We start from the raw sequence: 144,179 nt of genomic DNA, 5'->3' as shown, positions 1-144,179 counted from the left end.
AGAAAGCAGACAGACTCCCGTGGATAAGTGGAATGGAGCACCGAGGCTGCCACACAGGCGGCGCCTAATTCCCTAGGGGAACTCAGTGTGGGCAGGTAGAGTGGGGGACAGTGGAAACGGGGTCACCATAAGTCCTTCAGTAAAACACCTGCACTTTTTGCACCCCCACACACATACATGCAACACACACTGCAACCTCTGGTGCAGAATAAAAGGAAGCCCACTGTTCACTCTGTGGGCTAAAAACAGCTCAGGTACTGAGCAAGCTGCCGGGGAAAAGTCCAGGCTGCTAGTGAGAGCGCAGATTGCCCAGTCCCCTGCCCACTCCCCCATGCAAAGCCTGCATGATAAGCCCTCCCTACATACAAAGAGTCTTTTTTTTTTTTTTTTTTTTTTTTTTGAGACAGGGTCTCACTCTGTTGCCCTGGCTAGAGTGCGGTGGAGTCAGCCTAGCTCACAGCAACCTCAAACTCCTGGGCTTAAGCAATCCTTCTGCCTCAGCCTCCCGAGTAGCTGGGACTGGCTAATTTTTTCTATATATTTTTAGTTGTCCAGATAATTTCTTTCTATTTTTTAGTAGAGACAGGGTCTCGCTCTTGCTCAGGCTGGTCTTGAACTCCTGACCTTGAGCAATCCTCCCACCTCGGCCTCCCAGAGTGCTAGGATTACAGGCATGAGCCACTGGGCCCAGCCACATAGAGTCTTTAATTCAGGGCAGAAGCAACCTGGGGAAAGAAACTGCCTGTACAACAGCCAAAGTAACCTATGCCCTAGACCTGGAATAATCAACCAAAATATTTACTCTAGAACAAGAACTGATAAGCAAAAGCTATCAGAATATGAGGAATACCAACAGCATTAAAGACCAAGATAAAAACAGAGCAATAGACCTAGGAGAATATAGTGGAAATGCAAAGAAAAGAAATTTTTTTAAAATTCCAATTTGACTCATGAGTTTTTAAATAATGTTGTAACCTTAAAACAAAAACATGAATCTATAAAAGTGGAATACATCACAATAAAAGCTAGCTCTTATTTTTTTATGTCTTCTATGAAGTTTGAGTAATAGAATAATAAAAATAAATAAATAAAATTTTTTAAAATCAAAAATTCATAGAAGGGCAGTAAAATAAAAAAATTTAACAGAACATAGAATGGAAAAACAAAAGATGAAATGGATGAGAGAGAAGATAAGAGTCATAAAATATCAATCCACAAAGTTCAATGTTCAACCAATTGCAGTTCCAGAAAGAGAACAGAAAAAATAGAGGAAAGTAAATTATTAAAGAAAAGAAAAGGAAGAAAATATCTCAGAGTTGAAGAAAGCCATAAGCCATCAAACAGAAAGGGCCACTGAATATTCGCTCGGCAGGATGAGTTGAAAGGGACTCGTGTTTAGATATACATTAGTGAATAAAGACGAAAGTGCACTAGAGAGACATCACCAGTGTTCTGAGCGGAAAGTATTCTGAACTAAGTACAAGCCCTGGCAAATAACAGGCAAATGTGAGGCCAAGTAAAAACATTTTCAGATATTCAAATAAAAGCATCCGTCACCAACCCAGCCCTCTTCCTCACCAAATCCTATCTCATGAAATGACTTGCAAACATACTTCCACAAAGTAAAGGTGAAAACTAAGAAAGGTGAAGATGTGGGATGAAGAAACAGTGGAAAAAGCAAAGAAAATGAAATCCCAGGATAATGGTTTCATAACAGCCATAGGGAGCAACATACAAATTAAAGTACGAAGTCGGCAGGTTCTGAGAAGATTGTCCATAGAACATACTGTGTTTTTAATTCAGAAAATGAGCACAAATCTGAAACATTTTAGTGATGTAGTAAAGAAGCTATGTTTCTTCTCTCAATAAGAAAAAGGAACAGCAATTAGAATCTAAAGGTAAAAATTAGTGTACAAAACCATAACTTCCAAATATGAAGCAATCAAAATGTGGTATGCTTTTAAACACGTGTAATAAAAGACAATCTATTTGGCTTCAATGATAAAAACATTGTCCTCTGAGTGATCAGGGTCATAACATTGAACCCATGAAAAAGAAAGTACAATCTAGCAACCTACTTGAATCAATAGCATTTAATAGTCATACATTTTTTGGGGGAAAAAACCCAAACTTTTGGTTGCCTTTAGAGTCAATCTATAAAGAAACTTATTACCTTTTCAGAACAAAATGTAAATGTGAAAGAGAAGGTAAGCCGATGGATATTAAAGGGGGGATGAGAAAGAGGAGGGTGGGGGGAAAGATAGAGATTTTATTACCATCTTACAAAGTATTTATTCAGGAGGTATATGTAATGTTGAAGGGAAAAACCCCAGAATATACCATTATTGCAGACAGAGGAAAAGTTACAACAGAAAAACTAAATTTAATAATATAGTATCAAACATTGGGAGAAAGAATGGGAGAAAAGTTGAGTGGTGTTTCCATAAGTTAAATCCACTGAGCAGAACATCATCAATAATATTCAAAGTTGATTAATCAAGAAATAGCAATATAAACATATTATGAGGTTTATAGAAAAATTCATTTTTAAAAGCTAAAAGTGATTTTAACCGAGAAGAATGAGATTTGCAAAAGGGATATTTTACTACTAAATCTTTCTATACTAGCTGCATTTTTTTAGTGTCTCACTCTCTCTTCGGGCTGGCACCATTCTGTGCAACATAAAGGGTTAGCCCTATATAGACAGGAAGTAAGGAATGATGTAACAAAATAGTAGGACCATAGCCAGGCTCTGCGGGAGAATATGGACAGCCCCAGGTGGGAAAGTGGCTCACTGACTGGCCCACCAAAGGTGAACGTCATTCTTTGGGTGACTACAAAGACATTGGGAGTCCCCTCAGACTCTCCAGTCCCCAGATCCCCAGGCAAAAATCTGTTTCCAGCATGACTGAGCTGCTGAGATTCCCTCAGTTTAATAGAGATGGAACTCCTCACAGGAAGCCATTCTACAATTACCAAGCTCAGTCTTCAGTATGCCCTCAAAGCTCTAACCTTATGTTGGGACGTGAGGAGGTAAAATACAACACTGTAGTAGTTGTTTTTAAATTCTGTAGTCTCAGCTACTGAGTTGAATTATTTACTTCAACGAAAATTACTGAGCGCCCACCTTGTACGAGGCCGTAGGGGAGATACAAAGATAAGACATGATCCTTTCTCTCAGAGAGCTTACAAACCACTGAGCAAGAGAGAGTTACTGCAGGCAGTTAATTTTAATACCAGACTGAACAAGCGTGAATTGGAGCATAAAGAAGGAAGAGAGTGCTTCCAACTTAGGAAGGGATCAGGAAAGACGAAGTGAGGAGGTGTCAGAAGTGAGTGAGGATCCTGGGCTTTGCATCAACAGGATGCCTGCAGGCTAGTGCTGTGATGCAGTTGGGATGTGGGCTTAACCTGAGAGCGCTATTATCTGAGCTGTACCTGCCTTGGCCAAGGACGACGTCAGTATCTATAGTTGGAGATGGCCCTGAATTTCCGTGATTAAATGCTACAGTCATTCTAAATGCCTCAGTTGCCACACATATGCATTTTTCCTTGCAAAATATGAATTGGTAAAGTATAAATCTAGCAGAGTACAGAAGTCTGTATTGTGGTATAAGCAAACCAGAACTCATTCATAACTTCAACTAAATCCAAAATTCTGGGTTGTTTATATTTTTAATAGCATATTTCAACATATGTTCATGTCCATGTGTCTGCATTCTAACCTCAAATCCAGAAGATTAAAGAAGCAGAGAATGTTAAAATTGGAAGGGAACTCCACTATTATTCAACATATCCTATCGTATCCTTTTACACATGAAGACACAAGGCCAAAAAAGGGTAAATGTGACTTCCCAAAATTACACAACCACAAAGAGCAAACCCTGGACTTAAACCAAGTTTTTGAATGCAGGTCCAGGAACTCTTTCTTCTGGATGCTATGCTGAAAGAAAAATGAGAAGACAGAAAAAAAATCAAAACTAATAAAAAAATAAAAAATAATGCTTAATAGTAAGTTGTTATTAGCAATAGATCTAGAATTCTCAATGTTTCTGAAAGAAATTCCAAACAGCTTTTAAGGAATCTCTTTTTTCCTCAGATATTTTCTGCTGGGACAAAATATATTGGCTACCAAAATACAAAATATTTCTTTTTAAACTATTTTAATTATTACATTATTTGAATTATTAAATAATTATTTTTAATAATTTTTTATTCTGTTAGATAAAGTAGCCAGGAAAATGGTAAATAGCTAATCATCCACCTACATACAATTTTTGTTTCATCAAAGCAAAAATAGAAAATATTTAAAAGATAGATACTCTCTTGCTTTTATTCAATATTGTGTATCCAGAAACATTGTATTTTTAAAGTAGACTATATTAGAGCAGAGACTGTGTTGTGTTTGCTTACAAATTCTTCAGCATTTATTATAGCAACTGGCTGATAGAATGTACTCAGTAAATATTTATTGAATAAATAAGTGAATTATTAATAATACTGTATTATACTGGAATTCTGTACCGGCCTTTGCATATCACACATTATGTCTGATATTTATATGGTAAATCTGACATATAAAACCATTACTTGGATGAGTACAAAACTTTACCTACACTTGATTTAAAATCAATGCATCCTTCCCCAAAACAGACTATGATTAGAGGCCTTTCTTTACACTCATCCTGAAATTATTAATAAATCCTAGGTGGTAGCCAAAACCTGTTCACAGTACAATACTTCTTTTCCTCCTCTGTTTACCCCAACACATGGGAGGGTGCTAGAAGTGAAACCCAGGCCTTACTCCAGACCCTACTTCCAAGCTCAAGTAAGGACTTCTCCGTTGGCCACAAGTCTCCAGTTCAAACCACTGGACGCCTTCTCAACAGCGCCCTACAGACATCGACTGGGCTAACTAGGAGGCACACTAGAAATTTTGGAAGCAACTTCTAAACCAGGGGCTATTTGCCAGGGCATAAAATGTGGAAGTATACGTCAGAAAGAGAAAAGAAAGAACCTCACAAAGTTTTTCCAGATATTAAGAACCTCACTGAGGAAGTTAAAGATTCATACTAAATATGAAAGGCATCTTTTAATCATAAGGGCTTTATAGAAATGTTATGCATATAAATAAGAAGTTAACATAGCTCTTATTATCTTCCTCATTCATTTTGTAAAATGAGAAAATGCTGTGGTTTGAAAACTGGGGCCACTGAGGTTTCCAATTGTTTAAAAAATAACATATGAAACTGCCACTTCTAGTCTTCCTTGGTATGTTTATACAACAACAAAATGGATGTTATAATAACGTCCAATGTGTCTATTTTAATGTCTGCATGTTTATACAACCAACTACACATGAAATATTACATGTTTGGCCATTTTTTCGATTATTTGTAATAAAAAGCACTTAAAGTATAAAATAGCATTTCTCTTATTCCCTTAAAGAAGAAATAACCATAAACCAAATATTGAGAAAAATAAAAATTAAAACACAGGAGCAAGAGTCAAGGGAGCTGTGTTCTTCCTAAATCGGTTTCTCCACTGAGTCACCGTGATGCTCCATCTGTCTGCACCTCAGTTTCCTCCTTCAGAGAAGCAAAGGTGAGTCCCAGCTATGTGATGAAGAGGAGAAATGGCCAGTGGTGGTTTGCAAGTTTTACTAACCTCTTTAGAAGGTTACCTGTGGCTCAATACCATTTGCTGCCCTGTGTCCCAAGTCCACCTCAGAAAGTGACAGCAGCCCCAGGAAGGAGGCGGAGAAAGAGGCCAAGGACAAAAGCAGGCTTTGTGCACAGAATCTGGAAACCCACCAGGTCTTGGCCACACCCCGGGAAGGAAAAGTTTTCACTGACTTCAGAGGGAGAAAAATCCTGATATGTAACTTTTGTACTTTTCTAACAAAATTGAATCAGCAATCTGGAAAATTTCAGCCCAAACAAAGAGTTGAAGGCATTCCATTAGGGACTGGAGAAGTAACAACTTGATTTTATAAATGTAAGCATGTTTCCTGTTGTGAATATTCTGAGAAACACCCCATGCCTTCATATTTGATGGCAAGAAGAGAAAACATCTACAATTATGGTAAGAAAAAGGAAAAGAAAAGCAAGGTATTCAATAATAGCATTGTATATAGATATTAGCATATAGAAAATTATCTTAAATTAATCATTTGGTTTGGAGGCTCGGTTCTAGATGAAGGTTGAACTTTTCCAGCACTCTGGAGGGTGGAGAGGTGAACCTTCCAGCAAGGTCAAGGAAATCTATTTGCTCATTGAGGTGCTCCAAGCTTGGTTTGCTTGTTCTGGCATCCACTGTTTGCATGAAGAAATCAGTTAGACAAGTTTCCTAAACTACAGTAATTAAATATTTCCATTGAGCTAGTGATCTGTTTTACCTAAAATTGTGAATATGCTTTACTTTATGTTTTTAAACAATACTCTTTATCTCTAAAATTTTAATCATTTTTCTAAACTTTTTTTAAATGTATCCTTCCCTTTCTATTGTTATTTTCCAAATTTTCTGTTTTCTCATTTTAACATTTTATTTCTTTTGCCATTTCCTAATCAGATTAAAAAATATATATGAAAAGAAGCAGGGAAAGCTCACAGGAGTAAATGCTTCAGCACGACTTTCCTACCAAAGCGTTTTGCAGGCAGTATTCATAAGAAGAAAACAAGGGACTGAGAACGTGAAGGGCCATTTGCCTCCCAGCTCATGTTCTCAAAGGTAGACTTCCGATATTACCTCCCAAGGAGGCCCTGCATACGGTCCCAGAAATATGCTGACAATCTTAAAAGAAACATTTACGTCACAACTTTAAACTTACATCCCACTGCCTGATTGCAGCTCTCGTAGTCTACTACAAAAAAAAATTTTGTTATTTAAATCTCAAAATTTCTCATAAACAACGAAATAAAAAGGCATTGTCACTTTTGTGTCAAAGGAGCTCTATTGGTTAAACGTAAGTGTACAAAACCATGACACATTGTGTAATCCTGTCTGGACATGTCTCCATTCGTAACTATACTGAGAGCCTCAGGAAGCTTCTCCAACCTTTGAGAGAAGCTGGTTGCAGATTATAACAAACATGTAACTCCTGCATGTGGCTCATGCCACAGAATTCTGTATCTCACCATTTGCACTCTAGCAGTTCTCTAAATATGACATACTCTCTCCCGCACGCATTACTCCTTCTGCCTTAAATACCCTTCTCTGCCTTCTCCTAGTCCTCCCTCAATTGTGAGTCAGCTCAACTCCACCTTCTCTATGCAACTGTCCCTGATTAATCCCTGTATTCATTCATCTACAGTGTGCCAAGCATTATGCTAGCTGCTGAGTGAAAAATTAAAACACTGCACTTGCCCTCAAGATGCATGATGTATTAGCACCGTGGTGAATACAAGGGACTGTGGGAGGATTTTGTGATGGTGTTCAGGAAGAAGGTCAGGGGAAGTCTTCCAGGAGGAGGTACAGCTGAATCAAAATGTCGAAGACAAGCAGGAATTATCCAGGAGAAGAAAGAAGGGGGCATTCGAGACAGAGCCTGTGATGAAGCAAGGGTGGGAGAAAGAATGTCATTGAGAGGGAAATATGACATTCCAGGGAATTTAGATTTTATTTTTTTTCTTGAAGGTAATGGAGAGCCTTTTAAGCAGAAGAATGAGATGACCAGATGTGTGCTTTAGAAAATGTAGAGATCAGATTAGAGAGAACAAGACTGGGGCAGTTAGGAAGCTTATTTTAAAGGAGATGACATATGTGTATTTAGTGTGGAAATGAAGAATATGGAATAGAATTTGACAATTTGAGGGAGACAAATGAGTTAGAACTGAAAGCGCTTAGTGATTACTTGGCTATGGTGCACAAGGGGAAGAAAGGAGTCAAGAGGGACCCTCAAGTTTCTCTGTCTCCTTGCCAGGATGGAAGGTGGGGCTTTCACCGAGATCAGGAATACAGGAGGAGAAGAAAGCAGTCAGTGGAGTTTTGAGCCTGGAGAATGGATAAGAGAAGCCTGTGGAACATCCAAGTTGAGAGGTCAGTGCTCACCCCTCTGTGCACCTATGCCTACACCCGCGCCCCGCCCCATCGGATTCCCCCTCCTTTAGTTTACCGCGCTGGGATGTCTCTCTCCACCCCTGACTTTCCCCAGACAGGAAGGACTCTCCAATCTAAAAATCTCCCCTTCAGATTGTCCCTAACCAGCCAGTGCTCCCCGTTGAAAATAAGGCTCTCCTGTTTTTCCTCTCCCTCTCACGAGCCCCCGTTAGAGCAGTGCTAACTCGGAGAAATACCCTGCAAGGGCTAGACCCATCAACCCTTCTAGAGAGAGCGAAGAGGGACAGAAGAAGAAAAGGCTATTTTCTCTGTTCTGTTGGGCCCCATTTTCAAAGCAACCATTGTTTCAGGAAAACTGAGTACTTTCTAAAGTAGATAAAAGAATGAATAACAATCATGTTTAAGATCCCAACTTATTAACAGAAAACATGTGTAGATTTAAGAATTAAAAATAAATGTCTTTCATGATGACCTGGAAGGCTTTTTACCTGCCAAGAACAGAATTCAAGACCTCAGAAGGTCTTATGTTTGCCCAGAAACAGTAGATTATGTTGCTATCGATGGGCAAAGGCATTAATTTATGCAGAGGTTTCCCCTGCAATTTTGGTACCATTTAGGGAAGTTTTATAATGGTCTGAAATAATAGAAGAAATCTCAAAATTGATCTTGAGTTGTGGATATTGGATCTATGATTTTATACTTTGAATGAATTTTATTTCCAGTTCCTGCTTTTCTTCCCAGACATGTATAGTTGGGATGAGTTCTCATGTTTGAATTATATTTTAGTGATCTTGGTTGTGTTGGTATACACAAATATAAACTCATTCTTAGAGCATTTCCCATCACATATATTTTAGTTCAATTGAGCATTTCTAATGAAAAGTACGGTTCTTCTTTCAACGTTCTTATTTATTCCAAATTAGAGGAAGATTTCTGAAAGTTGTTAAGGATCAACATGGCAGTTACCAGCTATAGAATGTCTCCAAATGGACCATAAGCAAGCGGCAGACCCAGCAGCAGCTCAGCCTGCTGAGGAGAAGCTGATGTTGTCCTGAGCTCCCACTGACTTGCCTGTCTTTCATATGACAAATAAACAGATGAGTCAGTTTCTCCTTTTTCTAAGGGACTTTACATCCTTGGGGGCAGAAATTTATCAAAGAAAAACCTAGTTTTATACATATGAGCTGGCTAGAAGCCACAGTGATTCATTTTAAAGGTGCTGGCTATTTTCAAATAACTGCTGAGAGATCCTGCCATTCTCTGAACTTGGGAGGCTGGTTCTAGCACATGCACATATTCAGCTTGCCATATGAGCAAAAGTGAGATCATACGGGTTGATCCTGGCAGAGTCTCTGAAAATGCAGTAATTCATGCTGTCAGTTACTATCAGCAGCAATTTGCTTCTGGATTGGTTCCTGTAAGCACTCATGTGAGCATTCTGCACAAAAGACCAGAGTGCAATATTCTCTTGGATTTCAGGGACTTAGTGTGGTTTCAACATATAATCAAAAGTGCCACGTAGTTCACCACCTCGCATTTTGTTTTAAAGAGACAGAGGCTTAAAACTGGATTCCTTTCTTTTCTCCAAAAATAGGAAGTTGGTGTTAATTTGGAACTTATCTTTAGAGCAATCTGTTGGCACTTCGGCAAAATCCACCCTGTTGGTAAAGTGCAGAGTAGTTTAAAAAAACAAAACAAACAAACAAACAAACAAAAAAACTAAGCGTAATTTCACCATCTCCACAATAATAATAATCAAAAATTTGCTCAGCCACAAGACTGAACTTCTTAGATTCAGTTTACACATGTGACCAACTCTTAATTATTACAGGGAAAATACCTTGAGAAATAAAAAGTTCTTTGAATTCCTAAGTATTATAACAACATATTCCCCCAAGGTTGCTACACTTTCAAAAAAATTCTATGGCAGAGAAGTTTAGATGTTGCAGCCCTAAGCTTAGAGGCACATTACCAAAGAATCTCTGCAAAACAATATAATGTCATTGAGCTGCAAATAGTTGAAGAAATCAATAGCACTCTTGCTACCAGTTTACTGCTCTTTCTGTTTAATTAACACTATTGAGAACCCATGGGATACAGGGTTATGGAAAAGTCCTGATCAGAAACGTTTCAGGAAGAAGGAAAAGCCAATCCTGTGCCTGAGAAACTTTTAGTTTGGTTTAGTTTCACTCAGAAAAGTGAAAATATGCCAAAACCTCAAGTGCAATTGCCAAATATATATATATTCTTTGGTGTTTACCTGTGACCTCTTGAGTGTTCCCAGTTGAAAAATTGCTTCCATGTTGTGTCAAGCTCAAAAGTCTTCAAAACCGTGGCATCTTACTTGACTAAGAATGTCTTAATTTGTTATCTACCTGCCCCCCTGGAATACAGACAGAATGATGGCAGGAACTTCTGTTTGTTCACTGATGTATTCCTGGTGTCTAAAACAGCTCATGGTACATAATGCAGTTAATAAAAATGTGTTGAATGAATTAATGAAAGCTGTCCTTTTCCTCAGCCTAAAGTCTTTAACAAGGCTTACCTGTACTCGGCTCCTGCTCATCCTGTAGCCCATCTTCTCTCTGGTCACTTTACCTTTTGCACTATACATTGCAGCCAAATGCAAATCATTTGCAGTTCCCCAAATGTCCCGTGTTCTCTGTCCCCTGAGGCCTTTGCACATGTTCCTCTACATAGAAGACTTTTCTCTCCTGTCCCCCTGTTGCCTTGCCTGGGGAACTTCTCTTTGTTCTTTGGATCACAATTTAGAAATCTCTTATTTCAGAGAGCCTTATCTAGCCACCAAAATCAAGCTGGACGGGCTCTTAGCACCCTGTGATTTCCATTATGGTAGCACTTACCCACTTGGACTATCACTGCTGCAAGGCAGTGACATTATTAGAGGCATAATGATGTTCGTGAAATTATACATCGGCAATGGGGCTTCAAATAGGAGCTCATAAAGGAATCAGCTCTGTACTCTTAGTGCTAGCATAAGAATATTTAAGAAAAATAACCAGGATGTGCTGAAAAAAAGTCACAACAATGTGAGAAAAGTAACATTTCTCTAAACTTATTGCTCTTTCTCATTGGGTGGAACCATCACTCCAGTCTAACTATTAGAGCATGGCATCCATGTGAAACACTGACACACATTGTTCCATAGATAGTTGCTTCTTGTCATTCAGGTCTCAGCAACAATGTCACCCTCGTAGAAACGACAGCATGGACCAACCCTGAGTAAAGTTATGCCAATCCATTTCTATCCCGTTGCCCTGTTTACCATTTACATTACATGTCTATCTCTTTGAGATTGTCTTAATCATTTCTGTGTTTACTAGTTTATTTTCGGTTCTCTTTTAAAATGATAGTTTCCATAAAATCTGGAATGTTATTTGTCTTGTTCAGTGCTTGGTATGCCCAGAGCCTGGATGAGTCCTTGGCATTCAGAAGATGCCCAACAATATTTTTTGATGAATGTGAAACAAGGAACCTCAAAACTAAATTTCCATCTTGGCCAGTAGGGTACTTTCAGCTGGCACTGGTTGCCCAGACCTGAAAGCCCCTTGCAATTCACCCAAAATTCACATGTACTAGTGGGCTCCTCTCATCAACTGATGAGTCCCGTCCAATGACAAACTATTGTAGTGTATCATACTGACTTCATTCAAGTGAGTGTGCTATTTTATAATTAGTGTATACTGTATTTTCTGAGCATTACTGTCAGGGTACCAATAGTAAAGTAAGAAAAATCTGTATCTTCTAAGTTTAAACACTTGTGTTGCTTTTCTTCTGGTTTGATACATTAAAAAAATCCCTGAGGTTAAATATTTTTCATATATATTAGAAAATCTAGTCAAAATATATCGTCATCCTATGGACTTGAAAAAATTAATGTCAGTTTGCCTAGATAAATCTGAAATGGATAGAAAGGCTTGATTAAGGAGGAAAGCTTTTAAATTCATTAAAGACTGAAAATAAAACATTTAAATATATACTTTGCTGAAATGTTAGAATACCACAAAAACACTCTATTCTGGGGACCAATCACAGGGATTGTACATGGTCAGACCCTACTAATTCTGTGGTGATACTATTATGGAAGAACAGTTTTACTCACTTTGATTGGTCAGAAAGGAGATTAACAAGATCACAAATCATGAGCCAGAAGCAAGAGGGGAAGAGGGCAGGAGAGAGGGAGAGAGAAAGAGAATAAAATTATATTAATATTACCCAAATTAGATTTTAAGAAAAGGTCCCAGTATTAAATTACTAACTCCAGCTAGAAGGGGGAACCCATAAAACTAAAATTATAACCTGTGCCCAAACATTAAACCTTTATAACCCAGCTGGGAGTAGACTTGCCATAAGATAATTGTGACTTGGCTTGCCATCACCTCCTAAGCAGGAGAAGAGCAAGCTGTCAGAAAGCTATGGAGGCATGGAAGAATGAGTGCAGCACCCAGCACAGGGCCTTGTTCACAACTACTCAACAAACACCTGTTTATTGATCATTTCATTGGTTGATTGGCTGTGCAAATTGGAGGATGTCCTTCATAGCAGTAACTTGAACTAGAAGTGTGGCCTAAGAAGAAGTAGAACTATCCCTTTTTTTTTTTTGTTTCTTTTTTTTTTTTTTTGAGACAGAGTCTCACTCCATTGCCTTGAGTAGAGTGTCATGTCATCAGCCTACCTCACAGCAACCTCAGTCTCCTGGGCTCCAGTGGTCTTCCTGCCTCCAGAACTATTCCTTTAATGAAATAGGACAAGACATCCAGAGAGGAGGAATCTGGCAACTTTGGGTAGCCTAAAGAGGCTCCTGGGAATCTCAAAATCTGCACAGTTGCTCTGTGTTGCAGTTGATAGGGGTCCTTTCTCTAGATCCTGTAGAGTGGGTATCTTCATGAAATTGAAAGCAAAATCTCTGGGTTCAAGACCCGTGTGTCACTTAGTAGATATATGACTTAAGAAATAAGTTCATCTCTCTGAGATTTAGATTCCCAAACTAATATAATGATGAAAATAACAACCCAAATGCCTAACAGAATTTTTGTTGTTCAAAAGAGCAACTTACATAAAAACCTCCATACAGTGTAAATTACTATCACATATACCAAAGAGTTGCCAATATCTTCTAGATACTGTCATAATATCTATCTGTTTGAGACACATTTTTCAGAATTTCTGGTATTACTATTTGAAGGAATTCCAGTTGGGCTACTGTATTATGTATTTTACTCCAAATGTTAAACTTTCAAGTTCTAATTAAATTTTTTGTAAGTACCATTTTTCTGGTAAAAATTCTTGTACATTTTACAAATTGTTCACATTATATGTCATAGTATAGAAAACCTCTGACATTCATGAGGACTCTATACTCCAGACCCTTGCAAAAATCTCATAACTGCGAATAATTTGATAGAATAGAATTCCTACCCCTTCACGTGTAGCATTATATCCAGTTTAACATCTCACTCTTTCTGGTTCTGGTGCAATAGGTTGTTGTCACTTCTTGTAGCCACCTAGAATATTTTGAACATCTTTGCTGTGTTTGGGGAGTTTCAGCCTTTGTAGTCACTCCTCCACAAAGCAGAAGTTAGAAACTCATTTTCCCAGCCAGTCGGTATCTATGTCACAGGTAGGATGTTAGATCTACCGATAAGAAACATCTATATGCAACTTTGATTTCATAAGAGAACACTGTGGATTCATAAGCAGGAAGCACCTAAAATTCATCTTCTAGTGAACATAGTGGGATATGTGCCCAGAATTCAGGGGAAGCAATGGTAGGAATTTGGGTATCCATTGGCCAGACTCAGCAGAGGGAGTTGTAGTGTCTGTGTCCAGAAATGACAGCAGTAGGGCTTTAGCTGGAGCAATCAGCAGTCATTTAAGCATTGTTCCTGGATGCATGGCCTCTAAGCCTGATGCCCTGGCTCTTCCAAAGAATCTGTGGACTACACAGTATCCTACAATAAATTTCTTTTCTGCTTAAACTAACTAGAGAGGGATCTGTTATTTACAACTCAGAACACTGACTAATACACCTAAGAATTATTGTTCTCTCTCTGTCTTTTAATTTATTCAGAAATATTTAAGATGCACACAAAGGCCATTTCTTTCTTAGTCCTGGAACTTTTCTGCATACATCCAACACTAGAAGTAGCAGCTGTCCTTCCTTTTGTGGAAAGTTATTCACACTTTAGACAAACTGCATATTACCACACACCCATGTGCATTTGGGATCACTACTGAATAATTTAGAATCTTATATTCAATAACCCCAATGGTCTAGACTACTTATGCATTACCTATCATTATGTCTATTCATTTCTTGGAAATCTGCATTCACGAATGAGCACAAGAAGTTTGGGTCTTGTATGATCCAGCTTTCTGTATACACTATTCAAATCAACCCCATGATTGCCAAGGCTACTCTTCAGCTGAGTATCTAGATTTAAATAGTCAATAGACATTTTCTTTTAATTTTTTCCAAAGTAAAAAGAATTATAAATTCCATCATTAAATACAATTATCACTGGGAGGCTTTCCTTTATAAGAAAAGACACCTGTATGGAGCACTTAAATCATTTGCTATTGTGGCCCCTGGATGGCCTGGCAGGCCAGAAAGCTATCCTAGGGCACAGAAATCAGGACATGACCTGAAGGATGCACAGTACTGTAGGGACAGACAGATGCACTGGTGTGCTGAGGCAGGCTCATTCTGGGCCATGAGAGCTGATTGTTAAATCTTCAGAAATTTTGCAAACCTGTTGTTAAATACTGCCATTGTTAAAAATTAAACTATATAAAGAACTATATTCATTATATTAAAAATAGAGGTCTCAAAAATATATTAAAATAATGGTAATACTTCTCAAAACACATCATTTCCTAATTATTTTACTGCATTTACTGTTATCTGTGCTCTTGAGTTTATCTACATCTATCGTATATGAATAGGGGAAAATACTATGGCATGGTACGCTGCTGCCCACCACTTCCCAGCACCATAGAAGTATTTATACCACAGATATTGGCAAAAGCTACCAATCAGGGCTTGATTTGTTGTTTTGTTCATTGTGTAGACTCAACAAAGTGATGAAATTTTAATAATCGATAATGAAAATGAGAAAATGTTAATGATGCAGATTAAATTTGAAAGTGTGTCATATTCGTAGCTGTTACATTGTGAATAACTTAGAAAACAAAAAACTTCAGGAAATATTCTTCCCGTTTTCAAAAATTATTATCTGGTTCAGCAAAGAAATCATTCACATCACTGGCTCTTTTATCAATTGCAACCACATGTTGGCTAGAAATATAGGAGTTTGGCACAAATCAATCAAAACAATCTGTGAGAATCAATTGGCTTTAAGGATTTTACAATAAAGAATATTATATATTTTATTATTTGTAAATTGTGTGATATACATTCTTTATATCAGAAAAGTTTATAATAAATTTATGTGTGTGTGTGTGTATATATATATATATATATATATATGCACTTTATTTTTCCCTTACCAGCATACCACTGCGTAGTTATTCAGCAGGGAAAAGAAGAAATTATATCCCCTAATCAAGACTTTAAAAAATAAAAACAAAAGGGGTGGAAGGAAAGAGAGAAGGCAGACTTGAGGCATAAATGAAAACCACAAATACAATTGATTGTTACATTTTCTAACTCTTTAAAGTTCTTAATACATTTCCACATAGGCTTTTCTGGTTTAGATTCTATCTTTGTCTGTCCTCTACCCCTCTCCATGCATATATTCTCCCCATTAAAGAGGCCCTCAGCTCAGCTGTGGCTCTGGCTCCTGCTCCAGCCCCTTCTCCAATCCATTTGTCTTCTCTTATCGCCAACCCAGATGCTGCCTCTTCAGCTAGTGGGAGAAAAGGTCGAGGAATCTGCTGAGTTGTCAGATTCCACTGCTGCACTCTGCCTCCCATCACTCACTTGCCTGACCCCTCTCAGAGCCCTCACTTCTTCCTCAGCCACTTCTAATCTTCTCAAAATCAAAATATTTATAAATATAACCATTAAATGACAGCCTCTTTAGTACAGAACAATGTATACACCCATTGCTTCCTGGAGTTCCCATTCTTCATGTCCCACCCCACTAGCAAGGCTGCCCACGAATTACCCCTCCCTTCCCTCTCTTCCCATGCCAGGTTCTTGACCATTCCAGAATCTACTTGCCAGTACAATTCCTAGCACTTCTGCCTAACTCATAGACTCAGTCTAAAAAGAGAGAGAAGAAAAGAAAAATATTAGATCTAGGCTTATGGCACTTATTCACATTCTTGGCCAACCCAAGGCATAACTGTAAGCAGCTTAAGTTACACTTTTCCCACTTTATTCTCTATGCACACTCTCCTTCTGTGCTCTGGTTTCTTACACTCCTCACTAACACAACTTCCAGGCTGTTAGAGGACAAAGACTGTGTCTAGCTTGTTCTCTTCTGTAACCCTATTGGCTGGCACAGAGTGGGTACTCAATAAATATGTGCAAGCTGATCGTTGGCCATCAGTCAATGTCTTCCTGATCTCACTTTGCAATGCCTCATCCAGCAAATCTTACTTCTCATGGGTTCCATTGTTTCAGATTCTGCCTGGAATGACGGGCTCATGGCCAGACCAATTTATCCAGACTGGAACCAAAATGAAGCAGTACCCAGGATATGGTTTTATTTTAGCCCAAAGGAAAGAGTACTTCAGCTCTGTTCCTTTTATGACAGTTGACAATTTCTACTTTACATTACATTTGTAAGTGAACATGTCTCATGTCCCACACATTTCTGTGAGTAAAGGGATTGACATTTATTTCTCTATCTTCTACATGCCTTGTAAATCAATGTACTCAATCCATTTTATCACTTGAGTGTATTTCTTCCCCACATGTGTGTGTATATAAATATATTTTTTTTCTCCCCAAAACATAAGTATATGAGAGAGAGAGTATAGGAAAGAGTGAGAAATACATATCTTTTAGCCAGTGCTTATTAAGTGCCTACTCTTGGAGCTAGGCACTAGTCTAAGGTTTTTTTTACAGACTAATTTATGTAATTCTTACAGCAATCCTATGAGTTGAGGTAATGTCATCATGCCCATTCTACAGATGAGGAAACAGAGATATTAAGTAATTAGCCCAAAGTTAAATAGTTTATATGCAACAGAGCTGGAATTCAAACCCACAGAGTTGGCAGTGACTCTACATAGTGACCATGCTATTCATATTATATCTCATCCTCACAACAATCTTATGGGGTAGACAGAACCCATTCTGCCAAAGAAAAAGAAAATGGAGGCTTGGAAAGTTAAGTAAGTAACTTGCCCAAGATTCCACAGTAGGTAAGGAAAAATTCCAGTAATAGACTATGAATATGATGACCCCAAATTCAGTGTTAGGAATGTTCCCAATGTGAGTCTTGATACTTGGGATTTCAGGCCCAATGGTCAAGCAATAGAAGTAAATTGCTAAAAAGAATGTTCTTTTACTTTTCCAAGAACATCATCCAGAAAGTAATCCAGCAATATCTGTTAAAATTAAAAATGTACAACAATCTCACTTTTTGAATCTGTCCTGCAGAATTTAAAGTACTAGAACATAAGAGTATACAAGCAAGGATATTTATTAGGGTACTGTTTATAATGGCAAAACACTGGAAACAGCCTGAATGTCCACTGAGAGTTAAATAGGAAATACAGAATAGAAAAACAATAGAAAAATCGACAAAATCAAAAGTTGGTTCTTTTAAAAAGGTCAATAAAATTAACAAAACTTTAGCTAGACTGATGAAGAGAAAATCCAATTTATTAAAATCAGAAAGAAAAGAGGTGACATAGCCACCAACTCTCTAAGAAATAAAAAGGACCGTAAGAGAAGACAACAAACTGTTGTATGCCAACAAATAATATAACCTAGAAAAAATGAAAAAAAATCCTAGATAGATACAAACTGCTAAAACTGACTCATGAAGAAATAAAAAATCTGAATAAACCTTTAAAAAGGAAAGATATTGAATTGGTAGTTTAAAAGCTACCCACAAATAAAAGCTCAGGCCCAGATGGCTTCACCGTTGAATTCTACTAAACATTTAAAGAAGAATTAAACCAAAACTTTACAAATTCTTCCAAAAAATAGAAGAGGAAAAACATTTCCTAACTCATTATAAGAGGTCAGTATTACACTGATAACAAAACCAGACAAAAACGTAAGAAATGAAAACTATACACCAATATTCCTTATGCATATAAACATAAAAATCCTCAACATATACTAATTAACCAAATTAAAGCAATATTAAAAAGGATTATATACCATGATTGACTATCTCAGAAATAGGAAGTTATTTTAATATATGAAAATCAAACTATGCAACATACCATGTTAGTAAAATAAAGTATAAAAAACACATGATCATTTCAATAGATACAGAGAAAGCATTTTACAAAAGTTCATCTAAAAACACTCAAGAAAGTAGGATTAGAAGTCTTTCTCAACATGATAAAGGACACCTATGAAAAACCTACAGCTAACATCATGATTAATGGTATGAGACTGAATGCTTTACTCTGAAGATCAGGAATAAGACAAGGATATTGGCTCCCACCAATTCTATTCAACACTGTGCTAGAGATTCTAGTCAGGACAATTAAGCAAGAAAAAGAAATAAAAGGCATCCATGTTGGAAAACGAGAGATACAATTATATCTATTTGCAGGTAATGTGATCTTGAATACAGAAAATCAAAAGGCATCCACAATAAAACTATTTGAAATAATAAATAAAATTCAGTAAGAATGCAGAATATAAGATTAACATGCAAAAATAATTTATGCTTCTATATACTAGTAATAAACAACTAGAATATAAATTTTTTAAGATTCCATTCCTAATAGCATTCAAAAGAATAAAATAACTAGGAATAAATTTAACAAGAACGAGACCCATACACTGGGCATTATAACACATTGTTGAAAGAAATTAAAGACATAAATAAATGACAAGCTATCCCATGTTCATAGATCAGAAAACTTAATATTGTTTGGATAGCAATACTCCACAAACTGATCTACAGATTCAACGCAATTCTACCAAAACCTAAGCTGTCTTTTTGCAGAAATGGCAAGCTGATCCTAAAATTCAAATTGAAATGCGAGGATAGCAAAAATAATCTTGAAAAAGAAGAACAAAGTAGGGGAACTCACACTTTCTAATTTCAAAATTTACTATAAGCTTATATTAGTCAAAACAGTTAAGGACAGACCCATGGATCAACAGAATAGAATTAGGAATTCTATTCTACATTCAGAAATGTAATTGGCCATTACAATTATGGCCAATTAGTTCTCAACAGGGGTATCAAGACAATTCAATAAGGAAAAAATAATCTTTTCAACAAATAGTTCTAAGACAATATATGAAGAACTCTTATAACTCAACAATATCCACATTCAAAAGAATGAAGTTGGAGCCCCTACTTCACACCATATACAAAATTTAACTCAAAATAGATCACTGACTTAAGTATAAGAGCTAAAACTATAAAACGCTTAGAAGAAAACAAAAGAGGAAATCTTCATGACCTTAGTTTAGGCAATGTTTTTTTAGATAAGACACCAAAAACAAAGTGATAAAAGAAAACATAAATTGATCTTCAAAAATTTTTTAAATTTTGAGCTTCAAAGGACAATATTAAGAGAGGGAAATGATGACACACAGAAAGGTAAAAAATACTTGCAAATCATATGCCTGATAAGGGACTTATATCTAAAATATATAAAGGACCCTTACAACTCAATAATAAAAAGATAATCCAAGTAAAAGATAGGCAAATGATTTTAATAAACAGTTTTCTTTTTTTTTTTTTTTTTTTTTTGAGACAGAGTCTCACTCTGTTGCCCAGGCTAGAGTGAGTGCCGTGGCGTCAGCCTAGCTCACAGCAACCTCAGACTCCTGGGCTCAAGCGATCCTCCTGCCTCAGCCTCCCGAGTAGCTGGGACTACAGGCATGCACCACCATGCCCGGCTAATTTTTTCTATATATTTTTAGCTGTCCATATAATTTCTTTCTATTTTTTTTAGTAGAGATGGGGTCTCGCTCTTGCTCAGGCTGGTCTCGAACTCCTGAGCTCAAACGATCGGCCCACCTCGGCCTCCCAGAGTGCTAGGATTACAGGCGTGAGCCACCACGCCCGGCCTAATAAACAGTTTTCTGAAGAAAATATATAAATGGCCAATAAGGACATGATAAGATGCTCAACATCATTAGTCATGGGGAAAATGCAAATCAAAACCACAGTGAGATACCACTTTATACCTACTAGAGTGGCTAAAATGAAAAAGACTGACAATAACAAGTTTTGGTGAGGATACGGAGAAATTGGAACCCTCACACATTGCTGGTAGGATTGTAAAGTGATGCAACTACTTAGAAAAACAATTTGGCAGTTCCTCAAAATGTTAAATATAATCACCATATGGCCCAGCAATTCCACTCTTAGGTATATACCTAAGAAAATTGAAAACATATGTCTAAACAAAAACTTGTATACAGTATTATTCATAAGAGCCCCAAAGTGAAAACAACAGAGATATTTATCAACTAATGAATGAACTGACAAAATAGCGTGTATTCATACAACGGAATATCATTCAGCCATAAAAAGGAATGAAGTCCTGATATTTGCTACGGCATAGATGAACCTTGAAATCATTATGCTAAGTGAATGAAGTCAGACACAAAAGGCTACATATCATAAGACTCCACTTATACTAAATGCTCAGAGTATGCAAATACATACAAACAGAAGTATTTTAGTGGTTACCAGGGGCTGAAGAGAGTGTAATGGAGAGTGACTGCTAATAGGTATGGGATTTCTGGATTCTGGGCTGGTGAGATGTTCTCAAATTGCATAGTGGTGATGGTTGCACAACTCTGTGAATATACTAAAGGTCATTTACACTTTAAAAGGATGAATTGTATGGTATGTGAATTATATAGCTCAATAAAGCTGTTATTTAAAAACAAATATGGGGATGGTTGATGGGTGCAAAAATATAGTTAGATAAATAGATAGAATGAACAATATTTGATAGCACAACAAAGTGACTATAATCAACAGTAAATTGGGGTACACTTTAAATAACTAAAAGAGTAGAATTGGAATGTTCCTAACACAAAGAAATGATAAATGCCTGAGGTGACGGATACCCCAGTTACTCTAATTTGATTAATTCACATTGTATGCCTGTATCAAAACATTACATGTACCCTATAAAGATATTTAACTATTATGTGCCCATAGTAATTAAAAATAAAATTAAATAAACAAACTTAAAAAACCAGCTTGTCCATGTAAAAAGTAAAAAAAGAAAAAAGATGAAACAGAGGACTAAACTGTAACACACAAAAGCAGTGAAATAAGTATATCTTTATCTACTGGCCTAAAGAATGATTATTTTGTGGCCCCCCCCAAAAAACAAAATGTAGAAAGTAATGTGCATTTTTTTCTGTTTTTGTAAAGTACAAAACAAAGATCTCCATATGTGTGTGTCTGCCTGTATGCGTTTGTATGAGTATGGGAAAGGTGGGGTGAGGGGAGGTTGTTGGCTTTGTCTTTGTACATTTTTTCATTGGTTTGCTTTATATAATACCACTTTGCATTCATTGTTTGGCTTATTAAAATAAATACTTTTGTAATTTAAAAATTCTAATGCAGGCAAATTAATAGGGAGAAAGTAGCATTTTAAGGAGAGCCACTCACTGTGCCCACAGGTAAGGCTAGTCCCGCCCACACTGGCTCCCCCAGGCAGGAAGAGGGAGGAATGTGCCCAGGACAAGGGCTGACTCATAGCCTCCCAAATACTCAACACTGTAAAGAGCAAGGATGTAAACACTTTGACTCTGACTGTATCCTCTGTTTTTTAGCCCTCACCATGCTGTGGGCATTTCATTAGGGTAAAAAAGGACAATATATTTCCCACAGTGAAATTTTGTGATTTAAATTTTTTCTTTTTAAGCTTAAAGGAAAATCTACATCAGATTCCAGCTGGCTCCTAGATGTTTGCCTTTTTTTCAGTTTGAGCAAACCTGACAAGCAAAACAGCTAGCTCGAACAACTGAGGGTCACAAAAGGCAAAATTATTAGTTCTGCTGAGTCAGTTTGGGCATTAATCATATAATCAGGGTAATTAACCTAACTTTTAATGTGCAAACTGTGGCATGAAATAAAAACTGGCATTTATTCTATATTCTTCTTATTAAGGACAGCATTATTCACCTAAAGTCGTGCTGACAATCATTTTTGTGAAATACACATTTAACAGTTTTTCATGGGAAACCTCCTCTTGTGTTTAGCCACAGAATCCACATCTGCTTATATATGAGATGCCAATGCTTACTGCACATTAGCATTTTCTATTAATATATGATAACTATAAAGCACATTTCATTAAAAAAAATAAGTCAAATGTGGTGTCACGAATGTTATCATACAATACCCCCATGGGAAAGGGGACTGCTGTGACAGAACTGATACCTGCCTGGGACAGAAATATAAGATTCTTGATTTTTCATTTCCTGTATAATTACTGTCCCGACCCCCTTTAATCATATTCTTATAGATCCTTTAATGTAATATCTAGTGAGTAAAGAAATTTGTTCCTGAAAGCCAATGAAATGATGGTGAAGGTGGCATGGAGATGCAGTTATTAAAAACTGGTTAAACGAGGATCCTTCTAGCATTTCAGATTGACTAAAGAAGCAATCAGAGGCTGTTGCTGACAGACACAGATTGTATGATTAAAAAAGAATAAAAGGCATTGGAATAAAATTTGCTGTAAGTCTTCCCTGGATTAGTCTGTGCTTACAAATTAAAAATCCATGACTGACTCTTTTCATGCTCTCTCCTCTGTTTGCTTAGTCATAAGTCTTTCCAGGATACAGATTGGGTATGGGTGGCTGCCTAGGTGTGGGAGGATCTTATTACATTGTAGTTTGCATTGTTACACCAGTTTTTGTGTTAAGGTTTTGTTTTGTGTTTGTTTTTTGTTGTGGGATTTTTTTTTTAACTGATATTATATTTCAAGAGCTGTGGTTCATTTCTTTTGTGTGATTTTTGTCCTGGGAAAACTAACAGAGTAAAGATTATATACAGGGCCAATGGGAGACTTCCTTGATCAAAATCTATTCTTTAGATGAATGTTTATTATTATATTACTGTCATGTCCTAAATCTACCTGCTTGAGTAAAGAAAACATTAACATAATCAGCTTATGGCATGTTTACAGGATGTGACATTTTTATTTTTATTTTTTATGCATCCATTTCTCTAAACACCACAGATTGCACATAAAGTTGTAGAAAATAGAACAAAGATTTTTAACATAATGCAAACAGGAAAAGTGAGAAGGCCAGCTGCTGGCTAATCAGGATGAAAATTATTAAACTCAGCTCTAAACTGAGGTTCTCTTTATGAGTAGTGCTGTTGCTCACAGTTTCACAATTCTAACATGCAACCAGCAGCCTGCTGCAGTGATGCTGTGGGTGTGGCATTCCACCGTGGTACCCTTGACACAGTGTAAGGGAGAGCTATGCTAGCAAAGATGTTAAGGACGCCACACCCTTAGTGCCAGCGAGTATGCTTTCATTTTGGCGGAGTTTTCTATTATCATTAAATACAAAATGTCCAATTTTGAATCAAAAGGGTAGTTTATGATACCTCAAACAACAAACAGTACAATTAATCAAAGTGTGTGCCTAAACTATCGACACAATTTTGCCATCATAACAGTAGCTTGTTTACACCAGCAGTGAAGAAGCCTGGAGAGTGAGTGCCAATGAAATCGCAAAAGGTGTTTTCTACAGCTTGTTGAGAATTGAATATTTTTCCTTCAAAGAAGTGGTCCAAAGCCTAAAAGAAGTGGTAGTTAGTTGGTGCAAGGTCTGGTGAATATGGTGGATGACAGAGAGCTTCCAAGTCCAGCTTCTGTAGTTTGAGCAGCATTGTTTGTACGACATGTGGTCGAGCATTGTCTCGCAAGAGGATTGGCCTGTCTCTGTTGACCAATCTCAGCTGCTTATCACAAGCATCCTCATCATTTTGTCCAATCGGTTGCAGTAAATATCCACTGTAATTGATTGACCAGGTTTCATGAAGCTGTAGTGGATAATACCAGCACTGGACCACCAAACGCACACCATTAGCTTTTGTGGATGAATATTCAGTTTTAGACTGTGTTTCGGCACTTCATCCTGATCCAACCATTGTGCCTAACACTTGCAATTATCAAAAAGAATCCATTTTTTATCAAATGTAACAATACAGTGTAGAAATAGTTTGCCTTTATGTTGTGACAGCAAAGAAAGGCAAACTTCCAGACAATTTCTCTTCTGATGCTCATTTAATTCATGCCGAATCCATTTATCCAGCTTCTTTACCTTGCCCATTTGTTTCTTTTTTTTTTTTTTTTTTTTTTTGAGACAGAGTCTCACTTTGTTGCCCAGGCTAGAGTGAGTGCCGTGGCGTCAGCCTAGCTCACAGCAACCTCAAACTCCTGGGCTCAAGCGATCCTCCTGCCTCAGCCTCCCGAGTAGCTGGGACTACAGGCATGCGCCACTATGCCCGGCTAATTTTTCTATATATATTTTTTTAGTTGTCCATATAATTTTTTTTCTATTTTTTTAGTAGAGACGGGGTCTCGCTCTTGCTCAGGCTGGTCTCGAACTCCTGACCTTGAGCGATCCACCCGCCTCGGCCTCCCAGAGTGCTAGGATTACAGGCGTGAGCCACCGCGCCCGGCCCCATTTGTTTCAAATGGTCCAATATTGTTGGAATAGTAACATCAAACCTTGCTGCTAATTCACACATAGGTTGAGATGGATTCGCTTCCACTACAGTTTTCAACTTATCATTATCCACCTTTGTCTCAGGTTGCCCACGTGGGTCATTTTCAAGATTAAAATCACCAGAACAGAACTTCTCAAACCAATGACATACTGTGCGTTCATTAGCCACATTCTTCCCAAACATTTCATTGATATTTCAAGCTGTCTGCGCTGCACTGGTTCCATGACAGAACTCATACTTGAAAATAACATGAACTTTTGACTTAGCATGGTTTTACAAAAATTGCTCCAAAAAAAAAAAAATTGAAAGGTAATCACAAGCCAAACCATGCATTTGAAAGACTGAGGATGTGCCTTCACAATAAACATAAAACAAGAAGTGTCAAAGTGAAATGTCAGAGATATCAACTGTCAGACTTATTACTTAAGGAAATCGGACATTTCATGCTTAATAACCTAATAAAAGAGTTTTTCCAAATCCATACTATCTGTGGTCAAAATTAGGATGGCCTTCTCAAACTCAGAAAACATCCTTTCGGGAGACTTGCCAAATCAAATCCTATAATCGCTCCAATTCTCAAGCTGGAGGGATCTTAGAAATCATCTAGTCTAACCCTTCCTTTACAGCTGAGATAACCAGGACCTGTGGACGCTGAGTGGCTTCCTGGTGATCACACAGGTAGGGCAAAACTAGTCAAGACTCTGAAGCTTTTTGATCCAAAAAATCAGTTAAGCAGAAGAAGACTCTGTTATAACCAGAGAATACATTTTTTTAAAATTCTTGACTTTAACAGTTTTATAAATCTATTTAGAGAAAAAAAAATTAGCCTGTGAAAAAGTAAATCATAATTAACTATTTAAAAAACAATTTAAGATACAACAGAAGATTTGTTACAAGATAATGCACAAGAAATTTCCAAATGACCTGTATAGACAATTTTGTAATATACATATTATTTTACTAGTAAATGTATAAAATGTAAGTAGTGAAATAATTTTCACAGATAAAATTGACAAAAGAAGTTTAGAGATCTTTGCTACAGGCAGTTCAAAGGCACCCTAAAAACTGGGTTTGGAGGGATTTTGACCCCCAGGGGGAACTTGGAAAACAAAATCTCTAAGGAACTCCAATCAGTTCATCAAGTAGCATAACCAGATGGTGTATAATAAACTTATTTATCTAGTCTATCATTATGTTTAATTTTTGGACTTTGAAAAAGAGACATAACCAAGATCAGAGAGTGATTTGAAATATTTTATTTCTTCAATGCCAACATGCTTAATTATTTTCTCCTAATTGGAGCTCAAAGTCAGGGAGTTATTTGAAGATTATTCATCTTCTAAATTACATATAACACTTTTTTCTCAGAAGTTTGTACCATTTTCTAAACATCCACATTACTCCTCTAAATTAGGTAGAAGAGATAGGATCACCCATCTCTTGCTAAAGAGAGGCATGTAATTGTACGCTAGGATGTCATAGGCTGGAGAGGGATCAAGTGAAATTCACAGAAGAGAAGCTTTCTGCTGGGCTCCTTTGAAGACTGAAGTAGGAAAAACTTCACTACAGATACATTTCCTCCAGTTCTTAACAATACTGATTCTGCCCAGAGCTCACACCTCATTGTGAGTTAGCCCCAAGCCCATCATGGCATAAGCTCTGAGGCTTTGTGGGTAAGTGTGAGCAGCAACCAATATTAGGTCACACTGTTGTCCTAATTAAATAAATGCCTTTTGGGGGCTTCAGCAAGCAACTTCACAAGTTGGAAAGTCAACTGAGAGCAAATAAGCAATGTGCCAGTAATTACTGTGAAGGCTAGGGCCTAATTCTAATTCTGGAAGGCTCCCATGACCAATATGATACAAAATACACTTAATAATGATTTACTCTCCCTGTATGTTAAACTATCAAAATACTTCTCTGCAGGTTGGTGAATAGCTGCTGTGCTCAGCTGCTTCAGACCCCTTCACCATCCTTTAGTGAGGCCCCTCCCTCGGTCCCTCTCTACTTTAACAGTAGTGCCTGGCACAAAACCCAGCTGCAGCCCTAGGGCACAGATTGTCAGATACCTGGAATATCACCTCTGAAGCTATGCAGAGAACTCAGAGGAGCTAGGAGTGATCAATAAAAAGCCTAAGAGGCTCTTACACAGCCGGGAGAGGTGGAGGGAGAGAAGAGGTGAGGAGAAAGGGGACTTAGCCTGAGACTTTGTGGGAAGTAGAGCCACCTGGGGGTGGGTATCGGGCATCTCAGAGGAAGGTGAGAATGTAGGAGAGTGGAGTGGGTCCCCTGGTGACGGTGGGAAGAGACTGTGTGAGCCCCGGACAAGAACCACTTAGATTTCCATCTATACACACCCCTCCCAGTCCTGAATAATCTCAGTTGAAGAGTTTCCATGAAAATGCATGTTTTAAAGGCCTCACAAATGCATGAAAGGGGAAATCTCTTTTACATTTTAAAACTTATACTCTTAATGTGGCCATCACCATACTTCCCAGTATTTCCCTCCAGGTTGAATTTGTTATAAGGTGCAGAAGCAGCCAGACGTACTTCCTATGTAAGAACGCACAGTCAAGTCATGTGTAATGGCTGGGGACCATCCAGGGCCCTGGGAAACGGGAGTGTTCCCGGGGCTGCCATTATTCCTCCCTATTAGTCCCTGTCATTTTCTTCTTAGAAGGAACTGTTGCTCAGTCTCTTAGTCTCTTCTATCACCAGAGGTACAGTAGGTGGAAGCATGTATTAAGACTTTAAATTTAGATGTAATGCTAGTCCTGGCCCATTAATCCCTTATGCACAATACCAAAATTTAAAAAAAAAAAGATTTCTTAACCCATTTGGCAGCACAACCTGACCCATGGGGGAAGAGACCAATCTCCCATGCAGAAGAATCTGGAATGATTCATGTAGGCACTCCGCCCTGTAGGAGGTGGATCATAGCCCCATACTAACTTCTTTCCCAAAAGTACAGTGTGAAAAGGGCACAAAAAAGAGTATGTTTATAGTGGGGAAACATGACAGATACTACCTCTGCCAGATGGTCAAGTCCTGTTGATGGTATGTTCTCCTATTATGTGATGAGAACGGCACTTTACCTCTGTGGTCTTCAGCCCAAAAAGCCTGTAACACCAGTTTAATCATGATAAAAGCACCAGATAAATCCCAGTTGAGGGGCATTCTACAAAATACTTGAGCAGTATTCCACAAACTGTCAAGATCATCAAAAACAATAGGTTTGAGAAACCATCACAGTCATGAGTCTACAGAGATGTGACAACTAAATGTAATGGGGTGTCTTAGATCAGAAAAAGGACATTAAGTAAAAATACAGTATAGACTTTAGTTAATGTATCAATATTGATTCATTAATTGTGACAAATGTGCCATATTAATGTTAGAGGTTAATAACAGGGAAAACTATGTACGGGATATACGGGAACACTCTGTACTATCTTTGCAATTTTCCTGAAAATCTAAAACTGTTCAAAAATTTTAAATGTTATTTTGTTTTATTTTGAGATGGGGTCTCACTTTGTTGCCTGGGCTAGAGAGCAGTGGTGTCATTGTAGTTCACTGCAACCTCAAACTCCTGGACTCACGCGATCTTCCTGCCTCAGCATCCCTAGTAGCTGGGAATAAAGGCATGTTTTTCTATTTTTTATAGAGATGGGGACTCACTTCGTTGCCCAGACTGGTCTCAAACTCCTGACCTCAAGTGCTCCTCCCACCTTAGCCTCCCTAGTAGCTATAGGGACTATAGGCACATGCTACCATGCCCTGCTAATTTATTTATTTATTTATTTAATTTATTTTTGGTAGAGATAGAGTCTCACTATGTTGTTCAGGCTGATCACAAATAAAAATTTATTTTCTTAAAAAGTGACCTGAACTGACATGAGGCTACTTACAGTCTTTACTTATCATACATATTCATTCAATAGATTTTGCTGTGGAAATATTAATGTATTTGATAACTTCAAACAATAATATATTGCGATCCTGCCTTAAATATTCCAGATGTAATGCAATATGTGGCTTATTCTATATTTAGAAATATTTGGATTTCGAACATCTAAAAAATTCTGAATTCTGAAAACATCTAGCCCCAAAGGCTTCAGATCAGGGACTATAGACCTAAAATACTATTATTGCTAGTAATATAATTAGTAATACATTTCTGTTATATGGTAACTTTAACAGATATTTTCAGTTTAGCCTAAAACTCTAGCCAAGATTGATAATAATCATAAGTATTTATTTACTATGATTGGTATAATTATTTTTATATAATACTCTAATTGGATCCTTAAAATCTGTAAGATAGAAATTATTATACACATTTTCTCAAAGAGGAAAATGAGCTTCAGAAAACAAGTCATTTGCAAGCAGCATAACCAAGGGCCAGATGCGAGGGACCTGCCCCTGACGTTTTTAGGGCCCCATGCAAGAGTATAAATGGAGGTCCCCCAGCCCGCTCCTCCACCCTCCCTTTCCCCTCACCCCTGTCAGGCCCCATCCTGCACCAGCCAGCCCACTCCCGACCTACGCAGTCCCAAGAAGTGTGCTTCCAGCTGCCTGCACAGGGCATTCCAGAGTCCTGAGAGCACGGGGACAGAGGTTTCAGGTGGGCGTCTGTTCTTGGCCACTCAGATGTCTCTGTGTGAGGAGGGCTTACCTTTCAGAGGGTCAGAGTGAACCCTTCAAAGTGGAGATCTAGAAGAGGGTCCCAGACTCTAGGTCTGAGGACTGGAGGGAGGGCTAGTGTTCAAACTCCGGTTTGCCTGACCCAAATTCTCATGCTCTTTCCACTCTAATGTGCTGTCAAGCAAAAAAAAAAAAATACCCAAGGACTACAGTATCAACTTAAAGACTGACTTCTGAAATTTTTGACATACTTTTTATTTGTATTTTTAAATTAAAGAGTATCAGCAAGCATATCTTGAGAGCTTGTTTGCAGGTTCTAGCAGGTGAGCACGCTACTTGTAAACCCTTGACTGAAAACAGTCCTCCTCCATCAGGGAAGGTGTCCTCTTCAGCCGAGCATGCAGCTTTGGAAGGTACACACTCGGAGAGGTGAGGGAGGACGGGGACACCTGCCCAGCTAGCCAGAATGGCGGAATCGGCCCTGGCGATCAAGAGGGTGACAGACAACTCACCCAGATTGCCTTCCATCCCAAACGGCGTATTCATACAAGGTCTGATATTCATATATGGTACTGGCAAGACCAACTAGTTACAAAGAACTCTAATCCAAATTTTTTAAAAATTTTTTAAAATTTTGATAAAATTTTTAGATTTCTAAATTCCTCAACTTGATATTTAAATACACGTAACGAGAACTTTCTGTGTCAGGCAGCCTTTTTGGAGATCAGCTCCTCTCTGAGAGGTGCGGTTCTAAGGGGGCGAATTACCGCTCTCCACCAGTGGGGAAAGAGAAGAGACATACACATCTTGGACTCTTTCCTCCGAAATTCAGGAGTCCCTTTTCTATTTACAGAGTATTCTTTAAAATGAAAATAGTTGATTTTTTTTACACAGTACTTGACAGTTTCTTTGTTTTGAGCATGTGTTATTGGGAAAGCAAATAGATATAATTAAAAACTAGACGTATGGAAATCTCTGGTAATTTTGATAGCACCGTCTTTTCCTGCTATTCACAGGAGGCACATTTGCCCTCTGTCTTCACCTCCTCGGGTAGGTTCTGCACGTGACCACGGGATGTGTCGGCAACACAGGTTCTGTGTCCCAGGCAGGCAGAGTTCCTTGAAAGCAAGGGCTGTCAGTCAGTCCTCCTCTCCCGGGAGCCCCCACAGGCCCTGGTGCCCTGCTCCCTGCCCTGCCCAGAGATGCTCCATCCCCTGGTGGAGACCGAGTGCCAGCTGGAAGCCCAGCCAGGCCTGGGAGAGTGCCACCCGCGCAGGCTCTCGCTGAGATCACCGTCTGCCCAGGATATAAGCTTTAAATGGATGAGTCCACATTCCTGCAGAGACTCTCCCAGGCCACCGGTTCATCTTTCTGCTCTTTTTATTTCCTGAGTGAACAAAAGCTTTGCCAGCAAAGGCGAGCTGCTTTTCCAATCAGCATGGCAATGCGGGGGGTGACATCTGCCCCTACTGACAGAGTTGTTGACATCTTACCTCTATTACTTTGGATGGCACGCTTCCAACAAGGAGTGTGTTCTAATCCTTCCACAAAAACAGGGCCCTAGAATGAGTGAAGAAGTTTTCTCTCCCTCCCTCCCGGGACTGTCAAGGGAGCTCTGTGTTTCTTCAGCCAGCTGCCCCGACACTCCGTAAAAGGTAACCAGCGCAATAGGACAGGCTGCTGGTCATAATAATACTCAGAATAGGACAATGTCACCTTGGGTTAGCAGGAGCCTGGGGCCGAGGGCAGGAGCTTCTTCAGTCTTTACAGCCTTTAGATCGTACCTTTTATCAAAGTGGGGTTTTTCCTCAAGGTTGATCAATTAAACCTCAAACTTCAGTGAATGGGGCATTTATCCTGTTTGCAAGACAGCATTTAACTCAGCGCCCTGCATAACGAATGAAAATGTCTTGGCCGAAGCCACCCAAATGCTTACTGGATGCTGTTCATATGTCTCCACACAAATCATACACTTGCTGTCCTCTCTGCCTGGCCCCTGGAGGTGCCCCGAACCCCAAAGCTCACCAAGCACTTAGCACAGCTGGCTCCTGCTCATTCATTAAATATCGTTTCCTGAGGGGTTATCCTTATTGCCCTACCTAAATAGGCTCCGCACCACTACCAGCCCTCTGTACTGTCCTTTAACAGCCCAGTTTGACAATTCTTTTATTATTTTTTAAAGACAAGTTCTTGCTATGTTGCCTGGGCTGGACTTGAACTCCTGGCCTCGAGCGATCCTCTTGCCTCAGCCTCCCGAGTATTTGGGAATACAGGTGCATCACCTTACCCGGCATCACAGTTTTGTACGTTTTATTTAACTTAGTTATGCTAGTAAAGGAACTGGAACTGCTGTGGTGCAAACAGAAAGCAACGTATCCTCTCCTACCTCTGCCCCTTTGGATCTGCTGCCTTCAGACGTTCTTCCCTGTCTCCAGATGAAGGTCTCCTGCCAGTCCCATAGCTGGCCCGGTCACGTCCAGGTCATAAACAAATACTCTGTTTTCTCAAGCGATTTTAATATCCAAACTCCAAACCTTAGTTAACCTTCAATTTCTCCCCTCTCCCGGCTGAGATCAGCTTCAGGCTTGGAAGCTCGTCAGGAAGGCCACCTTCCCAGCTTCCTTCTCTCTCCACCTCCTCCCATCTTTCTAACTGTGGGTTCAGCCCTTGGGGTCCGGGCAGTGGACAGAGAAGGAGAAGGGAAGGTAGGTCTAATTTGTCACCACTGTAATCTGGGGTCGGTGTCTCTGCACCTGGCAGGCACCCAAGCTTCCCAGGCCTGCTCTTTATGGGGCTCAGAGACCCAGCCCCCCCATCATGGCAGTGCTTTACCCACAGCTGCTTCATCAGCCAGAGCCCTTTCTGGTTGGCGCCTTAGGAATTTCCTCCACTTTCCCTCTCGGCCACTGCGGTCCAGAGGCCCACCTCCTTTCCAGAGTCACCTCATTCCTCCACAGCTCCTCCTTGCGAAGTCGCTTTCAAGATGACCCAATCTCTCCTTCCTCAGAGTCAATCCTTGCCCAGTTGACTCCGAAAGTGCTGACCATTCTCTATGCAGCCGCTCTCTCTCTGCTGCCCCTCCCTGCCTCTGCCCGAGATGCCTCAGACACCAGCCCCCGAGTCCCCCACACTCCAGGGAACACGGAACACTGCTCTCTCGGAGTGGTTCCCTAGGTTCACCAGGTTTGAGTGTGGGGACATGTGCCCTCCCTGCGGTGAGGGAACCACACAGCACGGTGACAAGTCTCCTTAAGACAGCCTCCCTACCAGCATTTGAACCTCCAGGAACACTCAGCCTTCGCTTCAGTGCCCTGGAGGAAGATGATGGGTTCAGACTGGCGGAACCAGTTCCGAGGTACCCTTTCTGCAAGTCCTGTACGGGTAGTCCGGCACCTCAACTCAGAGCCCAGGAACCCGACACCTACTGCTTTGTTCTTCGGTGCCTCAGCCGAAACTGAGACAGAAAGATCCTGTTACTCCTGTTTGTGCTCAGTCTCTCCCGTAAGATATAAAGTCCAGGAGGTAGGGAGCTTGGCTGTTTTATTCACCAATGTATCAGAAGAGCCCAGCCGAATGCCATACATACGCTCTTGGTGGGTGCTTAATAAATAATTCTTGAAATAACAAATATACAATAGAATGAAGATGGTGATGACACAGCCACCATTTTACTGAAGAAGAAAAAAAAAAGATGAGGAGACTTTCATATTTATCAATAAAATATCAGATCTTGAAATAAGGTATCCTGTGATTCCTTCCTTTGAAAGAACCTCCTGAAAGACCCAATTCTAAATCTGAGAGCTACAGTTTTCATTTAAAGCCCCACAATGCCTGGGGCACAGACAGCAAATGCTTACACAAGAGTTAACAGATTGGATGCTGGCTGATGATGCTAATATCAATTCTTTGTCTAGACATGCAATGCCGGTTCTGCTGACACATTCTCTCGGAGAGATTTTTGCAGGATGTGAAACTGGCCTCTGGGTCAGTGATATTTAGAAATAAACCTGGGCCTCTGCAGAGAAAACCCTTCAAAGTGCCTCTAACCCCCATGCCTGGCCCTTGATGAGTCTGATCCAGCTCCCTTTTATAGGGGCAGACTTGGAGAAACTGGGAGGCACCGTTGCATTTCGATGAGGCTGATGTCAGGTTCTTCTCACTTGGCAAAAGACTAGGGAGAGAGAAAGAAGCTGAAGAAGCAAATTCCTCCACACTCATTCCATGACAAACAGACCAAGGGCACAGCGATGGCGGTGGATGCAGGGGCTGCTAGCAGAATAGCCTCCCAAACACCCACCCCATGCAAAAAGGTCTTCTATCCATCAATAAGGCACTGTGGGGTAGGAGGAGGTGGTTTAGAGTTCAGCTTCCAGCCCTGGGAAGAATGGGAAGCAGGTTGTGGAGAGCGCCTTGCCTTACAAGTTTGTGCCTGCTCTGCACACCCAGTCTCCTCACGGACAAGCCTCCTTCCCCAATTCTCTTCTGTACTCTTCAGCAGAGCTGATGATAGAGAGAGGGTTCCACATGCCAAGTCAGAGTCAAGGAAACTGGCTCTCATAACAATTTCCACTTAAAAATGAACCCTTAAAAGAATGGGAATTTTGGTTGAATTTGAGGATCCTTCCAAACACAAATGTAACAGTTTTAAAATTTTGCAATATTTTGACTTTAGGGAATGTCAACTCTGACACTTCATACTTTACAAATAAAGACACTGAGGTTCTTGAGAGGATAAAATGACATGACCAAGGTCACACAGCTCTCACTGGAGTCTGTGTCTTCCAACTTCCAACATGTAGCCTTCTGTGTATACCCAAGTATTTCTTCACCCAGCTCAGATAGGATATCACAACCACACTTTCAAAATGGATCGGACAACTTGATTTAAATAGTCTCCAGTTTTTATAACTCCACATGATTCTGTTTTTCTAGCAAATATTAAACTAAGAGAGTGTCCCTCCTTCCACAAATTTAATGTCAGAATTACACAAGGTGCTTAGGCCTGAGCATATAAACTGAAGTTTAATCCTAACTCTGCCCCTGACTCACCAGGACGCGTTGGGCTAGTCATGAAATTGTCTCAGTTTCTTCATCTGTTCGGTGGGAAGAGTAATGCTGATCTGTCACTTATTCATTTAAAAAAGCTGCCTGTCTAGTAACTACTGAATAATTGCAGGGAAAAAAAAAATCCTACGAAGAGTCTAAGGATAAACGGAGACCACACAACTAAGGCATCAAAGTACAAAACTCAGAAGCTTTCTAATAACCGTGACATACAGGATTTTAGCTTGCCAAACAGATAGGTGACTGCTGCTAGTCACAGTCAAGCATGTTTCCACAGAAAATATCTCATTATCATATTGTTTCAACATATCAGAGGTGTTGATTAAGGCTGCAGAATTGAAGAGACAAAATTGAAATGGAAATTTGCCTCAAAGCTGCTGAGACTAAGTATATAGCATGTTCCTGAGGTTTTATCTGCCAAATCTCTCTTCCCATCAGCAGAAGAAAATTAGGAACTGTTTTCGCAGGACCAAGGAGTCTTTCTGTGGCCAGCAGTCCTGCTCACCAGTGTCAATTTTTGTGAAGGCGTCATAAGAAAAGAATTCCAGACAAAGGTAGGCAACTGCAAGAAAAAGGAATCTGATGCAGAAATTGAACCCAAATTCTGCTTTGTTTCTCACTGACAATATTCTGTACCACATTTTCTTATACTGAGCTAACAGTGGGATTTATGCAAATGGGATAAAAATGAATTTCATTCTTTTGTTTTAAAAAATGCCCGCAAGATGCTTTTAAAGTCCTGTTAAGGCCCTCTCTCCGATCGGCACAGGCTGTCTAGACTCCAGCAGCGTAAGTAATCACTTTGACAATTACCCTAAAGAATTACGTGGTTGGCAAAATCCGCAAAGAAAAAGAGATGGTGTCTTATTTAATCAGTCTTTAACTGAATAACTTAAATAACCTGATAACAAGAGCTTACCAAATTATTTGTAACAGGGGAAAAAATTTTTTTTACAACAGATTTTGTTTTGAGATAGTGATATCATTAGGCACTCATTTGTTTAATGCCACGCATAAAATTAGGAATAAAACCATAGATTACTTACAGAAGATAAATATTTTAAAGTTATAATAATTTTGGAGTAATTATAAGCATAAGTGTACCTACAGTTCTAAGGGCTCATTAAACTCTGCTTCCAGCTGTGCCTGATCACAGAATACAGGGCACTAAAGTTAGTTGGGTACAGTGGTAGAGACAGGTAGGGCTCACAGCTATCCATGCGCTCCCCTACCTTTCCCAGCTTCCTTTGCACTTAGTTGGGGGTCATGTGACTGGTTCTGACCAATGAACTCTGAGACAAGGCAACCTGGGTCCCTTCCAGGCTGAAGCAGTTAAGAGCCAGTGTGCCTTGCTCATCTCTCTCTTCTCTTTCCTTCCTCTGCCTCAGCAACATTGAAGGTCATGTGTTCCAGATGGTGTAGTGCCACAGAGAAGAAAGCTACTGACTCACACTGAACTTTACATAAGTGAGAAGAAACCTTTGCTGTGTTAAGCTAATGAGATTTCAGGGGTTGATGTTGCAGCACTAGGATTAAGTACACTGACAAACATAAAGGCCCTATGTTAATGTGTTTGTTGTGGCCTGAAACTTAAATTTAAGCTACTGATACTGGGCTTTTAAAAATACCATTAGAGGAAAAATAATATTTCCCTTTTTCTCTTTTTTTTAAATTTTTTCACTTTTTCTGGTCCTGTACAGTCTAAAGCAGGAGTTCTCAAAGTGTGGTTCCCAAAACCATCTGGAGATTTGTTAGAAATGCAAATGCCTAGATCCCACCTGAGGCCTGCTGAATCAGAAACTCTGGGAGCGGGTCCTAGTGCACTACATAAGTATGCCATGTTGGATGCCATGGCCCAGTTGAACGCCAAGTTAGCTGCAGCCCCAGACAACTCCATGCAGAGTAGAAGAACCACCCAGCTGAACTCAGTCAGCCCAGAGAATTAGGAGATATAATAAAACGGTTATTGTTTTAAACCACCAAGTTTGAGGGGAAGAGGGAATATATGAAGCACTAAAGAATCAAAACATTCACTTTCATTGTTTTTGAAAAATACTATCAAAATCAAATTTTAATAGGTTCCATTTACCCAAAATTCCTCTTTGGGTCAAACAGATTCTTATGGCTCCTTACAATGGTCTTTTCCTAATGTTTCCCTCTCCTTTGGCTTAGATATATGTAACATCCATAAGCTGTTTCTCCATCCTCAACTCTGGAAGCTTGTAATAATTTCTCTACTACCACATGGGTTTCAAATGGACATTGGAGTCTTTTGTCTCCCACCTGCATAAGCAGACAGAAAAAAAGGAGAAAGAAAACAAGAAATGGAAACAAGAAGTTCATAAACTCATCAGAGGATTTAAATAGAGTTTAGTGAAGGGAGCAGTCAGACTTTACAACCTAAATAAAAATTTTCCTTTCCACATTCACCCCTAAATGTAGTAATCAAACAAGATCCAGGACATAGTTACCAGAAAGCATAAAGCTGCAAAGGCATTATCCTAGTTTTGAATGTCTTTTTGAAAAATAGACACTTGCAAAATGAAAGATAGACTAATGTTAAGTGGTCATAACTATTAACTGATGGCTAAAGACAGCTTAAGCAGGTTGACTTTTACAAATATCTAACAGAATTTGGGAATCAGTTGTTTAAAGCTAAGAGTCAAAAGCTAAGCATTCAAAGTATAAATAAGTATAGCCCAGAGACTACAACTAGCAAAGAACCAATATGGAAAAGACCCCAAAACCAAAAAAAAAAAAAAAATTATACTGGGAAGTAAGTTTTAGAAGGTAAGGAGCATATCTTTATCTCTCTATTTCTAGAATCCCACAAAGTGTTTGTATATAAAAAGTGCCTGGCATATGTTTGTGAATGAGTGAATGAACAAGAGTCATGGCAAAGGAAGAAGCAAAAGAGGCCAAAGTGGAAGCAAAGGTGTGATAAGGAAGAGTCTCAAATACAAATACATCCAGGAACAGGCATCACTAAAAGTTTCAAAGGCTTTGCTTTCTCAGCTAAAAGCAATTGGGATATAAACCTTGGTCAGCACATGTAAATAGTATCAGCTAAACAGGCCCTTCAGCTTTGAGCTCCCCAAGGCAAGTCAGGCCTGGGAAGAGAAGAAACAGGACTTTCAGCACCTTAAAAGGCTCTAACAAAAGGGAAGTTCTCACACTCCTTCTTGGCCGGTCCTTCGCATCTTTAAAAGAATGAAGTAAGTAGTTGTGTTATAATAAGAGGAGTCATCTGGTATTAGGAGAAAGGCAATTCCATATGTACAGAAGCCTCTGTCTACCTGGAATTTTTAACACACCAAAATTTTTGATGATTACTTTAAATATTAAAATTTCCACCAAATAGTATGAATTTTCACTTAGGACAACAGTCATATGCTAACAGTCATGGTTAGTATTTGCTGGCCATTAAGACACGTAATTATGTTTTATTATTTCAATTTTTGTCATTATTTAATTTCATGTAAATATATTATTTAAGTCACTGTTCATTTTCTTCCTATAATCCTCAGGGGCCATCCTAACAAGTATATGTATAAAAATAAACAGCCTCTCAAATGTCTGATTGCCTAATTAGTTTTCATTATTTAGTAACACTTTCTGAAATACACATGAGTATAAATACAGCAATAAATAAAAATTGAACAATAATATTTTAATAAGTCAAACTTGGAATCTTTCTGTTTTCCCACATCATCTACACAAAGGTACCATAAACAGTTTAGGTTATGTGTATTTGTCTCGTTTAACAATATATAAAATTATAGAGTCAAATTTTGGACCTGTAAGGCAACTTTTTTTTTTTTTTAATAGCTAGTCCAAATGCTTATCTCACAGATGGGGAAGTCTGAAGTCTGTAGAGTTGAAGTAACTTAGCTTCATTTAAGTAAATGGTTATCAAAACACCATTGCTTAATGGGTAGATTTATTCATTCAATAATCATGTATTCAGCTGGCAGCTAGGGACCAGGTACTCTACCTGCCCTGAGGGATAAAAGGATGAGGAAGTTGCATCCTGCCCTCAAGGCACTCAGAGTAGGGATAGGTCCACATGAAAAAGAAAAATGCCCATCTGGGGGCCAGCTTCTAAAATGTAGTCACCAACAAGAGAGCAAATTCACCTCAGGGTATTGTGTGGAGAGGATTTACATAGAAGGAGATTTTAGCCATAGATTAAAAGTGCATACATGTGGGACACTATCCCCACCTCAATGGAGTTTAAATTAACCCAGCAAGCCCATTTCACAGATCAGATAAGCAGTAAAGACTGTTTATGTGAAAGTTACCATTTATATAAGAAAGATCATGTGTGTGGTGGAATCAGTTGGAGATGAAAGTTGAGTCACTGTTATTACATTCTCTTGTAAATGTTGTCTGTATATACATTCAATTACTTCTTATCATATTCATTGAATTGTATTATTTTCTTTTACAGCAATTTACTTTTGAGTTGTTACAATATCATTATGTTGGAGGTGGGGGAAAGAAAGCCATTATCCCTTATTAAAACTCAGACATTATAACGTTGGCTGACATTCCCGAGTCTGGTAAGTAAGTCTGCAGCACCAAAGCGTCAAACTTGAGGGTCTGTACTTAATCCACTGAATCATACTCCCTCTTGGAAAAGGGCCTCCTTCTGGATGTCTGACTGGATAAGATTAGGTAATAACACAATAACTAGCAAACAACATGAGCCAATTAGTACATGCCCGTGAAGGTGTTTCGGATGTGCTTTATTTTGAAAGAGGAGTGGTAAGTTGCCAAGTCTCACGTAAGTCCTGTGTTTGAGCTGAATGATACAAAAATTTTTTGAGTAAATTTTAAATATTTTCCTGCTGCACCTCCACCATATCTCTTCCCATAAGAGTGCATTAAAAATATAACTGTCAAAAGTTCACTTGGGACTTCAGAAAAAGAAAATATATTCAATGACAAGTAAAAACAGGAAGTGTCAACTGAGTATAATTTAACATTTACAGGTTTCAAAGTCTGATAAGAACCTCAAATTCCCACACTCTGTCTGGAGAAAAATACTATCTCTTTGCTTAATCTGCCTTTTATGCTGTGTCTGTAAAACATGGAATAAAGTGAACTGGCAATTTTATGCTCAGTTCAATGTAAACAATGAAAAGCGCACAATTCAAATTTCAAAACAGAATATGATATAGCCATTGGGAGTGTCTACATTGGCCAAATTAACTAGATTATTGCTAAATCATTTCCCTTTGTTGTTTGTGGGCACTCTTCTAAGCCTGGGAATTTATGGGATGAATTTATAGCCACAAGAGATGACGAACATTTAATTTAATTACTCAAACGTAATGGTCAACATTTGAATGTATACTCTAAAAGAAAAAAACTCATTTGTAAGCTGGCTTGATGCCAATATCAAATACTCTCCTACATGTCCTCCTAACATTAGCACGTGCGGTCCCTCCTCTCTGTCACTCTGTGGCCGGTACCATATGCTCATAGGTAATAGGGTTGTAAGAGAATGGTGTTCATCCAACAGAAACTACCATCTCCATAAATAACTCAAATTTATCTTCACAAACCATAAGCCTTCTTAGAAGAACAAGGAACAAAATCAATGATAGCAGTTTTGAATAGGATTTTCAATAGCAGGACTATGCATAAAATAGCGATATAGACTTTAATAAGATCAAACCAGTTTGAAAACATTAGTTAGGCAAATTAGGGGGTGGTGTCGGTGTTTGCTTTTGCTTCTGCAGGTAGATCAGTTTTACCCACCTACCTGGGAATAAGTAAAGAGTAGTGCTCTTCCCTGTTCTGCATTTATCAAATCATCTTTTTCTGGACAAAAGGATGAACTTTCTGCTGGTGGCCACATAAAAAGCCAGTAGTGTGGGGTGTCTGTGTTGCTTATCATTGAGTGGAGAATGGATCTAATTGGAGAAGGCCAACCGTGACTATGCATCAATGGAGGTTTAGGGATGCTAACTCTCCAAACTTGTCAAGGGAAGCCAGAAATTCAGACATTTGTTGTAAATTCTTCTGATTTATTTTAATGTCAAGAGGCCAAATATATATATTTAATTTGCCCCATTGCCCATCAGTTTAAGGTGTCTTACATACACAGGAATTTTCATTCATGAATCATTAATATACTGAATGCACATTTCCCTGACCAATTCTTATATATTTATGATTATGTCTCTATTAGTTTAATTCTACAAAATTTTCTCAGGTCAACTGGCTACAGTCCCACTGTGTGTTAACTGAAGAGGATCCAGCTATGAATAAGTTAACATTTCTAACATCAAAGAGACACAGTCTAGTGGTGGATAAAAGTCAGAATACAGGGAATGTGTTGTGATAGAGAAAAATATTCAGGATAAATAAGAGTGAATTTATTGGGGTAATTATGCCAGATGAGGTTGTAAAGATCAGGTAGCAAAGGCCTTAAATGCTTTGGTGATGTGGATACCAGCAGCCACCATCTGCCGAACACATAATGCACCAAATGCTGTGCTTACACTATACACACGTTACCCAATTTAACTCTCACACTAACCAACTGAAGGAGGAACTACCACTACCTCCATGTTATAAGTGAGGAAATTGAAGCTTTGAGACGTCAAATAAACTGTCCAAGGCCATGGCTATGTGTAGCAGAGTCAGCATCAGGGCTTACAGCATCTATCTGAGTCCAAAACCTGTGCTTTGAGCCACTATGAGATTGCTAAGGAATTAGGATTTCAGCCCATAAGTAATGAAAACAAATGAAGATTCTTATATCCACATTATCCTATTCTGTTCTCACAAGATTCTGTGAGCTAAACAATGAAAAGTATGATTACTGTTTCATATGTGGAGCAATCAAGAAAGGTTAAACAATTTAAAGCAAGGGAAACAATGGGCTCCTGGCACCCAGATGGCTCAGTCTGTAACCCAGGACTCATGCTGGTTTTACGTGGTTGGCAAATACTACTTTCCAAATACTTGGTGTGCTTTCAACAACCACACGTCTTCAAATTCAGAAATTCCAAGAGCCCATTCCCAATTAATTCCCCTTCCCAGTAGAACCCTAAATATTTCTAGCCAAGTATTTCCTAATTTGTGATGTCAGTCTAAGAAATACAAAATACCTTCTGTGACAAGGAAGTACAGCAGCCCTTAACTTCTTCCCCAAAGCCAACTGTATGTGCTGAACTACAAACACCATGTGGACGTCAATAATGAAATAATGTACACTGAGAATTTTCTTTTATGTACTAGTAACCCTTTAATAACATTCATTGTGTTGACCTGCAATTTCTGTAAAGCATTTAAGCCATCACATTTCTAAGATCTAGCCACATTATTCATGTCTGATGAAAGTTTGCTCCCCATTGAGTTTCCTTGCAATAAAAATTTAATACTAGTTCTATTGTTCAAGTCAAAACTAATAATTAGAAGGTGATAACTTATTTGTAACAGTGATATAACACGGTTGGATCTAGAATATGACAAAGATAGTTCTCTGCTCACAAAGGAAAATAGTTAGTTGCATAAATGGAGCTATGTTCTGGTCACTTTTGTTCACCAGATATGCCACAAAGCCCATTGTGTCATCTTAATCCTTTCCAGAATGAAGAAAAATACAGTAGCTTTCTTTACAAAAAATAAAGATGATAGCAACCACTTGTTGAGTACTTATATATGTTACAGAGACCCTCTGAGGAAAATACAATGCCTCAACTCTTTCAGCAGAAGAAACTGAGACTCAGAGAGGTGAAAGAATTTTTCCAAGATCAGATAACTAGTAAGTAGAGATTTAGGAATTAAATCCAGAAAAATCTGGCTCCTAAGCCCATAGGACACTAAGCCCTATGACACTAAGAAGTCTTAGGCATTGGAGAGAAAAATAAAGGGAAAACAGAAGAAGCAAATGACACAAAGAAGCTGGAGGTTTATATGAGACCTTATATAAGAAGATCTTGAGGAATGAAGATCATTAAAATAAGCATAAAATGTGTACATGGAAAGAAATAGAATAAAATATAAAGATAAATTATAGGATGGGAATAGTATTTGCAAAATGTATGACAGACAGCAAACCAGGAAAAGAGGAGAACTTCCTCAAATTAATAAAGATCATTTACACAAGACTAGCAGCTGACATCCTACATACAGGTGAGAAACTGCACACTTTCATTCGTAGATAAGGAACAAGGCAGGGACACCTCCTGTCACCACTCCTATTCGCCACTGTACTAGAAGTCCTAGTTAGTGCAAAAACATAAGAAGAGGAAATAAAGAATAAACAAATTGGAAATGAGGAAATACAACTGTCTTTATTTCCAGATGGCATGATTGTTAATATAGAAACTCCCAAAGAAACAACAACAAAAACCTCCTGGAACTAATAGGCAAGTCCAATTGCTTTTCTATATAAAGGCAATGAACAATTGAAATTTGAAACTTAAAAAATAATACCATTTACAACAGCACCAAAAATATAAAATACTTATGTATATATACCAAATCTATATGTGGAAAATTATAAAACCCTGATGAAAGAAATAAAAACCATCTAAATAAATGGAGAAATAGTATGTGTTCATGGATTGAAACACCCAATATTGTTAATATATCTTTTTTTCCCAGGTTGGCCTATAGCTTCAATGCAATCCCAACTAAAATCCCAGCAAGCTATTTCACAGATATTGAAAAACTGATTCTAAAGTGTACATAGAAAGGCAAAAGACCTAGAATTGCCAATACAATACTAATGAAGAACAAAGTTGGAGAACTCACACCACCCAATTTCAAGCCTTAATATATAGCTATAATGATCAAGACAATGTGGTATTAGCAAAATAACAGACAATGGAACAGAACAGAGAGTGCAGAAATATACTCATTTAAATATGATCATTTTATCTTTGATGAAGGAGCAAAGTGAAGTCAATGAGAAAAAGAATAGTCTTTTTAATAAATGGTGCTAGAACAATTGGATGTCCATGTGCAAATAAAACACCTAGATTCAGATCTTACACTTTTAATAAAATTAACTCAAAATGGATCTCAGACTTAGATGTAAAATGCAAAACTATAAAACTTCCAGAAGATCTCTGAGCAGGTGAAGATAAATAAATAAACAAATGAATATCTTTTCTAGAAGGAAACAGGAAAACATTTGTGTTCTTGAGCTTAACGATGAATTTTATTTATAATACCAAAAGCACAACTGAGGAAAGGAGAAATTCACAAAGGGGACTTTGTTAGAAAAAAAAATTATGCCTATGAAAGACACTCTTAAGAGAATAAGAGGATAAACCACATACTGGGAGAAAAAAATTACAAAATACGTATCTGGTAAAGGATTTATACTCAAAATATACAAAGAACTCTTAAAAATCAACAAGAGGAAAACAGACCAACTAAAACATGGGCAAAAGATATGAACAGACACATCACTAAAGATAATATATAAATGGCAAATATTAATAAATATATGAAAAGTTGCTCAATTTGTCATTAGAAAATTACAAATTGCAAGATATAACAAGTGGTATTATAAGACATCACTGTATGTCTATTAGAATAGTTAAAATCTAATAACTGATTATACCAATTGCTAGCCACAATGCAAAACAACAGGAACTCTCATTCATTGCAGGTGAGTACAACCACTTTGGAAGACATTGTGGCAGCTTTTTACAAAGTTAAACATGGTCTTAGCATATGATCTGATAATCACACTTCTAGGTATTTGCCTAACTTAAAACTTACGTCCATACAAAAATCTGCACATGAATGTTTACAGAAGTTATGTTTACAATCACCAAAAACTGGAAGCAACTAAGAAATCCCTTAATAAGTGAATGGATAAGCAAATTGTGATATAACCATCCATATACTAAAGTATTCTTCAGCAATAAAAAGACATGAGCTATAAAGCCATGAAGACATGTATTAATCTTCTATTTATATTGCTAAGTGAAAGAAATTAGTCTGAAAAAACTACTTTATGATTCCAATTATATCACATTCTATAAAAAACAAAACTAGTGAGATGGTAAAAAGATCAGTGGTTAAGAGGGGAGGAGGAAGGAAGGGTTGAGTAAGTGAAGCACTGGAGCTATTTTAGGGCATTGAATTTATTCTATATGTTACTGAAATGGTAGATACATGACAGTGAGAATTTGCCCAAACCTGTAGCCCTTTACAGCACAAAGAGTGAATTTTAAGGTATGAAAACATTAAAAACATAATTTAGGAGGTCAGGGGATCCCAGGATGGAATGCAAAATGTGACAAAACAATCTAGTTGTATTAAAAACACATGAAACAACTTCATAGAAAGAAGTGGGGACAAGAGGTACTGATTTAAATAACTTTGGAAATGAGTGGAATCTGTAAGACTAAAGGCAAAAAAAAAAAAGTGTCCTAAGTACTGAACTCTTATTGATAACATTATCGCCACTGGGAGAATGGGTTAACAATTCTGATACCATATACACAATAGAAAAATTAAGAAGCTGAATGACAATAGAGGGAAGCCAGGCCTCTCATTGTTCGAATGGGAGGTTACAATGAGCAAGAGGAGGAGACTAGAAGGATCTAGGTGGTAATGGATCAGAGTTGCAGACATCAGTATGAACTCATGTTTAGCATAATGTAGACACAGATGATTACGTACAAAAAAATGTACTCATATATGTATGTACACATACATTTCCTTGCTCTGTCAGCTGAGAGGGCCTTGAAGCAACAAGCATACCTAGTGTCCAGATGGTTTTTTTTTTAAATAAATTATCCACTAAAAGGATAACTGATAACTATTAGTGATACTGGATAACTATCCAATAAAATCAGTAACTGATTCAAGAACTTGGGCATAAATTTATACAAGATGAGCCTGGAGCATCTTGTAGTATAGTCCCAGAAAGCAAGGAAGTTCTCCAAAAAAGCACATGGGATATGTCAAAAGGGCACAGGAGACAACTAAAAGAGTTCCCAGTAATGGATAAGTGGGAACATATGGGCAACAAAATAAATAAAGTAATATCAAATTATAACCCAAAATATAAAATTAACATCCTTGGGCCCATATTGACATAAATAAGTTATTACATAAATACATAAATAGGGCAGAAGACACAAATCTCCACAGCAGAAGAATTACAAATAATTGACATAGAAACTGCACCCTCAAAAGAAGTTGAGCATTACTCCTCACTCTTCGTTTGGGCTACACATGGTAACTTTGTTCCAGTATGGGAAGGGTGGTGGTGGAAGAAGAGCAATTTACAATTGAAGACACGAACACCTCAGCCCAGTGATTAAGATCATCACCACCCATCATCCATGGTGATTAAGATCATCATGACCATTGCTAAGTCACATTGATAGAATGTACCTTGGATTAATGCAATGAAAATAGCACTTTACATCTGTGATCTTCTTCCTAAATACCCATAACCCCAGTCCAATCATGAGGAAAAAAATTGGACAAATCCCAATTTAGGGGCATTCTACAAAATGACTGATGAGTGCTCCTCAAAACTGTCATGGCCATCACAAAAACAAAGAAAGTGTGAGAAACTGTCACAGCACAAAGGAGCCTAAAGACATAGGAAATGTAATGTGATCACCTAGATGGTACCCTAGAACAGAAAAAGGACATTAGGAAAAAAACTAAGATATCTGAATAAACTATGCGATTTAGTTAATAATAATTTATTATATTGGTTCATCAATTGTGACAAACATATCATACTAATACTAGATGTTAATAATAAGAGAAACTGAAGCTGGGCATGGTGGTTCAAGCCTGTAATCCCAGGGCTTTGGGAGGGCGAGGTGGAAGGGTCACTTGAGGCCAGGAGTTTGAGACCAGCCTGGGCAACACAGAGAGACCCCCATCTCTACAGAAAATTAAAAAATTAGCTAGGTGTGCTAGTGCACACTTGTAGTCCCAGCCACTCAAGACACTGAGGCAGGAGGATCACTTGAGCCCAGGAGTTCAAGGCTGCAGTGAGCTATGATTTTTACCATTGCACTATAGCCCAAGTAATAGAGTGAGACCCTGTCTCTAAATAAATAAATAAATAAATGTAAAGCACTACAAATTGAAAAGTAAAAAAAAAAAAAAAAAATGGAAATAAGAATAGGCAAAGGCTATGAACAGGATATTCACAGGAGAGGAAATCCAAATGACTATAAAATTTAACAAATGAACAAACCAAAAGAAGACATTGACCTTATCTGTGGACAAAGAGAAATAAAAATTAAAACATGACACTGTTTTTATCCATCAGTTTGGCCTATAATTAAAAGAGTAAAAATGTCCAGTGTTTACAAGGGTGCAGAAAAATGGACATTCTCCTACATTGCTGGCTGAAACATGATTGGTACAACTTTGCAAAGTATGGGGCAATATCTAATGCAATAAGAAACAAATATACACCTTGACCTAGCAATTGCACTTTTGGCAATCTGCCTTCCAGCAATAAAAGCACAATAATGAAAAGATAGATGCATTGTAAGACTGTAGTGTTGTAAAACAACATTTTTTTGTGGCAAAAAAAATTAGAGAAAACCTTAATGTCCATCAATATGGTAATGGTTAAATAAATTATGGTATGTACAGACTGTAGAACATTATACAGCTATTAAAAAGAGCGTGATATATGTCTATTAACCTGGAGAGATGCTATGATGTCATTTTAAGTGGTAAAAGAATATTGCAAAATATTATATATAGTGTGATGATATTTTTAAAACTCTCTGTATGCACCTCTATGTTTAAATATTTTTGGAAGCTATACACCTGGCTGTTAATGTTAGTTATCATGAGAGAGTGGGATAAGGCTATAAATTTAATCCTGATATTCCTTACACACACACACACACACACACACACACACATACACAAACTAAAATAAAATAAAATAAAACAAAACCTCAAGCATGATTGTCATATGTTACATTTAGCTGTGGAGTGTTCAGGAAAAATAAGTGCCAGAGCCGCAGCAACTGACTGACGTGATCACTGGCAGCATCTCTATAACACAGTGAAATGAGAAGATATTCTCCATGGGCCCACAGTAACCTACTTTCTACATCAAGAAAAAAAGCACCAAGTTGTTTATTTTTATCAGTGACCTACATGAGAGAAACAAGCCCAGGAAGTCTGCATTTGCTCCCATGTGGGTGAGATTGCTAACTTCCTAAAAGTTGGGAAAAGTGTTCACATTGACTGTAACAATTCAGAAAAATTAGTATTTTTGAAAATAAAATGATGTCCCACGTATATAAGTACCAAATCATACCCAGGAGGACCCAAAACAATAAATTCAATTTAGGTGATATCAGTAATCATGGGACATGTCTGAAACCAGAAGTTCAGTCAGCAAGACTAGCAGGGTATAATGAATAGACACAAACCCAACTGGGTAAGTCTAGAAAGAAAAAGCCAGAAAAGAGAAAATTTAGCAGAATATTTGAAAACTGCTCCATTTCTTCAATATGCAGCAAGTCAAACCTTCATTCAGCAACACAAAGGAAAGATGGCATCTGAAGCTATTCAATCTAATCTTAAACATTTGGCTATAGTTATAATTGAAAACTGTGACACAAAGCAGTGTCAACAAGTGTGTTTTGAAGGGAAGGAGGGGGCAACTAGAAGTAAAGTTATAAAAGAGAATGTTGGCCAGGCACAGTGGCTCACGCCTGTAATCCTAGTACTTTGGGAGGCTGAGGCGGGAGGATCACTCAAGGTCAGGAGTTCGAGACCAGCCTGAGCAAGAGAGAGACCCCATCTCTACTAAAAATAGAAAGACATTAGCTGGACAACTAAAAATATATAGAAAAAAATAGCCAGGCACGGTGGCGCATGCCTGTAGTCCCAGCTACTCGGGAGGCTGAGGCAGAAGGATTGCTTAAGCCCAGGAGTTTGAGGTTGCTGTGAGCTAGGCTGACGCCACGGCACTCTAGCCCGGGTAACAGAGCGAGACTCGGTCTCAAAAATAAATAAAGAAATAAAGAAATAAATAAAAGAGAACGTTGAGAGTTTGCAATAGGGAAATAGCAAAACTTTTTTATTGATACACAATAATTATACATATTTATGAGGTACATGTGATATTTTGATACATGCATAAGTATAATTGAGATATCCATCACCTCAAACATTTGTCATTTCTTTGTGTTGAGAATGTTTCAAATCTTTTCTTCTAGCTATTTTGAAATATATAATAACTATGTGATAACTATAGTCACCCTATCTAACTGTATGTTTACACCCATTAACCAACCTGTCTTCATATCCTCCTCCCCGATACCTTTCCCAGCCTCTGGTAACCACCATTCTACTCTCTACCTTCATGAGATTCACCTTTTTAGCTCCCACATATGAGTAAGAAAAAACATGCAATAAGAAATAGATAATCTTAAATTTGGAAGACTATGGACTTAAAAAAGAAAAGTCTTCATGGACTAAAAGAACAGAAGGAAAAGCACAGAAACTTTTCTAGCCAACTGGTTAGCACAGATCTTGCAAACAGAAGATGTCCCAGTTGTAGTAAACCTATAGAGTGAGAGTTTTATGGGCAAGCTTGAAGCACACCCACTGGTCTTTATAATTAGTTCTCTAGACATGTGGACCAAAGATAAGATGCTAAAAGGAACAGGCACAAAGTAACCTACATACCAAATAAGGATATTGGTGTATTTCAGATTAGAGCTTTAGAAATATTAAGAAGATGACATGCAAGATCAGGCCCCAGAGGTAGCAAAATTATAATGCTTTCTTTTATAACCATGCCTGTCACAGGAAGGGTACATCTTAAATCCAAAGATCTCACAAAGGAACAGAAAATGTTTTTAAAAGTCTTCCTTATGCCCAAGGCATCTGCTGCAGCAAAAGAATAAATACACTGTGACCAGACAAAACAAAACTTGACATCATGAGATTTGCAAATATGTCCACTCTGGTTTAAAGGACACTTTTGGTTCTTGTCATAGACCCTTTTAAATGCTCTAAAAAAATATAAACTTTTCCCTAGAAATTTTATATCCCTCAATGAGTTAATTTTGAAAGAAAAGGGTGTGAGGATAAAGCAGCATAATGGAGAAAGTGCTGGAACAAAAGTGAGGCACCTCAGGCTCTAGTCCTGGCTCTGCCCCTGATTCACGTTGGTACCCTGGGGTCATTTTCTGTAACATAAGAGGAGTGAAGCATCCCACTTCAACTCTTTATGTGCTATAACTGAAATGTGTTTTGTTTTGATTTAAATGGAAATTTACTTGTGCTTATGGTTCAGAGTTTGAGCCACTTTCCCATATTTGCTTCTGAAAATAAAGCTATAATAAAATCTTAGCCAATTGTTTTCATTACAAATTCTTGTAATATTTTAAATTCTCACCTGGAACTGCAATGGTCTAGGCCCATGGTTTTTAAACTTGTTTGCAATGCCCTTTGGTCAACAAGCTTGTCACACAGGAGACCGATGTACAACATGGAAAAGGGGAGCCGCTTTGCTGAAGACAAGAGGGGCTGGGGAATGGGGAGTGAGAGCTAGAAAGGGTAGAGTTCCGCTTGCTCGATTTGCCCACTGTGTTTTTCCAGAGGCCCCTGAGGCTGCTACTGGAACCTCAACACTCCCTAGACTCAGTGTGAAAGTCAAGGTTCTGTGACTGTTTAACACAAAGAAGAAATGGAGGCATACATATTTGGCAGCAAAAGTTGAGAAACACAACTCTGTTCAAACTACTGCAAAACCTCTGTTTCTACAGTTAAGGAATTAATATCATTTGGTCTTCACTTTGGTGTCAATTATTCACAAACACAAAAGCATACAAAAGCACTGAAAAGTTCCCATGTTCCCTAACCCCTCTTTGATTAAAACTGATTGCAGCAAGGGCAATACAATCTCGATTTTCCTTCTTAGAAGCCTCTAAGATATGCATCACATCTTTGAAGAGTCACTTTACGTCAGAGGTGAAGAATTAATGAATAACTGGCATGACTTTAATGATGAATAATACATCAAGAATCCCAGCTTCAGCCCAATCTGTGCCTCTACCGAGACACAGCCATGCCTGGACCTTTAGGACGAAAGGGATTTCTCCACACACACTCCACGTGAGGCCTATTTGCATGAGTTGATTAGTAGGAGGTTTATTTTGTGGGGGAGCAGGAAAGAGCCATATGGAAGCCAAAATATGGGGTAGCAAGGCCTGTGGCTTTCTCCAAGCCATAGAGAGATACGGTAGGCCAGTGGTTCCCAAAGGCACAGGAGGACATCTAAATAAGAAAGTCTTTCACTCAACCAGTATTCATGCAGTATTTATGGAACGCTTACTATACATTCCACACATTATTCTAAGCAGTGGGAATATAGCAGTGAAAAAGCCACAGGTTTCTGCCTCTGATAGGAAGGGAAATAGTCACCAAAGTCACAAATAAGTATTAGGTCATAAGGAGTGCTATGAAGGAAGCAATGTGGTAAATGAGGACACTTTGGGTAGGATAGAAAGAGAAGACCTCCACAAGGAGGGACATTGGAGCTGACATGGAAGAATGAAAAAATGGAGGTAGAAGGAGAGCTTAAGTAATTGGATGTATGAGGGTGGTTTGGGTGAGGGCTGGGGGAGAATTTGGCACAATCTTGGGAGAATAACTCGAGATGCTGACTTATGTTACCAAATGTCAGCTCGAAGTTTTCTAACTCTTAAAATCTAGGTAAGACATCCTTGAGGGCTTAGCACGCTAGCCTAGGGAGGACTAGATTCCAAGATTTCTCTTTTTTCCCAAGGGTTTAGGATTTCATAATTGTCCCGTGTTTCTGCTTTCTGTGTCCTCACCCCCACCTCTATTTATCCTTGTCAACCTTTATTCTATTTTCTTTTTCTTTCTTTCAGTTTTAAAATGTGTGTGTGTGTGTGTGTGTGTGTGTTTACCTGGTACATTTATTCATAACAATACCAATGGCATTTTATGTAATGTCACATGGTTGCATACTGATTTCAACAAAGCACACTTAATTGTAAGAGATGCCTTACAATGCCACACTCCAGATAAAAGTCAAAGGTAATCAAGACAATGCTATTATAATTAATATTTTTTAGAAACAGATCCACAGTATTTGAAATCATATAAACTTTTCTGCTTGTCAATGCCTTGTTACATTTTCTAAATGATTTCATGTTATTATTGGAGTCCCTGTCACCAAAGTCACGTTGTTCTTAGTACATATAATGTAGAAAAACTTCTCCAATGTCATTTTAAGCCCAATTATTTCCAAATGGATCCACAAATGGTACCAAGTTCTTCATTTCACACATTCTTGTGTCAGTGGTGGTCACTCTCGTAACAAGGCCTTCACATTACTGAACAATTTCTTCCCAATAAAAACAGTGATTCATGACAGTTCCTGATGGGGAGCATGTCCTATTGTAACTGCTGCTTCATCGCATCTGGTGCAGCATCAGCCGGAGACCCAGGAACCAGGATATCCACGCTTCTTGTCACAGAATTCCCAGGAAGAGCATTTCTTACCCACCAGGTTCACAAAACAAATCTGCTCAAGCCTAGCATTCTCTGAATTTTTACCCACTTTAATGAAGTTCCAGGAGCTCAGCAAGACCATAACCAGACTCATATTCTATTTATAATCTCTATACATTTTAAATGAAAGCATATAAAACTATCTTGGAGAAGATTAAGAATGAATATATGCAGTGTATCCTGTCTAGATTATATTTTACTCTTATCAAAAATATTTATCATGTGCCTTTAATAGGCTAGAAACTCTAGGTGCCAAAGACAAAGAAGAGTACAAAAGGAACATGGTCCCTACCATCAGGGAACTCAAGGGTCCCACAGTCTTTGTCTTATCATTCCAGCTGCAAGAGAAACTAACATATTTGACTTAGCCTGGGTCTCCTGTAAGCCTTTTAAAGAAAAGATAATAAAAGGTTTAATTGGAAAAAAAAAAAAAAAAGGCTCCATCAGTGGACCTATGTTCACAGCTTTTCAAGTGAAGTCTCTTATTAGATGAGATAATCCATCTGGAAGGTCACCTGTACATCCTGTGGTGCAATTGAGGCACTGAAGGAGCATTAGTCATCCTACCCCTTCCTTCAGTACACATTTAAAACAGGTTTTACTGTCCTTCTACACTGGAGTTCTGCAAGAGAATTAAGCACTAATGCCCAAAGGCACTGATGGATGGAATGAATGAATTTCTCTCCCATGCATCCAGAAGGGTCCTACCTATGCACCCCTCTCAGGACATGAGAAAACAGTCATTCAAATTATTTTCAGTACGGCTCGCTTCTCTCATGAGAACTTCAGCTGAAGTTGAGGAAGGTTGGCGATCAGTGTCATTTTCACCTTCTATTTTAAAAAGCAAGGTTAAATTGAGGGGAAAATCTAATTTGGTAAAGGCATAGACCCTAGAACAACAATAAAAAATAAAACAGAAGCCAAAAGGTCTCTGGAGAACTAAGGAAGCAAAGAGAAAAGTTAGACTCACTGAAGGCGAGTGCTCTAAGCAAAACATAACTGTGCATAGCCCGAGGACGAGGAAACATCAGTCAGACAAAAATCAAATACAGTGCAGTTAAAAACCAACAAATGCCCCCATTCACAGAAAGAGGCAGACCAGAAAAGCTTAGAAAATATTATGCTTCTCTGTACTCGTCACAGGGCCCCAAAGTATTTGAGATACACCGCTCTATGCTCATATACCCCACAGTGTTCTAATCACATGAAGGGAGTGGGCATGCCACTAAAAATTTCAAGGCTGAGAAGTTATCCAGATGAGAAAGGTTTATGTCAGAAGTTAATTTGAAATTCCAAAAAGTGCTTAAAATCATTTAATTTAATTACTCAGTGTCTCTTTCCCAGACAGGAAATTACCTAACTCAAGGACGTAGAAACTCATCATGGCCTTATTCACAGCTGACAAAGACACAACAAAAAGTAAGTTATAGAGACTCATTAATACTTCTTAAATTAACATGTAATTGCTTACATCCATACAGTTCAACTGCATGAACTACACATGCAATAATTCATAACACACCTCTATCATTACCAACAAGGGTTTATCACAAATGGACTTTAAGCAAGTGATATAAAAATCAGATTTATATTTAATGCACTATTGTAAATTTCACCAATTGCCAGTGTTAACACTGGCGGCATTAGATGCCAAAAAAGCTTTTAAACGCCTGGAAGGAGGATACTTTCCAAAACTGTTAGGAAAAAAATTTTTTAAAGGGAATTGGGAACAAAAAGAGAGAGAGAGAAAAATACTTTGCTCTTGTCATTTCATATTCTGCAAAAAGATCATAAAGCACACTCTAAGGAAAACATAGGTCCTTTGACTTCTCAATCAAGGGCAGAAGAAACCAGGCTGCCCTTCCCTCCTCTCTCCTTTACAATTCATTAGTACAACTAGGAGGTGTGGCTGGAATGAAGCCCTCCTGCTTTCATGAAGTGGCAACACTCAAGAATATTAGCTCATTTTCAGATGAATTTATAACTCGCTTTTAAAATGAACATCTGTCTGAATTCTCAGAGGGATAAAAAAATAAAATAAAATGAACAATAATAAAAGTTGAATCCTAAGAGTATCTATCTTGTGTCTTCACATGTGCTATTATAGAATTTCACAATTTCACAAAAATAATAATTTATAATGATGCATCTAATAATCTCCTCTGACCACTCTCTACAAATTTTAAATAAATTCAGGCAAAATTATCTTGGGGATGATTGCAAATTAAAATGTCTATTACACCCACCTTGATTTGTAATTTGACATTAGATAACAATGCTAAATTATTCCAACATATCTTAAACTTCTAGGACATTGAACTGTTCTAATACCATTGCCATTGAAGATTTGGATAGGCAACATACTTAGGTTCCTAACATTGACAAAAGTCAATATGCCTTCAAAACATGGAGGATCAACTCACTTTATCACTTTCAAGTAATTAGAAATGGTAGAAGCCAGAGCTTAAGCTCTGGGGCCAATTGAGTTCAAAATCTGACTTCCTAATTTACTAATTGCATGACCTTAACTTCTTTATACTTTAGTTTTCTCACCTGTAAGAGAGAAATAACATCTTCTGCATAGTGCTGTTGTGGAGATTAAAAAGAGATGATTTTACAAAGTGTTTTTGCACAGTTTGTGGTATACAGAGAGAAACAAATAATAGCTATAATTATTGGGAAAAAAATGAAGGATTTAGGGATGCCATAGTTTGAATACTCACAAACATAACAGCTTTAATACGATACCTGGTTGCAGGAAATATTTAAGATAGCTTACAAAGATATTTACAATACAGGAAAGTCACTAAGTCAAAATGTAAACAATAAAAAGAAAGGAGGAAAAAAGATGAGGTTAAAAAAATGAAAATGTCAGAAAAGATGAGCTTTATCAGTTATATACAGTAATATGAGTCCTAAAATAAAACAGAACAATTACTTAGGAAAATAAATCAATAATCAACTGATAAACAAGACATGAATTTTTCTAAGAGTTCTTCAAAAGAGGATAATAAATGGAATGAAAAACACCAAGAACACCCCTCCAGACTTCATCCTGTGCATCTCTTCCTCCAGCTGTTCATCTGTATCCTTTGTAGTATCCTTTAGAATAAACTGGTAACATAAAAAAAAAGAAAAACAACAATAATATCCTTATAAAAGATAAATTTTACTACCTACTTAATTTCCCCACAAATTGCAGCGATACTTTTCTTTTGTAAAATTAGAAATCCTACAGTGAGTAACCATAAGCACTTTTTGAATTTGAGAAATTATTACTATCACAGATTTTGTGCTGAGTTTGCAAAAGAATCCCCAAAGGGAGCTTTCCTGCATGAAGCAGAAATCTCTAATAGTCATCCCATCAAACAAGCCAACCACGCTCTGTACTGATTCTTCTGGAAGAGGGTCTTCATGGAATAAAGAGAAAGGCAGGTACTTTTTGAATAAATGGAGAATATCTCTGCAAGGAAATCAGAACTGTAAGAACTCTGTAGAATTTAAGCTTTAACACCTCCTCAGGCTTGTTAAACTCTGTTTTATCTTAGTAAATAATGTCAAAACTCTGAAAACGAAAGGCACAACAAATTGGAAAGATTGCATTCCACACCACAAACAGTTTGGAAAGGAGGAAGGTGAAGAGTGGGGGGTGGAGGGAGAGGTCACTGGAAGCAGACCCTGAAATAGTCCTCGGGGCCAGGTAATTCCTGGCAAAGTCAAGCAGATGACTAAAAACAACGTAGAGCTATATCATAGAAAGGGAAGAATAGTGATACCTGACTTTTACTGAGTGCTAACAGAGCATGTTAGGCTGAGTATATCAAGTTTACAACGATCTTAACAGGGAAGTACTATTACCATTATTCTCTTTTTGCAAATAAGAAAATGGACACCAAAGTGTTGGCCACTTTCTAGCACTTCCACAGGGCTTGCAAATGGCAGAGCCAGGATTCAAAGGCATGCAGGCAAACTCCAAAGCCCTCTCACAACGCCCCACATTAGATGAAAACTCCACTCACACATCCGATCCAGTATCTCACTATCTAAGTTGACTCTGAACTTTAAAGAGCTAACCTTTAGACGCCTGCTCCATCACTGAGAAAAATCACTGAAGTCACTGTAAATAAGAAGTGACAATTATTCATATCTACCAATGAAACATGACATTTATGGAGTTCATAATCACTGGCCTAGCAAACCAAGAGTTCACTCTTTAAATTTAAGGGCACTTTAGATACCATGTAAAATGTTAAGCCAAAACCTGTCATCAACTTTAAAGAATACATCCCATAACTGTTTGGCTCTTAAAGACGGCAGAATCCTCCTCGTTAAATAACAGGCTCAGAATAATCCGCATGGAATCAGAGTCTGACGTGGTAAAATATGGGCAGCTGTGATAACGCAAAAACCATCCCCTTGGGTTAAGAAATCTTTGCTCTCACCAAGTGGTCATATTTTTTTCTAAGAATGGGGATAGTCTTTTAAAAATTTAATCAAGGGGGAAAAGAAGATAACTATATAAGACTAGTCATTAAAGTCAATTGATGCCCTATTCCCACATCAAAGGACAGGGTAAACAAGGTGATAGGACATAAAAACGATATGAGATAACATTACCGTTATCTTCAGTACACATTATTATGCATTAACAGCTGCTGTAACCCTCAGTTCTGAAAAAAAAAAAAAGTCCATTGTTTTGTCACTGCTTATCTAGCATTTATGTGGGAATAATGTTTAAAGTGTTTGTTGTCACTATTAAGAAATACAGGTCTGGACTACTATCAACGTGCTCATTAAGCAAGCATGACGCTCATCCTACGAATGTAGCAGGCACTTCCTACAAGACAGGAATATAAAGAGGAAAATGGAACAACACCCCTCATGGTTTACATATTTTAGATGAAAAAATTTGAAAGTTATAATGAATTACAATTAAATCTGAGTCAATCATATAGTTGAGTATGTGTTTCAAGATATTTAAAATCAGAGAGTATTAAAAAGGAAGAAGAATAAAAAATATTTAACGATTGTGGATTAGGTCATTTAGAGGGAAAAAAAAGAATTAAGAGCCAGGTGTGATGGCTCACACCTGTAATCTTAGCACTCTGGAAGGCTGAGGCGGGAGGATTGCTTGAGCTCAGGAGTTCAAGATCAGCCTGAGAAAGAACAGGACCTTGTCTCTACTAAAAATAGAAAAATTATCTGGGCATCATGGCCTATGCCTGTAGTCCCAGCTACTATGGAGGCTGAGGCAAGAGGATCACTTGAGCCCAGGAGTTTGAGGTTACAGTGAGCTATGATGGCACCACTGCACTCTACCCACGGTGGCAGAGTGAGACTCTGACTCAAAAAAAAAACAAAACAATTAAGGTACAATTTATTTGCCTTAATAAAAGTTTCTGGAAGTATTAACTAGCTATATCAGAGCCAGGCATGATGTGCACCTTTAGTCCTAGCTACCTGGGAGGCTAACGTGGGTGGATCCCTTGGACCCAGGCGTTTGAGGCTGTACTGATCTATGATCAAGCCTGTGAATAGCCACTGCATTCCAGCCTGAGCAACATAGTGAAATGCCCTCTCTAAAAAAAGAGAGAGAGCATGAGAAACAACAAAACAAAACAAAACCAAGCTTTATTTCTACAATAAAATTTAGGAAATGAAGAGAGCTTTAGTCTGAGCAAACATAAGGACAACCTTGATGATCAGGATGACTAAATTTTGGCAAAAAAAAATCAACAAAATTTTCCAGATCTAAAATTCTGAAAAATCATTCAATCAATCAAAAAATATGGACTGTCTTGTTGACAGAACCAACTGCAAAAATTGTTTATGGAAAGAAGAGGGAAGTGAATAGAACCTCATGCTTATAACTGAGGAGAAGAGAATAAGAAAAACAACAGGCAAAGCAGAGGGAAAAAACTTTAGGCAGACAACTTTAAGAAATGACAGACCATTTTTTTTCTAATATGTCTGCAGACCTTAAATAAGTTTTTTAAGGTACAGGTTTTCATTTCAAATCAGCTCTTAATTCTCCCATTGGAGAGTTAAACAATAGGTGCATGAGTCTAATAATTCAGAAAACATTGCTGTTGTGTTGAATTTGCTGTTAAAACTATTTTGCAATCTGTGGGTTCATACCAACCTACAGGTGTCCCCAGGAAGAAGCCAAACTTGGAACAAACCACCAAGTGTTTTGCTAATCCACCAAGTAAACAATCCTCGAGTAGATAGCCCTTAGAGTTTACTTTTCCATCATACTGAACTTCAGTTTGAAAAACAGCTACTTAAAATAAAACCTTAAAACGCATGCCAACAATGTAAAGGTGTCAGAGCTTTATTTCTGAGTTCCATATCATTATTTTAACCCTATCAAGCAACAAGCCTCTAGGAAGGAAATTTTTTATTAGAAGTTAATAATGTGTTCATAATGCCCACCACACAGTTTAGTGGAAAATAGAGAACTGGCCTAGCTGTCAGAATAAATAATGACAAAAAACTTGGTTAACCTGTAGGCTTCCATGCCTCCTAACTTCATGGGGATGTGGTGAGAACATGCTAAAATAATGGATATAAGTATTCCTCACAAAATTATTCAAATTCAAGGAACTATTATTACAAGTCTAATATGTGTATCCTAAGAACTCTAAATGGCATGATAATGAGAACAGAACATATCAAAGAGATAATTGATGCCATTTCTATAGATCAAAAAAACAATCACAGTAAAAAATCATCTCATTAGTCCAATTGATTCACATTAAGCACACATAAAGCACCTACTATGTCCTGAGCATTGGAGGGATACGTCCTGAGCTCTGGGGATAGAAAAATTAATAAGAATGGTCCCTGCTGTCTGGAGCTTACAATTGTTCCACTGACTATAAATGCATATTATCTGATAAATAACAAAAATGATCACACTGTCTGAGCTGGACAGTTACTTCATTTGACCTCATATGTACAAGAACAACACTTATCAAAGCAGACACAAAATAAAATAAAAATAGAAAATTGATGCTGCCATTTGAATATCCATTGAAAACCCACATAACAAATTCCACTTCCATAAATATGTAAGCTTAACTAACACCAAAAAGCAATTCAAAACAGTTAATTCTTGCTTGGGGTTCTTGGATAAATTACCTTATTTCTTCAATTGATATGCACACATAAAGTTTTAGAGTCAACTCTCTACCCTCATTAAGGGGGCTCTTTCTTGTTCCCTGGGATACACCGATGCAATAAAACCACCTCCAATCCCAGGTGGTTTTGATTTGAACAGCAGGTCTCAAACAAGCTGGACTTTACCTTAACTGGGATTTATCTAAATCAAACATTGCCAGTGCCATTTATTATTTTTATTAAAAAGAAAAAAAGATTCAAAATAAACCTGGACTATGCTCTCGGAGGTGGGGAATTCACAGATCTAAGGAAGAAACTCTTGGTTCCAGAGTTAAGTTATAAAAAAAAAAATTAAAGTAACTCAGTATTTCAAAATTGCCAAAGCTTAGGACAGGAAAGATTTTTTGTGTGTTATAAAGTTTAACTTAAGCAGTACTCTTTCAAGTTTACAGCAAAACTTTTCCTCTACTTCTGATAAGAACATAAGTTAGTGTTTTTCTGAAGCTAAAATGGGTAGTTTCTCAAAACATATATTTTTGCCTATGTGATTTTTTTCCTAACCAAATTGAAACTGACCAATGAGATTTTGAAAGGAGCCCATTGTTCAACAATATCCTATAATCATAGAAGTAGCTCTCATTAATCACTGAAATAGCTTAAACAATTAGAAATTATGAGTAATACCATTTGAAGCCCTGCCAACCTAAAAGACACAATTTTGGAGTGGGAAGTGAAAATTAGAATGCTTAATTGCAGAAGGAAGAAAAGAAATATTCTGACTGCAAGAATAGACTAAATTCGGATTAAAATTATATTTATCTTTTTGTCACAATACCACAACCATTTGGTTCGATTGGGTGGAGGGGGAGGTGGAGAAGAGGATGGAGGGATGAAAACATCTTGCTTGGTAACAGCCTCTTCTTTCTTTCCAAGGAGTGTCCCTGGGAACACTGCATCGACAGCCCGTCTCACACTGACCCAGCAAGCACACGCACATTTTCCTATCCTGGAAATCTTTGCCTCTAAGAGAACTAATAACATGATCCCATTCCACTTACACTTCAATTGAACTTGCAAATGAAATTTGCAGACTAGGATGATCAATTGTATTTCTTGGCTTGATTCAACCTCAGAGCTTCACCTCCAAAACGCTGACTGTGTAAACTCACTGAAACTAATCTCAGCCTTTCTTTAAGCAAGTTCTGTCCTGATCGGGTTGCTTTTTTTTTTTTTTTTTTTTTCCCATCAAAATGAAAGCAAGCTCAAATACTGGGTGGAGTTAGTTCCTATGATTATTACAAACCACTTATCAACCAGAGTGAAACCATGAAAGGATTACATCCTGAAGACTGTCCTGTTTAATAGTCAGCAGCTAGGGACAACAACAACAAAAAAACAATATTTATTATGTGCCTGTTCTGTGTCATGCTGTGTGTTAGATCGTAAGGATACAAATCGAATAATATCTAACTACTCCCCCAAGGCAGTATTCTTATCACTTATTCAACAAATTCATGTGCCAAGCACTATTTTACATGCTGGGGATACAGCACCGCACACCTTATGCCCTTTTGAAGCTTGCATTCCAATGGGCATAGACAGGTCATCTTTTAAAAATCAATTTTGAAAATATGGTAATTTAGATGCATCTACCCAAAAGAGCAAAAGTCATTCTATAATAAAGACATCTGCACCCGAATGTTTATGGCAGCACAATTCACTATTGCAAGGATGTGGGAACAACCCAAGTGCCCGTGAATTCATGAGTGGATTATTAAAATTTGGTATATGTATACAATGGAATATTACTCAGTTATAAGAAACAACGGTGATCTAGCACCTCTTATATTTTCCTGGATTGAGCTTGAGCCCATTATCCGCAGTGAGGTGTCACAAGATCGGAGGAATAGTCTCCACATGTTCTTGCCGTCAAGTTGGCACTGACGGATCACCACTATGGTGCTCACACGGTAATAATATTCTCCAGGGATTGGGGGGTGGGGGGGCAAACTCACAACCAATGGACTCAGTGTGCATTGTAGAGGGGAAGGGCAAGCCTCTAAACCTCACTTGGGTGAGGCAAAGACATAAAATGTAACCAAAACATTTATATCCTCATAATATCCTGAAATAAAAAAAAAAAAGAAAAGAAAACGAAAAATCAATTTTGAAAATATGGTAATTTAGATGGGGATAAAATTCTATGAAATAAAATTTATTATAAGCTGGGGAATGGATAGAAAATGCCTGTAGTCGGAATAGGGTGATCAGGGAAAGTGTCACCACGTAGGTGATATTGAAGCCAAGTGAATATCACCTTTAATATGAAGGTGGAGGTGAGGGAGTAAGCCAGAGCGGCTCTCTGGAGGAACAGTAACCAAAGCACAGGGAAACGCCAGTATAAAATGCTTGGGGCAGAAGTATGCCTGGCATGAGAGGACCAGCAAGGGGGCCAGGGTAGCAAGGAAGGAGAAAGTGGTAGGAGGGGAGGTCACAAATTAATAGGGAACCAGATCATGGGAGGCCTTCCTAGACACTAAAGATTTTTGCTTTTACTCCGAATGAACTGGGGAGTCACTGGAGTTTTAAAGCAGAGGAGCAACTTGATTTGACTTCTAAGTGTTTTAGCATAAGTATGTGTTTATCTGCTTTGATCAGTGAGGAAGCTGTCATGGTATTCCAGGTAAGAGAGGGTGGGGAGTGGACCAGGGCAGTGGCAGGGGAAGTGACAAGACAGGTTAAGAGCTTGGCCATATCATTTAGAGCTCTCTGATTGTATACGACAGAAAACCACTCTACCTCCTATGGCCATACCACTCTGAATGTGCCCAATCTCATCTTATCTTGGAAGCTAAGCACGGTTGGGCATTGGTTAGTACTTGGATGGGAGAAAACCACTCTACCAAAAAGAAAAAAAAAATCAAGAATATTGGTGAAGCTCATGAAATTGATGGGAAACATGGAAAACCAGACTTGGGAAAAGGATAGGAATAAGGCCAGGAACTACACATTACCATCAGGGCAATATCCCTGATGCATGAACTCCAACAGTTGCTTTTGACTTTGCACCATTCTGCTCAAGATTCAATTAACCAGGAAAGTCCAGCTTTTCAAGCTGAAGTCACATGTCCATTTCTTGGCCCACACCCAGCAATAGTAGATGAGAATCAAGGGCTTCTCCAGTAGGCATCCAAGGCAGCTTGGTTTACTGCCCCTCGTTCTCCAGGGCTGTACTCAATGGGAGAGACAGAACACCCCAAAAGGAAACCTGGATGCTAGCAGAAAGGAAGAATGGCTGCTGAGAAGCCTAGACTAGGAAGCTAGTTATGTTCACTATAAGCTATTTGCTATTCAGTGGATAAAGGCAGAATTATAAATGAAAGATATCTCGGAATAAAATCTGTTTCACAAATCGATTCATTCTTTTGAGTAAAAAGGTATTGGTGGTGTCCAGTTGTCATTTTACCCTTTCTAGATATGAATATAATTCTAGTACTTACCAGACTGCTGTGGAGATTACATTGCTGTCAAGTGATCACACTTACAAAGCATATTTAAACTAGTTCATATATGTATAACCTTGTGAATTTCTGACTATAAACAGCTAAATAAAAGTCCAAACATGTCATCTTAAATCATTCTTTTCACTCTCTCTAAATCAGCAGTCCCCAACCTTTTTGGCACCAGGGACTGGTTTCATGGAAGTAAAGTTTTCCATGGATGGGGCAGGGGGAGGAAGGAGGAGGTCAGGCGGTGATGTGAGTGATGGGGAGCAGCTGTGAATAGTAAATACAGATGAAACTGTAAAGTGAGAGTAAGGAATAGTATGATACAGTCTTCCCTCTGTATCCAGGAGGATATCAAAATCTATGGATGCTCAAGTCCCTTAAATAAAATGGGGTAGCATTTGCATATGTTGCATATGCACATTTTCCCATCTACTTGAAATCAGTGGTCCCCAACATTTTTGGTACCAGGGACAATGGCAGATAATTTTGGGGGGGCAGAGGAGGAGGGGGAGCTTAGGCAGTGATGTTGCCTGCCTACTACTCACCTCCTGCGTGTGCTACCCCCCACCCTAATTTCATGGAAGACAATTTTTCCACTGACGGGCTTGGGGGTTCTGGGGGAGAGGCCGGGGAGCTCTTTGGCCTGGTCCCTAATAGGCCACGGACTGGCGGTACCAGTTCATGGCCCGGGGATTGGGGATTGCAGCTCTAGAAAGTTTCTTTCCTTTGAACATGTGAAAATATGATATTCCTTCTAGTAGTAACAGAGTATGCAAACCCTAAACCATACAGATCACATGTCCAGGGGATAAACTGGTGATATGAGCATTCAGACCTTCCAAACAAGCAGCTGCTTCTCTGATCTAGTCAATTTTGCCACTTAGGAATGCAGATCCAAAGATGCCAGATCTTCCAGTTTTTTATTTTTTTTTTTATTTTTTTTTTTTTTTTTTTTTTTTTTTTTTTTTTTTTGTTGAGACAGAGTCTCACTTTGTTGCCCAGGCTAGAGTGAGTGCCGTGGCGTCAGCTTAGCTCACAGCAACCTCAAACTCCTGGGCTCAAGCGATCCTACTGCCTCAGCCTCCCGAGTAGCTGGGACTACAGGCATGCGCCACTATGCCCGGCTAATTTTTTCTGTATAGATTTTTAGGTGTCCATATAATGTCTTTCTATTTTTAGTAGAGACGGGGTCTCGCTCAGGCTGGTCTCGAACTCCTGACCTTGAGCAATCCACCCGCCTCGGCCTCCCAGAGTGCTAGGATTACAGGCGTGAGCCACCGCGCCCGGCCCAGTTTTTTAAAAGAAGCTGAGATTCCAGATTTTTTATATGAAACCTCTGGATTTTAAATGCTGCAAACTTTGTGGATTGAAGTTGAACATCATGCTGGAAACTTTTTTTTTTTGTTTTTTTTTAAGTTTTGAACACTATATAGGTCAAATAAAACACCTAAGCGTGACCTCTCTGGTCTTCATTCCAAATACATTCAAGGTGTGATCAGACCTCAATAGGGACTCCTGGATTTTGTTTACCTATTTCCAATAATAAGAACACAACCCTTTGTTCCCCTCCTGGGAACCAGAAGAAGTCTATGTCAAAGACGTGATTTTCTGATAATTCCCTTCACACTCCAACTGCAGGCAAAATGATGAATGCTTTTAGAGCAATTTAAAAATGACATTTCCAGTGAAGATACGGAAGTTTCCTGGTGTGCTGCTCCCTATATAATGCCCAGAACCACAAGGGCAGCAGTGTGGGACTGGGTAGGGCGAGAGCACCTTGCTGATCCCGGAAGCTGACGAGGGACACGCAAACTCATCTGAAAGAGGCACTTAAGCAATGAAGTAACTGACTCCAAGAAAAAAAAAAAATCTTATGCTGAAACAGGACCTTCAGAAAAAAAGCAACAATTGAAAAGCAGGTTCATAATTCCCCAACCCCAGCCTTCTTCCCCACCCCACCTTCCTAGTTCTTTTAGATGCACAGATTGGCTTCTTCAAGTCAACTGAGCACCACAAGCACCAGCCCTCGTGTAAACCACAATGGATGAAAGTACATATGTGTGTGTGTATGTGTGTGTGTGAATTTCTAAAAGCAATTGAGAAGAAATTTTTATGGAATGTGCTCAGAGAATTGGTTAGTCAGTAGAGATTTATGTAAATATTTTTAAAGGTATTTATAAGTGACCTAACCCAGACAACTAGGCTTCCTTTTGCATTTTTTCCTGAGAACAGTGGAAGCTTTATTTCCAAACTCTATGTGAAAGAAACATCTTTTTCCATCCCATGGTTAAGTATCTGTAGAATCATTTCCTTTCTACAATGTGAACTTGGCCCATGACTTAGCCACTTGCTTCAGGTGAATGGCAAACCACAATCACGAGAGGGAACAGTAGGGCACTGCCCTGAGACAGTGCTTTCCATCGTCTCAAACACTCACAAACCTTAACTGATTAATTGGTAGGTGAAGTTAGCCTTTTTTAAAAAACAAATAAGAAAACTAAAGCTGAAGACATTTCAAAGCTTTCTCTACAAAGGGATTCAGTGTCTGAGTCTGAATTAGAACTTGGACCTTCCTAACATTAGCAGTTCAGAGATTCAACTCATGTAAACATTTGAAAGGTCAGCTGTTCATCAAATACTTTTCCAACTACAGCAAACGTATCCTTATTAAGTTTCTTTTGCAAAAGTTCCAAGGTGCTGAACACTCATCCATTGCCACCAATAATTAACAATTCAAAACAGCCTAAATACAGAGAATTTTTTGTTGGCGTTTTGAAACTTCAGACTATCTTAGGAACAGGGCATGTGGGAGTGGTCATAGGCAAAATGCAGGCTAGGAAAAAGGACATCAGGCAGAAAGATTTTCCCAAGATTGGTTCTTCCCCATTTCAAACAGGTTTGCAGAAATAAGAAAATAGTTTGTCCTCTTCAAATAAAGACTTTGTGCTTCCTGGAAATGTGCAGAAAAGTAAAAACCAAGCAAAACAATATTATTTTGCCTAATATTTAAGATTCAACAAAACTTGGAGTCATAAATAGGCACTACAGTCATTCCTTATTCTATCCCGTTTACTTTGATTCGAACATATCTATCTAAGTTTAGTGACTTCAAAAAAAAATTACCTGAACTCCATATCTACCATGAGTTATTTTTCTCAGATTCTTTCTGCACACCCCACACAAAAAATCACAAGGCTAATTTAAACAATACCATGTATTGTGGAACTTCAGAACTGTCAACCACCAGCTTGAAAAGGTTTCCCTGAGTCTCACACCCACACACTCTCTTATACTAGTTTCTACATGGCCATGTTTACCCTGACAGGGTTACATGATGAGCTGTGCAGCACATCAGCAAGAAGAGAGGACTCTAGTGAAAGCAGGACTTAAATTTCTATGTCAGACTCAAAATTAAATGGTAGACCTAAAGGTAAAATACTATTAAACTCCTATTTCCTTTTTTTTTTTTTTTGAGACAGAGTCTTACTCTGTCACCCCAGGTAGAGTGCAGTGGTGTCATCATAGTCCACTGCGACCTCCAACTCCTGGGCTCAAGGGATCCTCCTGCCTCAGCCTCCCAAGTAGCTGGGACTACAGGTGCATGCCGCCACCTCCAGCTCAGGCTAGTCTCAAACTCCTGACCTCAAGTGATCTTCCTCAGCCTCCAAAGTTCCAGGATTACAGGTGTGAGCCACTGCCAAGAAACACTGAGCCCCCTCTGTGCCTAATAAAACCTTTACAGAAAAAAAATGAAAATGCAAGCCATAGACTCTGAGAAAATATTTATAAACCACATATTTGACAAAAGGCTTATATCCAGGGTATATTTAAAAATATACATAAAGTTCAGTAAAAAGATACATAATCTAATTTTTTTAAATGAGCAAAAAGATTTGAACAGGCAGTTGCAGAAGAAGATATCAAACGGCCAACAGGCCCAGGAAAGATGCTCCACATCATTAGTAATCAACAAAATGCAAATTAAAACCACAATGAGTTACCGCTAAACATCTACTGGAATAGCTGGCTAAAGTTAAAAAGACTGACAACATCAAGTGTTGTCACGGATAGAGGCAAGCAGAACTCTACTGCATTGCTGGGGGAATGCAACACAGTACAGACACTTTGGAAACCAGTGGCAGATCTACCCCAGGACCCAGCAAACCCACCTCTACGTATTTACCCAAGAGAAATGAAAGCATATTTGCACACAAAGAATTGTACATGAATATTCACAGCAGCATTATTGATAATCATCACAAACTGGAAACAACCCAAATGCCCATCAACTGGTAAATGGATAAACAAGTCAAGGTATAGCTATAATATGAAATACTACTTATGAATAAGAACGAAAAAACTGATAAAAACAACAACACAGATACATCTCAAAAGCTTTATATGAAGCAAAACAATCCAGACTGAAAAGACTACCATAGTGTATGATTTATATGACATTCTGGAAAAGGACAAACTATAGTGACAAAGCAGACCGATGGTTGCCTGGAGCCAGAGGTCAGGGGAAAGGATAAAACACAAATGGGCACAAGTAAAATTGATCTGTGTCTTCATTGTGGTGAAGGTTCTACAACTATATACAATTACCAAAATGCATTAAACTGAGGGAGATTTATTATATGTAAATTATACCTCAATAAAGCTGATAAGAGAAATCTTCATTTCAGAAAGTCTTCATTTACTCCTGTTCTACAAAATCTTGCTTTTTGAAATCATCTGAGTACTTTACATTATTTTCACAATTTCATAACCGATTTGAAGTTTCCTTTCGGGATGAACCCAGTAAACATTTTATATCTGTGATTTGTTTTGCTACTGTGTTAGGTTAATAAGACACATCAGAAAACTGAGCAACGATTTGACTTGCTCCTTTGTCCCCTTCAGGACACCACTTTTTTAAAGAAGGAAGCCCTTACCTGAAGTAGATGAACTCACAAGGTGATGTCACTCACCGAGCCTGCACTGAGTGAGTGTCTGCTGCCTTGAACTCTGGAACCAGACGGCTGGGTTCAAATTACAGGTCTACCACTTAGCTGCATGACCATCTCACTGTGATTCGTTTCCCCATCTACAAAATGGAGATAACAGCAGTGCCTGTCTCATGGGGTTGTTCTGAGGATTCAATCTTCTAACACCTTAAAAGTGCTTAGAACAGTGCCTAGAACAGGGGTAGGGAACATTTTCATGTTGGAAGGCCACACTAATTTAGCTGTAATCCAATAAGGCCACATTCAAGAAACTTCAACTTGATATGCTTAAAAATGTACATTATTGTGTAAAAATCTAACTACTATGTACCTAATAATTTCAAAAAATGAAAACCATTTGTTAGTTTTAAAGTTAACTAATCTTTTAATGACTTTGTTCTGTCTGCTTTTTGTTGGAAAGCATTTGAATATTTGGTTGCAGCACAGACGTCTGCAGTTTCAGTTGATCCTCTAGATGGGTATCAGTCATTAGTGACCTTAAGGGCATCTTGATTTGGGTTAGGTAGGAGAATGTAGATTCGCAGCAATAAGTGGTTGAAAAGCAAGAAAGCATTTTTTGGGCACGTTGCCAAAGACATGGGTATTCTACTGCATTTTCCATATTTCAATTGGATCTTTCTTAGCATCAAACAATGACTTTAAAATGTCATTTACTGAGGGCTCAATCAATTCCATCTGTAGTTCTTTAGGTGCTTTGGTGATATCAACTAGGTGAGGCTGAAATGCCAATTTGAGTGTGATGTCATGATTCTCAAAGTCAGTGAACATTTCGTTGTATTCTCCTATTAATAGGTCTATAACAGCTGCATATTCTTCAGATGATTTGCATATATCATCCTGCTCATCAATGACCTTTGCTAGCTGGGGAAAATGTTCATCCAAAATTTCCTTTTGAAGAAGTGTTTTGAAAAAGATAGCTTTTTTCAAAATGCTTGGATTTTTTTGCCACATATCTTACATAGACTTAATTTTACCTTTCAAAGAAATATTCAAGTCATTGATTTGACATGATATCATACAGAAATGCTGCATTCCTATAGAAATCTTATTTCAATAATTCACATTATAGATTCTGTTCTTCATAAAATTTAACTGTTCTCACAGAGATAAAATTTTGGCTAACACCTGTCCCTGCAATAGCCAACACACTTTAGAATGCTATGACAAATCAACACTAAATACCTACCTCATATGATATTCAACTTTAGCATGTTTCAAAACTGATGATGCTGTGTTGCATTTGCACAAATATACTTAATGATACTTTTGTTGCAAAGTGTCATTTAAACTAGTAGCTTCAGCACAGAGATTTTGCTGACGCAAGATACAATGAAAGGAAATGAGAGCATCTGGCTCTATTAATACTTTTTTTTAGATCTGTGCAATAAACCCTTCATGTTTTCCTGCTATATATGTACACCTTCTGTACATACACTCACTAAATTTACCCAATTCAGTCCAACTTCATGACATTTATCTTGAAAGTTGTTGAAGAGATCTATTCCCTGTGTTCTGTTATCAACAGTGCCCAAAGCAAGTAACTCTTCATAGCAAAGAAAATCTTCTGTTATAACCCAAATGAAGTATAAAACCTGCTCTGAGTCAGTAGCATCAGTTAATTCATCCAAAGTGATTGAATAATATACTTGTATATTTTCCTTTTGAAGTACTACATAAAGTTGTTCTGTTAAGTTGAAGGCTAATTCATGCTGCTGGTCAGTTACGGTTCTCCTCGAAAGAGGGAATTGTTTGTACTTTGAAATGTTATTGGGGTCTAAGCAACCTATACCTTTACAATGCATTCTTTCACAATTTCTGCATCACTGAATGGCTTCCCTTTTTTCCCCAAGTATATAAGCTACTTTATAAATTGCTTCAGTGGCATTATTTCCAGGTGTTATTGCTGCTTGAAAGAGTTGTCTTTGCTTTTGCTTTTCATCTTTTAATTTCTGCAATACAACCTTTTGCGCCTCTCCCACTAATTTAAAATATTTGTGGTCCTTATGAGTGTTATGATGCTGATGAACATTGAATTTCTTTATTGTTGATATTGCCGTATCACAAAGCAAGCAAATCATCTTATCATTAGCAAAAACAAGATAATATTACAGTTCCCAATCCTCATTTAAAAATGTTTCTTTCCTTTAGCGTTCTCTTGGTCTTCTTTGACATGATGAGCTGTTAAGCAGACAGAATTAAAAAATACTGTCAAGCTATGTAACTATTCACAAATTCCACTTCAAGCAGAAACACCTTTGTCAAAGCTGACAACAGACTGGGGTACTCGACCCCCATAAACTCTCCCCAACCAGCCTCGTGCTCGTGCAGTGGTCACGCCAGTCAGGCGGGGAAGTTGGAACTAAATCATGAGCATAGCAGTGGGCAATGTAGTCCTTATGGCTCACTAATGTTCTAATTATGCCAATCTGGGAGGACTGTTTTGTTGACATTTATTTTGTTGTTTGGTATTTCAAATACATTCATTTTTAAAAGAAAATAAAAATATAAAAGATGAAAAAATGTATTACTAAAAATAAAACTATTTGTTCTATAAAATTTGGATTCAGTCAAAGGCCACACTTAAGGACCTAGAAGGCCACAGGTTCCCCGCCCCTGGCCTAGAACGGAAAAACTCACCTTGCCTTTATTATGTGTGTGTGATGCTAAAACCACAAAGAGGTGTAAGACAGGATTTGTTTTTGTTGTTTGTTTTGATAAGCTGATAACTGAGTGAAGAGACAGAGGACAAATTAGTAACAAGCCATGAGGGACACAAAGAGAGAAATGTTTAAGTACTATGAGACAACGAATTCTACCAAGAACAACCAAGTTTTGGAGGAACAAACGGAGTTCCCCAGACAGAGAAGAATACAAACAATAGTGATGATCATGTACTAAATATCTGCTAAATGCTATACACTGCGCTATGTTTTACACAAGCCATTTCTCTTGTAACTGTTGCAATAACCTTGTAAGACAGGTACTACAATACCCATTTTACACATCAGAAAACTGAGCAGAGACTATGAATCACTTGCCTGAGGTCGCAAGCCTTAAACTAGAATCCAAACTCAGACTTTCTGACTCTGAAACTTGAGCAGAGAAAACAGCATGGCAAAGCACATGGTGAGTTTTGGGAAAGCGTAAGGGGCTTAATGGGATAAGAACACAGATCAAGCTGGAAAGATGAGCACCCGGGGGTCTTGCAACCGGCTACCATAGCTCAGACAGGGAACTCCATGACACTACTCCCAGGCAGCAAGCTTCTTATGGCCTGCTGCTTTAATAGATTTTATTTAGTAAACACAGTCTTCCTTCGCCAGATCATGATATCCATGGTGGTAGAAATTTTCTTAAAATGTGGACCAATGATCGGATAAGAACCCCTGAGAAGGGCCGGGCGTGGTGGCTCACGCCTGTAATCCTAGCACTCTGGGAGGCCGAGGTGGGCGGATCGTTTGAGCTCAGGAGTTCGAGACCAGCCTGAGCAAGAGCGAGACCCCATCTCTACTAAAAATAGAAAGAAATTATATGGACAGCTAAAAATATATAGAGAAAAAATTAGCCGGGCATGGTGGTGCATGCCTGTAGTCCCAGCTACTCGGGAGGCTGAGACAGGAGGATCGCTTGAGCTCAGGAGTTTGAGGTTGCTGTGAGCTAGGCTGACGCCATGGCACTCACTCTAGCCTGGGCAACAGAGTGAGACTCTGTCTCAAAAAAAAAAAAAAAAAAAAAAAGAACTCCTGAGAAATACGTAGACATACAGATTTTCAAGGTACCACACAAGCCAATGGAATCAGAACCTCTTGATCTGGGCCCTGAACTTGTCACTCTAACAAATTTCCCAGGTATTTCTCACAAATACAAAATTTTGAGAGCCCCAGGGAGTTGCAGGTTTACTCAGAACACTGCCTCTCAGGACGCCAAGAGCTGAGCTCTCAAACTTCCGTGTGCATACAGATTACCTGGGAATCCTTTCAACGATTAGATTCTGATTCAGTGGCTTGGGGCAGGAGGGGACTTGAATTCTGCCAAGTGTTGCAGACATCGCTGGTCCATGGACCACACCGGGAGTCACAGTTGGAGAATATCCCATCCAGATTTCTCCTCCCTTTCTACCATCCCTCCTGCTCTTGTGTTTACCTCCTGACTACTTCTCCTTGCCCAGATTTACTGCACCTTAAAACCACCTTCTATTTATTTACCGTCTAAAAATTTTGTACCTTTGCCGAGAGGCGATGATCAAACTGTTTATATTTTCATACGCTCGTTGTTGAAAAATAGTACCTTTTTAAAAAAATGTTTTTCGGATGTCTGGAGTTGCTCACTAAAATTCTAGGAGGGCCTAAGAGGTCAGGCTAGTGGTATACAAAAGAGACTGATGATGATATAAGGTGTGAAAAATCAACCTTCTCTTGTGGCGTAATGTATATAGTCGGTCATGGGGTTCTATTAACATTTTCTTCAACAGGCTCTTTTAAATAATATAATGAAACCAACAGAGCTGCTGTCTCTGGAGTCATCCAGGACTGACGAAGGAGGATTCTTAGTCAAAATGAATCTCCTTATTTAGAATTTAAGGAACCTGAGCTCGCTGGTCTCCTGTGCAGACATGCTCTGGACGCCTCTCCCTGCTGGCACTCCTGCAGGGAAGGAGCTGTGTGCAACCTGCTGCCAAGGCTTCGGCTCCCTGGCACCAGGCAATGGCAAAAGCCACACCAGCTGAAAGGCGTCTTTTGCACTCTGGGTGAGAATGGCTGCTTCAGAAAATGGCCTTAAGTTCCTAATGGCGTTAAGTTCCTAATGCTTTTTTCTCTACGCTATCATATTTTCAAAGCACTAATCCTTGCAAAGGTGCCAGCCCCCACTTTATATTTTTGCAGTGCCTTTCCTAATGTGTGTTCATTAACCTGGACTCATTCTTGGCTTTGCAATTCGGATGGTTATTTTATCTCTGTGGTTAAAACTCTTCTGTTTGTTGTTCCCACTAAATTCAGTTGAATTAAATAGGCACTTTTATAAAGGGGCTACATTACCTATTCTCTATAAAATGGACAGTTCTGCATGCCAAGGGTTACCTAGAGACAAGAGTCATATTTCATTTGGTGCATTTTAGGTGAAGGAAATATACTTTGGCCTGAAATTCCAGATCTTTTGCCCTGAAATCTTAATTCTAAGACTAACAGGAAACTATCAATCAAATTTCTAGCATGTTGTTAAGAAACATGCTGTCAATGGAAAGATAAATCTATATTTTGAAAACTGAAATTAAGACTCTCTTTGGTACTTAATAAGTCCTTCCAAATGGGGTCAACCATTTATGGCTTATGGGAGAAACCAAGAAGGATTGTAATCAAATTTGAGAAATATAGACCGTCCCTGAGTTAACAAGGTTTGAGTTATGATTTTTTGACTTTACTATGGTTCGGAAGAGATATGCATTCAGTTGAAAGCAGCGTTCTCCTGTCTGAAGATGTTGGACAGTGGCAGTGAGCCACAGCTTCCCATCTGCCACGTGATCACGGGGTAAACAACCAGTATTCTACAGTGTGCTCTGTTGCCGGATGATTTTGCCCAACGGCAGGCTAATGTATTCTGAGCATGTTTGAGGTAGGCTAGGCTAAGCTATGACGTTTGGTAGGTTTGGTATATTAAATGCATTTTTGACTTACAATATTTTCAACTTATAATGGGCTTATTGGGATGTAACCCCATTGTAAGTCAAGGAGCATCTGCAAATACAGTTCAATTTTCTCCCTTTTCTGTTTATCCCCTCTTTCTGTGTCTCTCCTTTTCTGCTTCCCTCCTCACCCCTCACCTCAGTTACTCATTCATTTAATAATTTTTCTTGAATACCAACTATGTGTCACACATTGTTAGGCTCTCTATATAACTTTAAGTCAAATATAGTCCCTGCTCTCATAAAATTAAAATTTATCCTCCCAATGGAGTATACAGGAGTAAGCAACACAATACAATATGTTCCATTCTTGGTTTTAAGTGGTTGCCAATGAATCCCTGTGTGATTTGATGTTTATTGTCACTCAGTAAATCCAGTAGGTTTGGATTTACAATGCTGATTATTTCTGGTCATGTCATCATGTCAGACAGAAGTGTGGATAGCCTGGGGACCCACTACTGTGACTGGCATCTGAAGTGGAGGGCAGTCTTGTAGGGTTGATCCCTTAACCTGTGGAGTCTGCACTAACTCTGGGTAGTTGGTGTCAGAATTGAATTGAATCGGTCTTACCCAGTTGTGTCCAAAGAGGGTTGAGGAATTTCTCAGTGTGGAAAACTCACATTTGGTGTCAGAAGTGTTGTGAGTAGAGAAATAGTTTAGACCCAAATAAAATTTCTCCCTCACTTGATTTTCAGAATTGGAAACATTTAGGCTACACTCATGCAATTGTGCTTAGCAGCTGCTGAGTGACAACTTACCTCTCTGACTGGCTCCTGAGGATCAGGTGCCCCCAAGTTTTTAACCATCTCCTTCCCTAACTACCTAGGAGGCCTCCTCATCCCCATTTGTAACTTCCCAGGACAGTCTCATCTGGAGAATGCTCCGTCTTCCCAGATGTCCCCATTTCTCCATCCTGGCCAGATTCTTTGTACCTCAGCTAGAGTAAAAAGAACAAGAGACTGAAGTTAAATGAATGTATGGAAATCACCCAAGGATAATCTCTTCAAATCAGGGAAAACCATGATCCTTGACAACCCCTCCAGCTAATTCACTCTGTGCCTTTCTCTGAATAGCCCACTTGTTTGAGAGGTAATTTATATATAATGGTAAGATTACTGTAACTATGACTTGCATATTCAAATCTTACTTTATCAGAGAATTACCTTTATCGATTAGGTTTTAAACTACATTTCCTACTTCTCAAAAAGATTTGAGATAACTTGAACAAAAAGACACACATACAATTAAACCATAAAATGACACATACACAAAAAAAGACCCACAAGAGTAGAAAGAGAAAGAGAGTGAGAAAACCTGATAATAAAACTTCCAGAACCAGTCACCTTCCCCATTGCAATTTGAAGAAATCCAGCCTGATAGACCACCTACGACCTTGAACAGTATTTATCTGGTGTTGTAGACGTCATCCTCACCCCCTAATATATGGTGAGTTCTTTAGGAACTGGAGATGTATCTTAGTCAACTTTTTTATTTGAGGGGCCTTGGCAAAGTGCTAGACATAGACTAGATTTTTAATAACAGTTTGTTGAATTCGCTCTGAATTTCTAAATTCCCACTCTATTTCTTTTAAGAGCTGTACTTTATTTTTTCTTTTTTAGAATTTTAACATGTAATTTAATTATACTAAAATAGAATCATTTTAGTACACAGTTTTATATGTTTTTTTCTATAATGTTAAGAAGTTAATTTATAAAAAATTAAGATGTGACTCTTCCCCAAGTGATTTGCATTTTTAAAGCCTGGGGAAACTACCCTCCCCCTTCTGTATCCTCTGTCAATTTTGCTGTCCCAGAATATCCTCAAATAACTCCTCCACCCGCCAGACAACCTTGCCACATAGGTGTGCAGAGAACATGACCTTCAAGCCGGCATCACGCTACCTTCCCACCACTCTTAACTCTTCTCAGACAGGGATATTACCCCTGCTCCTGCTCAGAAATATTAATAAATGAATATCTAACATTTTGAATCCAAAAGATTGCCAATCCCTCTTAGAGGGCAACTGATCACTCTCAAACAGCATTTGTAAATTTCACTGCATAAAATTTATCTTAGAGCCTCCTGGCCTCATCAAAATTTTCTAAAAAGACTCCAGATTATAAGGAAAAGATCATAATGTCTTTCATTATTCAGTTTGCCTTTTCAAAATGTTAAAATTTATATCAGGGTAAAAGCTGATTGCATTTATTATTTATTATATTTATTATTTCCTAATTCACATACCACTAATAACATCTGTATTTTGCCAAGCATGTTATAAAATGCTATAAATCCTAATCCTTGATAATTTGGCTAATCTTTAGCACATCTTAAAATATTTCTGCCCTCCAAATTTCAACAAAAATATTTTTTATTAAAAAACAATTATTGATTTTGTGTGCATCATTGACGGAGAATTTCTATGACATGGATCTTTGCCCATACTATTCACTCATATTCTCCTAAGCACCTAGACCAGTGCCTGGCACAAAATAGGTACTAATTAAATATTTGCTGAATAAATAGCAATACTCTTTCTCTTCTTGCCCCATCATTATTTCCTTATCTTCACTGCAAAAAGAGCAGCCTGTCATTAAGCCTGCTATTAAGTTATTAACTATGAAATGTCCAATTTCCTTAACACATTAACTGCCATGTGAGTTGTATTTAACTCAACCTAGTTTTCAGTCCAAGGCCTCATGAAGCATATGTAACTCACAGGTCTCTTTACCTTGGGAGCTGCAAGACTATTTTTCAAGTTGCATATAACTCATGCAGACAAAACAATAAAAAATAACAAAGGTTTTCATTAAATTAGAAAGGATCATTTTGGTTTCAAAGTTTTTATTCTATTTTCATAATAAAACACCGTGGCTCCAAGGAAAAAAATTTTTTTCCCAGTGTGGCAGTCAATGTGTTAAATACTAACTTTGACAGTTGATACCTCTGACATTTCACTTTGACGCTTCCTGTTTATTTTTATTGTGTTTTGCTTCTTTTATTTTTATTTCAGCATATTACAGGGGTGTAAATGCTTAGGTTATGTATATTGACTTTGCGCCACCTAAGTCAGAACTTCAAGTGTGTCCATCCCCGAGACGGTGCTCACCACACCCATCCCCTCCACCCCCTCCCTATTTTTATTGTGAAGGTACATCTTCATTCTTTCAAATGCATGTCTTGGCTTGTGGTTACCTTTACAATTTTTTTGGAGCAATCTTTGTAAAACCATGCTAAGTCAAAAGTTCATGTTATTTTCAAGTATGAGTTCTGTCATGGAACCAGTGCAGCGCAGACAGCTCGAAATATCAATGAAATCTTTGGGAAGAATGTGGCTAATGAACGCACAGTATGACATTGGTTTGAGAAGTTCTGTTCTGGTGATTTTAATCTTGAAAATGACCCATGTGGGCAACCTGAGACCAAGGTGGATAATGATGAGCTGAAAGCTTTAGTGAAAGCGAATCCATCTCAACCTACATGTGAATTAGCAGCAAGGTTTGATATTACTATTCCAACAATACTGGACCATTTGAATAAATGGGCAAGGTAAACAAGCTGGATAGATGGGGTCCACATGAATTAAACAAGCATCAGAAGAGAAATCATCTTGAAGCTTGCCTTTCTTTGCTGTCACGACGTAAAGGCAAACCGTTTCTACACCATACTGTTACATGTGATGAAAAATGGATTCTTTTTGACAATTGCAAGTGTTCGGCACAATGATTGGATAAAGATGAAGTGCCAAAACACAGTCCAAAATCAAATATTCATCAGAAAAGCTAATGGTGTGTGTTTGGTGGTCCAGTGCTGGCATTACCCACTACAGCTTCATGAAAACTGGTCAATCAATTACAGTGGATGTCTACTGCAACCAATTGGATGAAATGATGAGGATGCTTGTGATTAAGCAGCCAAGACTGGTCAATAGAGACAGATCAATCCTCTTGCAAGACAACATTCAACCATATATCACATAAACAACACTGCTCAAATTACAGAAGCTGAACTTGGAAACTCTCTGTCATCCACTGTATTCACCAGACCTTGCACCAACCGACTACCACTTCTAGGCTTTGAACCACTTCTTGCAAGGAAAACTATTCAATTCTCAACAAGCTGTGGAAAATGCCTTTCACAGTTTCATCACCACTCGCTCTCCAGGCTTCTTCGCTGCTGGCATAAACAAGCTACTGTGAAGATGGCAAAATTGTGTCCATAGTTTAGGTGCATGCTTTGGTTAATTGTACTGCTTCTTGTTTGAGATATAATAAACTACACTTTAGACTCAAAATCAGACATTTCATATTTAATGACCTAATAGATTGGCAGTTTCTTAAGGCAATCTTACTCGTTTTTATAAAATAATGTAACAAAACACAGACAATTTTCAAATGTGAGCAACAGTGTGTAAACAGTCAAGGAACAGCTACATTCTGAGGTTCATCAGGTTAGCATGACCTTGACAGAAGAACGAGAGGAGAACATGTAGAAATCCCAAGGTGATCTCCCCACCACCCTCAGTCTGGCTCGTACCCCTCTTCAACTGCATTTGGTCTAAGCAACTAAATGAGAAAATAATTTGGAAAAGGTTTAACTGGAGGCCAAAAGATCATTGAGTGACTGGAAGTTAAAGGCCTATGAAACTGAAGGAATTTAGACAATTCAGTCAAAAAAAGAAAAGAAGAAAAAACAAGGAAACCAAAAAGAACAAATTGCCATAAATGAAACTGGTTAGACAGGAGGTTCGGCAGAAAACAGCTGACGGTGGTGCAGGTGGTGGGAGAAAGGGGGAGGCGGGCAGCTGGGGACTGATGTCCAGAGGAAGTGGTGAACTCCGCTCCGAGTGGCAGAGAACATCACGATGCGTAAGCCAGCAGGCAACGGTTTCATGACTCCAGGCAAGCCAGTAATAATCACGATGAGAGCAGCTTACCCTTATTGAGCACTTTCTACATATTTTAATGTGTTACGTCATTTAATTCTTATAATTCTGTGAGGTAAATACTATTACAGTCAGCCCTCCATATCCACAGGCCCATGGATTCAACCAGCCTCAGATCAAAAATATTCAGAAAAAAAAATTGCAAACACAACAATAAAAAAAAATACAAATAAAAACAATATAGTGTAACAACTATTTACGTAGCATTTATATTGTATTAAGTACTATAAGTAATCTAGAGATGGTTTAAAGTTTATGGGATGTGCATAGGTTATATGCAAATACTGCACCATTGTATATAAGGGACTTGGGCATGTATCTCAGGGGGTTCTGGAACCAATCCCCTGAGGTGACTGAGGGATAGCTGTATTTCCTTGTTTTACAGATGAAGAAACTAAGAAAGATGAAGAAACTAAGATAAGAAAGATGAAGAAAGTAAGATGAAGAAACTGTGGAGTGGCTAGGTCTCTTGCTCAAGCTCACCCAGTTAGAAGGTATCCAAGTCAGCTTCCAACCCAGGCAGTTTTAGTCCAGAGCTGCACCGTTGGCCACACAGGACACCACCCCATGTGCTGTAGGACCGGTCGGTGCTGGAGAGAGATTCCAGAGAGCAGACCACAGGCAAGAGGGGTTAAGTGAGTCAGGGCACTGGGGTAGTGGGCTAAGACTCAAAGTAGGCTGCAGAGCCAGGGAAGCACTGGAATTTTAGGCTGATAAACTGAAGCAGAAGGCAGCATGCTAGGGGAAGGAAGGAGAGGCTCCCACAGAGAGGTCCCATAGCACTCACACCTGGTGCACTAAATACAACCTGTATGTGGTAACCCTCATGACAAGTGCAGAAGAATAAGACTAAGGCCACTGATGTACTTCCAAGCCTGGGCAGGACTGTGGCAAGGGAGCAGATGAGCCCACAGCAGGGGGCCTGGGGAGATGGGCTGAGCAGGTACTGCTACCCCGCACAGAGCCCTCCAGCCCAGGGCTCAGAAACTGCAGGTGACTTAAGAAGAGCCTGTTTTACTTCAAAATTCCACTAAAGACCTAGATATTGCTCATGAACTTCATAGCAGGCACAGCTAATTCAATGAGGGCTAACAATAGAACTATTATTATAAATAAATCAGAGCCTTCCAAAGCCCTATAAAATAGTATATTTTTAAATAAGTGAGCAAACTATTAAAGCTCAAAGAGCTTCCTCATTCATTCAGGATTTCTTTGAAAAGGCTCAATTATTTTGGTCAAAAGCTCCTAGAATCATCTAAGAAGCTTTTAAAAAATATTCCTGGGTCCCACGTCAAACTTACTGAATCAGAGTATCAGGTGGCAGGACACAGGAAATTGTATTTTTTAAAGCACCCTGGAGAATTTTGATGATCTATGTGACTCATCTGCATGAATAAATGCAAAAGGCTGCCAACAGGAGTCCATCAGCGGGAATATTCCCCAAGAGCTGCATCCTCTTGCGGCTCTGACAGGGGCAATGCCCCTGCCCTGTTCAGAGCACTAGTGTGGGGTTGCCACCTCATTTCACGTGATCAGGTACTGTAGAGATCTGGACACAACCAGGAACAGCCCTTCACTCCGACGGTAGAGGCCATCTGAATTCAGACACTTCTGCTGCAGATGGTAATGGGATCTCAAACTGGGGCCTTCAAACAAGAGGCTTTGAGGTGACACAGTCAATTGTGGGTAAGTGGGAAACAGCTTAGTAAGTGGTTAAATGAAATGGAAACAACACTGCAGCTATTACACAGAGATAGGTTTGGGTAGTGACTAAGAATCCCTCTTCCCTAAAGTAATGACAGTTGTTCAACAGGAATGATTAGGCCAATAGCCTTGTGCTCCCATCCCCTGGGTCTTGTTCCATCACCTTCCTTGTGCTCTTCTGTGTGGCAGGGATTGAGACAATAGAAGGCTGATTTTAAGCTCTGGGACTGGTTTCTGTAAATAAGAAAAATCATTAATTTTTACCAAATTCTTAGAACTGTTGGGCTTTGCCCTAAATTGTTCACATGGATTATTTCCTTTAATGAGCAATGATAAATCCTTAGAATGACTTGAGCAGCAAAGGAGTCTCTGATGATTTGTTCTGAGAATCCAAAGTTTCTTGTCCTTATCTCCTGGTGTATATAGAGGTTTCTTACACAGTAAATGGCAAGAAGTTATTTACACCTACATTTAGGGCAGCTTCAGCGGAGGTTTTACTTGAATTACACCCTCAAGGATTGAGATTAGGTAAAGGATGAAGTTACTGACAATGAGATTAGGTCTTTCACTGTGACCTGAGTGCCACATAATCCATTCTGGTGTTTTCTTCCGTATGAATAGCTGATGTCTACATAATCAATCCAACAGGCTATGTATTGGCCAAAACAAACAGGAAGATGGCTAATGAGTTGGATGAAACTTGCCAACATCTGCTTTTTTTTTTCTGTTATTTAAACCCAACCTAAGTTGCTAAACACTAGAATTAATAATAAAGACAACTTAAGCTACCCTTAGAGATTTTTTTTTTTAATGTGATGCCTTTTCTGAAGATGTTTTAAATAAGTCCATGCCAAGAAGATAGAGGCAAGATAGAAAGAGCCAAGGTCTCTTCTAGCAAAGGAATGCAGTGATTGTATCACATGCAGAAGAAAGAGCAAACAATTTCTCCTTGATGCTTAGCATATCTTCTTGGAATTTAAAAGGAGGAAAGATGTTGATGATTTACCAGAGGTTCAAGCAGAGACTACACCAACCACCTTTCACAGAACTCTATTTTAGAGTGAAAAGTGATCTAAAGACAAGCTGATCAAGAAACCTTAATGGGGGGAAAAGAAGTAAATCACACCAAGTATGTTTGCAAACCAGCATTTCCTACAGCCATGTGGCTACATTTTGCTCAAAATGCTGCCCTTGTAAAAATGGCTGACACAAGATATAGCCTAAATCCAGCCACTTCGCGCTTCTCTTACACAACGACCTTGGCTTTGCGCCAGTGTCTCAAAGAGCAGGTAGAAGTTGCCATTCCAGGTAGCTAAATATAGTGAGAGAAATGGAACACCCATTTTTTTTCACAAGGCGAGAAGAACCTCGTAAGAAGCAAAACAAGAATTTGGATTTGCTGGATAAACAGCTATAAAGAGGACTTTTGTAGCATAATTAGTGCATAAGAACAAATAGCCAATGGAGAGTAATATATAATCCTCTGAATTGCTTGTTGTAATACACAAGTCCAAACCGTAAAGAACCAATGTCACATAATTTAAAAATAAAACATGTAAACAAGTTGGCAGTTTTTCTGAGCCTGATTTCTTGCCCAAGCTCTCCACAGCAGAGTGAGAAAAAAATCAAGATTTAATATCGGATGACCAAGGTTCAACACCCAGCTCACGTTACCTCTCTCAGCCTTTCTCCATATCTTTGTCTGTAAAATGGGAGAGATAATTATATCTACCTCACAGGATTAGTGCAAGGGTTAAATGATAATAATATTTTTACTACATAAATGTTTGCTGGCACTAGGAAAACTTCCAGCGCAGCCCTTTTATAAGTGTATCTTTTCAGCCTCCCTCAGGATGAAGGAGATATGGAAGTGATGGAATAGAATATCCCTTGGACTAGAAAACAATGTCATTCTATTGTATAATAAAAGGTTTGCAGGCCTCTGTGCCCTAGAATCTTCTTAAATTTCATCAGTCTCCTAGCAAGTATTACCAAGGTCCCCCGACTGGCTCCCTTAGTCACAGATGTGAATTAAAGGATTCCTAATGCCCCTCTGTCAATGCCAAAACCTTTGAGAACTCACTGGGCATAAGGGGTGGATCAACATGACTACATTATTAGTCAGAGAACAAACATTCCAGGTAAGTAATTTTGTTTTCTGCCAAAGATTAAATGCATTCCCACCTGTGGAGACTAATGGGCTCCAGGGATCTTTCTATATATTTAACAATGAGATAACCAAGTGGCAAAGTCAACAATAATCAGAAGGCAGGTGCAAGGAACCAACCAATGTTTTTGCAAATAGTTTTTCCTTAAGGGAAATAAGACACACCTTTAATACAACAGCTCTGTAACAACCTGAAACATGGGTGGGGAGGAAGACTGCCAACCAGGAATAGGTTCTATTAGAGCAACCAGCTCAAACTCTAGTCTTTGCAGGGAATGGCGTTCAGAAACACAGACAAACTTCTTTGAGCTTTGTCTCCCAGGCTAAAATCCTTGGACTCAACTTTGAATGATTTCTTTTCTGTGCTAAATCTAAACAATTATCCCAGTGATTATTCCTTTGAAGTATCTTTATATTTTCTTCTTTTTTCTATCTCTACTCATCTCTGGCATTTTACCATCTCCTGGCTGGATAGTCAAGTGCCTCATCTAGTCTTCCAGACTGTCCAAACCCATACTGCCAACAACTGCCCAAGTGACCACTGAGTCACACTTTAGCTCAAAATGCAAGATGAGTTCACTGTGGTCTATAAGTCTGACCTCTTCTACCTCACTTTTTAAGGACCTGCATAATCTGACCGCACCCTACCAACTTGGCTTATTTTCCAGTCGGACGGGCTTCCTCACTAGGCGCTCGTAAACACACACGACACACCCCACATTGCCCCATTGTCCCTCCACCACTTCACGCACGCTGTTGGCTCTTGTGTGGATGTCCTGCCTCTCCAAACCATACTCATTCTTCAGGGCCTGGATTGAGCCTTTTTTCACTCCTGCACTGCTCAGTAAACATTGTCTCTGTGCTGTTCACTTTATCTCCTAGCAAAACAGCTGTCTGTTGCTCACCACGTATTTCATATATGCACTAGACTTGTCTCCATAACTGTTATAGATAATAAATTAGGTCACAAAATGCTGGTCCTCATGCCAAACATGATCCCAGACACATCTAGTTTGATCTCTCATTTTTGGGGGGCCTTTAATTTGAGAAATTACACATACCCCTAGCACTGCCTATGGAATTTCCTCAAAGAAATCAATTTTCTGCTGCTATCAATCTTCAGATTATTTAAATTAAGAATAACAATGTCAGAACATGCATCAATAAAACCTCTAAATCTTGAGTGTAGGAGAAAAGACATTGTGTGAATGAGAAAAATCACTGAACAACAATTTAGGAGATCTGGCTTCTAGGCCCCACCCTGTCACTGAATAGCTCTGTGATCCTAGTTAAGCCACGCAATGTCTCTGCCAAATAAAGGGGTTGGACTGGGTGACCTCTGTGGTCTCTTCCAGCTCTTTCTTTCTATGACTGTAAAGCTGCCAATGAGGCATTGCAGCCTAGTTTTGTCGTCTCTGAAAAGTAGAAGTTAGGAGGTTTCTCCTCAGGAAATAGAGAAAGCTCCAAAGCTTTCCCTCTATAATCACAATGTTAACTGGGAAAGTTGGTATCAAATTATTCCCATTTATTGCATAGCATGTTGTAGTAATCTCCCAGGTCAAATGCAAAAGGGGCAATTAGTTAATTTTAGCTCTTTGAAAGTCATCATGTATATTTTGAACCAATTCAGTAATGGCCTATCTAGAATTTGTGTGTCATGAAGCTACACGATGAAGCCACGTTAAAATTTAAAATAAGCCCAACTCAGGCTTGGAAGGGAAAGAGTTGAAAGATGTATATTGAATGCCACTATTGTAGATCCAAGAGAATTTTATACATAAATCCTGAAGGAGCAAATATTTCTCCTACTTTCTAGCCAAATGTATACTTTAAGCAGTAAGAAATACTACCAAAATCTGCGATAAATCCGACATCCTTTTTTTCTTCCCTTTTATTTTGTATTGGTCCTGAGGATGAGAGAATTTCTTTAAAAAAAAAAAGAGAGAACTAGAACAAGTTATAAATAATGAGGCCCCTGTGAAAGATAATTTATAAAGCAATACATAGAAGCAGAAGAGTTTTCTAAGGGAGAGGAGGAGTAGAAAAGAAGGAAATGATATCAAAGAGGGCCTCCCAAATCAAATGAGAATGGAAAATGTGTTATAAAATTATTCACACTGCAATTCTACTTTGGGGATCTCATTCATTCATTCATTCGTCACTCATTTATTCATCAAGTGCTTAGGTAATGTGCTGGGCACTTAGGATATAATGAAAAGAAAGATACAGAATCTGCCCTGCAAGAACTCACCATCAAGGGAAAAGACAGCCAGGGTCCTAGTCAGCCCTGTCCCCAGCTGGGTGCTCATTGTGTGCCAGGTGCTGTGCTGAGCACACCAGCCCCCGAGGCAGGTGCCATTGTTATCTCTGTATCACATGAAGAAACTGTTATTAATAATATAATGCAGTGAGTGGTAATGGAGACACAGGTACAAGGTACTGTGCCCTCTGCTACTCACAGACATCTCCATCCTCCCTGAGATGTACCTGGGAACGTGCATACCAGGACAAATTCTGTAAGCTGGGAAGAATGGATGGGTATCTGGTGTCTCACCAGAGGCCAGAAGAACCCAGTCTCCTGTATGGACTCCAGGCCATGGCCTCAGGCTTCAGCAGCATCTGAAGAGGATGCATGTGTGTACAACTACCCAGCGTGTGGAATACAGCAACTGGACCAATGCTACAGAGGGACCAAAGCCAAACACTTACTTCCCACACTCTGCTGATCTCCCAAAAGAAACAGGTGCACACACATGTACTCCATTGCCACAGAAGTTCCCCCAGAGAGTACTTTGTTTTAAAAGCACCCTTTTCTTCCCATCAAAGCAGACAGAATTTTTATACATATTTAAAAACGAAAAATGAAAATAATTTTTAAAAAGTCTGTTAACACTTCTTCCCTAAATTAAAGGCCACAGGAGCCTTTGGGGAAAAGGATTCTAGGTAGCTCCATACCTGTTTGGTCCTCCCGGGTGGAGCAACTGTCAGATCTAAGAGGACCCCAGAGGGGCCTAAGGGTCACAGCCACAAAGAAGCAGAAAGCTAGCTCTGGGGCCCTGGGGAAGCAACTGCGAGCTCAGTGGGAACTAATGCAGCCCCACCTGCTCTAACCAGCCTGGAGGCCCTCATCAGAGACATGTTTTAAACCACAACACTGGTGAAGAGGTTTTGTTTATTTGCTTTGTGGTATCTTCTTGTCCTTTTTTGTTTGCTTTAACCTAGCAAGCCCTGAGAACTTCAGTTGACTACAGGGGGGAGACATACCCTCAAGAAAGGCAAAGGAACAATTTTTGGCTGCAGAGAGGTGCCAGAGACATCACCCCTGTCCCGTCAGTATTACTTCCCCAAGCCTCAAAGGGGAAAGGGAAGCAGCTTCCATCAAGGCCGTACTAAGAATTATGGCCCAGGCATTTGCCAGGAACCTTACTTATTGACACACTAACTCTGGAGATATTATTAACCTCTTTTACAAGAAGGAAAAAGTACCAGATGGGGTTCTGGGTAACACTAAATAATTTCCTGAGCATCACACAGCAAGTCAGTGGGGGCCAGAACTAAAGGTCTATTTGATCCCAAAGCCCAGTGAGAGAACCCTTCCTGTGGAAAGAAGACAATAAGAAGAAATCCTAAAAAGAAGATGAAAAATTAGCATCTTGTGCTTATTCATTATTTATTTAATTACCTACTTATTAGAATAGGAATCATATGCACAAAGAAAACATTTTAAGCTTTATAAAAAGAATACAATGAAAAGTAAGACTCCTTTCCCCCACCCTCTTGACTTCCCAGTTCCCTTCATCAGAGGCAACTGATAACAATAGTATGTTGAGAAAGGCTACATGTATACAAACATACAAACACACACATGTGTACATACAGCCCCCCCCCCTTTTTTACACAAATGGCAGTATTGGTCTTCGCCTTCATTGATACCTAGTATGTCTTAGAAATTTCCCATACTGGTATGTTTAGACCCACCTCATTCTTTTAACAATTGTTAAAAGAATCTATTGTATAGGCATGTGATAATTTATTTGATAATAGTCCCTTATTAAGTGGACATTTAGTTAAACTCTTTCCCATCTTTCACTATTATAAACAATTCTGTATAAATATCCTTGTACATTCCTCCTTGAACACATATGCTATTATACTTTTGGGCTACATTTTCAGCAGTGAAATTCCTTAGTCAAGAATATGTGCATTTTACAATTCACAATTGCAAAGATGTGGAAACAACCCTAGTTCCCATCAATACATGAGTGGATTAATAAAATGTGGTATATGTATACCATGGAGTACTATTCAACCACAAGAAACAATGGTGATCTAGCACCTCTTGTACTATCCTGGATAGAGCTGGAACCCATTCTACTAAGTAAAGTATCCCAAGAATGGAAAAATAAGCACCACATGTACTCACCATCAAGTTGGTTTTAACTGACCAACACCTAAGTGCACATATAGGAATAACATTCATCGGGGGTCGGGCAGATGGGAGGGGGGAGGAAGAGATGGAGATACATACATAATCAGTGCGATGCGCACTGTCTGGGGGATAGACATGCTTGAAGTTCTGACTGGGGTGGGGGCAGGGGCAATATACGTAACCTAAACATTTGTACCCCCATAATATGCTGAAATAAAAAAGAATATGTGCATTTTAAATCTTGATTGATAGAACCAAATTGCCTCCAGAAGAGTGTGCACCAGTTTACAATCCTTCAAATACATACTCATACCTACTTCCCCCACTGTTCCCAAACAGTGTTCAATTCTGTTTAAAAGAAAAGCACCATGAGTTCACCCGCTTCTCTGAAAGTCACATACTTCCTTCGGAGTGAATATGGGAAACTTATTTATCCAGGCCAGGGCATTATATTCCTGGAGTAAAGGAAGATTTTTAGAGCTCCTTGCATTGCAGAAGATGCTGACTAAAAGCATCTGATCCTCAACCAGATGACGTTGGTAAAGTAGGAAAATGGAATAAATCCCTGAAAACAAGCAGTTGGCTGTGACTAATCACCTCAATCCACCAGAGTACTGTCAGAGTCACCCCAGGTATCCCAGCAACCCACCAACCTGCTGCACATCAAGGCCGTCACAGGCTGTAAACCAGGAAGGGGACGCCTGCCCCACGCAGGAGTATTTAAAATCTATTGACTGCCCCTGCTTGTTGGGAAAAAAGATTATAAGGAGGGTCAGTACATCATAAGCATAAGACTATAGAGAGCCTGCCAAGTGTTGGGCAGTGCTTCCCAACCGTACTGAAATGAAAGTGCAATGGATATAATAGAAAATAAAACACCCTGTGGTGATTTGCAACACTAATATCTTTATCCAGTGGTGCTGTAGGAACCGGGCAGGAATCCTAGGCGTCAGAGGCTGAGAGAATGCAAGCCACACATTCTTTCTTTGTCTTAGCTTTGCTTACTTGAATCTGCCAAAAGCCTGGGTCTGCCATCCTTTCAGGGCATGATGTAAAATGCTCCTCTTCTATTTGGAGACCACCTTGCTGCTAAGGTGTTCATTGTCCACATCTGGGAAAACAGGGTGCTGGCAGCCAGGGGCTAGAGAGGACAGAGAGGAAGAGCAGTGGCTTAGATGGGCTTTGAGGGTTAACTGACAGGAGAGAGACTTTGTCTCTGGAGGGGGTGAGGAGGTCCCAGTCGTGATCATGTTAACGATCGTTTGTAGCTCAGCTTTATTCCTGAGCTTGTGCACAGATATTACATGACTAAAACAACAAATAAATATGCATTGCTAATACCACCTGTCAAAGATTTTTAAACCGGTGGCTGCCCAATAGAGCTGAATATTTTAACCATTTAAGGAAGGAGCCCTCCAGCAAGCAACAGAATGCCTTCTAATTACTCCTCGTGTTTTTTCCAATTAGCAACCCAGAGCAGATTGTTATGGAAGCATTGTTGGGAGTTGTTTGCCTCTGCAGATACATTCAGATACTTAAGTGTAGGTTTCTAGGCTTGATATATGTTATTATAAAAATTACAGGGCTGAAAAAATGATTCCGATCGACTTGTTTCAATCCATTCAATCTGAAGCAGTGTCTGGGTCAGCATCACAGGCGCTGGGAGGCGGTTGGGTAGAGTTTGCTGCATCCGGTCGGCTGTATGCACAAGTTAACCTGATTTGCCATCGTTAGCTCTACTCCTCTGAAATCCCTCCAAATCAGTCGCTAATTCGCTTTCAAGTACCATTCATCACCACTCAGATGAGCTTTGTTCCGTTCTCATTGATTGAGTTTGATTGAGGGATTGATTGATTTCTTATTAGTCTGTCATCTGGACAGAGAAAAAAATAATTTGCAACACTCATCTTCATAGCGTGTCATTTAGCTGGATGTGGGTTTCTACGGTTTATCTGTCTTCCTCCCTTCCAGTGACTGCCTTTTCCCTATTATGTATTTCTAGGGTAGAGAAAGGTTTCATGAGCAAGAATGAACAACAATCTGTGAAAAATAGAAAGACGAAAAAATTAGGAACAAAACAGACAGGAATGTTTACTAAAATGAAAAGTGGACCTCAACCAAATATGTCTGCACTAGTATCCCACAGATTATGTAGTTTTGGTTAATTTATCTTAAGTAGTAATAACCTTTCAGGTAAGTCAATAACTGATTTGAAGGCATTTTGGAAGGGTAAGGCTAACCATCTCCTGTAGAAGTGACCTTAGAGGTCAACTAATTCACCTGGCTTATGCCAGTATTTTACCTAGTTTCATACAGGTGGGTAGAAACAGAGCCAAGACAAAGCTTGGGACTTCTAACTCCCACTTTATCTGGGGCAAAAGAGTGGCATCAAAGGAACCATTTTGTAAGACAGTTTTCATTAACTCAAACGAGATAATTCATGCTACTATTTAAATAGATCTTATTTTTAGAGGTTTTTAAAATTCATTCATTAATTCATTCAGTTTCTCTTTGCTTTTACACCTTGGCCTAAAAAGTGATCTGAGGTAGTTTATAGAGAAATGTACAATGCCACAAAGTAAAGCATTTACATCAAGAGAAAAAAATACTTCCCAGCACTTTAGAAATATCTATATGCCACAGCAAAGTATACTCCTATTATAAGAAATTCTGACAATATTTTTACCAATGGAGAATAATCTGCAGAGGCTTTACCACCCTGTTCTGTGATGAGCTGCTGCTTATTCCAACTAATTTGGAGTTCTTTATTATGGTCACCCCTTTGTCTTCAGATTCTATATCCTAAGACTCAACCAGCCACGGACAAAAAGATTAAAAAATAAGTAAACAATAATACAACAATTTAAAAATACAATGTAACAACTATTTACATAGCATTTACATTGTATTAGGTATTATACGTAATCTAGAGATGATTTAAAGTAGGTGGGAAAATGTGCATATGCAACATATGCAAATGCTACCCCAGTTTATGTAAGGGACTTGAGCATCCACCAACTTTGGAATCCTCACGGATGCAGAGGGAAGGCTGTATCATTATATTCCTTACTCTCCTTTTACAGTTCCTAGAGAATTTGGAACTCCAGACACATCGCTAACACAAAGGCATATTATACAATGAGTTCTAGCCAAGATATGAATGTTAAATACACAGGGTAACCACTGCACTAAAAAGTCAGTAGCTGACCCTAGGCCCTCAGCTGCTCTGACCTTCAAGCTACCCAGCCCCTGGGTGACAGCTTCTGATGGGTTTGAGAAGTCCTGGAGGGACCTGGCATATTTCACATCTAGTTAAGTTCATGAAACTACAGTTACTACAAACCGGGCATTGTTTACAAATTGTTGTAATTTAGGAATGTGACAGTTTATTTGTTCCTCACTTTTTGACTTTCAAGGTATTATTTACAGCCTCGGTTCTCAGCCCTAGAAGATTGAACGACAATATGCATGCTGCCAGTGGATGAACTGTTGCTGCTGACAGCAGCGCAAATAATGTTTATAATTTGGGGTCACGATTTTGTTTTTATAATAAATGTCTCAATTTAAAATTATAAGTCCTCATTCATTTTTCAAGAACTAGTTCAAATGCTACCCCCACCAAGTCCCCCAGGCAGTTAGCAGTGTAATGTGAAGAATAGTAATTCTTCACATTACACTGAAATCATGTAATTTATTTGTTTATATGTCTCTTTGGCTTCTCTGACTGTAAATCTCTGCAAGGCAGAAGACAGGGGTTTTTTGTTTTTTATTGATAGACAATAGATACCTAATAAGTATCTAATGGAAGAATAAATACCATTTTGATAAAACTCCATAGTGTTTTGTTTGTTTTCTTTAAAGCAGACTGTGTTAGGATCAGGAGAAGACTCCATCAGAGCCTGGTGTAAGAACAGGCTTCAGAGTCAGCTTCAGCATCAGAGAAGGCAAGTGGGACAGGGTAGAAAGATTAAAAACCAAAGTTTTCAGGGCCTCCTTATCTCTTTATTGTCTCCTTTAGTCTTCCTCATTGGTCGCTTGAAGCAATATACAGTCATGAGGTGGACATCTGTTGTTTTTGTCCACTCTGCTTCCTTTCTTCCCTCTCTGGTAACAGCACTGTGACTTTGCTTTGCAGGAACTCCTCCATCAGATATGGCCTGTCAGGATGCCCTGCCCTCCTCTAGCCAAGGACTGGGCACCTGACCCAAACTAGGCCATCAGGTTCCCCTCCCTGGAATATGAACTTGGAGCAGAGGGACAAGGGGCTAATTGGCCCTGAAGCGACCATCCAGCCAGTCCCTGGTTCCTAGCCTCTTAATGGCCTTACTTCCTAGTCTTTCTAAGTCTCTTTCCTTACCTTTCCTTTGTTTGTTTAAGCTTCCCCACTCCCAATAAATTATTTCTCTGATCCAATTAGCCAGAAGTGGTTTCTGTGCCTGCCATCAACAAATGGTAACTGATAGAATCAGTGAATTGAAGATTAAAATACTATCCTATTTATCCAAAAGCCTAACAAGAAAGATAACTCTGGACATCTCCAATCTATTCCCTGGGCTCATTTTATCTCTACTAACTCACCACACAATCTAGATAATCTCAAAAAAAATCCCAATCCCCCTTCAACTATTCATCCTGTTCCTAAAATAACCCAGTTTCCCACACTTGTCCCGCTGGCCAGCCCCAAGGCCCCTTGCCTACCGAAGCAACCCAGTGGGCTTCAAAGTCCCCTGCAGTATTCAGCTCTAACCTTCTCGTTTCTCACTTAACCACCCACCTGCTCTGCCATAAAAACATTGGCCTTTTTTTAGATTGTTGTTATTATGAGATTTTCAAATCAGCCATATGCCATTAGCCCACTCCTAGCTAGTAGCTAGTTGTTTTACCTCTGGTTCACCAGCAATCATTAATAGAAAGCCTAATTATAATGTTTTATTTAACACTCATAGCTCTTACTATGCACCAGGCATTGTTCTAAGTGCTTTGCACATTCCTACTCATTTAATTCTTACAAAAACTCCATGAGATAGTTACAATTGAGGAAAATAAGGTATAACGATCTTTAGTAGCTTGCCCGAAGTCTGGAGGCCCATAAACAGCAGACTCAGGGTTCAAATGCAAGCAGTCTGGCTCCCCGTCTGTGCTCTGAACCACCAAAGCATGGTTTCGAGATGATGGGTTTATTACACAGCCAATTAAAGGGAAGGGCTAATCATATTTTAATCTGCAGCAGCTGACAGGGTACGCTGACAGGGAAATGAGATTAGTCCCCACATGTCAAAAACCTAAAAACATCAAGTCAATTTACGGTGCCCTCCAGGCCTCCAGCTTTCTTAAACACCATGGAAACGAGCCAGAACAATTCTAGGGTAGCTTCCATTCACATGGAGACAATCCGAATGCCCTGGCAATAAGGTGCCTTTCTTCTTTAATTGGCCTGAAATAGACATGTTAATCTTCTAGAAAGTTTGAAATGTAAATCTAGGGCTAAACTTTTACTCCTTGTCACAGCCCAGTGTTTGGCCACCTCTGGGAGAGGGAGGCCGGATGCTGCTGCTCTCGCACCATCAGTGCTGTGCCCCATGGCTGACTTGCTAGCTCCTCTCTCTGTAGCTCAAGAAAACAGATGAAGTGACAAAACCCTGTCCCTGGGCATGGGTGAGACACAGAGGCCAGGTGGTCCAATCCCTCCTGGACATGATGTCGCTCTTCTCTCGAGGACTGTTAAGCCATTCATAAACCACACTTTTGATTATTTTTCTTTTTGGTGTTTCAAATTGCAATTAAATTTTATTATAGTCGTAATAGTCTTGCTGCATTATATGGATATTTTTACTTTCCTTGAATCTTTTAAATTTTCTGGAAGAGCCTATAAAGCAATAATTGGCATATTATCTCAACTTACCTATGAAGCCCTAACTCCAATAATTTCTTCTCCACCTGAGCACTACAGTCTAAATAGATGGCTCTTGGTTCCATGAATGCCAAACACGCTGTGCTATAAAGAACACTCATGATAGAATGACATATAGACAAAGTATTGATACCAATTTTCTAATGTTTCCAAAATCAGGGTGAATGATAACTGAAGGTGAATACTGAGTATCTCTAGGAAGTGGAATTTTAACTTCTTTTCTATCTTTTTCTGAATTAACTTCTTATTTGTTTTCTGGTTTTAAAAACTTTCTACAAAGGGCATATATTTCCTTTATCAATAAGCAAGGTGGCATTATAAAGAAGCTTTGTCCACACCATTATTATACATGACGTGGGATAATGGTCATATTGTACGGGGTACTTTTTAGAAATGTGTTAACTAATGATTAAAGTAAAATGAGCAGAACATTCTTCTTTATTTTGGAAGTAGTGAAGCAAGATATATATATAGAAATTCACTAAAATAAATAAAATACTAATTTTCCTTCTTATTCCATAGTTCAGACAAACAGTAAAAGGGGAAAAAAAATCCTTATTCCCTAGGAAGGCTTCTGGTGTCAGAGGGCCCAGAGTGAGAATGAGAGATCTGTCTCCTGCTGCCCATGGTTATATCGTTCCCGGTGCCTTGGTTTTCTCAGCTGCAAAATGGAGACAATTCTGCCTAGTTCACAGGGCTGTGAAAGCACCTAGAGTAGGTTGTGGCAGAGAACAGCCAACCAATAAATGTCCATTGACTCATTCACAGAGCTTACTGCAGGCCACCTCTATGTTATCACTTGCTAGGTACAGGAACAAAAAAGGCCAATCAGATTCCCCTCCCTGAGATACGAACTTGGAGCAGAGGCACAGGGGGCTAATTGGCCCTGAAGTGGCCATCCAGCAGTTCCCGCTTCCCAGCCTCCTAGTGGCCTTCCTCCCTGGTCCTTCTAAGTCTCTTTCCTTACCTCGCCTTTGATTGTTTAAGCTTCCCCACTCCCAGTAAATTATTTCAGCCTTCCCTCAAAGACCTTGCAATACAGAGACTCAGACAAGACATCAAACATTGACAATGCAATGGAGAAGCTATAGATGGGCTAGAAGTCTTTATTTAAATTTTTAAAAATTCTAACTAACTTCCGCTATAGAGTTCCTGTTTCTCCAGGTTACAGAAGCTTAATCTGCTGATTTGCGATTCTTCTATTGAGGCTGGGAGTAGGTGAGCCTCTGGGCCAGGTTATTTGCTGAGCTGTCCTCCATCTGGTCCTCAGTAGTTGGTCTCTGCAGGTCACTGCTGATTCTGTTCATGTTTCCTATCGAAAATATGTTGGGATCCAACTTTCTATAAACTAAATCCCTTGCCCCTTTAAGGTACATGAGCTCATTCTGTTGCTCCCACACCACACTGGGCCCCAGAAAACTCAGTGGGACCATCCTCAGCTCTTTACCACTTCCACGTTCCTCTAGAGCACAAGAATATCGTCCTCTCCTCCCACACCATGTTGGACTCCGTGGGATTTCCGAAAGCGCCCTCAAGCCTGTCCACCCGGATGCCCTGAGCAGCTGTTTCCACTCGAGGTTCTTCTTACCTCCCTGGGCTCTACCAGGAAGAGAAACCTGGGTTCCCTCTGTGCCCAGATTCCATACCCACACACCCCTTGGTGAGTTCTGTCACTCTCCCACCCCGTGCGCTGACCTGGGGGAAAGGATAAGGCAGAGAGCCTCATTCTTTTGTCAGGGATCCACAGTGTCTACTCACCCCTTGCTTACTTCTGTCTGGAGAACTTTCTCTTCTCTGGAGCATGGAAGCTTTACTGGGCATGATTTCCCCTAGTAATTATTTTATCTAGGCACATATGCCTTTTGATTCCCTATAGGACCCAGACTTTTGAAACTTAAAATCCAAGAAAAGATTGTGTCATCTCTTCTTTGATGCATCAAAAAATATAAAACCAAAGCTGAGTGTAAGGTAGCAGATAGACCTTATCAGTTAACATTTCAAAGCTCTTATCCCATCACATAATGCAGAGGCTAAAAGACAGGTCGAAGGGAGAGAGGGCCTAACTCAGCTGGGACACTCAAGGAAGGCTTTAAAGAGAAGGCCCAGGCAGAGCTGAGTCTCCTAGGATGAGTCAGAGCTCAGCTCAACAATCAGATAAGGGGGAAGGTCATTCTTCGCAGAGGGAACAACATGTGCAAAGTCACACTGTTAGATGAGTCAGGGTTTAAATTTGCTTCCCACAATTGTCTAAGCCACATAAATCACATATCATTTTGAGAATGGAATAAGCACAGACATAATTGTTGGAGCTGGAAGGTACCATAGGGATCATCTAATCTAGTCCCTGCATGTAACAGATAAGGACATGGAGGCCCAAAATGATGACCTTTAATCTAATGTTCAAAAACAAATGAGATGAAATTCAGCCCTTCACTTCAACGTACAGCCAGGAATTTTACTCTCAATTTACCCTGCCAAACATCTCCTGTGAGCTAAAATGAAGTATGAATAATGTCAATACTTTTAATAAGCTTAGGAGTGAGTTCTTCATTGAGAGGTTGGAGAAAACCAGCTACTCTCTGATAATAGCATTAATGTTTTAAAAAGATATGGTCCTGTCCTCTAAGAAAGTATCCTAAGAAATTATCTTACTGATAATTTATGGAGAGTATGTTATATATCAATGTCAGATTGCTCTACTTATGCTAGTTCCTTTAATATCCATAGCATTTCTTCAAGGTATGTACTATTATTTTTATACCCATTCTACCAATGAGGAAACCAATGCACAGAAAGTTAAGTAAATTGTGCTAGGTTACATGGCCAATAAGTGGTAGGTGGGTAGTGAGCAGTCAAACCCCTAATATTCACACTTGCAACCACTACACCACCATATTTATCTTCTTGCTGTTATTTGGCCTATAAATATACTACAAATATACTTACAAAACTGCACAAATACATACATCCAAGGCTTTTCATGCAGTGGGCTTGGCTTTTAAAAGACTAAAAATAACCTAAATATCTATTAATAGAGGACTACTTTAATCAATTAAGGCATATTCTTATCATACAGCTATTTAAAAGAAAGGGATAAAACAATTTGTCCTGATATGAAACAATTTCTAAAAAACAGTTGAGTTGAAAAAAATAATAACCAATATATATATATATAGTATGTTCCTACTTGGGTTTTCTTAAAGGGAGCTATATAAACAATATTTAAGTTGGATTACGTAGAGTGTTTCTAGAAGGACACTGGCAAGAACTTAGTAGTAGTTGCCTGTGAAGAGAGGAAGGGAGACAGAGAAACTAGGTAGGGATGTGATATGGGATGGAAATTCACTTTTTACTGCAGACATTTTTTGTCATGTTTGTATTTTTTTACCATATGCAAATAAGTTATTTAGACTCCATGCACCAGTTACATTTTGAAAATTATCAATCAATGAGATTTTTTAAAAATCCTAAGAGAACATTTTAAGCTTAAGAATCGTATAAGTAAAGAACATACTTAAAAGTGTTTTCAAACACTCAAGCTATGTTTGTGTTTATGTACAAAACAGCTCTTTAAAAAGATCAGGCCTCATGACTCCTTGCCAGGGTATTGATTCATTTCTGACTCAGAAGAGAGAATAATGAAATAGCCAGATGTGTGACTAGCCTGATGCCAGTTGGTAAGTGGGAGCTTAGGGCAGGGAATGTGGGTAGGGAGTGAAATGAAGGGGATTGGGGCTGGGGTGGTATCAAAGAGGTAGTTCCTAGTGCTGCTAAGATCCCTGCATTAAGAAGCTCCATCCCTGTCGTTCAAGACAGGGGCTCAAAATTCAGAATACACAAGTTTAAGACATAAAGAACAGCCTTTTTACTACTGAAATGGATTCTTAAATCCCAACTTACTCTGTAAACCATCATCAATACCCACAAGAAAAATCACGCTTAGTGATTGATTTGACATTACATGCTCTAGCTACTTTCTTTCCACCTGTTCTTTTTTTGTTTGTTTCATTTTGTTCCATATCTACTAATTAGATTTTTCCAAAAGCTTGATCAGATGTTCATGAAAATGTACCCCGTCTTTAAGAGTCACCAAGTTCCCCCTTAATTAGGAGGGCGTGCACTTGGAATAGAGACTAGAGTGGCCTGAGGGAGAAGGGGAGTGTTAGGGGTTAAATGTTTGTGTCCCCCCAGATTCATAGATTGATGCTCTGACCCTCCAGTGAGATGGTATTGGAGATGGGGCCTCTGGGAGGTAGTTAAGTTTACACGAGGTCATAAGGGTGGGCCCTCAAGGTGGGGCTAGTGCCCTTATAAGAAGACTCACCAGAGAGCTTGCTCTCTTTCTCCTTCTGCCATGTGAGGACACGACAAGAGGCAGAATAGTTTCTTCATAATACAAATTTAATAGTTATATCAGCTAAAATGTCATGAGATGGTTTTAGACAAATCTCACCTAAGAAAAAATTCTTCTAATGTTCCTGGCCTGAAGACCACTATAGAATAAGCAGTCAAGTGTCCAGGCTCCAAAGTGTACTTACTGTTCCTCAGAGAAACAGTAAGACAGAAAAAACAAGTTGTTAAGCCATCTGTTTTAGTCTGTTTAGTGTTGCTATAAAGGAATACCTGAGGCTGAGTAATTTAGGAGGAAAAGAGTTCATTTGACTCACAGTTCTGCAGGCTGTATGAGAAGCATGGTGCCAGCATCTGCTTCTGGTGAGAGCGTCAGGCTGCTTCCACCCATGGCGGAAGATGAAAGGGAGCCTACGTGTGTAGAGATCACTTGATGAGAGAAGAAGAGAAAGAGAGAGAGAGAGAGAGAGAGAGAGAGGAGGTGCCAGAGTTTCTTTTACAACCAGCTCTCATAGCAAGTAATCAAGGGAGAACTCACTCACTCTCCACCTCCACCAGGGAGGGCATTAATCTATTCATGAGGAATATGCCCCCCTCAAGACCAAAACACCTTCTATTAGGCCCCACCTCCGAAGTTGGGGATCAAATTTCAACATGAGGTTTGGAGGGGTCAAGTATCCAAATGACAGCACTGTCACAGACAATTCATGTCCACATAAACACAACTAGCAAAAGTAATAAAACAAAGCCCACAAAGAAAAACGTTTATCCACTAATAGTCAAATAAATGCAAATTAAAACACACAAATAGTAATACCCAGTACACATAGAACTGCAGAGGAAGCTATATAGTCATACTACATGAACACTTTAGAAAGCAATATGTCAATATACAGCAAGAACCGTAAAGATATTCATAATCTTTAACCATTATACCATTTTTGAGAATTTATGTATGAGAAAGTAATTCAACTAAATAATAAAATAAAAATCTGTATATGTAAAGATGTCAATACAATGCTATTTCTAATATACATTTATATTTCTATAATATACTTTAATAAGTTGAAAGCTAAGTGGTCAATAGCAGTTAGCAAATTAGGATAGATACTATAAAATATTAATCATTTAAAGAGTCAATTATTAATACAACTAAAAACATGAGAAATTTAAATGTTGAGACATAATGTTACATGAAAAAAGCATAATATGAAATATTCTGTTTATAAATATAATAAAACTTTTATACATCTCAAAAGAACTAGAACTATTATGCAAAAATATCTATCATTGTATTGGGGAGATGTAATTATGAATTAATTTTTTAATGGTTATTTATATTATTATTGACCTTTATTAAAAATCATGGGGATTTAGGAATCAAAGGTTTGTAAGTTTAATCTAAGTACAAAGGAAGAAAATTACCAACTTTCCAAAATAAAACCAACTTCAATTATTGAACTTGGTATTTATTACATCCCTTTCTGTTGGTTTCAACAAATTCACTGGATATTCTTATGACACAGCAAATTCTTATGAGATGGCAAGTGCTTTCGACTACAGAGACTGACTTCCGAAAATGCTGCCCTAAATTCTGTAGCTACTAATCACTACACGCCAGCAGCCCATTATGGTAAGAATGGCTCCACAGTTGTTTTCCTCACTAAAATGTTTGCTTTGATCATTGCCTTTTATTTACACATGCAGGGACCTGGAAGCCCAGGCCCAGAACCCAAGCCCTTAGGGTTATCAAGAAATACCTCTTAATTCAGAAGGAAAATTATAAATTTCAACTGCTCTACTCCTCTTTGACATTTGCTTTGCTGCCTAGAGGAAAGAAGAGGAATGTGTGTTTTCACTTAATATTTACGACTTTTCATCCTATGTTTAGAGCAACGTGTTTAGAGTAGGAATACTAAAGAACACTGCAGATAGACTTTCTCAGTTTTCAGACAGAAAGCAATGATAATCCAGCAAAATGTTATTTGACCTTTTCCATTACACTTTTGTTCTCAGGCTGTTGCCTCAGGGTCCAAAATTGTGGTTTCCAACCCTGAAAAAGTAATCCTAGAACAGCTGGCCCCATACTGAAAACAAACCATCCTGACCTAGGGCGTGGCTGTCCAGGAAGAAAAGTGTTACGGAGCAGACCCTGTATGTTCACCCGAGTTGGAACAGGAGCAGGGTGCCGGACAACGCTCACTGCTCCAAAGGCAGGAAGGCACAGAGGCCGATCAGAGAAATAAGACGAAGTTCCAGTTCCCCTTAGCGCATTTTCAAGATAGGTGCTTAAACCAAGTGAATTTAATGTGACAAACACCCAAGGGGGAAAAAAAATCTTTTTTCAAATTTTTGTTTGCAAGGAAATGAGACAGTGTTTCATTCACCTTAAAGGGATCATTTAACCCATGAAATAAACATGCAGGCATATGCCCAGGGAATAAGGCAATCTGGCAGTAAGTTCAAAAGCCATCCTTCCCCCCAAAACGGTACCTCTCTGCCCCTTATTTCTACATGGCTCCAAACCTTCCCCTTTTGCTCAATGAAACTCAATACTTTGAAAATTCTTTCTATTTCTTCTTCTTTTCCACATTTTTCTTTAGTACGGGTTGAATGGGAATTGCTTTTATTCTCTTGGCTTGGTCAATTAGTTGGCAGTTTGTGGCAGCAGAATGCAAGCTGAACTGGAAATCCGTCCCCACTCAGGCACAAATTAACTATATAGTTATTGACAAGGCAGATATTTCTCTAGGCCTCTATTTCCTCATCTGTGGGATAAGAGGGGTGAACTGCATGATTGCCAGGATACCCTCAAACTCAAAGTGTTCTGTAACTAACAGGAAAAAATACAGATGGTGCCAAGAAATAGTGGTGAGAGGGTGTGTATCTTTAAAAGTAGCTGAAAAGTATTGTAGACTTGGTAAAACCTTACATTTGATCTTCACCTGGCTTGATTTCTCAGAACTGAATCATTTTGTGGTATGTACTACTCTAAGAGCTAAGCGACATATAGATCAAAACAAAGCTCTAAAAATAAAAGATGAATCCATATTGGAAGATGTGACTGGGAGCCAATGAAGAAATTCCTGCAGTAAGAATTTCTTACATACTTTAAGACCAAACAAATAAGTAGGAAGGAAAAATTTAGATGCCCATTTCCGTGCAGCTTTTCTTCCTGGCAGACCATTTCCTAGGGATAAGCTTTCGTTTCACCATTTCTGCAGCCTGGAGGGAAAGGTATCCTGGGCCAATTTATTTTCTAACTCGCCACTGGTTTATCCACCATGTCAGAGTTAAATCATGACCAAGTTAGGAATGAGGAATGTGCAAATAAGATATGGGAAAATAAGAATAAATATAAACCATAAATAATTCCAGATTCACACACTATGAAATAGTTTCAACCTCCTCCTTACCCACAAAACTTTCCCTAAGAGATGATAGCAAGTCACTACATTTGCTGGTTTGCCCTTTGTCCTTTTTTCTTCCCCATCTCAGAGCTGAGGTACTATGCACATGCAATATACACACGCACACGCGCGCGCACACACACACACACACACACACAATTTTGCATGCAATTCAAGAGGTTCAAAGATCAGAGATTCCAGTTAAAGTCTTGCATCCAAGCCATGTGGCAGAAGGGCTTAATGTGAACGTGAACTCCCTCAGCAAAACAGAGGGCAGATAAACCCCTACCCGCCACTCCAAAGAGCAAGCGCCACTCTCAAAATCCTCTTCCCTTTGAGATTAACTCAATATTCATCATCCTACAATGTGTCCTACTAACATCTACCACGAAAGTACCAGCAAGTACACAATACACCAGAGAGTACACAGCGATGCCAGGGGTGATGTTGATTTCATCAAATATTTTAGCAGTGGAACTTTTTTCAAGGGAAATCCTCCCTGAAACTCAATATGTAAAACAGATTTTAAAGGAACAGCTGGGTTACATGGGCAGTTTACATCTGCATTGATTTATAGAAAACACCTCTCATTTTTTTGCAGAAAACCTCATGCCCTGTAAGGGCTCCTAGAGTCACTCAGGAGACCGTTTAAGTTGCTAAGATACTGGCAAGTAGCTCTGTGGCAGATTCGTGTTCTCCGACCTCAGCTGCTGCTGACTTCTGATTGGCTTTCATTCCCCTTCCCCACGATGGCTGCTTCAAAATTGTTCGGTTAAGTCCTACCTGTTGTCAACCCCTTACTCCCTGAAGAGCACATGGACTCTGTGACCAAGGGGGTCAGGCCTAAACAATGGCAGTGCCGTTGGCAGGTGGGAAGTGTGTCCAGGAATAGGGACGGAAAGGATGGAGGTTAGGGAACCAGTTTGCACATGGGGACTGATATGCGGGTGCTGGACAGGTGATTCTACAACGAGAGAAACACCAAAGAGAAGTGAGAGGGGGAAGCCTGAGAAGGGGAAGATTCGATGGTGGGAGCCGAGGAACAGTGGGAAAGGCACAGAGCTGGGGTCTGAGACTGAAATGCGGAGCTGGTTGGAGAAGGGTGTGTTGTTAGGAGACGTGGGGTGAGGTGGGCTTGAGAAGGGACAGTGGGAAGATGAGGACTGGGTGGGGACAAAGGGATGAACACTGTATATAGGTGGGGGCTGAGGAGAGGTCCAGGACATGTGACTGTCCCCCCGAAATGGGTCATGATCCTGGCCTAAGGCAAAAGCACCTCTGCACACCAGCAATGACCTCCTACCTGGGAAACCCAGTGCCCCTTCGTCCTCACTCTACTCATCTCTGCAGTGTTTTACTTGCTCGATCACCACCTCTTTCCTTTGCACCTTTGATTTCCATGACACTAGATCTCCCAGTCTTTGGGCTCCCCTTATGCCTCCCCAACTGGTTTTTCTCAAAATCCATGGGTGAGACTTCCTCCTGCCTGGCAGGGGCAGGTGTTCTCCAAGGTTACATACTCCTGTTCAACCTTATCTATTGCCACATCTAGACAGTGATTCCCAAATTTATATCTCTAGCCCTACCTGCTATCTTGAGCCTAGAACCCAAATTTCTGTCTATTGTACAACTGTCTCCACACTGACGTGCTGCAGTATGTATTCAATGTATTCAGAAACAAAAACTAGTTTTTCAGTCCCACAAATCTAGTCCTCTCATTTTTCTTATCTTAGCCGCAGAATCTTCATCACCCATTTGCTAAATGAGAAACCTTAGAATTAGTTTTGATTCCTCCCTCTCCTTCACCACCTGGAGAGAGCATGTTTGTGGCCACCCCATATCTTGTGAACATGCATTCTACATGCATTCTACATGCATGCCATGAGTCCTGGCCCCCCAATATCTGTGTACAGTAGCCTAGCCCAAATGACACATAAAATCAATCATCACAGATAGTGAATCTTACAAAGGAAAATAATACAAGCCCTTGTGCTCTATGAATATATGTCTAGTTAGGGCGGTGCCTGCATAAATAAACAGCTTAGTTAGGGAGGTGCCTGGATAAATAAATAGCTATAAATCAAGTCATGAGCCTTGTGGCAAGTTTCACAGCAGCTATAAACAGAGAGCTTTGGGAACCCAGAGGAAGGAATGATTACCTGAGTAAGGATAGTGAGATCAATATGTAAATCAGTAGACTCTGAGTAAATCAGATTACCCTTCCCAATGTGGGTGGGCCTCATCCAATCAGTTGAAGGCCTTAATAGTAAAAGGACTGACCTTCCCTGAGGAAGAGGGAATTAAGCCTCCAGACTGGCTTTGGATTTAAGCTTCAATCTCAATATTCCCCTGGGTCTCCAATCTGCTGGCCTACCCTGCATATTTTGGACTTGCCAAATACTACAATTATATGAACTAACTCTTAAAATAAACCGAGATTGATAGATACATACATACATACTACTGGGGCAAACAAGTGTGTCATATACACACATACTTGCCAGTCTCTACAATCACATAAGCCAATTTCTTAAAATAAATCTAAATGGATTGACAGATACATACATATGTACATCCTATCTTGGTGTGTGTATATACATATATGCACATACACATACACATATATAGAGAGAAATGTGTGTATACACATATACACACAACATAGGTAACCCTATTGGTTCATTTTGTTTCTGCAGAGAGCTCTGACTAATGGAGTGTTCCTGTGTTTGTCCGGTACGTGCCTTCCCAGGGTGGATGCTTAGTAACTGCTCCATGACTGGATGAAGCTGGTAGGAGAAGTTGAAAAATGCTGAGGAATGTGAGGCAGTGGAGCATGGGGACAAGGGGTGTGAGGAAAGTTCTGGGAGGATGGAACACGATCCTGAAGGTCAGGCCTCAGGAATCCCACCTCCTGTTCAGATTTCCTAGGCAAAACCCAAGACAGACGCTGCCCGTTCAGTAATAAAGATAAGACATGAGACCAGAGGTGCTTTTGTCTGAATCTCTAAGAGACCAGGGTTCAAACAGGGTAATGGTGAAGAAACTCCCAAGCAGTGAGTGAGTCAGTGCCCAGGAAATGCTGCTGCCTGACTAAAACGATGACAGGATTGTTATCTAGATGTGTCTCGATGTGCACGTAAGTTCAGCAGCGTAGGCCAGCCGTGACCCTCTGTCCTTCCCACCTTGGAGCTGGAGGCTCACAGAACTTGTTGTTCTGCCTACATCTTCCCTCACACCCTCCCTGCCACCTTTATTCCCGGAGGGGCCCCTCGCCTCTGATGGCCTCTCCCCAGCCAGGGTAGCCTGTCAGCTGCTCCGGGTACCCGACATTACCCAGCCAGGGCTGTATTTAAAAGCCATTTCACTGGCTCGTCTGTCTGTGCAAATACAGGAACTGTGTAAGCAAGTTTTTTTTTTAAAGGGAAAACTATAAAATGTGGACAGTAAATTACATCGCTCTTTTTCCCCTCCCAGTGAAAGATGGCAGGCTACTAAGTGGTTTGGAGCTCAGTCAGTATTTCAGATTAAAGGGAGTCAAATCTAAACCTCACATTACTTCAAGAGCATGAAAAAGTTATAACCTTAAACAGTGCCCATAACTGACAGGTGGAAAGGACGCTGACTGTCAGCTGTTACTGCTATTTTTGTATGTGCAGATAGGTGGAAGGCCTCTGTATCTTTCCAGGCACAGGTATGCCCATTTTAAAGTAAGCCAGTTTAGGAAAATCCGGTCAAGCTGAACAGATGGGTTAGCAAGAGATTCTTCACATTGCAAAGAATTCTTCATCTCAAAAGCAATTAAGACAGTCTGTATGATTATTAATGGTTTAAAAGTCTACCACAAATGCGTTTCCTAATGATCCATCGGAAAAGTATTTCCCTTATTGAAGGGCCCGGGTAATTATTTAGAGACTATAATGAGCCATATCCATATTGCATTATTTAAAACCTGTATTTACTGGAAGCCTATATTGGGCAAAGGGTTTCCTACACATACACAATTGGCCCCTGTTGTTGGATTAAAACTGTAAAAGAAAAATAAAAAGTAAATGAAGAACATAACCTTAAGCGCAAGAGTGCCTGACATTCAAAAATAACATCCTTATGTGCCCATTTTTACATGGCATTAACTTTAAACAAAAAATCGAGTACCTGATGTTATAGGAGCTTGAGTATATAATTTGTTTATTCCACAGGTATATTTTTATTCCTTAATATGTGTAAAGCACTGTATTATCCCCTAAAGTGGATACAAAATGAAGATGATGTTTTCCCCCACAAGAAAATTGGAAAAATAAGGCACAAATATGAATCATTTAAGAAAAAACATCAGACATCATATGATTAAGTGCTACATTGAAAGTCATAGTAAGTGCAACAGAAAGGGGAGACCCATATAGGCTGAAGTAGTGAGAAACATGAAACCTGACCCAGCTTTGAAGGAGAAGTAGATAAGAGGAGAGGCAAGAATGTGCACCCAAGCTGGCTTAGAGCAAGCTCGGGAAAGGACATAAAAATGGGAGGGAGAAGGTGGAAAGTGCAGAGGTATAAAAAAAAGAAGCAGAAGTAGTTGAAGAACCCATCATGGAATAGCAAGCAGTGGGAATGGATGGAACAGTACAGAGGCAATGGGAGAAACAGTGAGAAATCATAAGAGATCAAACCCCTAACAGCAAAAGGGGTCCGGGCTGGTATCAGCAAGATTCACGCTAAGAGGATAATACTATAAATTGTCGGTGTCCAAAGTACTGGCTTGCAAGTGACATTTAAACCTGTTTTAATGATGGTCCTAGTTTGGAACTCACAGAACAGTTTTTCATCTTCTCTCTTCATTAACCTGCCAGCACTAGCAGTTTTCTGTTACAAAATGCTTAACAAAGCTTCAACAGGAACGGGAGTGTTCTAGTCTGTTCTCATCCTCATTACACTCTTACGAGGTGCTCTCTCAGCCTCTATAATAGATTTCCTTAATACAGCCCTGACTCCACTGAATTCCCTCCAACTGGGGAAACTTTGTCCGTGATCACACCAGGGACAATATGTACTCTTTCATAGTCATAGCAAAGCGACAGGCTTTGAAAAGGATCTGCAGGTTAATTGCCCTAGAATTAAACCTTTAAGGCTCACAGCAGGGGCAGAGCTAAGAGTCATCCCTGCATGAAGAGAACTCACTCTCTGGCACCAGGCTGAGGGGCTAGAGCGGGGTTTAAAAGATCCAGGTCCAGAGGGTGGAGGATAACCCACTTTGTATACCAAATATGCTAGTTATGTTTCTAGATCATGCTATCTTTTAGTTGCACAGCACTTTATATTTTTAAAAATCCCTTCACTTTATCTCAGGTTCCAAATGCTTTAAAATAAAAAATAGTTCAAAACTGGAAAATATTAATTTGTTTTATTGTGGTATTTTATATATATATATATATATATAATATATACACATACCGTGTAGGACATAAGTCTTAAGCATACAGCTTGATGAATTTCTACATATATACATACATATACACATACAAACATTCCCCAATTAACCACCACCCCAGAGCAGGGTATAAAGCATTTTCAGCACCCCAAAGGCTCTCTTGTGTACCTCTCTGCAATAATTTTTTTCTTTACAACATTGAAGCTTTTTTTTTAAATAGAACTCTAAAAATTGTTAATCCAAACAATAACTCTCAGCTACACTCGTTCCACTGATGTTTGGGGAAGCTGATTTGACTCATTAATGTGCTTCCAAAGTTTCAAGAAGTAGTGATGGAAAAAAGGCCCCAAAGTCCTTGAGTTTGTGGTTTACACCACGAAGAAATGTATAACACTACCTCTCACCAAACCTCAGTCTTTTGAAATGACTTGTGAAGGACTTTTAAAAATTCTAAGTCCTTTAGGACTAACAAGTACCAAAAGACAATTATTAGCCTTTAAAATGTTTAATCCAGAAACATACCCCAATATATAGCCATTACCTATATGTGAGGTCAGTGGGAAAAGAATAAACGTTGTTGAACAAGGGGGACATCTGGCCTGGCTATATTTTGTGAAGTCTTTTGTAATTTTTATGCTTTTAGCTTTATCTCCCTTAGCATGGAAATAAGATATTGACATAGATGTCACTGAAGGCAAGAATCAGAAACAAAAAACAATTCCCGGAAAAGGGAATTTAACATCTTTCTGAGAAAGTTAGACCGGGTTATTTCAGGAAACTATGGACTTATGACTATTTAAACAGTTAAGCAGGTGGCTTTTTTCCCTTGTAGGCCACATAACACAAACCACAGACAATAAATATCATTTGTGAAAATCAGGCAGAAAGAAGAGAAGTTTCACAAATGCAATAAAGTATAGACAGACAGCACCAAGAGACTTCACCACAATAACTACCCCTGTGGTCAGGATTTGAGGCACATTCTGTAATTAGTAAAGACTGGAGTCTTTAAACTTAATCATCATTTTACTTGAAAGTACAAAAATGAAAACTTTATGAGGTCTGCAATTACATACTTTTGCCCATCACTCAACAGCTGTCTGCAGTACTCCAATGTCAACTTTATCTGCAGTGGAATATTTACAACAATCAAAGTGAGCTTTGTGCAAAAGCAAGTTAGATTAAGGCTTGAGACCCTGAGTTTATGAGTCTCTAATTTTCTCCACTCCCTGACATAATCTCTATTCAACCTTCATTATTGTAGATGGTGACAATATAAGAAGGGAGAAAAGCAAGCCCTGCTTCCAACTACCACCTGGTCAATGACATCAAGAAATACTGGAGTTAATGCAGAAAAGACTACTGTCGCTTTGCTGCCATTTACTTTCTTGTTCTCATGGCCAAAAGAACACCCAAATCTATGTCACTCAAAATCCTTTAATAGATAAAATCTATCCTTAACAAGTAACCAAGTTAAATTACTCCCCCGTCTTCATCTGAGGATAAACCACAATGACTACTAGATTAGTTTTCCCATAGGTAAACTTACGAATGGATCGTGTATGCTTCCCTTACCTACAGTCTCACATACTCAAACTAAGGATGGGTCAGGAGCCTCCAGCAAATACACACTTTCTTGTGTTCCAAAAGCTTTTATAATAGCAGAGCATAGTAGGAGGCAGTGTGATGAACCTCAAATCCCACCTTTGGCATGCACTACTTGTGTGAATTCAGGAAGGCACCTAACTTCTCTCTGCCTCTGTTTCCTCACCTGTAAATTGGGAATGATATATAGCTACCTCCCAGCATCGGTATAAGGATTACAAACAGCCTCCAACTAAATAAGACCACACATAAAGATTGTATATTGAAGTACAGTTGGATATTTGTGTGTAACAAGCTTGAATGGGATCTCTGATCTTTGCTGATCCACCAGAATAAGAAATAGTATGACTTCAGATGCTATCCATCTCAGAGGTCCGTTTCCTAGGGAATTTTTCATGAAGGAAACTTCTTGGAAAGTGCCCTCAGGGTCAACAACTACGGAGGAGCACAAGATACAGGAATGGGCAGATGAGGAGTTGAACTTTATTGCAATAGCAACAAAGAGCTCAGCCAATCCCATGGGGTTCTCTGGAGCTGAGACTGTCCTTCTTCGTTGTTCCACCTGAGACAAACTGCTAAGCCTTTGTAACCCCACACTGACCAGTCATTTGCTGCAGGCTGCCCCCAGGTGGGGGGGTGGGCACGTAGGGGCCATGACCTTGGTGAATGTCCAGAGAGGTATTTAGCTGAGAGCTAAATGCCATCAACAGTCCAGCAACTACGGGAATGAGTGCCTCAGACCTGAAGGGAGGATCTGGGAAGTGCACCAGGTCGACTACAGCCCAGCCCTTGTGCACTTGCATTCACTTGCTTTGAATAATAAGTTCTAGGACAAAGTATCCCAGGATTCTGATTAGTCTCTTTTCCTGGAGAAGCTCACAAGAGAGGGAGGAGGAGAGGGAGGGGAAGAGGAGAAGGGAGATATCAGTGGGACAAACTCACTGCAGCTGGTCTCAAGACTGCAAATCATACTCATTGCCTCCCTCCTCTGTCACCATGCTTGATTCTTCTTATCCTCAGCCAGTGACTCTGCTGGTGTAATCAGCTTAATTGGTGAGGAAACCCAGACCTCATCCCTGAGGGGACTGAGTCGCTAGTCATCATGCCCTTCTAGGGCCATCACTGCTGTATTTTTCCACTTACTCTCAAAATTGGGCTAAAGAGTACAAAGAAATTCCCCAGGGGATCACCTAAGTGCCAGACAGATTTTTTTCATACCCCCATTGTGTAGGGTAGCCTTACTGTTTCCTCTGCAGGGTCAATTGCCCTGGCCAAGATGGCGACTCCCGCTTTTGACTGCTGATCTCTTGGCCTGAGGAACCTGAATGATGGAGTGGCAGCCATGACTTCAAGTTTAATAGGGCCGTTATGCTGGCCCTTGATGGGCATGCTCTTCCTCTGGGAAACGGGACCTCTAATTACACAGATCTCAGAATTGTGGGGATAGAAAGCCCAAATTCTCCAAATGGGCCACTGGCAGAGCTGGTAAATGGGGCTACTTATGGGGCTACTTTGACTTTCAACTCTTGGTCCCTGTATCCATGTTTCCTGCCTCTTGGACATGCAGAACTATATAATGATGGTTGATTTAGGGGATATGCTGCACTTACATCCCATCCTTACACATTCTCATCTCCAAGCTGGCACCTCATTCGTGCCTTCACAAGGCTATTCCATCACTCTGCTAGACAGGAAGCTTCTGGGTGGTATAGTATTTGATAAGGCTGGTAGACCCTATGGTTATGTGTCCACTCCCACTCCTCCTTTGCTGTAAAAGGGTTCCTTGGTTTGATACAATGTCATTCCAACCCTGTATTGATGGATCAAACACTCCCTAAGCTGTTGGATAAGTGCTGATTGATGCCCTGCAGGAAGGTAAGGCAAACCCACACCCAGAACATACGCTGACTCCAGGGTGAAAAGGGTCCAACGTAATCAGGCTGTCACCAGTTGCTGTTTGGTCTTCTCAAGGGATAGTGCCATATAGGGGACTTAACATTGGTCTCTGTTGCTGGAATGTGGGCATGCAGCAGCAGCAGTAACCCAAATGAACCCTTGTAAGGGAGACCTTGTACTGTTGGACCCATGCCCAGCCCCCATCACTGACACCATGGCTATTTCACTTATGTTCCCATTACGTCAGCATTAAGAAGGCCAATGACAGAGATTAGCTGACGTCAGTTAAGTCATTCTGTCCACCTGGTTAGACATTCCTAATGCCTCTTCCACAATGGACATTCCCTAATGAAGATAAACATGTGATACAAATATTGTCACACTATGTGCCCACTCCTATATGTCCACCTATATGCTTCTCCCCAGATCAATCTCTTTGCCCCTCATCTTCCAGTCCTCTAGGCCCCTGACCAACAAGACAAACAATTTTGCACAGTCCATGACTATGTAAGTATTCTTCCTTCAGGCTACATCTGTTTCCATGCACACAATGAATAAAAAGGGTACTGTGTACAACTTTACTCATTGGGAGGATTTTCCCACATCACTGTTTTTCAGGGCTACCTCTGAGGGGCTGTAATGCATCCAAGTCTATTGTTGGCTTGTACCCACATGGCAGGCCAATTCATCTGTGAATCAAGCTCAAGCTTTTTCTCCTCTGTTAGCTAGTCCTAAGGGTCCCTTGTCCCTACAGTCCTGTCTGTAAGCTGAGAGAAGAGAACTACCTGTGCAACAATGATGGGTGGTGTGGGCTTCATTATTGTATCACTTTTATTTATAATTGATTGTTGCTGGGATCACTAGATTTTAAATTGTGATATGACCCTAACCAGTTCATGGCAGGCAATTCTGGCTGCAGGGTCATTTGGGATCCCATAGTCCAAGGCCCAGTAGCAGCCCAGGAGATGCTGAATGGTGTATAATTCTCTGCAGCAGAAGGCATATCCTAGGGATGTGCATTGTGATTGTCCTTTGGAGGTATTATGGACTGAATTTTGTGTCCCCCTCAAAAAATTCATACGTTGAAGCACTAGTGTGGCTGTATTTGGAGATGAGGCCTCTAAGGAAGTAATTAAGGCTAAATAAATACACAAGGGTGGGGCCTTAATTCAATAGGATTAGTGTCTTCATAAGAAAAAACACCAGAGAACTCTAGCTCCCTTTCTTTCCTCACACAAACCACATAAAAGACAATATGAGGACACAGTGACAAGGCAGCCAACTACAAGCCAGGAAGAGAGCCCTCACCAGAAACTGACTCTACCGGACCTTAATCTAGGGCTTCCAACCTCCAGAACAATAAGAAAATAAATTTCTGTTATTTAAGCCACTCAGTCTATGGTATCTTATTATAGCAGCCCCAGGAGCAGACTAATACAAGGGGGCTTTCCACAAACTCCCTATGGTTTCTTTCCTCACTACAACACCTGTTATATCATAGGGTCATGTGGCCTGAGTAGCAAGGCCACCTGCACCGCAGCCCAGAACTAGTATACAGCACTTTCCTGCCATGTGCCCTACTCAAAGATGGCAGCCTTTTATCTCATTCAGTAAATAGGTTGAAGAAATGTTCCCAAGTATGGAATATACTGCTTCCAGAATATGAAGAGGCCTAGCAGATGTTGTACTTCCTTTTTATTGACAAGAGGCTTGAAATATAAGAATTTGTTCTTTATTTTGGGGGCATATTCTAGAATGCCCCAAACCAATGGACCCCCAAAAACTTCACTACTGTGGCAAGTGCCTGAATCTGCATAGGGTTTATCTCCCACCATCTACAGCTCATGGATCTTACCAACACCTCCAACATACTTGCTCTTTCTTGTTTATCCAGTCCAATTAACATGGCATTATTGACATAGAGGACGAAGGTGATGTACTACAGAAGGTGCAGATGGTGTGTGTCTCTTTGGACTACATTATGTTAGAAGGTGAGAGAGTTAATATAACCGAGGGACTATTATTCTAGTGAATTCATCCATCCTTTCTGGGATGGAAAAGAACACAGACACCAAATTAATGCTCACATACCATGTACCTGAGCCTGCATTAGTCTGTTTTAGCAAACATACCACATCTGGCATAGCAGCTGCAAATGGGATATTACTTGATGGAGTCTGCAGTAGTCCACTCTAATTCTTCAGGGTCCGTGTGGTTTTTGAAGAGGCCAGACTAGATTGATAAATGAAATTGAGATCAGAACTGCCTGAATCCTTTAGGTCTTTAAGGGCAGCACTAATCTCTACCCCATTGCCTGTAGAATATGAGTTGTTGTTGATTTACTCTCTTGGGTAGGGTTATGGATCATTTTCATAGGCTTCTACTCAACCTCCTCACTATGATAATTCTTACTTCACAGGTCAAAGAACCAATGTGGGGGTTGTGGCAACTACCTATATGTCCATTCCATTATACATTCAGAGCCCCACAAAGTGACCACAGTGTGATTCTCTGGACCCCTTGGACCCACTGTGAACCAGACCTGAGCCAGAATTCAATTCATTACTGACCTTCATACTCTACTCCCCCAACAGTGGGCCATAAGTCTCTAGGTATCAAGGTCAACTTGGACCCTATATCCATCAGCGCTCAAAATATTTGAGTATTCCCCTTTTCCCAGTATACAGTTCCCTGAGTAAATGGCCTTAGGTCCTTTGAGGAAGAACTGGAAGAAACATTGCCATATATATTCGCCATGCTATTATTGCAGGGTACTTCTTCCTGAGGACACAGACTTTCCTTCAATTAATGGCTTCTAAGTCTGAAAACTGCCTCAGGTCCAAAACCTGGGCAAAGAATTGTGGCTTTCCATTAGGGCAGTTGCTCTCAACTTTCTCATTATCCATCCTACTGGGATCTGCAGCTCCTGGGGGTTTAGTCCTTTTCTTTCTTTAGCAAGCTCATGCTTCTCTATCCTGGTTAGGGTTGGCTTGATGCTATAGGTCTGGTAACCAGGAGGTGAAAGCAGATCTTAAGCGGGCTAGGTGTGGTTTTGCAAAGCAAAGGTCTCTGCATTGTCTTCAGGTAAGGCATGAAGTGCTTATCTCTAACAAAGAAGAAGCTACTTTCCCAATCCCAGAAGGTTCAGAGAGAGCCGGGCCCACTGACCCAGATGTTTCCAGTTCAAGTTTTATTGTCTTATTTTTTTCTCAGTTTGGGCCTTGGCATCACACATTCACTGGGGCTGAAAACTTAACCTTTTCTGGAGGTGTGCTACTCTTAAAATTAAATCCCGGGTGTGTTTTTACATTTCTGCCTCCAGGCGGTAGGAGATAAGAGTCTATCTAATCTCTGCTGATGAGGCCCACCTAACTTTCAAAGGCCAGCCTTTTTTGACTTTCGCCTATACATTAATGACTCTCAGCCAACAGCCATCTGATTCCATCTGCCTTCTAATTAGTACTGTTATCACTCAAAAGTCTGAGAAGTTGCACCGGCCAGTTCATCCCAGTTCAGCAGTGCAAGTGTTAACAATTGGATGACTACTTCATCATGAGGATTATCCACCATTGCCAGCCAACTACAGTGACCAAGCTCCAACATTCTATTTTAACATCAGCTTTCTTAGAGCACTTCCGGCACCAAATCTCTTCGGTCAAGTTCCCTGGAAAACAGATTCTTAAGGAGATTTGAAGATAGGAAGTTGATTGAAGTGGACCTTTGGAATACACACCTATGGGGATATGAAGGAAGTAGGCGTGGTCAGAGAGAAAAATTAAATTTCAATGCAGTCACACACACAAAAAGATTCAGCTTGTAACACTGGGAGTCTCTGGAGCTGGGAATGGCCCTTCCGCAGAGCAATAGGATTGAGACTGTTCCCTCCCTGAACCAGTCACTGTATGTAGCTGTCCCTGAGAAGGTCTTGTGATCTTGTGTGAGACAACTGTTTAGCTGAAGGCAATTAACTCCCAGAGAAGGACTCGGTTTAGAACCCTCACCCTCCAATTTCCCTACTGACTGAGGGGATTAATGACTTAGATCTGAAGGGCAAATCTGGGTAGTGCACCACAGTAACAACCACACAGCGTAAACACACTACACGTACATAACCCTACAACACACACACACATACATTTTAAAGAGAAGACTCAGGATAAGGTCAAGAAACAATGCTTCTTTTGATAGGTACTTCTAAGAAATATAAGGCACCCCACTGTTCAAAATGCTGAAGACTGTTCTTCTACCATAAGCAAAGTGTACACATGATTTCAATCAAGGACAAGGTCAAGAATTTAAATGCTCTTACCACAATGAACCCAAAATATAACATCTAACATAGATAAATGTAGGTTCAAAATATTTAATTGCACCAAACACAGACTACAGGAGACCTGATATGACAACATTTCATGCAGAAAATATCCATTAGGGTTAGTTGTTTCCAAGGTTAATATTTGTCAAGAGTATAAGGCAACTACCAAGAAAGAAAATGCATTCCTAGTCTCTATTAATAGAAATATGGTGTCACTAGCAGATGTTACGGTTCAGCTGTAGACCTGAAAATGGACAACCACATCTGGAGAGGTATTCAATTCTGAGCCTTGCATTTTACAAGACACAATTTAAAAGCCAGACTGAGTCCTGAGAATAGCAACCAGAAATCTGAAAATAATGCCTTACCCTCCCAGGCCAGGGGAGAAGTAAATTTCAAAACTGAGGCTGCCATTTCCTTTACCTCTCCCTTGAACTTGTACATTATCCATAAAACTCTCCCCATCTCAGCAAGAGGACAGGCACCCTGCTTCCATTATTCCACCTTGCCATGAAAACAGAAGCATGGATAAATATATCTGAAAGATGAAATGACTTGAGGCTCATTAACAAACCAATACAGCTCAGACATGGCTAGTCCCATATCTGGATACGCTGATCCATATTCTTTTTCAAGAACTCCCCAGTAGAGTGACTCATCTGTGTGAACTTAAATAAATAGTCATCTCCGTGGAGCCAGTTCCCACATCTGGGAATAAAGACAGGAGCAGGGGCTAAATAGCTCCTCAGTTCCTTTCAGCCTAAACATTCTCATAGCCCAAAGGAAGGAGGCACAGGAAGCATTGTTTTTACTAAGAATGCCTTAAAAGTTATTAGTTATACAAGAAAATCAAACTTTTTTTTTTTTTGGTTGTACAAAGTGGTTGTGGAAGATCTGTTTGTTATTGAAATTTGTGACTTAGTAAAACACCTGGGGAAAATGTAAAAGATAACTCCCAGAAAGAAAAATACCTGAGATTGTCAGAGATGTTTGGTTGTTGAGTTTTTTACTTATATTTATTTTTTCCTGTGAGTTTACAGAAAAATTTTAAAAATCAACTACACAATGTTAAGTATACACGATTAGGGAAAGTGAGCTGATTTAGGAACTCCATGCTTAAAAGAATAACCCCCTAAAAATGGTGCTTTAAAAAACAAACAGGCAAACAAAAACAGGATATTGGGGTTTGGAGGGGGGTTTTGGTAGAAATCATTGTAGAATATTTCTAAAATAGGGACAGAATTGGCTGGATCTTTTTTAAGGACATGATGTCATGTTACATCTATATTTTAGAGGATTTGTGTGATATTTTAAAAACGTATCATCTTATATTTGAATCAAAGTTCAATAAAAGTAATTAAAGTATACATTATAGGATATGATGTCATCAAAATTGTTGAAAATATAATCAAGGCCTTATCAAATAGCTTTTTATCTGAATCCATAAAAGGGGGAAAAATGTATGTTTTGGTGTGTTTGTTTGCCATCCAGAAGGAGCATTATGATTTAGCAGAGCGAGGAACTGACTAGAAGGTACTTTGAAGGGTAACAAAAGGCACACCTGTCCTTAAACATTCACCTCACATCTAACACAGACCGGAAATATTTACATTTGCCGTTACTTTGGGTTCTCGTACCCTGGGTCACTGCTAAAATACAACATGCTCTCTGAAGGAACACCACCATCTAGTCAACTTATTTTGCATCGATTCAACAAATTAACTAGTCATCTAAAATGCTAGCCACAAGCAGCCTTAAATCAGCTGCTAAAAAGCTAATGTCATTTTAATCTGTGTTCATAGAAATGTAATTACATAATTAAGAAAATACAACCCAGGGAAGGAAAGTGTCAATGTAATTTGGGGGAGGGGTGGAAGTAAAGAGGGGGGAAAAGAGAAAGGCAGGAAGGTAGAGATGTCCAGGTGGGAGGACCTAGCAAAGGAGCCGCAAATGGGAGAAAGGGGGAATTTCGCCAACAGCACCGAGATTCTGGGCCTTGGGGGGCCCAAGGAGAAAGATGTCTGGCTTAAGGAGCAAATCCATGTCGCTTCAAGGATGGGGCATGTGCCAAAATTTAAATGAAGAATAGCTAATGTTTGTGAGGTGCTATGCTATTAACAAAGCACTTTCATATTCCTGACGGTATTTAATCCACCCGCCCTCTGAGATGGCTTCTTTCTATTACCCTCATTTTAAAGATGGAAACTGACTCTGAGATGAATTTCTTTGCTCTGATTCACAGCAGGCCTCCTACCTCCAATCTCACACACAAAATGGACTCATTCGAAATAAATAGTGTTGAACTACACCACACCTTATATATTTCAAAGTGCTTTCACGGACAGCAATATTGATTGTACCTCATATTTATTGGGGGGATCAAAAACCATTATCTCCATTTTATAGATAAGGAAATTATGATCCAGAATGAACCAAAATTCCACAGGAAATCACTGATGCAGCATAAAAGCAAAGTCTCCCAAGTGTGGCTTTTCCTGTGCCACCACACTGGACCCCTTTCCTGGCGCATGGTTTCTGCAAAGCCGATCTCAGGACTAGGCCGTGATAAATGAGACGTATAGAAAAGAAGACTGGAGGAGAAGGAAAAAGCTCCCAGGACACACAGAAATAGAGTAGGATCGTATCATCAGAGTTTCCAAACTGGTGTGGAAAAACCTACAAGTTAAAATGCTAACAACAATAATAACAAAACAAGAATAAGCGCTTTGGAAAGGGAAAAAGGTCTCTAACAGAATCATCACACTGCTCTTTCATAACTGCTGCCCACACCACCAAGAAATATGATATCAAAGGTCAACACATATGAAGAATAAACCACAACAATTACATAGGTAAATGGCATCACGATCCCACCATAAGCTGCCAAAACGACTTGTCTCTCATGGCTAAAGCTGCATTGGAGGTGGGGGAAGCATCTTGATATCACAGATGGGAGAAAGGTTTTTACCAGCTAAGCTCATTATACGTATGTAGTCAACAACCAGAAGGGATTTTACTTTTATAGGACAATGGGTAACTATTCTCAGAAAAACTGAGTAACATTTGAATAAGATTTCATTTATTACAGCTGACATGTTTCTTTTTTTGAGCTCCCTGTCTTGCCCTATTTTATGTTCAGTAACAGATGAAAATGTATTTGTGAAAAGTCATAAGTGATACCGATACTGTGCTAATACTACTCTACAAGGAGACTGCTTATGTCATGCTGCAGTTGGCTTACTGATTTTAAAAATTGCAAAATAAAGATCTCAGAAATAATTAGCTCAGCAATTCCTGACCTGAATTTAGTAATGCAGTCTTTCTATCCCTCTTGCACCAGGATATCTGCAATTATCCCAAAGGCTATCATGGAATTTTTCCAAAAGTCTCAGAATAAACCAAGGAAAAAAGTCAAAAAACTTTTAGGAGATAAGGTGGCAAAAGAGTGTCACAAAATCAAATTATAGGTAATGCAAGTCTGTGGGCTCTAAAGAAGTCTAGAGGTTATTGAATTAGACCAATGGTTCTCAACCTTGGCTAAACATTAGACTCCCCTGGGATCTTCTCCAAATCCTAATGTCCAGGCTGCACCCTAGACCAGTTACATCAGAATCTCTGGAATTAGGATGCAAGCATCACATTTTTTCAGGCTCCCCAGGAGATTCCAATGCACAGCCAAGGTTGAGAACCACTGGAATAGACAAATTAAAAGATTATCTCCTGCCAGGCATGTTGGCTCTCACCTGTAGTTCCAGCTATTTGGGAGGCTGGGGTGGGAGAATCCTTTGACCCCAGGCGTTTGAGTCCAGCCTGGGCAACATAGTGAGAACTTGTCTCTTAAAAAACAAAAGACCAAATCCTTAAAATGGATGGTCTTTTCTGTTAGACTTAAGGGGGGGAAAATGAGACATGAAATGAGAGCAGGGGTGTGGGAGTTCTGATGCTGGCTGAATCACCTTCTAATTGTATGGCTAGAGCAAGGTCTTCAGTTCTCCGAGTCTCCAGACTACTTCGGAGAGCTGACAGAGGACATGTAACAGCACCTAGGCCACTGCCTGGCACGTAAAAGCACTGAAGAAATATCCCTCCCCTCCCCTGCTATTACCCCACATGTCTGAGGCAAGGGCTGCTTCCTGACCAAATGGATCAGAGAATAATACAGCCAATCGCAGGGCATACTTCTTCCCAAAGTGTTTAGGCACATACCGCTACAGCCATTCTTTCACCAATAATGAAACAGTCATATCCACACCAAGAATCTCCAATTCACTAATGACTTACACACTGAAAGCTCATCTAAAAATTGGTTGTTTGAAGCAAAAATTAGATACCATTTTTTGCCAGTTGGCTAAGACAAAAGATTGATAATCACCAGTGTTGGCAAGGATTTGGGAAAACAAGGTTTTACAAATCAGTACAATTTTTTTTTTTTTGGAGAGTATTTTGGCAGTATCTACCAAAAATTTAAATGTACACACTATTCCATACAACTGAGCTATTCCTAGGCACCTAACCTAGAGATACACCTACTACACATTTACTCAAGGGGCTATTGTTCTGTTTTCTTTTCTTTTTCACGGCACTTATCACTTTCTGAAATTCTTTTTTTTAATATTTTATTATTTCAAAATATTACAGGGGTACAAATATTTTTGGTTACAGGTATCAATTTTTTAATGCTTGATTCAGAGTTATAAGTGTGCCCATCACCCAGATAATGTTCATTGTATCCGTTAAGAAAGTTTTCACCCATCTCCTCCTCCCCCCTTCCCGCTGCATGATTTCCACTGAGTTTTACTTCCCTCTGTGCATATGTGTGCTCATCAGTTAGTACCAACTTAATAGTGAGTACACGTGGTGTTTGTTTTTCCATTCTTGAGACACTTCACTTAGAATGATGGTCTACAATTCCATCCAAAATGTTGCAAAAGGCCTTCATTCACCCTTCCTCATGGTGAAATAGTATTCCACAGTATAGATATACTACATTTTGTTAATCCACTCATGAATTGATGGACACTTGTTTTTATTCCACACCTTTCAATTGTGAATTGTGCTGCAATAAATATTGGAGTGTAAATGTCTTTTTGATAAAATGACTTTTTTTCCTTTGGGCAAATACACTCTCTGAAATTCTTTCATTGTTAATAATCCATCTTCAACACAAGAAGATAAACCCTGCGGGAAAAGTCTCTTCAGTCTAGCTCACCAGGTGAGAAGAGCTGGACTTGTCAGCGGGGCCTACGTGATGGTCACATTTGCTGCCCAAAATGTCATGTTGCTTGAAATGTATACTTCTTAGGTTTCCAATGGACTATCTCCATTAATTGATGCATGGCCTTCTTTATTTTATTTTAAATAATATATAAACACCCATGTACACACCATCTAATCCAAACAATGATATCAACAATAGCTTACATCTACTCACATGTTTTTCATGCTGTACTCTGTGCACCCTCTACCATCGCCACCTCGGAGGTAACCACTATTCTAAACTTTGTGTTTATTATTTCTTTGTTTTTGTTTTTTAGAGACAGAGTCTTGCTCTGTTGCCCACGCTGGAGTGCAGTGGCACAATCATAGTTCACTGCAGCCTTGAACTCCTGGGCTCAGTCTCCCGAGTAGCTAGGACTACAGGCACGCACCACCGCACCTGGCTATTTTCTTTTACTTTTTGTAGACATCGTATCTCTCTATTTTGCCCAGGCTGGTCTTGAACTCCTGTCCCCGAGCAATCCTCCTGCCTCGGCCTCCCAAAGTACTGGGATTACAGGCCCAGACCTTTGATTGTTTTTTTGAATGTTACAAAAATGGCATTGTATTGTGTATAATTTTGTGAGATTTTAGTTTTTCACTCAACACTTTGTGACAAGGATTGTTGTGTGTATCTGTACTTTCATTCATTGCAGAATGAATTTGCCATAATGTATTTAACCATTCTCCTATAGTCAGCATTTTGTTTCCAATTTGAGGCTACTAAGAACAGTGGTACTATCAACACTCTTCCTGACATTTTTATAGCACGGGGGTGGTCGATTTCTGGCAGGAAATCTGGCTGCCATCACAATAACCCCATCAGCCACAAGAGTCATTGATGGGCTCCCCTAAAAGGCTTAATTTCTCTCCCTCTTTCTCTCCCCTACCCAGCCCTGTTCTTTGGGGGGAACCCATGCAAGAGGCAAGCACTGCTTTAAAAGACGGAACTCGACAGCAAACATTTATTGGCATAACTGGCCCCTTTCAGGACCATTTCAACTATGACCTCCAACCCTAGGCTGGCTGCTTACCTTGCCTACGTCCTGCCAGAATTTTAAAGATATTTTAATTGGAAGGATAAATTCCTGAACAGTTTGATTTCAATACTTCATTATCAGAAAAAAACAATTAACCTCAAAGAGAATTTTAGCTCCTGATCTAAACTGATATTAACTCCCACTGACATTCTTGTTTAGCTCATACTGGACATCTAATGTCATAAAATCCAAAGAGGGACTCCTTGATTGCCGCACACACACACAAATAGTCCGAATGAGAAATCGAGTATAGTAGCTACTTATAACCTATGCTGTTTCCTCTCGCCAAGCACACATAAAACTGTAGGGACAATTTAGAAAAAGAAGAAAAACAAGATAACCTACACATCGTCTAGTGGTGATTTTTTAAAGTTAGTTTAGAATAGGGTCCAAAATGTTTGTAATGCCCATGTAAATATTGTCTTTGTCTCACCAGTATTTTAAGATTTATTCGTGCTCCCATTGTCCAAAAAAACTCAAATTACATAAATCATTTCTTCTTAATTAGGTTTTTTAAAGTTGCTGCTTCCTCCCAGGAAAAAAGAAACAACAACTTTCAGGACTAAAAATAGCCTGTAGATAACCACATGCCCCACTCTCTGCCTTTCTGTGCAGATTAAAGAAGTTAGGAGGGAAAAGAGGCCTCTTTGCTAAAACCATTGCCCTAATTTCTTAACCAGTCCTACCACTCCACCCCAGCCTAAATCCTAGGGGTTCAGGAGTGACCCCTACTTCCCAGCCAGAACCTCTGCACACTCGGCCCTCGCACTTCGGTCTCCCTTGTCTTTCAATTCGCTCCCTTCCTGCAGCTGCAACAGGGAATACTGGTAGGGGAAACCCAGCCAAGACCACCTTCAGCCCCACCAGGGGCTGGAGCACACAACAACCCCTTCCTAAGCTCATTTCTGAGCAACTGGTCCCCCAAACAGCTTAATAAAACCATGTCTATTTTTCCTCTCCCTCTTCCTTCCACCCTGGCCAGTGCCATTCTCTCCATAGACCTCTTCACGGACAATTGAGATGATCACCGTGAACTTCCTCTACATCTCACCACACAACCCCACCCCCACCCACACTTTTATCTATTTTTATCTGCACCCTTCGGTGCCAGCTTCCTCTCATTCCAGAGGAAGTGACCTCCCTCTTCTGGTTTCTGGCTAATTCTTTCACCTGTGCTGGCAAATTCCGTCCCCTCCCACATAGTTCAGAATTCTTTCTCTCACTAGTTTGGCTACTTCCTTGCACATCCAAATGGTTCACTTCTTAAAATCAACAAACAAAACTTCACCATTTCTATTTCTCTCTTTCCCCCTCACGGCCAAGATCCCTGGAAGAACAAAGAACAATTCAACCTCGTGTCTACTTCTTACCTCCTGTCCACTCTTCCACGGACTGCAATCTGGATTCCAGCCCTACCACGCCAGACTCAAGGGATTCTGGCAAAACTGTGACACTCTCCCTCACCACCCCAGTTGCTAAATCTAATGCCGTTTTTTTCCCCCAGTGCAAACCTTAGCTGACCTCCCTGTGGCAGCTGACATTAACTACTCCCTTCCTCTTAAAATTTTCTCCTCTCTTGAATCTCCTCCTAACACATAGAACCATCTTTTTTCCTCTTCCACTTTTTTTGCTTCTTGTTCTGTTGCCTACCTCTTAAAATATTCCTTATGGTTCTAACCTTGGTCCTCTACTCATTACTCTGAGCACATTTTCCATAGGAAGTACCACCTTCCCAGCATCCATTCTAGAACCCTAACTTCCCCTGAGCTATAGACCCAGAGAGCCAACTGTCTCCAGGCATCTACGTGTGCATCTCAAGTGTAACAGGTCCCATACTGAGTTCATAATTCCCCTCATTCCCAAACCGGCATCAATAACCCTGGACTTTCTTCCTGTTTTCTCTTTCTAAGTGAATGAGATCCCGCCATCTACCTAGCAGGATCTGTAGAAGTATGGCCTCCCTCCCCCACTGCCTGGTCCCTGCATTTGCTGAGTCCCTGAGGCTTGTACAATCCACCTCCTTAACGTCATTGCCACCTAATCCCCTTTCTCCATTCCCATTGCATTTGCCTTAATTCGGACACTTTTATCATTAAAATTAATAAAAACTACATTTACTCAAGTACTATACGGTAGGAACATAACATACATAATTCTCACAACCCTCTTAGCAACCTCTGGGATGTCACCTCTGCCTGCTTTTCAGCCTTTATCAGCCATGCCCTATCGCCCACCCTAACTCCGGCCCCACAAGCTGTATCTCCATGCTCTGGGCTTTGATCTTACATCAAAGATGTACTGAGAGATCCTACTGAAAGTGTGGTGTGTATTCTTCTCCATCCCTTGTTTCGTCCCTCCATTGGATACTTAATTTGCTCTTTAGGAACTATGCCTTATTGCTCTATCCAGAAGGTGCTTTGTCTAAAGGGAAAAAGGACTCGTGGCAACGTTGCATGGCCAAAGCTGTGCAGCTCCTGAAAGGCTTCACTGTCCACATGGAACATCAGAAATGGTGAAGTTCTAACATACTTGGGACATGTATACTCTGTCAGAGAAAAAAAAAGAGAAGGAGAAGATTTGAGGCAATCTTTTGAGGTCATTTATGGCGAGTTAGAGGAGTCTACTGACTAAAGACTACATTTCAGCAATTCCTACCTATAGCCCCTCACCATCCTACAACTCAGGTCAAAGCTGCTGGTAATGCTGATTATTACTACTTCCATTATTTTATGTAAATCTATTCAGCTGTGCAAGTTAGAAAACTAAGACGCATCCTTGACATTTCCCTTTCTGCCCCCTCAACCTATCATAATGTCCTATTTTGCATCCAAAATTATCTCTTAAAGCCACCCACTTCTGGTCATCTCTGGCATCACTCTCCTCATTGAAGACCTCATTATCTTTTAGTTAGATCACTATGATAGCCTCTTAACTGGTCCACAGATTTCGTTCTGGCCTCTTTTCAGCCATTTGTCCATATTGGTGCTAGTTATCTTTGCAAAACGCAGATATGATTATATGATCATATCACCACTCCACCTCCATCACCACGTGCTTAAAACCCTTCAGTGTCTTTACTTTTACAACAAAGCCAACTTTCTTAAATATTCCCAGCACTCAGAATGATATTTGCCATGTAGTGACACTCAATAGATATTGATTAAACAAATGAAAGATTACAACCTTCATCTGCTTCTCTAACCAAGAATTCCAGACATCTTGACCTTGGCTATGCACATGCAGGAATGTTTGTTTTGAGCAAATTGCAATGTTTTTAACATCAACACATGTAGTTTGTCAATATGCCTGACATTCCCAGGAAAAACTCAAACCATTAGGTTACACTTTTATTTTTCAAAGAGAGGAATCGTACTCTGTCACCCAGGCTAGAGTGCACTGGCATGATCACAGCTCACTGCAGCCTTGAACTCCTGGGCTCAAGCCATCCTCCTGCCTCAGCCTCTCGAGTAGCTGGGGCTACAGGTCATGCGCCACCATGCCCGGCTAATTTTTTTAATTTTTTGTAGAAACAGGGTGTCGTTATGTTGTCCAGGCTGGTCTCAAATTCCTGGCCTCAAGTGGTCCTCCCACCTCAGCCTGCCAAAGTGCTAGGATTGCAAGCATGAGCCACTGCACCCAGCCATTAGGTTATACATTTTTAAAAAGACTGATGCTAATGTGTTTCCTTAGGAACCATGTCTTATTACTCTTTTCATAAGATGCTTTATTAAAAGAAAAAGATGTCTCTTGCCACATTGCAGGCCAGAGGCAGGACCATCGCTTCCCATGTGAGGATGGATTATCAGAAATGGAGAAGTCCTAGCACACTTAGAGCATGTCTTTCTTCCTTGAAGTGGAGATTTGATGTAGTCATTTAAAATTTTTGGATAATTTATGGTGGGGTAGAGATTGAGTATAGGTGATTGGTGAAATGCTAAGTCAGCATTGTTCTCACTCCCACCCCACAACTCAGGTGCAGAGTTAGTAATACTCAATTGATGCACTGTGGCCTAATAAGTTGGTGCTAGGTCCCTGCCTTGCTCTATTTCTTTCTTTTATTCAAGATCCCCTCACCTATTCTCCTGCCTACCATAAGCAATCACCTGATATGTTTACGATATATATTATTAAATATGTATATATCCTTATACAATACAGTGGCCTACAAGACTGTACGCGATCTGTTGCCCCCTCTGACTTCATCTCCTCCCACTCTCCCCCATCTCAGTCTACGTTAGCCACACTGGCCTCCTAGCTATTTCTTGAACTTACTAAGCATACCTCAGTGCCTTTGTACGTGCTATTTTTTCTGCCTGAAGTACCTCTTGCTCCCATCCACATGGCTCACTCACTTCACCTCTTTGTTCAAATGTCACTTTATTTTTAAAAAGAGGATGAGAAGGAACCTTCCAAATCATTCTACTTGTAAAAGTAACCTCTCCTTGTCACTTTCTTTCTTTATATTGTGGTTTATTTTTCTCAGCTGCCGTTATTGCCACCTGAGATAATTTTCATACCTATCTTTTTTTGTTCTATCTCCCCTCACTAAAATGAGAAGCAACAGGGCACCATGGTTAAAAGCCAGAGCCCAAAGTTGGACTTACTAGGCTTGAATTCTCACTCTGCTATTTGCTGTGTGACCTTCAGCAGGTAACCCTGTGCCTCAGTTTCCTCAACTCTAAAATGGAAATGATAATCTTATCTACCTCACAGGATCACAATTTTACCTTGGCATAGTCCACACCAAGTAATGCCTGCCATTATTATTATATGTATTTTTAGTATTAGAATTAAGCTCCATGAAAGCAAGAACTGAGTTCACTATGTATCCCCAGTGCCTGGACAGTGTTTAGCAATAGGCACTGAATATTTATTAAATGAATGCTACTTTGCATGGGCATGATTTTCTAAAGAAAAACATTTAAGTATAACAGAAAAATGCATAAGCCATAATTTGTACTGCTAAGTGGATTTTCATAAAACAAGCCCATGTAATCACCAGCCATATTAAGAAATAAAACATTACCAGGCTACAAGAAGGCCCCTCCTAGTAACTACAACTCTCTCCCTAAAGGTAACCACTATCCTGACTTTTATTACTGTAGATCAATTTTACCTATTTGAAATTCATATAAATGGAATCATATATACTCTTTAGTAACTGACTTCTTTCATCAGCATGGCACACAGCGGTAATTCATTCATTCTCATTGCTGTATAGTATTCCAGTGAATACTGCATTCCAGTACAGTATTGCAGTATAGTATCCCAGTGTGTGACTATACTACTATTCATTTATCCATTTTTCTGGTTCATGGACACTTGGGTGGCTGAACTATCGTGAATGGTACCACTACGAACATTCTCATCTATGTCTTCAGTGCACATTGGCATGCACGTGTACATGCTTAGAAGATGAATTGTTAGGGAACAGGGCATGCTTTTGTCTAGCTTTACTGGATCCTGCCTGTCTCAGTCCACTCAGGCTTCTATAACAAAAAACACCATTAAACAAGTAGCTTATATTTATTTATTCAAAATTTCTGAATCTTAACTGAGTAGTTCCTAAACAGAACATTTTTAACGGTTCTGGATGCTGGGTAGTCCAAGATCAGGACACTGGCAGATTCAGTATCTCGTGACCTTCTAGCTATGTACTCACATGGTAGAAGGGGCAAGGGAGCTCTCTGGGGCCTCTTTTATGAGGATATTAATCCCATTCATGAGGGCTCCACCCTCCTAACCCAATCACCTCCCAAAGGCCCAACCTCCTAATACCATCACCTTAGGGGTTAGGTTTCAACACATGAGTCGGGTGTGAGGGGAACACAAACATTCAAACCATAGCATTGATCAACAGTTTTCCCAAGTGGTTGCACCAATTTACATTCCCGTCAGCAGCATGTGAAAGTCTCAGTGTACATGTGTTTTTATGCAACATAAATATCATATTTGATTTTGCCCTTTCCCACTGTTTTCACTGAATACTATGTTTTAAAGATCTGTCTATATTGCTGTGCATTTATTTCTCCTAACTACTGCATAGTATTTGACAGTACGTTTTCATCAATTGAATTCTTTTTCTAATTTTTTTAATGGTGCTTATCAGTAAAGTAGGGTTTTTGTTTGCCTTCCCTGAACCATTCCCCTCTTCTTCCATCCCAGCAGAATTACCTGTCCTCATCCACAAGGACAAGTGCTCCAGTCTCAGCACCCAGAGGTGACTCTTAGGTCATCTAAACCAATCATGGTACTTTAATTTCCTTTATGACCCTGCTCTGGCCGATGAGACTTGAAGAAAGTCTGTGCAGGATGGGATGGCAGGGAGGTTGCTTCTGAAAAGGTTTCTTAGCTCTTCTACAGAGAAACAAGGAAGAGATCCTCTTTTCTGACCTTTGGACATTAGTTCCTGTGATATCAGGAACTATTACAGCCACCTTGTGACCAGGGAGGAAGTTAGATGAAACATGAGAAAACTCTGGGTCCCTCAGGATAACACTACGGTAGGATCTACCCTACCTTGAGACTTGTTAGATGAAAAAATACTTTTAGTTGGGTTTTCTTATTTGCAACCAAAAAAGAGTCCCATTATAATAATGAAAACGAATGCATTGGTTTGTTTTTTTAAAAGCTATTTTATATTATAAATGGATTCACATAACACTATTTTTCAGTCCCCTTTGTTTTAAAGAATTTCAGCTTGATGCCCTTTATTGACTATGAGGTTAATTTTATTTTATTAACAAATGGATATCTCTTTCAACATACTGCTCAGCATTGTGCAATTTGTTCATTTATAATTTTAGAAGAACATAGTTGATTTTGAACAAATATCATCTGCCAACTAAAGGATACCATGATACATTTTAAGTTAGTGCTTTTAATTTTGTATCTTAGAAAAAGTATGGGAAGCCAAAATTTTCAAATAGATGAATAGCCATGTCTTCTATAATAAACATTATTTCATAAATTTTTAGACTATGTTGTATTCATTTTAATTTTTAAGTAGGTAATATATACATTGATATAAAATACATACTCCACATTGTCATTTCCATGGATTTATGATTTATTTACCAGTCTTTTACAGACTAATTAATATTTCAGTATTTCATCTTCACATAGTATAAAATAATTACATTTGACAGAACACCTATTCCGTGTTAGGCACTGAGGCTGGACCTTTGCAAGCATTATTTCATTTTACTCCTATGAGGTACTTTTGTTCTAATTTTTAATAGGATAAAACTGAGGCTCAGAGAGGTTGAATAACTGTCTCTAGGTTACATAGCAAGAGAAAAGCAGGGCTGGAATTGAATCCAGACTTATTAGATTACAAAACACACACTCCTAGTCACTTTGTCATATGGCTCCTCTAATTTTTTACTATGATAATGATATGCATATTTAAGATTAGTTGGGGGTTCCACATAAAAGGTTTTAAAGTAAGCCGAATTAATAATTACTCATATCTAACATTAATGGATATTTACTGTGTGCTATGCAATCATTCTAAATGATTTAAGCATATGAGCCAATTTATTCTTTGCAAGTTAATCTTTAGATAAATAATGGATTATCTGGGAACAAACAGAGCAACCTCAGAAAGAGCAGCAATCTTAAAATAAATTAATATTCTGATCATATTTAACATGGAAATAAACTGAAGGACAATTCATTGTTTTGTTCTATCGCTTGGGAACTTTTTCCATGTAAGAGACCAAAAAAATCCCAAATCAATCTGACTCAAGCCAAAAAAAGGACTTTTGGCTTGTGTAATTGAGAATTCTCCAGAGGCAGAGCTCTTCCAAGCAGGGATGGATTATGGGCTCCATAACATCCCACAACTTGTTTTTTCCAGATTTTGGCTCTATCTCATCCAGTTACCCCATTCTGTTGGCTTTTTTCTCAGACTCTATTTGATGGTTCCTGGCACCTCCAAATTCTCCACTCCCGATAGCAAGATAAGAGGTAGCAGCTCCCACCTCCCATATTCCCAAATTCAAGGCCAGAGAGACTTTTCCAGCAGACCTAGAATTACTTGATTGCCTTGGCTTTAGTCACCACTCACCCCTGAAAATATCCTGCATTGAAGGAGAGGCAATTCCCCAATTCCAGTGACGGAGATAAATTCACTGATTGCCTTAGGCTTAGCCACTGGCTCTAACTCTGAAATCAGGGTGAGGCTCCAACCGTATAAACTGGGACTAGTGGGTAGAACAGGTGGATCCTCAGAAGTAAATCAGTGGAATGGGTACTATTAAGATGGGCCCCCAGTGAACCATCCCTCCTACTATTCATGCCATTTGCAGTCCCCTAGCCTCAAATCTGGACTGGCTGTGTGACTATTTTTTTAATAGACCTTACTTTTTAGAAGAGTTTTCGACTTACAGAAAAAAATGAGACCATAGTACAGAGAGTTCCTACGTACCCCCTTACCCAATTTCTCTTATAATTAACATCTTACATTTTTGTGGCACATTTGTTATAATTAGTGAACACATATTAATACATTAACTGAAGTCCACAGTAGTTCATTCAGATGTACCTAGTTTTTGCCTAATATTGTTTTCTGCCCCAGGAGCCCACAGTACATTTACCTGTCATGTCTCCTTGGGCTCCTCTCGGCTGTGACAATTTCTCAGATTTTCCATGTTTTTAATGACCCTGACATTTTTGAGGAGAACTGGTCAACTATTTTGTTGAATGTCTCTCTATTAGAACTTGTCTGATGTTTTTCTCATGATTAGACTGGGGTTATGAGTTTTTCGCAGGAAAACCACAGAAGCAAAGTGCCATTTTCACGATATCATATCAAGGATACATACTGTCAACATGATTTATCACTGTTGATATTGACCTTGATCACACGGCTGAGGGACTCGTTCCCCTGCCTTGTACACTGTACTCTCCAGAAGGAAGTTACTACGAGTGGGGATTTATGCTTCCTCTCCTTGAGGGAGGGCTATCCACATAAATTATTTAAATTCTTCAAGGGATATTTGTTGATTCTCATTTATTTATTTGATCATTTATTTATATCAACATGAATACATAGATCCCTGTCTTCTACTTTGGGTTATAATCTAATCCTACTTTATTTTCCTGTTGCTCAAATTGTTCCAGCTTTGATCATTAGGAGCTCTTTCAATTGGCTCCTGTACATGACTAGATTTTTGACCAATAGAATGCAACAAAAGTGATGATGCATGGCCTCCTAAGCTAGGTCACAAAAAGCCTTGCAGCTTCTGCCAAGTCTCTTGAACCCTACTCTGCAGGAAAGAGCCCTCATGTAAGAACTTTAACTACCCTGTAGTTAGACCGTGAGAAATCCCAGGTTAGCCTTATAAAGAGTTTATGTGGACAGAGAAAGGTAAAGATATCAGCCCCTATCTCTTCCAGCCATCCCAGAGGAGGAGCCAAAGACATGAGTCAGGAAGTCATCTTAGATATCCAACCCAGCCGAGCCTTCAGATTGCTCTAGCACCAGCCACCATCTGACGGCCACCACATGAGAGGTCCCAAGCAAGAACATTAAGGTGAGGTGAGCTCAGTCAATAGAACCATGAGTAATAGCAATAAATTGTTTTAAGCCACCAAATCTGGGGGGCTTCGTGATATAGCAAAAGATAACTGAAACAGATGCAAAAATCTACTAGATATGATATTAACTCTCAACCTAGCACAAGTTTTATGAGACACATAAAATGTTGGCTTTCTTGTTGCATTGCCCAGAAGGAATCATTTATCCAGACATACATGACAGAAATGTTAATGAACCTTTTTCCTCTCAAATAAAGTCATTTAATATCTGGAACTCTCGAGGTGACATTCTGATTAGGAACATTGCTCCACATGGATAGGTAGGCTTTCTAAAGATACTAATGTCCGTTCAAAACCAGAAATATTTGTCTTGAGTAACCCTGCTGCCTACCTAGCAATTAGTCATAGCGAAGTAGACTTCTGCATAGAATTTTCAGGCAGCAGAATCTTTAAGAATCCAGAAACCTGAAACGTTTTCCAGCATCATGGTAGGAAATGTATTTCTACACCTGAGCCAACCTAAACTTCTACTGGCACCTTTATAGGGGTTTGGGGAACACAGGTCTCCATTCTACCAGAGGGGAGAAGTCATTGCTTTTCTACATGCACTGTACATTTCCGGGAGCTAATAGCGGGGACGGGGGAGAGGGGAGGTGGGGAAAGAAGCCAAAATACACCTCCAGAAGAGATAAGATTATTAGAGTCAAGATTAGATTACTAGATTCAAGGAGGCTATGTCACATCTATTTTTTTCTACAAAGGAAGGTAGATTGGATTTCTATTTTATTCCTGCTCCCCCCTCCTCTCTTTGTTCATATTTCCTGATTCTCATTGAGAACAGTTTGCTCTCAGACATTTTATTTACAAATATATTTAACTTTCATTAATACACATTCATTTTATCTAGAATTTGCCATAGTTTAACTTGGGTTGGGTTTAAGTTTATCTTGGGATAATGAACAAAGTATTTGCCTAACAAATTAATAGAACAAACAAAAGTTAAGAAGGGTTTATTTCAAAATAGTTAAGACCAAAATATTTGTATGGTCTTCAACATTATGTGTATACAAACATGTATTGCTAATCTGCAAGCAAGTCTTACTTATTCACTAGAGATTCAACTTGAACACTTATTAATTAGTTTAAGTTGCCAAAGCAATAAAAAGATATTTCTTTTTAAATGTTCACCAAGCAGTGACACTAGAGTCTAGAGAAAGAGCTTCCTTGAGGCCAGAGATAGTGCCCTAGCACCAAAAACATGTAGATGGGCCCTCAGGACGACTCGATAAATGTTTACTGAATGAATGAAGCAATGGTTCAGACTTCAGTGATTTAAGTTTAGGGATTTGTGTAATACAGAGGTTTCGAATGGCAGTTCATGGGCCAAACTCAGTCCACAGTCTTGTGTGGTTTACACTGCATATTGTTATATTTGTTTTATTTCATTAAAAAGGTAATAAATTTACTTGGTTCAACATTTTTTAAAAGAAGGTATTACTGTACAGTGAAAAGTCTCACTCCCACCCCTGTGTCTTTTCTCCCCATCTCCCCACAACTTCTCTCAAGGTAATCCCTTTTGTTAGTTTCTTGTGTATTCTCCTAGAGTCTCTTTGGGCAAATTCCAAGAAAACGTGCATTGGTAGTCTTATTTTCACCCTTTTTACACAAAGGTAGAGTATTATACACCTGCCTTTCTATCTTGCTTTTTTCCACCAGAAATATGCTTGGATATTAGGGAAGATACTTCTCTATCTTCTCAAACCAGCCAGTTTCAATCTTTCCATTTCATGCCCATCTATGGTAGGCTAGTTCCAGCTAAAGTAATACCACCAAAGGCAGAATGGGAGAAAAAGAGATGTTTTGCCTTGTTCATCACACCAAAGTAGCTGAGCAGGAATGGGGATGCCACTGCATAGTAGGATGTCTTAAACACAGAGGGCACATCCTACATACTAGTTACACTGAATGAATTGCAAATATAACATCTTCAAGTTGTTAATTTGCTACCCCCCCCACTTTGCATATACACACATACAAACACACACACACATGCATGCATACACGCAGACCTGGAGATAATAAATCAGTTAACAGGCCACAATTTCTAAGTGCCATAATCTTAACACCCCTTTCCTTTTTCTCTAGCACCCAACCCCTCTCACCTTCAGTCCACCCCATCTCCCCCCATTCCACTTTCTAGAGATAAATTCACCAGATGTAATGTTTTCTAGACTTGCCTAATTACAAGACTATTAGGAGCCCTTGTTAAAAGAACAGATTCCCAGCCCCATCCCTTGGAGATTCTAATCTGGGTCTGAATCTCTGCTTTTGGGATCAGGCAGGTTTGGTAAAACTGTTCCAAGATGTTGGTAAATACTTTCTCATGTATTAAAATAGTTCTCTGGGGGGAGAGGTCATTATAATTAGATACTGAGTACCTCATTATGATGTATTTTCCAGTGGTTATTTTTCTTTTTACTATCTTAATCATTAAAAAAAATTTTAATTGACATTAAAGTTTATGTATTTACTGTGGACAACATATTGTTTTGAAGTATATACACATTGTGGAATGACTAAAGCTAGCTAATTAACATATGCATTACCTCACATAGTTATTTTTTGTGGTGATAACACTTTACATCCACTCTCTTAACATTTTTCAAGAATACAATCTATTGTTGACTATAGTCACCATGCTGTACTATATATCTCTTGAACTTATTCCTTCTATCTAGCTGAAATTTTGTATCCTGTAACCAATATCACCCCAACACTGTGCCCTGCCCACAACCATCCTAGCCCCTGGTAACTACCAATGTACTCTCTAATTCTATGAGATCAACTTTTTTAGATTCTACATATAATTGAGATCACGTGGCATTTGTCTTTCTGTGTCTGGATTGACTCATTTAACATAATATCCTCAAGGTTCATCCATGTTGTTGCAAATGACAGGATTTCCTTCTTTTTATGGCTGAATAGTATTTCATTGTGTATATATGCCCCAGTTTCTTTATCCATTCATCCATTGATGGACACTTAGGCTGATTCCATATCTTGGCTATTGTGAATAGTGCTACAGTAAATACGGGATTGCAGATATGGCATATATAAAATCATGTCTTCTGCAAACAGGGACAATTTAACCTCTTTCTTTCCAATTTGGGGGCCTTTTATTTCTTTCTCTTGCCTAATTGCTCTGGTTAGGACCTCCAGTACTCTATTACATTCTAGTGGCTATTTTAAAGAAATTTTCTTTTAAAGAGGTGATATCCAAAATTTTCACAATTATAAACATATAGGATATTAATGCTTGGCACATTGGAAGAGGCCACTCCCAGCCAGAGGCAACAGACCAAGGGGCTTTGGAGGGATAGAAAGGTGAAAGAAAGATGGTATTTCATAATACAATGTTTGGTAAATTCTGCTTGTGTATCTTAAGGGAAAGGAGAAAGGAAACTATTATCATTTGTTTAGCTCTTATATGTCTGGCACTATACTTAGACTAAGGCTTTTATCTTATATCATATCTATTAAGTACAGATGAGTATGTATTAATTCCTCTGTTTTAAAGAAAAACAAACTGAAAAGTCAGATTTAGATCAAACCTCTTCCGAGGGTAGTTAAGAGTTAGAATTTGAACCAATGTTTCTGTCTTCCAAATCCAACATTTTTTTACCATAGCCTCAAATGGTAGCCAATACATGTCTCAAAGATGAAGGAATATTCAAGGACTCAAATGACGCAACTTCTCCTGTGTGCATTTTGGCTCCAACTCTAGTTGCTGAGTGCTCTAAACACAACTTCAATTGTGGTAGCCAGTCTCTAAGCTGACTCCCAGTGACCTTCCCTCCTGGTGTTCATGCCCTGGTATTCTTCCTCCCACATTGTATCAGAATTGGTCTGTATAACCAGTAAAATACACCAGAAGTGCTGGTATGTGACTTCAAAGGCTAGATCACTCACTCTAGGGGAAACCAGTTACCATGTGCTGAGGACACTTGAGCAGCCCCATGGAGAGGCCCACAGGGTAAGAAACTTACCAACAGTCTTGTGAACAAGCCATGTTGGAAGTAGTTCCTTCAGCCCCAGTCAAACCTTCAGATGACTGCAGTCCCAGTTGATATCTTGATTGCCACCTCATGAAACATTTTGAGTCAGAGTTTCCCCACTAATCTGCTCCCAAATACCCAAACCACAGAAACAATAAGAGAATACAGTTGTTTTAGCCATAGACTGTTGTAATAATCTGTTACATATCAATCTAAAACTAGTATAGATTTCTAACATACAGATGAAAAAACAAACAGTAGGCATTGTCTCTATTGTGATCTATGTTGATATAGACCATAGTCACTCGAGGGAGGAAAGCAATACTTTTATTATACTTTTCAAACATTATTAAATTTTTGTCATATTTATTAAATTCTAGTGCTGAAAATAGAACAAAAATAGCAGGTCAAAGTCACTTCAACTACAAAGTGAAGAAAAGTATCCTTATGAATTTGATGTTTGAACTAGTATGACTGAGAAATGAAACAAGCTACCAAGTGAGCAGAAGAAGTGGTTTTATAAATTGAGCTCAGTGCTGTTGCCAGACTCTGACATGCAGCATCAGAAGACAAACTACTTCCACAGGCTAAAGATGAAGCACATGTTTGTTCATTGGTCTATCAAACGGAAAACAAGGACCATCTGTTAATTACTGCCAGAAGACCTGGAGAGAGAGCAAATAAATGGAACTGAATTTTCCTCTGTCCAAGGTAGGTAGATTCTTTTTCTTTTCTTTCTCTTTCTTTTTTTTTTTGGGGGGGGGGGGTCATGTCTTTTTTTTTTTTCCCTGGGAAAAGAAACCTATAATTAGGAGTGAAAAAAGTTCATTTAAATCTGATAATATTTTGATTATCCATATACAATATTTCCAAGAAAGTAATTACAAACTAGGTGGGAAATATGGCAAATAGATCACTACTACATGATACATAAGTTTCCGGTATGCTATAGGGATAGAAAATATTATCATGGCACCCTCATTTGGGCTTTATTTTTGCCAAGTATTTTATAATTATTTTTATCTACAACCCATCAAAGCAATATAGTAGAATAGGTTAATACCCTAACACAATTTCTAAATGACAAAACTCGGACAGGTGAGATTAAGTGCATAAATGGTTTTTGAAAGCATTAGAGCTAAACCCAGGTAATATCATCTAGCTCTTGGCCACTTGTCTTTACCATGGCAAGTCCCACATTAGGGGTAGAGAAGAGGTGGTGAAGACTACCACTTAAAAATAATCTTTTCCCTTTACATTTCCCCCCAAGCTTAAGCTCTTTCCATACTGTTGTAAATGTTTTCAAGGGACACTTGTTGTCCATCCTTATGGCCTAACTCCAAGCTTTTCACAACCCTATCCTACCAGTCATTAACCTAAATGAGGCTGACCAAGCATGGGCCTCCAGGCTACTGTCCAACAGGCAGGTTCACTGCCCCTGTCTCCCAATCTTGTGTGCACTAGAAAAGCAGTTTCCCCAGGTCTACCCTTAACAGTTGTAGGGCTGGGGCAAGAATACAAATGGAGGCCTTTATTTAAAAATTACAAATCAAGCTAATAAACTGTTAGCTAAAATATGTCCTATCATCCTATCTTGACAAATAACTTCATAGCAGAAAAAATTTTTAAATACGTGTAAGATTATGGGTTTTATATCACTTAATGTCAGCAAAATAACAAAGACTACTAAATTTAATTGTTTTTGCATTTGTCTGAGTAATTGTGTTGGTGGATAATGATATTTGGATGCGTAATAGACATTCATAATTTGTAAGATATTATATATTTATCCTAAAAAATATATTTTTCTTGTTTTTGGTTCACCAAAATTACTAATTATGTTGTTATAATCAAGATTCTAACACAATTTGAGTTCTACTAACAGAAAATGCCAAATTAGACAACCTTTTTTGCTTCAAAATTATCACATTTGGAAGAACAGCTCTGCTGAGACAGTGGCAACTTGAATTGTTAATAAAATTTTTAAAGCAATACTCAGTTTAGGAGTGAACATTAATTTCACATACCATGCTCAAACATTTTAACAGGTTTGCATATGATAAATTATTATCCCCAAAAATATTACAAAGTATTTTAATTTCATCATATAGGTTACTATCATACTGTGATTTGCACAATCTCTTAAGACAATATTAGATTCATACAGTACTTCTTAACTCTTCTGCTTTCAAATATTTTCAATTCTGGAATATTATAAAAAATTTAAAGCAACAGGATATTGTTCAATTTGTTCTAATCTTTCTTTGGTTGAGAATATATCTTTATCTCTTTTTTTAAATTGTTTTTTATTACAGTATATTACGGAGTACAAATGTTTAGGTTACATATATTGCCTTTGCCCCACCCAAGTCAGAGCTTCAAGCGTATCCATCCCCCAGACAGTGCGCACCGCACCCATTAGATGTGAATATACTCATCCCCTCCTCCCCCTTCCCATCTGCTTGACACCCGATGAATGTTGCTTTATCTCTAATGGTCAGAAAATAGAATTTATAAAAATTAACTTGGGGATTATTTTTTTGGTATATGAATCTTCTCCTTCATAGTCATGTGGACATCTTTATTCCTTAATTTTAATTTCCCTATTTTCTTCAGATTGTCACTTTTGGTATATATTACACATTTGGTTTCATTCTTTTTATAAAAACGATTTTTAAATTTTAGGAGTTTTTAAATCCTTTTAAAGTGATATGGGCAAACATAGTTCTGTTTATTTCTAAGCTTTTGCTAATATTATTAGTAGCAAACAAATATGTGAATCTATTCAAAATTAATTTCATTTTCTGCCAAAACCAACAAGTTATCACTTGAAATTTTTCTCCTGTTTCACTTAACTGCTACTGTACATTTTTGAATTTTGTTTAAATTGAATTGCTTTAATAGCATTTGATCAGCATTCCCATTATAAATCCAAGAGTATGTATTAGAGCAAATTTTACATTTTTTTCAAAATGTTCCACATTTAGACCGATCCTGAAAATATTATATATAATATTTAAACTGTTCCAAAAAATGTCATCAAATCAGCTGCACTGAGGCCATGTCTCTTAATAACAAACTCAAATTAGGTATCGTAAATGGTATGTACTTCTAGATTTTTCACCAAAATCCTGGCTTTTTCACCTTTGTCATTCACAACCATGTTAGCCTCAGTATCATAGTCTAAGCTTACATGATCTTTTAAATCACAGCCCAAAACTGAAGGGCTTTTTTTGTTGTTGTTTGTTTGTTTTTTGAGGAAGAGTCTCTCTCTGTTGCTCCAGCTGGAGTGCAGTGGCATCATAATAGCTCACTGCAACCTCCAGCTCCTGGGCTCAGCAATCCTCCTGCCTCAGACTCCCAAATAACTGGGACTATAGGCACATAGAGACGGGGTCTCACTCTTGCTCAGGCTGGTCTTGAACTCTTGACCTCAAGTCAGGTCACTGCCTCAGCTTACCAGAGTGTTAGGATTATAGGAATAAGCCACTGTGTCCATCCTGCAGTAGTTTTTTCAATTCTTCCCTTAGCTAAAAGCCTGTACTTAAACATTTCACAACAGTTATGAAACCAGTGAAACATTCATTAATTTCAACTTTCTTATTTTTCTCTCCTAGTAGTTCAAAATAAATATAAATAAATGATATTTATTTAACAAGACTTCTATTTCTGGGACAATCTAGTTGAACCAAGTAATTTTTGCTTTTTAATAATTTTAGGGATGATTTCTTATCTGATCTTATTTCTTATTTAATAACTTCATTTTGAATGTTCCTTACTAGAGAATCATCTATTTCATTATTTTTTTTTTTTTATCCATCTTAAGTTTTTGGTCATCCTTTCATCAAATTTCAAAATTATTTCTACAAATTCTCAACATTTTTCATTAAGTTATGTAAATACTGTGTTCTTGTGCCATGAAAGACATCATTGAGCCTGGCTGAATATTAAAGATACAATATTATTCTTTAAAGAACATTATGCCATACAATTTTTATTTGCCAATTATACCTGAATAAAGCTGAAAAAAACAACATTATGCCCCTGTACTAGTTTGATATTTACTTTTATTTAATATTATCAATTATTTGCTTTTTTTTTACCCTTTTTCAGTTATAGTAATTATATCTGCACTTTTTTGTGTGCGTGAAGGACATTTCATAAATCTTAATTGAGAATTTAAGTGTTTCCTGTCACAAATACATTCATTGGCTGAAGTCTATCTTAAAGATTGGTTGTGAAACATCAAAATACTTTCTAAATAGAGAATATAAAAGCCAGTTTCTAGAATATTCTATTTGAAAGAATATGGAATAAAGTGAAATTTTAAAATTTCTGCCATGTGCATGAAATGGAAAATTGTAATCATTAATTTGAACTGGAATGCGTTTTACTAACAATATTCCCACACTATCAAAAGGGTATGGTGTCTCCATTTCCAAGATCATCATCCCTTCAAGTGGCTATAAGTTATAATGAATATCAAATCATAAGGCAAAATTAAATAATGCTGAAATTTAATTTTAGTTTTTGAAAATTTAATCCATTAAAACTTTTTATAAGAATAAAACATTTTGTGCTTCTAGCATTCAATGTCCATCTAGCTGCCTATATTAAGAATTAGGGCCGGGCGCGGTGGCTCACGCCTGTAATCCTAGCACTCTGGGAGGCCGAGGCGGGTGGATCGCTCAAGGTCAGGAGTTCGAGACCAGCCTGAGCAAGAGCGAGACCCCGTCTCTACCAAAAATAGAAAGAAATTTTATGGACAACTAAAAATATATATATATATATATATATATATATATATATATATAGAAAAATTAGCCGGGCATGGTGGCACATGCCTGTAGTCCCAGCTACTCGGGAGGCTGAGGCAGGAGGATCGCTTGAGCCCAGGAGTTTGAGGTTGCTGTGAGCTAGGCTGACGCCACGGCACTCACTCTAGCCTGGGCAACAAAGTGAGACTCTGTCTCAAAAAAAAAAAAAAAAAAAAGAATTAGGATCACACCTTAAGCATATTACGTCTAGACATAGGTGTGTATAAATTTAAGAGAAATATGAATTGTTTCATATTGCAAAATATTCCTTGGCCACCATATGCAACAATTGCAAATACTGAGCATATCTGGAGTAATTCCAGAACAATGAATTGGTTTATATGAAGAGAAGCAAGAAAATGGATGCTCAGCACTAGCGGAAAATGAAACTTTATTATGCAAACACCTATCCAGTTTATATGATGAGAAGAAGGATTTGACATGTTAACTAATTTAGCTTTTCTCTTACCTAAATGCTTCTGCAGTTCAAATCCTCCCTAGATTCTGAAGCCTTCTCCTTTTCTCTTGTTGGAGGTAGCACAATCCACAATACTTCATGGCATACAGATGTAATTGCCATTTATTTCCAGGAAGCAGGTTAAAAGAGTGGAACGGAATTTCCCTGGGGCCCGATGAGTGCTAGTCACAAAGGTGAATGTTTCATGACAGAGTGCTTATGTTTTTTAAACCATTTCTTTCTTATGTGTTGTGGGTATTTGGGATTTTGGGGCCCTCTGAAGCATGGGGCCCAAAGCCTCTTTCTCCCAGATCCAAGTATGGTACTGCGCTCACCTGTCCATGTTTCCCTCTCCTCGTTCTTAGTCCACCACCTCAGTGCACATCAAAATCACTGTACCATCATAGTCCAGTTTAAGGTTCCACTGATTAATTTATTCTTTCAGTCACTCTATGATTTATTTAGAATTTTAACTGAAAAATTTCTGTAGACTCTCGCATGTTATAAAACTTTATTTGTGAAGAGAGCAGAAGCCCTGCTAATAAGGATGAAGAGTCAAACTTTGGTACGTGCTGTTCCCCCTGCCTGGAACACTACACTCTCCTCTTGTGAGCTATTCAATGCTTATTTAGATCTCAGCTCAGTTGTAACTTCACAGAAAAGTCTTCCTTGACAGGCCCAATTTGTTCAAATTCTCTTTGTATCTGTTCCTTCAGCATCTTGTTCTCTTTAATGGAGCAATAATTTTACCTTTATTTCTGCAACGTAGAGAGGAATTGACACGAGGACCATGTGTGAGTGTGTTTTGGCTCACGAGCTTAGCCCACGTTTTGCACATAGAATACATGGAAGATTTAAATAATTATTTAAGGAAGCTTGCTATGGACTGAATGTTTGTGTCCCCCTAAAATTTATATATTGGAGCCTCGTCTCCCATGTGATGGTATTAGGAGGTGGGGTCTTTGGGAGATAATTAGGTCATGAGGGTGAAGCCGTCATGAATGGTATTAGTGCCTTAATAAGAAGAGACATGAGGCTGGGTGTGGTGGCTCACGCCTACAATCTCAGCATTTTGGGAGGCTGAGGCGGGAGGATTGCTTGAGGCCAGGAGTTTGAAACCAGCCTGGGCAACATAGCAAGATCCTGTCTCTACAAAAAAAATTTAAAAAATTAGCCAGGTATGGTGGTGCATGCCTGTAGTCCCAGCAACTCAGGAGGCAAGTGGGATCACTTGAGCCCAGGAGTTTGAAGTTATAGTGTGCTATGATCATGCCACAACACTCCAGCCTAGATGACAGAGCAAGACCTGACTCTAAAAAAAAAAAAAAAAGTTTTTTTAAATTTTAAAAAGCAGGAGACATGAGAGAATTTTCCTCCTCTCTCTGTTATCTACTACGTGAGGATAAGGGATGACAGCCATCTGTAAACCAGGAAACGGGCCCTCCCTAGACACAGGATCTGCGGGCACCTTGATCTTGATCTTCTCAGTCTCCAGAACTACAAAAAAATAAATAATTGCTGTTTAACACATGGACTACCACACAAAAAAAGTAGAAACTTTTCTTTGGGGCCACAGTGTTTTATTATGAAAATAGAATGAAAACTTCGAGTGTAATTAGTGTAATCAAATAGAAAAATGAAATTTATTGACTTCCATTCATTTAAACCACGTTTTTAGAATTAAATTGTCAATATTAATTGTAACAGTAGGAACACCAACAAGTAAGATTTTATATATACTTCCCGCAGCCCTGGGGTCAAAACTAGAGTAAGTTAACTACAACTCTCATGGTAGTTAATGCGTTAAGCCACCTAGTATATGGTAATTTGTTATAGCAACAGACTGAGACAGCAGGAAAGGATTTTATTAAATTCAGTTCGAAGAAATTCAAAAAAGCATCAGATTAATTACACTGAATCTCATATATTCAAGCAGTGATTTATTGGCTCAATCAGAAATCATACTAAGCGACACTCAGAAGCAGAAAAATTGGTTAATGTGTTAAGAAATAAATTAACAAAAATATGACCTAGAATATGACATTTAACCATGCCAGAAAGCCTGATCACCATTTGAAATCAATGAGATTAGCCTGGCAAAAAAAGTGTACCATCAAGTTTTGAGAAAGTGAGCATTGGACACTCTGATTCTGCAGCCTCAGAAACAGAGAAGGAAAAAATATACATTTCTTTTCTCCTCATATGAAAATGAGGCCAAAGTTGCTTTACAGTCTTTACTTCACACAAAATAGCATTAATCTGTTGTTATCAAAGTAATATATTGGAAGTAAAGAGGCTAAATCATCTGTTTTTATTAGGTCATACAATAGAAGTAGAGATCCTAATAATGGTCTATTATCTTGCTTCTAGCTGTAAAAAACATACCTCAACAGTTTTATCTGTTGCAAAAACTAGCAGATGTTGCTGCTAAGATTCTGTGTAAATTCTCTTTGGAGCAAACAAAGCACTTTTCTTTGTGGTTGAGAAGACTCCTCCCTTGGTATTACCCACAATATGGGTCAGAATTGAAATTCTTTTCTTTAAAATAATAAAATAAACTTTGCTAGTATTCCAGAGGAAGAACAAATAGGTAGAAACTGCTAAAAAGTCACTAGGGGAAAATACGGGTCAGTGTTTCTGCAGTATTTTCAGTTAGTGTCAACTTTGGGAATTATGGTTTTAGTAAATATTTTGCCTCCATTGGATGATAATAACTCTGTGGTTTTGTTAGCGTTTTAATTTCTTGGCTGGAATTACTCTGAAATAAAGGGAAAGTCTGTGTTTATTTTGTAACTGTTTCAATAGGTTGCATTTTTTATTGGTCAGGTTTTATGAGGAGGATACAAGGAAAGTAATTTCCACAGGATTTTATTAACAATCCATGCCTCTGTAGGTAAAGTTGGAAACAAAATTTCATCTCCTTATCACATTGCATAAGTCATTTTTTAAAATTCTTACTCCCCTTGTTTAACTGGGCTGTTACACAGAATAGGATTGTAAGCTTGTCTCATAACATTGCTATGTCCTTAAAATTTTCCATGACCCATATTTTGGATTATAACTAAAATACTTTTAAATAGTGAACAATTTTATGCTTATCTGGAACCAAATCTTTCCATTACGGTTTCTGTACTGCGTCCCATTTCACAGGTTTTTAGCATAAAGTAGCCAAAAGAAGAAAACATGTTTCAGAAGTTTTGAAAGCAAGAGAGATTTAGAAATCTCAAATCCCCCACTAGCCTTGAGCCTGTCTACTAGTTTGATATTAATAGTATCAATTTATAGCTGAAGATTATTATAAATTTGAGCCAAGTTGAGAGAGAAGGCCAAAACAGCTTCCTATGTGACATCTCAAATTAAAACTTTATTTAAGCTGTCATTAGCAAAGTGAAACCAGAGGCATTATTTTCACCAAAAATTAATGCCCTTTACCCTGACCCTGCAAAAGCTAATTGTCAAAAGCCACCAAAAATCATCTAGATACTGACCTTTTACCCCAGAAGTGACTGAATCTTCAATTCCTAGCATACCTGGGGCACAACTTCCCCTTTGCTCACCATCACGGCTACATAAGCACTGGGAAAGCGGTGTTAAGGATGTCTGGAGGGAGGGACAAGAGATGACATCTGTCCTATATCCTTTCCCCAGCCATCCTTGGGTAGGTGGGGATACATCTGAAAAATCTCCAGAGATTTCCATCCATCAGCATGGTTACCACATAGAGACCTGGTGAGGGTTAGTTAATCCCAGTTAGTTAATCAAACACTAATCTAGGTATTGCTGTGAAGGTATTTTGTGGACATAGTTAACATATACAATCAATTGACTTTAAATAAAGCAGATTACCCTTGATAAGTGAATAGGCCTCATCCAATCAGTTGAAGACCTTAAGAGCAAAATACTGAGGTTTCCTAGAGAAGAAGGAATTCTACCTAAAGACTGAAACATCAGCTCCTGCCTGAGTTTCTAGCCAGCCAGCCTGCCTGCCCGCCCTACAAATTCTGGATTTGCCTGTCCCCACAATTGCATGAGTCTATCCTTAAAATAAATCTCTGTGTATATGTATGACACACATATTCGTTCTATTTCTCTGGAGAACCCTGACTGATACAGAGCCTTTTTCTATTCCTGCTCCTTCCTTACTGGATTGTGTATTATAAATTAAGAGCAGTCATGAATAGACAATTCTGTTCATATTGGAGAACTATGGTTCTAAGAACTATGTTTAACACCTGGGAGAATTCCTGGAGAAAACCAGAACATTGCTTTCTCCCATGTTTGGCTGTGCATACCTTGGGGACCACTGCACTAGTCACCTTTACTATACTTTTTTTGTTTTACCTTGTTTTACTTAGTTGTGCAATATTTGCACTACAGGCAAGATCTCAAAATTCTGCCTCAATTTTTTGGCAAATGTTTATGGTGGAAATTAGATTTTTTGTTATATGAACCCATAATCCTTAACAATATGACATATACTTTGGTATCTATGTATTTAATTTGAATAGTGTTTCAGTATAGATGTACAGTTGTCCCTTGGTATCTGTGGGGGATTGGTTCTAGGACCCCCATGGATACCAAAATCTACGGATGCCCAAGTCCTGATATAAATTTGCATAATGTTTTGCATATAACCTAGGCACATCCTCCTGTGTACTTTAAATCATCTCTAGATTAATTATAATACCTAATACAATATAAATGCTATGTAAACAGTTGTTATACTGTATCATTATGGAATAACGACAAGACAAAAATGCCGGTATGTGTTCAGTACATATGCAATCACCCTTTTTTATTTCTGAATATATTCGATCTGACCTTGGTTAAATATACGGATGTGGAATCCAATGATAAGGAAGGCTGACTGTATTTGATATAATTATATGTAATTAGGTCATTCAAGTTAATTAAAATTGAGTAATTCTTTTGAGATGAGAAAGAATTTCCTAGAAAATTTTGCACAAACTTCAAAAATTAACTGAATTGTGAAAATGGAAAATGCTAATCAACAAATAATACTAGCATGAAACAATTCAACAGTGGAGCTGTTTAGGCACAAAGCTGGTTTCTTTTGGCATGCTTTTAGAACCCCAAATACCAGGAAGTGTCTACAATTTTTTAAATTATTCTTTTGTATGAAAAAGTTCTATCATGTCAGCTAATTTTCAACCATTAAATATTTAGGAACTTCAGAAAGCACACAGTTATACTGATAAACCTCTCTCTACTCATCCCTTGATACTAGAGTTTCTAATGTATCTTAGTTGAAAATATCATGTTGCTTCCCTGTACTAGATTGGATTATGCAAATTCCAATTTTGTAATAGTTTATATAAAGAAATGGGGGGAAAACACCAAATTCTAACAAAATAGGAAA

The sequence above is a fragment of the Eulemur rufifrons genome, chromosome 17 (genome assembly GCF_041146395.1).
Source record: "Eulemur rufifrons isolate Redbay chromosome 17, OSU_ERuf_1, whole genome shotgun sequence".
In the NCBI taxonomy this organism is placed as follows: domain Eukaryota; kingdom Metazoa; phylum Chordata; class Mammalia; order Primates; family Lemuridae; genus Eulemur; species Eulemur rufifrons.
This window is presented reverse-complemented; position numbering follows the sequence as displayed.